This window comes from Apostichopus japonicus, chromosome 12, assembly GCF_037975245.1.
Source record: "Apostichopus japonicus isolate 1M-3 chromosome 12, ASM3797524v1, whole genome shotgun sequence".
In the NCBI taxonomy this organism is placed as follows: Eukaryota; Metazoa; Echinodermata; class Holothuroidea; order Aspidochirotida; family Stichopodidae; genus Apostichopus; species Apostichopus japonicus.
In genome coordinates this window covers 11,937,075-12,081,253 of record NC_092572.1, presented here as the reverse complement: position 1 = coordinate 12,081,253, position 144,179 = coordinate 11,937,075, and the positions used below count along the sequence as shown (strand labels likewise).

Below are 144,179 nucleotides of genomic sequence, written 5' to 3'. Positions count from 1 at the left end.
TGGTTTCCTCAGTGTATTTATTTACAAGTCATCATACATATTTACAAATTATCCCCGAAATCAGCGTCTAATTCGTTCCTTATGGACGCAATATACACGTAATAATGCTCACACGAGCCTGCTTGGGCTTGAAGGAACAATATACCCCTAACACGTAGGTTCGAGACATCATCTACACGTAAAAAAGTCCCCAATGTGTACCTTAGCAACCCGTGAACAGTTTGCCCCTGTATGCTTCTGTACAGTGTTGTGTACCTTAGCAACCCGTGAACAGTTTGCCCCTGTATGCTTCTGTACAGTGTTGTGTACCTTAGCAACCCCTGAACTGCTTGCCCCTTGTATGTTTCAATACACTATCGTGTACCTTATCAACCCCTGAACTGCTTGCCCCCTGTATACTTCTGTACACTGCTGTGAACCTTAGCAACCCGTGAACAGTTTGCCCCTGTATGCTTCTGTACAGTGTTGTGTACCTTAGCAACCCCTGAACTGCTTGCCCCTTGTATGTTTCAGTACACTGCTGTGAACCTTAGCAACCCGTGAACAGTTTGCCCCTGTATGCTTCTGTACAGTGTTGTGTACCTTAGCAACCCCTGAACTGCTTGCCCCTTGTATGTTTCAGTACACTGCTGTGAACCTTAGCAACCCGTGAACAGTTTGCCCCTGTATGCTTCTGTACAGTGTTGTGTACCTTAGCAACCCGTGAACTGCTTGCCCCTGTATGTTTCAGTACACCGTCGTGTACCTTATCAACCCCTGAACTGCTTCAGTACACTGCTGTGAACCTTAGCAACCCGTGAACAGTTTGCCCCTGTATGCTTCTGTACAGTGTTGTGTACCTTAGCAACCCGTGAACTGCTTGCCCCTGTATGTTTCAGTACACCGTCGTGTACCTTATCAACCCCTGAACTGCTTGCCCCCTGTATACTTCAGTACACTGCTGTGAACCTTAGCAACCCGTGAACAGTTTGCCCCTGTATGCTTCTGTACAGTGTAGTGTACCTTAGCAACCCCTGAACTGCTTGCCCCTTGTATGTTTCAGTACACTGCTGTGAACCTTAGCAACCCGTGAACAGTTTGCCCCTGTATGCTTCTGTACAGTGTTGTGTACCTTAGCAACCCCTGAACTGCTTGCCCCTTGTATGTTTCAGTACACTGTCGTGTACCTTATCAACCCCTGAACTGCTTGCCCCCTGTATACTTCAGTACACTGCTGTGAACCTTAGCAACCCGTGAACAGTTTGCCCCTGTATGCTTCTGTACAGTGTTGTGTACCTTAGCAACAAGGGAACTGCTTGCCCCTGTATGTTTCAGTACACCGTCGTGTACCTTATCAACCCCTGAACTGCTTGCCCCCTGTATATTTCAGTACACTGCTGTGAACCTTAGCAACCCGTGAACTACCCTCCCCTGTATACTTCAGTACACTGTTGTGAACCTTAGCAACCTGTGGACATCTTGCCCCCTGCTTGCTTCACCAACTGTTATGAACCTTAGCAACCCGTGAACTGCTTGCCCGTTGTATGCTTGTGTCACTTAGCAACCTGTGGACTGCTTCCCCCTGCATGCTTCTGTACACTGTTGTTTACCTTAACAACCGTGGAAACGGTTTCCCAAGTGTATTTATTTACAAATAATCATACATATTTACATTTTATCCCCGAAATCAGTGTCTAATTCGTCCCTTATGGACACAATCTACACGTAATAATGCACACACTAGCCTGCTTAGGCTTGAAGGAACAATATACCCCTAAAACGTAGGTTCGAGACATCATCTACACGTAAAAATACTCCACAATGGCGATTGTATAGCTTCGACACGAGGAAAAGATGACGTAATCACTGCAATTGCCTCTAGCAGATTGGTTATAGCTATTTATTGACCGTGGAAATGGTTTCCTCAGTGTATTTATTTACAAGTCATCATACATATTTACAAATTATCCCCGAAATCAGCGTCTAATTCGTTCCTTATGGACGCAATATACACGTAATAATGCTCACACGAGCCTGCTTGGGCTTGAAGGAACAATATACCCCTAACACGTAGGTTCGAGACATCATCTACACGTAAAAAAGTCCCCAATGTGTACCTTAGCAACCCGTGAACAGTTTGCCCATGTATGCTTCTGTACAGTGTTGTGTACCTTAGCAACCCGTGAACAGTTTGCCCCTGTATGCTTCTGTACAGTGTTGTGTACCTTAGCAACCCCTGAACTGCTTGCCCCTTGTATGTTTCAATACACTATCGTGTACCTTATCAACCCCTGAACTGCTTGCCCCCTGTATACTTCTGTACACTGCTGTGAACCTTAGCAACCCGTGAACAGTTTGCCCCTGTATGCTTCTGTACAGTGTAGTGTACCTTAGCAACCCCTGAACTGCTTGCCCCTTGTATGTTTCAGTACACTGCTGTGAACCTTAGCAACCCGTGAACAGTTTGCCCCTGTATGCTTCTGTACAGTGTTGTGTACCTTAGCAACCCGTGAACTGCTTTCCCCTGTATGTTTCAGTACACCGTCGTGTACCTTATCAACCCCTGAACTGCTTGCCCCCTGTATACTTCAGTACACTGCTGTGAACCTTAGCAACCCGTGAACAGTTTGCCCCTGTATGCTTCTGTACAGTGTTGTGTACCTTAGCAACCCGTGAACTGCTTGCCCCTGTATGTTTCAGTACACCGTCGTGTACCTTATCAACCCCTGAACTGCTTGCCCCCTGTATACTTCAGTACACTGCTGTGAACCTTAGCAACCCGTGAACAGTTTGCCCCTGTATGCTTCTGTACAGTGTAGTGTACCTTAGCAACAAGGGAACTGCTTGCCCCTTGTATGTTTCAGTACACTGCTGTGAACCTTAGCAACCCGTGAACAGTTTGCCCCTGTATGCTTCTGTACAGTGTTGTGTACCTTAGCAACCCCTGAACTGCTTGCCCCTTGTATGTTTCAGTACACTGTCGTGTACCTTATCAACCCCTGAACTGCTTGCCCCCTGTATACTTCAGTACACTGCTGTGAACCTTAGCAACCCGTGAACAGCTTGCCCCTGTATGCTTCTGTACAGTGTTGTGTACCTTAGCAACCCCTGAACTGCTTGCCCCTGTATGTTTCAGTACACCGTCGTGTACCTTATCAACCCGTGAACTGCTTGCCCCCTGTATACTTCAGTACACTGCTGTGAACCTTATCAACCCGTGAACAGTTTGCCCCTGTATGCTTCTGTACAGTGTTGTGTACCTTAGCAACCCCTGAACTGCTTGCCCCTTGTATGTTTCAGTACACTGTCGTGTACCTTATCAACCCCTGAACTGCTTGCCCCCTGTATACTTCAGTACACTGCTGTGAACCTTAGCAACCCGTGAACAGTTTGCCCCTGTATGCTTCTGTACAGTGTTGTGTACCTTAGCAACAAGGGAACTGCTTGCCCCTGTATGTTTCAGTACACCGTCGTGTACCTTATCAACCCCTGAACTGCTTGCCCCCTGTATACTTCAGTACACTGCTGTGAACCTTAGCAACCCGTGAACTACTCTCCCCTGTATACTTCAGTACACTGTTGTGAACCTTAGCAACCTGTGAACATCTTGCCCCCTGCTTGCTTCACCAACTGTTATGAACCTTAGCAACCCGTGAACTGCTTGCCCGTTGTATGCTTGTGTCACTTAGCAACCTGTGGACTGCTTCCCCCTGCATGCTTCTGTACACTGTTGTTTACCTTAACAACCGTGGAAACGGTTTCCCAAGTGTATTTATTTACAAATAATCAGACATATTTACATATTATCCCCGAAATCAGTGTCTAATTCGTCCCTTATGGACACAATCTACACGTAATAATGCACACACTAGCCTGCTTAGGCTTGAAGGAACAATATACCCCTAAAACGTAGGTTCGAGACATCATCTACACGTAAAAATACTCCACAATGGCGATTGTATAGCTTCGACACGAGGAAAAGATGACGTAATCACTGCAATTGCCTCTAGCAGATTGGTTATAGCTATTTATTGACCGTGGAAACGGTTTCCCAAGTGTATTTATTTACAAATAATCATACATATTTACATTTTATCCCCGAAATCAGTGTCTAATTCGTCCCTTATGGACACAATCTACACGTAATAATGCACACACTAGCCTGCTTAGGCTTGAAGGAACAATATACCCCTAAAACGTAGGTTCGAGACATCATCTACACGTAAAAATACTCCACAATGGCGATTGTATAGCTTCGACACGAGGAAAAGATGACGTAATCACTGCAATTGCCTCTAGCAGATTGGTTATAGCTATTTATTGACCGTGGAAATGGCTTCCTCAGTGTATTTATTTACAAGTCATCATACATATTTACAAATTATCCCCGAAATCAGCGTCTAATTCGTTCCTTATGGACGCAATATACACGTAATAATGCTCACTCGAGCCTGCTTGGGCTTGAAGGAACAATATACCCCTAACACGTAGGTTCGAGACATCATCTACACGTAAAAACGTCCCCAATGTGTACCTTAGCAACCCGTGAACAGTTTGCCCCTGTATGCCTCTGTACAGTGTTGTGTACCTTAGCAACCCCTGAACTGCTTGCCCCTGTATGTTTCAGTACACCGTCGTGTACCTTATCAACCCGTGAACTGCTTGCCCCCTGTATACTTCAGTACACTGCTGTGAACCTTATCAACCCGTGAACAGTTTGCCCCTGTATGCTTCTGTACAGTGTTGTGTACCTTAGCAACAAGGGAACTGCTTGCCCCTGTATGTTTCAGTACACCGTCGTGTACCTTATCAACCCCTGAACTGCTTGCCCCCTGTATACTTCAGTACACTGCTGTGAACCTTAGCAACCCGTGAACAGTTTGCCCCTGTACGCTTCTGTACAGTGTTGTGTACCTTAGCAACCCCTGAACTGCTTGCCCCTTGTATGTTTCAGTACACTGCTGTGAACCTTAGCAACCCGTGAACAGTTTGCCCCTGTATGCCTCTGTACAGTGTTGTGTACCTTAGCAACCCGTGAACTGCTTGCCCCTGTATGTTTCAGTACACCGTCGTGTACATTATCAACCCCTGAACTGCTTGCCCCCTGTATACTTCAGTACACTGCTGTGAACCTTAGCAACCCGTGAACAGTTTGCCCCTGTATGCTTCTGTACAGTGTTGTGTACCTTAGCAACAAGGGAACTGCTTGCCCCTGTATGTTTCAGTACACCGTCGTGTACCTTATCAACCCCTGAACTGCTTGCCCCCTGTATACTTCAGTGCACTGCTGTGAATCTTAGCAACCCGTGAACTACTCTCCCCTGTATACTTCAGTACACTGTTGTGAACCTTAGCAACCTGTGAACATCTTGCCCCCTGCTTGCTTCACCAACTGTTATGAACCTTAGCAACCCGTGAACTGCTTGCCCGTTGTATGCTTGTGTCACTTAGCAACCTGTGGACTGCTTCCCCCTGCATGCTTCTGTACACTGTTGTTTACCTTAGCAACCGTGGAAACGGTTTCCCAAGTGTATTTATTTACAAATAATCATACATATTTACATTTTATCCCCGAAATCAGTGTCTAATTCGTCCCTTATGGACACAATCTACACGTAATAATGCACACACTAGCCTGCTTAGGCTTGAAGGAACAATATACCCCTAAAACGTAGGTTCGAGACATCATCTACACGTAAAAATACTCCACAATGGCGATTGTATAGCTTCGACACGAGGAAAAGATGACGTAATCACTGCAATTGCCTCTAGCAGATTGGTTATAGCTATTTATTGACCGTGGAAATGGCTTCCTCAGTGTATTTATTTACAAGTCATCATACATATTTACAAATTATCCCCGAAATCAGCGTCTAATTCGTTCCTTATGGACGCAATATACACGTAATAATGCTCACTCGAGCCTGCTTGGGCTTGAAGGAACAATATACCCCTAACACGTAGGTTCGAGACATCATCTACACGTAAAAACGTCCCCAATGTGTACCTTAGCAACCCGTGAACAGTTTGCCCCTGTATGCTTCTGTACAGTGTTGTGTACCTTAGCAACCCGTGAACAGTTTGCCCCTGTATGCTTCTGTACAGTGTTGTGTACCTTAGCAACCCCTGAACTGCTTGCCCCTTGTATGTTTCAGTACACTGTCGTGTACCTTATCAACCCCTGAACTGCTTGCCCCCTGTATACTTCAGTACACTGCTGTGAACCTTAGCAACCCGTGAACAGTTTGCCCCTGTATGCTTCTGTACAGTGTTGTGTACCTTAGCAACAAGGGAACTGCTTGCCCCTGTATGTTTCAGTACACCGTCGTGTACCTTATCAACCCCTGAACTGCTTGCCCCCTGTATACTTCAGTACACTGCTGTGAACCTTAGCAACCCGTGAACAGTTTGCCCCTGTATGCTTCAGTACAGTGTTGTGTACCTTAGCAACAAGGGAACTGCTTGCCCCTGTATGTTTCAGTACACCGTCGTGTACCTTATCAACCCCTGAACTGCTTGCCCCCTGTATACTTCAGTACACTGCTGTGAACCTTAGCAACCCGTGAACAGTTTGCCCCTGTACGCTTCTGTACAGTGTTGTGTACCTTAGCAACCCCTGAACTGCTTGCCCCTTGTATGTTTCAGTACACTGCTGTGAACCTTAGCAACCCGTGAACAGTTTGCCCCTGTATGCCTCTGTACAGTGTTGTGTACCTTAGCAACCCGTGAACTGCTTGCCCCTGTATGTTTCAGTACACCGTCGTGTACATTATCAACCCCTGAACTGCTTGCCCCCTGTATACTTCAGTACACTGCTGTGAACCTTAGCAACCCGTGAACAGTTTGCCCCTGTATGCTTCTGTACAGTGTTGTGTACCTTACCAACAAGGGAACTGCTTGCCCCTGTATGTTTCAGTACACCGTCGTGTACCTTATCAACCCCTGAACTGCTTGCCCCCTGTATACTTCAGTACACTGCTGTGAACCTTAGCAACCCGTGAACAGTTTGCCCCTGTACGCTTCTGTACAGTGTTGTGTACCTTAGCAACCCCTGAACTGCTTGCCCCTTGTATGTTTCAGTACACTGCTGTGAACCTTAGCAACCCGTGAACAGTTTGCCCCTGTATGCCTCTGTACAGTGTTGTGTACCTTAGCAACAAGGGAACTGCTTGCCCCTGTATGTTTCAGTACACCGTCGTGTACCTTATCAACCCCTGAACTGCTTGCCCCCTGTATACTTCAGTACACTGCTGTGAACCTTATCAACCCGTGAACAGTTTGCCCCTGTATGCTTCTGTACAGTGTTGTGTACCTTACCAACAAGGGAACTGCTTGCCCCTGTATGTTTCAGTACACCGTCGTGTACCTTATCAACCCCTGAACTGCTTGCCCCCTGTATACTTCAGTACACTGCTGTGAACCTTAGCAACCCGTGAACAGATTGCCCCTGTACGCTTCTGTACAGTGTTGTGTACCTTAGCAACCCCTGAACTGCTTGCCCCTTGTATGTTTCAGTACACTGCTGTGAACCTTAGCAACCCGTGAACAGTTTGCCCCTGTATGCCTCTGTACAGTGTTGTGTACCTTAGCAACCCGTGAACTGCTTGCCCCTGTATGTTTCGGTACACCGTCGTGTACATTATCAATCTTGCAGATCTTTTGAACGACTATTTTGTGTCGGTTTTCACAAGGGAAGATACGAGTAGTATTCCAGATTTTCAGGGGGGCAGTGATAGGCCTAAACTGGATACGGTCTTATTTTCGGATGACGTTGTCTTAAAGGAGCTGCTTCGTCTAAATGTTTCTAAAGCTTCTGGACCGGATGCAATCCATCCGTATTTGTTGAAGACTTTTGCACACTATTTCTGCGTTCCACTCTCGTTGATTTTTAGTAAATTTATGGATGAAGGTTATGTTCCTAGGGACTGGAGATGTGCTAATATTACCCCAATTTTCAAGAAGGGTGATAAGACTAAGCCCTGTAATTATAGGCCCGTTAGTCTCACTAGTGTAGTTTGTAAGGTCATGGAGTCTATTGTTAAAAAGTCTTTGGTCTGTCACTTCAGCAGTCAGTCTTTGATCAGAGAGTCTCAGCATGGCTTTTGTCAAAAAAGGTCTTGTCTCACTAATATCCTTGAGTTTATGGAAGATGTAACAAGCTCACTAAATAGGCAGATGTCTGTAGATGTTGTGTTCCTGGATTTCCAGAAGGCCTTTGATAAAGTTCCCCACCAGCGTCTTTTACTTAGGCTGAAGAGCATGGGTGTCATAGGGAATTTACTGTCTTGGATCGGGAATTGGCTTGGTAATAGGGAACAGAGGGTGGTAATTAATGGCTGTGCTTCTTCTTGGCAGAACGTTACTAGTGGGGTTCCACAAGGGTCTGTATTAGGTCCCCTGTTGTTTGTTGCCTATATAAATGACATCGACGGAGATATTTTGTGTACAGCTAAGAAGTTTGCTGATGACACCAAATTGTATTCTGAGGTCTCTTCCAAAAGCGATTCTGAGAAATTTCAAGCGGATTTAGATAAGATTTTTTCCTGGTCTCAGGGGTGGCAAATGCTTTTTAATATTGATAAATGTAAGGTAATGCACATTGGTAGTAGTAACCAAAAGTTTACATACAATCTAAATGGTGTGGAGTTACAGGAGGTCTCTGTTGAAAGAGACCTAGGTATCTACATTGACTCGTCTCTGCAACCTTCCAAACATTGTCTTGAAGCTGCTAAAAGAGGTAATAGGGTTTTAGGTATGATCAAGAGGAACTTCAGTTTTCTGAAAGAGGACATCGTAGTTAGGCTTTATAAGCAGTTGGTTAGGCCTCATCTGGAGTATGCTGTGCAGGCTTGGAACCCTTATTTTGCTAAGGATAAGGAAGTACTTGAAAAGGTCCAGAGGAGGGCTACTAGGATGATTAGTTCCTTAAAGAGGGTTCCTTATTATAGGCGGTTACAACTGTTGAATCTCACCACACTGGAGCTTAGGAGGTTACGTGGGGACTTGATCCAGGTTTTCAAGATTGTGTATGGTTTCGACAATTTATCCTTTACCGACTTTTTCATGTTTGCAAACAGTAGTTGTACTAGAGGTCATTGTCTTAAACTTCAAAAGTCGCATAGTAGGATTAATATTCGGCATAACTTTTTTTCTAATAGGGTTGTGAATGAGTGGAATAGTTTGCCTGAGAAAGTTGTACTTGCAAGTAGTGTCAATGGGTTTAAGAATGCTTTGGACAAGCACTTTAAGCATTGTAATCGGGTCTGAGTGTTTGTGTCTTCAGTTTTTTTCCCTCTCTTTCTAGGGTCCTTGATGGGGACTTAAGTGTCCCTCCTGATCCTTTTTTCTACTAAACTAAACTAACCCCTGAACTGCTTGCCCCCTGTATACTTCAGTACACTGCTGTGAACCTTAGCAACCCGTGAACAGTTTGCCCCTGTATGCTTCTGTACAGTGTTGTGTACCTTAGCAACCCCTGAACTGCTTGCCCCTGTATGTTTCAGTACACCGTCGTGTACCTTATCAACCCGTGAACTGCTTGCCCCCTGTATACTTCAGTACACTGCTGTGAACCTTATCAACCCGTGAACAGTTTGCCCCTGTATGCTTCTGTACAGTGTTGTGTACCTTAGCAACCCCTGAACTGCTTGCCCCTTGTATGTTTCAGTACACTGTCGTGTACATTATCAACCCCTGAACTGCTTGCCCCCTGTATACTTCAGTACACTGCTGTGAACCTTAGCAACCCGTGAACAGTTTGCCCCTGTATGCTTCTGTACAGTGTTGTGTACCTTAGCAACAAGGGAACTGCTTGCCCCTGTATGTTTCAGTACACCGTCGTGTACCTTATCAACCCCTGAACTGCTTGCCCCCTGTATACTTCAGTACACTGCTGTGAACCTTAGCAACCCGTGAACTACTCTCCCCTGTATACTTCAGTACACTGTTGTGAACCTTAGCAACCTGTGAACATCTTGCCCCCTGCTTGCTTCACCAACTGTTATGAACCTTAGCAACCCGTGAACTGCTTGCCCGTTGTATGCTTGTGTCACTTAGCAACCTGTGGACTGCTTCCCCCTGCATGCTTCTGTACACTGTTGTTTACCTTAACAACCGTGGAAACGGTTTCCCAAGTGTATTTATTTACAAATAATCATACATATTTACATTTTATCCCCGAAATCAGTGTCTAATTCGTCCCTTATGGACACAATCTACACGTAATAATGCACACACTAGCCTGCTTAGGCTTGAAGGTACAATATACCCCTAAAACGTAGGTTCGAGACATCATCTACACGTAAAAATACTCCACAATGGCGATTGTATAGCTTCGACACGAGGAAAAGATGACGTAATCACTGCAATTGCCTCTAGCAGATTGGTTATAGCTATTTATTGACCGTGGAAATGGTTTCCTCAGTGTATTTATTTACAAGTCATCATACATATTTACAAATTATCCCCGAAATCAGCGTCTAATTCGTTCCTTATGGACGCAATATACACGTAATAATGCTCACACGAGCCTGCTTGGGCTTGAAGGAACAATATACCCCTAACACGTAGGTTCGAGACATCATCTACACGTAAAAAAGTCCCCAATGTGTACCTTAGCAACCCGTGAACAGTTTGCCCCTGTATGCTTCTGTACAGTGTTGTGTACCTTAGCAACCCGTGAACAGTTTGCCCCTGTATGCTTCTGTACAGTGTTGTGTACCTTAGCAACCCCTGAACTGCTTGCCCCTTGTATGTTTCAATACACTATCGTGTACCTTATCATCCCCTGAACTGCTTGCCCCCTGTATACTTCAGTACACTGCTGTGAACCTTAGCAACCCGTGAACAGTTTGCCCCTGTATGCTTCTGTACAGTGTTGTGTACCTTAGCAAACCCTGAACTGCTTGCCCCTTGTATGTTTCAGTACACCGTCGTGTACCTTATCAACCCCTGAACTGCTTGCCCCCTGTATACTTCAGTACACTGCTGTGAACCTTAGCAACCCGTGAACAGTTTGCCCCTGTATGCTTCTGTACAGTGTTGTGTACCTTACCAACCCGTGAACTGCTTGCCCCTGTATGTTTCAGTACACCGTCGTGTACCTTATCAACCCCTGAACTGCTTGCCCCCTGTATACTTCAGTACACTGCTGTGAACCTTAGCAACCCGTGAACAGTTTGCCCCTGTATGCTTCTGTACAGTGTTGTGTACCTTAGCAACAAGGGAACTGCTTGCCCCTGTATGTTTCAGTACACCGTCGTGTACCTTATCAACCCCTGAACTGCTTGCCCCCTGTATACTTCAGTGCACTGCTGTGAATCTTAGCAACCCGTGAACTACTCTCCCCTGTATACTTCAGTACACTGTTGTGAACCTTAGCAACCTGTGAACATCTTGCCCCCTGCTTGCTTCACCAACTGTTATGAACCTTAGCAACCCGTGAACTGCTTGCCCGTTGTATGCTTGTGTCACTTAGCAACCTGTGGACTGCTTCCCCCTGCATGCTTCTGTACACTGTTGTTTACCTTAGCAACCGTGGAAACGGTTTCCCAAGTGTATTTATTTACAAATAATCATACATATTTACATTTTATCCCCGAAATCAGTGTCTAATTCGTCCCTTATGGACACAATCTACACGTAATAATGCACACACTAGCCTGCTTAGGCTTGAAGGAACAATATACCCCTAAAACGTAGGTTCGAGACATCATCTACACGTAAAAATACTCCACAATGGCGATTGTATAGCTTCGACACGAGGAAAAGATGACGTAATCACTGCAATTGCCTCTAGCAGATTGGTTATAGCTATTTATTGACCGTGGAAATGGTTTCCTCAGTGTATTTATTTACAAGTCATCATACATATTTACAAATTATCCCCGAAATCAGCGTCTAATTCGTTCCTTATGGACGCAATATACACGTAATAATGCTCACTCGAGCCTGCTTGGGCTTGAAGGAACAATATACCCCTAACACGTAGGTTCGAGACATCATCTACACGTAAAAAAGTCCACAATGTGTACCTTAGCAACCCGTGAACAGTTTGCCCCTGTATGCTTCTGTACAGTGTTGTGTACCTTAGCAACCCGTGAACAGTTTGCCCCTGTATGCTTCTGTACAGTGTTGTGTACCTTAGCAACCCGTGAACAGTTTGCCCCTGTATGCTTCTGTACAGTGTTGTGTACCTTAGCAACCCCTGAACTGCTTGCCCCTTGTATGTTTCAATACACTATCGTGTACCTTATCAACCCCTGAACTGCTTGCCCCCTGTATACTTCAGTACACTGCTGTGAACCTTAGCAACCCGTGAACAGTTTGCCCCTGTATGCTTCTGTACAGTGTTGTGTACCTTAGCAACAAGGGAACTGCTTGCCCCTGTATGTTTCAGTACACCGTCGTGTACCTTATCAACCCCTGAACTGCTTGCCCCCTGTATACTTCAGTACACTGCTGTGAACCTTAGCAACCCGTGAGCAGTTTGCCCCTGTATGCTTCTGTACAGTGTTGTGTACCTTAGCAACAAGGGAACTGCTTGCCCCTTGTATGTTTCAGTACACCGTCGTGTACCTTATCAACCCCTGAACTGCTTGCCCCCTGTATGCTTCAGTACACTGCTGTGAACCTTAGCAACCCGTGAACAGTTTGCCCCTGTATGCTTCTGTACAGTGTTGTGTACCTTAGCAACCCCTGAACTGCTTGCCCCTTGTATGTTTCAGTACACTGCTGTGAACCTTAGCAACCCGTGAACAGTTTGCCCCTGTATGCCTTTGAACAGTGTTGTGTACCTTAGCAACCCGTGAACTGCTTGCCCCTGTATGTTTCAGTACACCGTCGTGTACATTATCAACCCCTGAACTGCTTGCCCCCTGTATACTTCAGTACACTGCTGTGAACCTTAGCAACCCGTGAACAGTTTGCCCCTGTATGCTTCTGTACAGTGTTGTGTACCTTAGCAACAAGGGAACTGCTTGCCCCTGTATGTTTCAGTACACCGTCGTGTACCTTAGCAACCCCTGAACTGCTTGCCCCCTGTATACTTCAGTGCACTGCTGTGAATCTTAGCAACCCGTGAACTACTCTCCCCTGTATACTTCAGTACACTGTTGTGAACCTTAGCAACCTGTGAACATCTTGCCCCCTGCTTGCTTCACCAACTGTTATGAACCTTAGCAACCCGTGAACTGCTTGCCCGTTGTATGCTTGTGTCACTTAGCAACCTGTGGACTGCTTCCCCCTGCATGCTTCTGTACACTGTTGTTTACCTTAGCAACCGTGGAAACGGTTTCCCAAGTGTATTTATTTACAAATAATCATACATATTTACATTTTATCCCCGAAATCAGTGTCTAATTCGTCCCTTATGGACACAATCTACACGTAATAATGCACACACTAGCCTGCTTAGGCTTGAAGGAACAATATACCCCTAAAACGTAGGTTCGAGACATCATCTACACGTAAAAATACTCCACAATGGCGATTGTATAGCTTCGACACGAGGAAAAGATGACGTAATCACTGCAATTGCCTCTAGCAGATTGGTTATAGCTATTTATTGACCGTGGAAATGGTTTCCTCAGTGTATTTATTTACAAGTCATCATACATATTTACAAATTATCCCCGAAATCAGCGTCTAATTCGTTCCTTATGGACGCAATATACACGTAATAATGCTCACTCGAGCCTGCTTGGGCTTGAAGGAACAATATACCCCTAACACGTAGGTTCGAGACATCATCTACACGTAAAAAAGTCCCCAATATGTACCTTAGCAACCCGTGAACAGTTTGCCCCTGTATGCTTCTGTACAGTGTTGTGTACCTTAGCAACCCGTGAACAGTTTGCCCCTGTATGCTTCTGTACAGTGTTGTGTACCTTAGCAACCCCTGAACTGCTTGCCCCTTGTATGTTTCAATACACTATCGTGTACCTTATCAACCCCTGAACTGCTTGCCCCCTGTATACTTCAGTACACTGCTGTGAACCTTAGCAACCCGTGAACAGTTTGCCCCTGTATGCTTCTGTACAGTGTTGTGTACCTTAGCAACCCGTGAACAGTTTGCCCCTGTATGCTTCTGTACAGTGTTGTGTACCTTAGCAACACCTGAACTGCTTGCCCCTTGTATGTTTCAGTACACTGTCGTGTACCTTATCAACCCCTGAACTGCTTGCCCCCTGTATACTTCAGTACACTGCTGTGAACCTTAGCAACCCGTGAGCAGTTTGCCCCTGTATGCTTCTGTACAGTGTTGTGTACCTTAGCAACAAGGGAACTGCTTGCCCCTGTATGTTTCAGTACACCGTCGTGTACCTTATCAACCCCTGAACTGCTTGCCCCCTGTATGCTTCAGTACACTGCTGTGAACCTTAGCAACCCGTGAACAGTTTGCCCCTGTATGCTTCTGTACAGTGTTGTGTACCTTAGCAACCCCTGAACTGCTTGCCCCTTGTATGTTTCAGTACACTGCTGTGAACCTTAGCAACCCGTGAACAGTTTGCCCCTGTATGCCTCTGAACAGTGTTGTGTACCTTAGCAACCCGTGAACTGCTTGCCCCTGTATGTTTCAGTACACCGTCGTGTACATTATCAACCCCTGAACTGCTTGCCCCCTGTATACTTCAGTACACTGCTGTGAACCTTAGCAACCCGTGAACAGTTTGCCCCTGTATGCTTCTGTACAGTGTTGTGTACCTTAGCAACAAGGGAACTGCTTGCCCCTGTATGTTTCAGTACACCGTCGTGTACCTTATCAACCCCTGAACTGCTTGCCCCCTGTATACTTCAGTGCACTGCTGTGAATCTTAGCAACCCGTGAACTACTCTCCCCTGTATACTTCAGTACACTGTTGTGAACCTTAGCAACCTGTGAACATCTTGCCCCCTGCTTGCTTCACCAACTGTTATGAACCTTAGCAACCCGTGAACTGCTTGCCCGTTGTATGCTTGTGTCACTTAGCAACCTGTGGACTGCTTCCCCCTGCATGCTTCTGTACACTGTTGTTTACCTTAGCAACCGTGGAAACGGTTTCCCAAGTGTATTTATTTACAAATAATCATACATATTTACATTTTATCCCCGAAATCAGTGTCTAATTCGTCCCTTATGGACACAATCTACACGTAATAATGCACACACTAGCCTGCTTAGGCTTGAAGGAACAATATACCCCTAAAACGTAGGTTCGAGACATCATCTACACGTAAAAATACTCCACAATGGCGATTGTATAGCTTCGACACGAGGAAAAGATGACGTAATCACTGCAATTGCCTCTAGCAGATTGGTTATAGCTATTTATTGACCGTGGAAATGGTTTCCTCAGTGTATTTATTTACAAGTCATCATACATATTTACAAATTATCCCCGAAATCAGCGTCTAATTCGTTCCTTATGGACGCAATATACACGTAATAATGCTCACTCGAGCCTGCTTGGGCTTGAAGGAACAATATACCCCTAACACGTAGGTTCGAGACATCATCTACACGTAAAAAAGTCCCCAATATGTACCTTAGCAACCCGTGAACAGTTTGCCCCTGTATGCTTCTGTACAGTGTTGTGTACCTTAGCAACCCGTGAACAGTTTGCCCCTGTATGCTTCTGTACAGTGTTGTGTACCTTAGCAACCCCTGAACTGCTTGCCCCTTGTATGTTTCAATACACTATCGTGTACCTTATCAACCCCTGAACTGCTTGCCCCCTGTATACTTCAGTACACTGCTGTGAACCTTAGCAACCCGTGAACAGTTTGCCCCTGTATGCTTCTGTACAGTGTTGTGTACCTTAGCAACCCGTGAACAGTTTGCCCCTGTATGCTTCTGTACAGTGTTGTGTACCTTAGCAACACCTGAACTGCTTGCCCCTTGTATGTTTCAGTACACTGTCGTGTACCTTATCAACCCCTGAACTGCTTGCCCCCTGTATACTTCAGTACACTGCTGTGAACCTTAGCAACCCGTGAGCAGTTTGCCCCTGTATGCTTCTGTACAGTGTTGTGTACCTTAGCAACAAGGGAACTGCTTGCCCCTGTATGTTTCAGTACACCGTCGTGTACCTTATCAACCCCTGAACTGCTTGCCCCCTGTATGCTTCAGTACACTGCTGTGAACCTTAGCAACCCGTGAACAGTTTGCCCCTGTATGCTTCTGTACAGTGTTGTGTACCTTAGCAACCCCTGAACTGCTTGCCCCTTGTATGTTTCAGTACACTGCTGTGAACCTTAGCAACCCGTGAACAGTTTGCCCCTGTATGCCTCTGAACAGTGTTGTGTACCTTAGCAACCCGTGAACTGCTTGCCCCTGTATGTTTCAGTACACCGTCGTGTACATTATCAACCCCTGAACTGCTTGCCCCCTGTATACTTCAGTACACTGCTGTGAACCTTAGCAACCCGTGAACAGTTTGCCCCTGTATGCTTCTGTACAGTGTTGTGTACCTTAGCAACAAGGGAACTGCTTGCCCCTGTATGTTTCAGTACACCGTCGTGTACCTTATCAACCCCTGAACTGCTTGCCCCCTGTATACTTCAGTGCACTGCTGTGAATCTTAGCAACCCGTGAACTACTCTCCCCTGTATACTTCAGTACACTGTTGTGAACCTTAGCAACCTGTGAACATCTTGCCCCCTGCTTGCTTCACCAACTGTTATGAACCTTAGCAACCCGTGAACTGCTTGCCCGTTGTATGCTTGTGTCACTTAGCAACCTGTGGACTGCTTCCCCCTGCATGCTTCTGTACACTGTTGTTTACCTTAGCAACCGTGGAAACGGTTTCCCAAGTGTATTTATTTACAAATAATCATACATATTTACATTTTATCCCCGAAATCAGTGTCTAATTCGTCCCTTATGGACACAATCTACACGTAATAATGCACACACTAGCCTGCTTAGGCTTGAAGGAACAATATACCCCTAAAACGTAGGTTCGAGACATCATCTACACGTAAAAATACTCCACAATGGCGATTGTATAGCTTCGACACGAGGAAAAGATGACGTAATCACTGCAATTGCCTCTAGCAGATTGGTTATAGCTATTTATTGACCGTGGAAATGGTTTCCTCAGTGTATTTATTTACAAGTCATCATACATATTTACAAATTATCCCCGAAATCAGCGTCTAATTCGTTCCTTATGGACGCAATATACACGTAATAATGCTCACTCGAGCCTGCTTGGGCTTGAAGGAACAATATACCCCTAACACGTAGGTTCGAGACATCATCTACACGTAAAAAAGTCCCCAATGTGTACCTTAGCAACCCGTGAACAGTTTGCCCCTGTATGCTTCTGTACAGTGTTGTGTACCTTAGCAACCCGTGAACAGTTTGCCCCTGTATGCTTCTGTACAGTGTTGTGTACCTTAGCAACCCCTGAACTGCTTGCCCCTTGTATGTTTCAATACACTATCGTGTACCTTATCAACCCCTGAACTGCTTGCCCCCTGTATACTTCAGTACACTGCTGTGAACCTTAGCAACCCGTGAACAGTTTGCCCCTGTATGCTTCTGTACAGTGTTGTGTACCTTAGCAACCCGTGAACAGTTTGCCCCTGTATGCTTCTGTACAGTGTTGTGTACCTTAGCAACACCTGAACTGCTTGCCCCTTGTATGTTTCAGTACACTGTCGTGTACCTTATCAACCCATGAACTGCTTGCCCCCTGTATACTTCAGTACACTGCAGTGAACCTTAGCAACCCGTGAACAGTTTGCCCCTGTATGATTCTGTACAGTGTTGTGTACCTTAGCAACCCGTGAACTGCTTGCCCCTGTATGTTTCAGTACACCGTCGTGTACCTTATCAACCCCTGAACTGCTTGCCCCCTGTATACTTCAGTACACTGCTGTGAACCTTAGCAACCCGTGAACAGTTTGCCCCTGTATGCTTCTGTACAGTGTTGTGTACCTTAGCAACAAGGGAACTGCTTGCCCCTGTATGTTTCAGTACACCGTCGTGTACCTTATCAACCCCTGAACTGCTTGCCTACTGTATACTTCAGTACACTGCTGTGAACCTTAGCAACCCGTGAACAGTTTGCCCCTGTATGCTTCTGTACAGTGTTGTGTACCTTAGCAACCCGTGAACTGCTTGCCCCTGTATGTTTCAGTACACCGTCGTGTACCTTATCAACCCCTGAACTGCTTGCCCCCTGTATACTTCAGTACACTGCTGTGAACCTTAGCAACCCGTGAACAGTTTGCCCCTGTATGCTTCTGTACAGTGTTGTGTACCTTAGCAACCCGTCAACTGCTTGCCCCCTGTATGTTTCAGTACACCGTCGTGTACCTTATCAACCCCTGAACTGATTGCCACCTGTATACTTCAGTACACTGCTGTGAACCTTAGCAACCCGTGAACAGTTTGGCCCTGTATGCTTCTGTACAGTGTTGTGTACCTTAGCAACAAGGGAACTGCTTGCCCCTGTATGTTTCAGTACACCGTCGTGTACCTTATCAACCCCTGAACTGCTTGCCCCCTGTATACTTCAGTCCACTGCTGTGAACCTTAGCAACCAGTGAACTACTCTCCCCTGTATGCTTCAATACACTGTTGTGAACCTTAGCAACCCGTCAACAGTTTGCCCCTGTATGCTTTTGTACAGTGTTGTGTACCTTAGCAACCCGTGAACAGTTTGCCCTTTGTATGTTTCAGTACACTATCGTGTACCTTATCAACCCCTGAACTGCTTGCGCCTTGTATGTTTCAGTACACCGTCGTGTACCTTATCAACCCCTGAACTGCTTGCCCCCTGTATACTTCAGTACACTGCTGTGTACCTTAGCAACCCGTGAACAGTTTGCCCCTGTATACTTCTGTACAGTGTTGTGTACCTTAGCAACCCCTGAACTGCTTGCCCCTTGTATGTTTCAGTACACTGTCGTGTACCTTATCAACCCCTGAACTGCTTGCCCCCTGTATACTTCAGTACACTGCTGTGAACCTTAGCAACCCGTGAACAGTTTGCCCCTGTATGCTTCTGTACAGTGTTGTGTACCTTAGCAACCCGTGAACAGTTTGCCCCTGTATGCTTCTGTACAGTGTTGTGTACCTTAGCAACACCTGAACTGCTTGCCCCTTGTATGTTTCAGTACACCGTCGTGTACCTTATCAACCCCTGAACTGCTTGCCCCCTGTATACTTCAGTACACTGCTGTGTACCTTAGCAACCCGTGAACAGTTTGCCCCTGTATACTTCTGTACAGTGTTGTGTACCTTAGCAACAAGGGAACTGCTTGCCCCTTGTATGTTTCAGTACACTGTCGTGTACCTTATCAACCCCTGAACTGCTTGCCCCCTGTATACTTCAGTACACTGCTGTGAACCTTAGCAACCCGTGAACAGTTTGCCCCTGTATGCTTCTGTACAGTGTTGTGTACCTTAGCAACCCGTGAACAGTTTGCCCCTGTATGCTTCTGTACAGTGTTGTGTACCTTAGCAACACCTGAACTGCTTGCCCCTTGTATGTTTCAGTACACCGTCGTGTACCTTATCAACCCCTGAACTGCTTGCCCCCTGTATACTTCAGTACACTGCTGTGAACCTTAGCAACCCGTGAACAGTTTGCCCCTGTATGCTTCTGTACAGTGTTGTGTACCTTAGCAACCCGTGAACTGCTTGCCCCTGTATGTTTCAGTACACCGTCGTGTACCTTATCAACCCCTGAACTGCTTGCCCCCTGTATACTTCAGTACACTGCTGTGAACCTTAGCAACCCGTGAACAGTTTGCCCCTGTATGCTTCTGTACAGTGTTGTGTACCTTAGCAACCCGTGAACTGCTTGCCCCTGTATGTTTCAGTACACCGTCGTGTACCTTATCAACCCCTGAACTGCTTGCCCCCTGTATGCTTCAGTACACTGCTGTGAACCTTAGCAACCCGTGAACAGTTTGGCCCTGTATGCTTCTGTACAGTGTTTTGAACCTTAGCAACAAGGGAACTGCTTGCCCCTGTATGTTTCAGTACACCGTCGTGTACCTTATCAACCCCTGAACTGCTTGCCCCCTGTATACTTCAGTGCACTGCTGTGAATCTTAGCAACCCGTGAACTACTCTCCCCTGTATACTTCAGTACACTGTTGTGAACCTTAGCAACCTGTGAACATCTTGCCCCCTGCTTGCTTCACCAACTGTTATGAACCTTAGCAACCCGTGAACTGCTTGCCCGTTGTATGCTTGTGTCACTTAGCAACCTGTGGACTGCTTCCCCCTGCATGCTTCTGTACACTGTTGTTTACCTTAGCAACCGTGGAAACGGTTTCCCAAGTGTATTTATTTACAAATAATCATACATATTTACATTTTATCCCCGAAATCAGTGTCTAATTCGTCCCTTATGGACACAATCTACACGTAATAATGCACACACTAGCCTGCTTAGGCTTGAAGGAACAATATACCCCTAAAACGTAGGTTCGAGACATCATCTACACGTAAAAATACTCCACAATGGCGATTGTATAGCTTCGACACGAGGAAAAGATGACGTAATCACTGCAATTGCCTCTAGCAGATTGGTTATAGCTATTTATTGACCGTGGAAATGGTTTCCTCAGTGTATTTATTTACAAGTCATCATACATATTTACAAATTATCCCCGAAATCAGCGTCTAATTCGTTCCTTATGGACGCAATATACACGTAATAATGCTCACTCGAGCCTGCTTGGGCTTGAAGGAACAATATACCCCTAACACGTAGGTTCGAGACATCATCTACACGTAAAAAAGTCCCCAATATGTACCTTAGCAACCCGTGAACAGTTTGCCCCTGTATGCTTCTGTACAGTGTTGTGTACCTTAGCAACCCGTGAACAGTTTGCCCCTGTATGCTTCTGTACAGTGTTGTGTACCTTAGCAACCCCTGAACTGCTTGCCCCTTGTATGTTTCAATACACTATCGTGTACCTTATCAACCCCTGAACTGCTTGCCCCCTGTATACTTCAGTACACTGCTGTGAACCTTAGCAACCCGTGAACAGTTTGCCCCTGTACGCTTCTGTACAGTGTTGTGTACCTTAGCAACAAGGGAACTGCTTGCCCCTGTATGTTTCAGTACACCGTCGTGTACCTTATCAACCCCTGAACTGCTTGCCCCCTGTATACTTCAGTACACTGCTGTGAACCTTAGCAACCCGTGAACAGTTTGCCCCTGTATGCTTCTGTACAGTGTTGTGTACCTTAGCAACAAGGGAACTGCTTGCCCCTGTATGTTTCAGTACACCGTCGTGTACCTTATCAACCCCTGAACTGCTTGCCCCCTGTATACTTCAGTACACTGCTGTGAACCTTAGCAACCCGTGAACAGTTTGCCCCTGTATGCTTCTGTACAGTGTTGTGTACCTTAGCAACCCCTGAACTGCTTGCCCCTGTATGTTTCAGTACACCGTCGTGTACCTTATCAACCCCTGAACTGCTTGCCCCCTGTATACTTCAGTACACTGCTGTGAACCTTAGCAACCCGTGAACAGTTTGGCCCTGTATGCTTCTGTACAGTGTTGTGAACCTTAGCAACAAGGGAACTGCTTGCCCCTGTATGTTTCAGTACACCGTCGTGTACCTTATCAACCCCTGAACTGCTTGCCCCCTGTATACTTCAGTGCACTGCTGTGAATCTTAGCAACCCGTGAACTACTCTCCCCTGTATACTTCAGTACACTGTTGTGAACCTTAACAACCTGTGAACATCTTGCCCCCTGCTTGCTTCACCAACTGTTATGAACCTTAGCAACCCGTGAACTGCTTGCCCGTTGTATGCTTGTGTCACTTAGCAACCTGTGGACTGCTTCCCCCTGCATGCTTCTGTACACTGTTGTTTACCTTAGCAACCGTGGAAACGGTTTCCCAAGTGTATTTATTTACAAATAATCATACATATTTACATTTTATCCCCGAAATCAGTGTCTAATTCGTCCCTTATGGACACAATCTACACGTAATAATGCACACACTAGCCTGCTTAGGCTTGAAGGAACAATATACCCCTAAAACGTAGGTTCGAGACATCATCTACACGTAAAAATACTCCACAATGGCGATTGTATAGCTTCGACACGAGGAAAAGATGACGTAATCACTGCAATTGCCTCTAGCAGATTGGTTATAGCTATTTATTGACCGTGGAAATGGTTTCCTCAGTGTATTTATTTACAAGTCATCATACATATTTACAAATTATCCCCGAAATCAGCGTCTAATTCGTTCCTTATGGACGCAATATACACGTAATAATGCTCACTCGAGCCTGCTTGGGCTTGAAGGAACAATATACCCCTAACACGTAGGTTCGAGACATCATCTACACGTAAAAAAGTCCCCAATATGTACCTTAGCAACCCGTGAACAGTTTGCCCCTGTATGCTTCTGTACAGTGTTGTGTACCTTAGCAACCCGTGAACAGTTTGCCCCTGTATGCTTCTGTACAGTGTTGTGTACCTTAGCAACCCCTGAACTGCTTGCCCCTTGAATGTTTCAATACACTATCGTGTACCTTATCAACCCCTGAACTGCTTGCCCCCTGTATACTTCAGTACACTGCTGTGAACCTTAGCAACCCGTGAACAGTTTGCCCCTGTATGCTTCTGTACAGTGTTGTGTACCTTAGCAACAAGGGAACTGCTTGCCCCTGTATGTTTCAGTACACCGTCGTGTACCTTATCAACCCCTGAACTGCTTGCCCCCTGTATACTTCAGTACACTGCTGTGAACCTTAGCAACCCGTGAGCAGTTTGCCCCTGTATGCTTCTGTACAGTGTTGTGTACCTTAGCAACAAGGGAACTGCTTGCCCCTGTATGTTTCAGTACACCGTCGTGTACCTTATCAACCCCTGAACTGCTTGCCCCCTGTATGCTTCAGTACACTGCTGTGAACCTTAGCAACCCGTGAACAGTTTGCCCCTGTATGCTTCTGTACAGTGTTGTGTACCTTAGCAACCCCTGAACTGCTTGCCCCTTGTATGTTTCAGTACACTGCTGTGAACCTTAGCAACCCGTGAACAGTTTGCCCCTGTATGCCTCTGAACAGTGTTGTGTACCTTAGCAACCTGTGAACTGCTTGCCCCTGTATGTTTCAGTACACCGTCGTGTACATTATCAACCCCTGAACTGCTTGCCCCCTGTATACTTCAGTACACTGCTGTGAACCTTAGCAACCCGTGAACAGTTTGCCCCTGTATGCTTCTGTACAGTGTTGTGTACCTTAGCAACAAGGGAACTGCTTGCCCCTGTATGTTTCAGTACACCGTCGTGTACCTTATCAACCCCTGAACTGCTTGCCCCCTGTATACTTCAGTGCACTGCTGTGAATCTTAGCAACCCGTGAACTACTCTCCCCTGTATACTTCAGTACACTGTTGTGAACCTTAGCAACCTGTGAACATCTTGCCCCCTGCTTGCTTCACCAACTGTTATGAACCTTAGCAACCCGTGAACTGCTTGCCCGTTGTATGCTTGTGTCACTTAGCAACCTGTGGACTGCTTCCCCCTGCATTCTTCTGTACACTGTTGTTTACCTTAGCAACCGTGGAAACGGTTTCCCAAGTGTATTTATTTACAAATAATCATACATATTTACATTTTATCCCCGAAATCAGTGTCTAATTCGTCCCTTATGGACACAATCTACACGTAATAATGCACACACTAGCCTGCTTAGGCTTGAAGGAACAATATACCCCTAAAACGTAGGTTCGAGACATCATCTACACGTAAAAATACTCCACAATGGCGATTGTATAGCTTCGACACGAGGAAAAGATGACGTAATCACTGCAATTGCCTCTAGCAGATTGGTTATAGCTATTTATTGACCGTGGAAATGGTTTCCTCAGTGTATTTATTTACAAGTCATCATACATATTTACAAATTATCCCCGAAATCAGCGTCTAATTCGTTCCTTATGGACGCAATATACACGTAATAATGCTCACTCGAGCCTGCTTGGGCTTGAAGGAACAATATACCCCTAACACGTAGGTTCGAGACATCATCTACACGTAAAAAAGTCCCCAATATGTACCTTAGCAACCCGTGAACAGTTTGCCCCTGTATGCTTCTGTACAGTGTTGTGTACCTTAGCAACCCGTGAACAGTTTGCCCCTGTATGCTTCTGTACAGTGTTGTGTACCTTAGCAACCCCTGAACTGCTTGCCCCTTGTATGTTTCAATACACTATCGTGTACCTTATCAACCCCTGAACTGCTTGCCCCCTGTATACTTCAGTACACTGCTGTGAACCTTAGCAACCCGTGAACAGTTTGCCCCTGTATGCTTCTGTACAGTGTTGTGTACCTTAGCAACAAGGGAACTGCTTGCCCCTGTATGTTTCAGTACACCGTCGTGTACCTTATCAACCCCTGAACTGCTTGCCCCCTGTATACTTCAGTACACTGCTGTGAACCTTAGCAACCCGTGAGCAGTTTGCCCCTGTATGCTTCTGTACAGTGTTGCGTACCTTAGCAACAAGGGAACTGCTTGCCCCTGTATGTTTCAGTACACCGTCGTGTACCTTATCAACCCCTGAACTGCTTGCCCCCTGTATGCTTCAGTACACTGCTGTGAACCTTAGCAACCCGTGAACAGTTTGCCCCTGTATGCTTCTGTACAGTGTTGTGTACCTTAGCAACCCCTGAACTGCTTGCCCCTTGTATGTTTCAGTACACTGCTGTGAACCTTAGCAACCCGTGAACAGTTTGCCCCTGTATGCCTCTGAACAGTGTTGTGTACCTTAGCAACCTGTGAACTGCTTGCCCCTGTATGTTTCAGTACACCGTCGTGTACATTATCAACCCCTGAACTGCTTGCCCCCTGTATACTTCAGTACACTGCTGTGAACCTTAGCAACCCGTGAACAGTTTGCCCCTGTATGCTTCTGTACAGTGTTGTGTACCTTAGCAACAAGGGAACTGCTTGCCCCTGTATGTTTCAGTACACCGTCGTGTACCTTATCAACCCCTGAACTGCTTGCCCCCTGTATACTTCAGTGCACTGCTGTGAATCTTAGCAACCCGTGAACTACTCTCCCCTGTATACTTCAGTACACTCTTGTGAACCTTAGCAACCTGTGAACATCTTGCCCCCTGCTTGCTTCACCAACTGTTATGAACCTTAGCAACCCGTGAACTGCTTGCCCGTTGTATGCTTGTGTCACTTAGCAACCTGTGGACTGCTTCCCCCTGCATTCTTCTGTACACTGTTGTTTACCTTAGCAACCGTGGAAACGGTTTCCCAAGTGTATTTATTTACAAATAATCATACATATTTACATTTTATCCCCGAAATCAGTGTCTAATTCGTCCCTTATGGACACAATCTACACGTAATAATGCACACACTAGCCTGCTTAGGCTTGAAGGAACAATATACCCCTAAAACGTAGGTTCGAGACATCATCTACACGTAAAAATACTCCACAATGGCGATTGTATAGCTTCGACACGAGGAAAAGATGACGTAATCACTGCAATTGCCTCTAGCAGATTGGTTATAGCTATTTATTGACCGTGGAAATGGTTTCCTCAGTGTATTTATTTACAAGTCATCATACATATTTACAAATTATCCCCGAAATCAGCGTCTAATTCGTTCCTTATGGACGCAATATACACGTAATAATGCTCACTCGAGCCTGCTTGGGCTTGAAGGAACAATATACCCCTAACACGTAGGTTCGAGACATCATCTACACGTAAAAAAGTCCCCAATGTGTACCTTAGCAACCCGTGAACAGTTTGCCCCTGTATGCTTCTGTACAGTGTTGTGTACCTTAGCAACCCGTGAACAGTTTGCCCCTGTATGCTTCTGTACAGTGTTGTGTACCTTAGCAACCCCTGAACTGCTTGCCCCTTGTATGTTTCAATACACCGTCGTGTACCTTATCAACCCATGAACTGCTTGCCACCTGTATACTTCAGTACACTGCTGTGAACCTTAGCAACCCGTGAACAGTTTGGCCCTGTATGCTTCTGTACAGTGTTGTGTACCTTAGCAACAAGGGAACTGCTTGCCCCTGTATGTTTCAGTACACCGTCGTGTACCTTATCAACCCCTGAACTGCTTGCCCCCTGTGTACTTCAGTCCACTGCTGTGAACCTTAGCAACCAGTGAACTACTCTCCCCTGTATGCTTCAATACACTGTTGTGAACCTTAGCAACCCGTCAACAGTTTGCCCCTGTATGCTTCTGTACAGTGTTGTGTACCTTAGCAACCCGAGAACAGTTTGCCCTTTGTATGTTTCAGTACACTGTCGTGTACCTTATCAACCCCTGAACTGCTTGCCCCTTGTATGTTTCAGTACACCGTCGTGTACCTTATCAACCCCTGAACTGCTTGCCCCCTGTATACTTCAGTACACTGCTGTGAACCTTAGCAACCCGTGAACAGTTTGCCCCTGTATACTTCTGTACAGTGTTGTGTACCTTAGCAACCCCTGAACTGCTTGCCCCTTGTATGTTTCAGTACACTGTCGTGTACCTTATCAACCCCTGAACTGCTTGCCCCCTGTATACTTCAGTACACTGCTGTGAACCTTAGCAACCCGTGAACAGTTTGCCCCTGTATGCTTCTGTACAGTGTTGCGTACCTTAGCAACAAGGGAACTGCTTGCCCCTGTATGTTTCAGTACACCGTCGTGTACCTTATCAACCCCTGAACTGCTTGCCCCCTGTATACTTCAGTACACTGCTGTGAACCTTAGCAACCCGTGAACTACTCTCCCCTGTATACTTCAGTACACTCTTGTGAACCTTAGCAACCTGTGAACATCTTGCCCCCTGCTTGCTTCACCAACTGTTATGAACCTTTGCAACCCGTGAACTGCTTGCCCGTTGTATGCTTGTGTCACTTAGCAACCTGTGGACTGCTTCCCCCTGCATGCTTCTGTACACTGTTGTTTACCTTAGCAACCGTGGAAACGGTTTCCCAAGTGTATTTATTTACAAATAATCATACATATCAGGCGCGTATCCAGGATTTTCAAACCCGGGGGGCGCGAAGTACTATCTAAGCGGAGCGCCACCATCAGTTGGCGCGCAGCGTACAAGAAAATTTCTTGTTTTGAAACCCCCCAGATCATCGGAAACGGCACTTCTCGTGCTTGAAATGACCAACCAGATGTACACTTTTTGCCTGAGAACCAAGTATTTCCTAATGGTTTTTTTTTTTCCATCCATAACCTTTTTGAAGATTGTCAACCCGGCAAACATTATGTTCGACCTGATTGCATCTCATGTGGGTCTTTGCTTTTGTAGGTGATTCTACGTCGCGGCCCAAAATACCCGTCAGCCCCACTTTTCAAGGTTTTAAGCCCCATATTTGTTCAGAACTTGAAAATTCACATTTCTCGTGAATAAACTCACTTCAAAACATACCCATAATCTTGTACAAAATTTCATCTATGGACAACCAATATAGAAAAAACTTCCTTCAACCCCTAACAGACCGGTCAAAATTGCACGAGTAGAGGGAAGTGTGATGTAGAATGTTGGTCAGAAATTTTCGAAAATTCAGACACAGTTAATTTATTGGTGTAGAAATATTAAAACCTGTTATAACGGCTATTATAAAACTTGGTTGAAGGATATGAAAAAATAGCAGATATTTCCGAAACCGAACACTACACACATAGGCGTAGGAGGCGCAGCGGCAGTGGCGGAGCTAGGGGTATTGGTCAGGAGTGGCGAGAATGGTCTGAAGGGGCGCTTTCGACACTATCTAAGCGGAGCGCCACCACTGGTTGGCGCGTAGCGTACAGAAAATTTTTGAGTAAAGATACTCCCTAGATCGCAGGAAATGACCCTTTCCGGGCCTGACTAATTTGCAGATAAACGAAGAATAAGGTGTCATCGCCAAATTACACCAACAAAATGTGACAAATGTCAATAAGTAGATGAGAGCGCAATAAAAAAGTCAATAATCTAGAATAATTAAAAAGTGGTAAAGAGCTGAAAAAGGCGCCAGCAGTCCATTTGAGTCCGTCAGGGGGGGCATCCGCCCCCCTGACCATACGGACGCTCCGCCACTGCGCGGCGGGGGTGCAGGCCCTAATTCGCCATTACTAATGTAAAAGAGAGTTTTGACAAAATTGGACCTCCATGCTTTTTATACATCTACATGAGACATGTCGTTGTTTACATTAGCATCCCGCGGTATACTGCGCAATTTGAACGGACCGTACGGTACATGATGGCATGCGATGTAATAACCGATGCTTGCTTATATGATATTGACATGAACACGTTGAACGCGCGCTTCGCGCGCGAAAATTTTTGGTTATTTTTTCAGGCAAGTCGGACAGTTTTGAGGCTTTTCATCCTGGAACGCCATTTTCTTGCTCACTGATATGATGTGATATCTGCTGTTTGCGTTACAAATTCGAACAGGCGAAGCTTGTAGGCAAATTATCTAAGCGTAGCGCCACCATAGGTTGGCGCGAAGCGTACAAGAAAATTTTGGCCGAAAATGCCTCCCAGATCGCTGGAAATGGCACTACCCAGGACCATTTGTTAGCGCGAAGCGTACAAGCAAATTTTGGCCGAAAATGTCTCCCAGATCGCTGGAAATGACACTTCCCAGGCCTTGTAAGTTGCCTCTAAGCACTTTCTATTTTGAAATTACTTAGCGATATCATTTAAAAAATGCTGAATGGGGGGGGTGGGCGGTCGCCCCCATCCCAAAATGCGTCATGTTCCCCGACGACACGGTCGAGTTCGAGACCAGCCACAGTTGGTTTCATAGCACAATTCTACACACGCGTTATGATAGACCATATATAGTATATATATAGATCATTAGTGAGAGAGGAAAATGGAAACGTCAAAAAATGGAGTTGTCGGTGTAAGGGGTAAGGTGAGTCACACTTTTACGAAATCATTGATCCGTCACTGGCTACCCTTCAGCGCTGTAATGATGTCACTGTTCCTCTTTCTCTTCCCGGTGTCTTCGCGTTTTGCTTTTACTCCCTCTTTTTCTCCTTTTTCTCTCTTTCTTCCTTCCTCTCCTTCTCCTCTTTCTTCCCCTCTTTTTTCCTTTTTTCTTCTCTTTTTTTCTCTTCTCTTTTTCTTACCCGGGGGGCGCGCGCCCCCAACGCCCCCCCCTGGATACGCACCTGCATATTTACATTTTATCCCCGAAATCAGTGTCTAATTCGTCCCTTATGGACCCAATCTACACGTAATAATGCACACACTAGCCTGCATAGGCTTGAAGGAACAATATACCCCTAAAACGTAGGTTCGAGACATCATCTACACGTAAAAATACTCCACAATGGCGATTGTATAGCTTCGACACGAGGAAAAGATGACGTAATCACTGCAATTGCCTCTAGCAGATTGGTTATAGCTATTTATTGACCGTGGAAATGGTTTCCTCAGTGTATTTATTTACAAGTCATCATACATATTTACAAATTATCCCCGAAATCAGTGTCTAATTCGTCCCTTATGGACACAATCTACACGTAATAATGCACACACTAGCCTGCATAGGCTTGAAGGAACAATATACCCCTAAAACGTAGGTTCGAGACATCATCTACACGTAAAAATACTCCACAATGGCGATTGTATAGCTTCGACACGAGGAAAAGATGACGTAATCACTGCAATTGCCTCTAGCAGATTGGTTATAGCTATTTATTGACCGTGGAAATGGTTTCCTCAGTGTATTTATTTACAAGTCATCATACATATTTACAAATTATCCCCGAAATCAGCGTCTAATTCGTCCCTTATGGACGCAATATACACGTAATAATGCTCACTCGAGCCTGCTTGGGCTTGAAGGAACAATATACCCCTAACACGTAGGTTCGAGACATCATCTATACGTCAAAAACTCCACAATGGCGATTGTATAGCTTCGACACGAGGAAAAGATGACGTAATCACTGCAATTGCCTATAGCAGATCGGTTATAGCTATTTATTGACCGTGGAAATGGTTTCCTTAGTGTATTTATTTACAAGTCATTATACATATTTACAAATTATCCCCGAAATCAGCGTCTAATCCGTCCCTTATGGACGCAATCTTCACGAAATAATGCTCACTCGAGCCTTACTCCCATTTTAAGCTGGCACACAACTCTTCGATGAAAAATAACTCCTCTTTCCATACGGAGTCATATGAAATATTGTTGAAACTGTTTGTTATCGTTCATGAAATCATCGAACATTCGACTTCGTTAGTTCAGCAATCTTGTTTGGTGACCAATCCTACGAATGTTCACTTGCCAAACCTTTCAGCTAAATTATGTTGTTAAAGCGGTATAGAAGTAATGTTAATACCATTAATTTGGAGATTGATAATTCAATTTTTAACATTAATTAAAGAAGTAATAATTCCAATTAATCCTAGCAACGGTCGACAAGGGACATGTAACGGTGGATGAGGCATCGACTATAAGTAAATTAAGGCAGACGTACCTAGTCTATTTGCTTTAGTCGGTGGGCGATCAAGTCGCCCTTTCTATTTAAGTTTGGGCTCGCCGCAGGGCACCTCAACATTTCTAAGGACCATATGAAACTGTTCACATCGTCATCCTTGGAAAAGATAACGGCTGCATGCAATATGCTTTTGTGAAGATTCGACTATTAGGCCTATTTTCGAGTTGTACTAGTGAAGGTGCAGATACCAAAAGGGCTTTAGTTGTCATGCATCATGAACGGTTATTCACTATAGGTCTCGGCCTAGGACCATAGCTGAAGTACCAGACTCTCGCTGAATTACGACAAAACTGCAACTTTGATCATATTTTATTCCGAGGCTAAACTAGCCACAGCTGTCCTTCTGACATTCCTATCTGAATACTCTTTTTTTTCATTCATCCACATACACTCCTTTTCCCTGTAACTCTCGATGAAGTCAAATATATTTATTGTACTTCGGGTGGCCATGGTGTCGTTCGGCTCAAATACAATTCTACCGCCTGCCAAACTGCATGAGGAAGGCTTCTGATTGGTCGAATCAGAAAAGTTGCTTCTGAGAAGTTGCGCTGATTAGGACATTGCTCTATTGCAAATCAACCCAAATCGACGGCGCAACTTTTATTGCGCAACACGTTGATACCCGTGTCTAACTACGCGATTCAACCTTCAATTGTATTGCGAGTTGAATCGCGTGTTGAATGGCGCAGATGTGACCCGGGCTTAAGAGGTATACATACTTCTGGGCACTGACTCTACCAGCATAACTGGCGACAGAGAAGTTGACCTTCGACTGTCACATTCAAGTTGCAAATTGTCGTGACAAAAGTTGTAGGTACACTTGCACCCCCAGAGATGTAAAATAATCGTTGCAACTAAATATGATAGACAGGTCCACGGGGAGGTTCAGTCACAGAATCTCTTTTTACGCAGCATCATGACCAATGCTTGAATATTTGTTGGGCAGTCTGTCAGCTGTCACAAAAAGGTCGCCATTTTGGACAAAAATAGTATTGTCTTTATTATGCCAATTTTATTGCCGTATAATGACTTCAAGAAAAATCGCAGTCATTATGTGGCAATATTTACAGTCATAAAATGACCAAGAAAGCAAAAACTGATTATGCGGTAATATTATTGTCAAGTTAGGACTAACGTAAATCTTACTCATTACTCAGCAGTCTTTACTGCAGCATAACGTCTTCGTTAAAGGGTGTGAAGACTCGCGCAAAAAGAAACGTCTAATGCCGGTAATCTGACCTAGTTTCGAATGAGGTGTAACAGAAGTGTTAGACACTACCATCGATCCCAGGAAATACGCACACAGCTTGCTACCTTCGGTAATTAGACACTAATGTACCTTGTAATGTAACCACTAATGTATATTTAACCTTGCTACATTTGCTTATAAGGCATGGAATGGACTGTTACCAAATGCTTTTAATGACTACTTAATATGTAACAGTGATATTCATCATTACAATACCAGATCTTCAGGCAATGCACATTATAACAGGTATAATTCTACAATGGGGATGTTATCACTAAGGGCACGTACAATCAAAACATGGAATTCTCTATTAGACAATATTACAAATAAACCTTCTGCAAAATCATTCAGAAGAAACTTTATTCAAAACATTATTGCATTTTAATAATTGAACATGTTCATTTTTTTATATATATTTAGTTTACTTTTTCCTTTTCTTTACAGGGAGTCCTCTACTTTGTTAAGCCATCTGAAGGTTTTTTAGAGGACTTCCTATCACATTGTATATATTCACGTGATAAAACAAATAAATCAATCAATCAATCAATGTACAGTCAGTACATACAGCTGCGGTCAATACCCACAGTACAGTTTACAAACGATATATAGAGCGATGGACATCCCAGGTCCAGCCTAAGATAACAAGGTATCACGATTCATTACTGTCTGCATTTTTTGGCGACAAGCAGAAAACTTCACTTGCAAGCAACGGAAAATTAACTTTTTCAGAGCGCGGCACGCGGTTTGGGCGAGTCTTCAATGCCTTGAACGTACTCGTTATTCGGCAAGCCTTAGCTGCGTTTTTTTTTTTTTTTGTCTCATTATGTGACACAACATTTACTAATGTAGAAGAAGTGAAAGCTGCATACAGAGTTCTGAAATAATGTCCGTTTTGGCGCTCCATTATGGCGGTCCATAATTCCATTGGGATAACGCATATCGTTGCGCCCACTTCAGTTTTAACACTAGTAAATGTCAGTCACAAGTGTAACTTCCCGGAGAGTTTAATTCCTTGATCCAATTCAAATTTGTCTTTTTATACTTAAATAGCTAAGTGAAAGGAAATTGTATGAGGGTTCAGACAGTTAAGGCCTTGTTGAACTTTGAGCGGTTACCGTCAGTGGCGTAGGAAAGTACTTTTTAGTGGGGGGCTGAAGACTGATGGCCGGCCTGTGGGAGGGGTCTAAGGGGAGGGGGTGTCCCCCGGTTCCTACGCCCTTGGTGACCGATATTTTATTTTCTTGCCTGTTTCTTCTTTAATTTTGTATATGAACATGTGGAGGGGAGGGGGGTCCTAGTGGATGAGGCAGCGATATTGTTAAGGTTTGGGAGGTACATTTGATTCAATATTGACCCCAGTTACTCAACCAAATCAATGACTCGTCTATCCCTCCCAGCCCGCACTTAATGGGGGCATGTTTCCCCGTCCCTACTGGAATCCATCATCGTTGCTTCTAGGTATATAGTACAATCCAAGGGCGCCGTTTTGTTTTGAAAATTGGTGGGGACGTGCCTAACTAAGCGGAGCGCGACCATGGGTTCGCGCGGAGCGTAACATAATTTTTTTTTGACAGATGTACCCCCCAGATTGCCGGAAATTGCATTTCCCAGACACAATTATGATCAAAAATGGGTCATTCATTTTAATATTTCACGGTTATAAATGTTTCATGAAAAATAGTAAGAATAAGCGTTACTGATGATAAATTTAAATACAAACATTATAATGAGCCGATATAAAACAAGAAATTAGTCCATCTTCACCTTCCTTCACCGCCCTTAGGGCAGTTGGGCGTGGGGTCCCATTAATATGTGCTGGGAGCTACACGCAAGTTGACGCAACAACAACAACAGCAATGGAATACACAAGCAAGACTGAACAGGGAGTCCTGCATGCCCTCCTGGTTCGACCGCTGGGTTCTGCATTAGCTCCCAGACAAACAGATAACAACAAATAAACAAAGCAGATAACATAGAATATCGTGCTGGAGAAAGGCGAACAGGGTCAACTAGAGGCATGATGAGCAGCATCAGTCATTGGAGTGCAAAATCAGCCAGTGGAAGGGGAGGAAGTGGCAAGTGTGAACTTAGGAAAACCGGTACGAAAGTGAATAAATATCGTGTGCACGCTACTCTTATCTAAAAGTTTAGAGACCAGGTAGGGGTGACTATCCCACCATCAGGACTTCCATTTAACGTCCCGTCTGAGGGACCACGCGGTTACACGCAGCATTTTGGAAACTTTTTTTTCAATTTTCTTTAACTGTTAATCCCAGCGTTCTCAAACCACCCCTATCCATTTATATAGTCAAACTTTTTGTATCTGAGACGTGCAATAACTGTTTGCTAGCTCATGGACTACATACGGGGAACCCATTCAACCCAAGACTACGGTAATCGGTAGCGACGTACCTTGTGTAACCTACCTTCCTACTTGAAATATCCGAATACTTTTCTCCGTGCATCTGGTTTATTAGAAATGAATTTCTCCGCGATAATTTGGGAGTTCCATCTTTTGCATTCGCTCATTCATTAGTTTTGTTGCTTATTTTGATAACGCCTCATGGGTACTTTAGATCTTTACGACTAACGCGGTATAGCAGGATATCATGGATAGTCGGACTTCCAAAATTCACTCAAAAGATGGTGGGGACATGGTATACCATGTCCCCACCTCTGAAATTTTTGGTGGGGACCCGTCCCCATGTCCCTGCGGGAAACGGCGCCCTGGACTACAATCGAGTCTACTGACGTACATGGATGGTGGGTTCCTTCAAGAGTTCCCATTCACCGCGTGTCTCCGAAATTTGATTGACAGTACTTGCCTATAATGCCGTAAATCATATAAGTGCACACGAAAAGACATATCAGTAATTAGGAGTATATTTCTTCATTATGCGTTGTATGTGACAGGTATGAATTATGCCCCTACAAAAAAACTTGTCATTTTCCAAGTTGCAGTATTATCGCTATTTATACTACTGCGACATCGTTCCAGGATGTCAGAAGTTAGCAGATTCCAATCTGTCAGTTTGGTTACTGCGGGGGCTGGGCACGCTTCTGGTTGAGAATAGAGCAACGCCATTTTGCAAAATATATAAATATTTGTCTGTCTACTATCTCCCCTCCAGGTATGTACGTTATGTATTAATTTTACCTTATATGATTACAAACGATAAATGACTCCTAAGCGGTCATTCTTTGATTACTTAAAGCAGGCTTGTTGCCATATTCACAATGATTATAAAGTTAGTTTTCTTCATAGTTACGGCCAGGCCGTTGGCTTACGTTGACCGTACGTCCACATCGGGCTGAAGTTGGCGAACAATAACAGCGACCGATAGCAGCGAACGTTAAGCATTACCAGCGACCATTACTAGCGAACAATAAGAGCGAACACTAAGGGAAAATGATACTACGGAGAAGTTTAATGCCCATTCCAATGTTACATTAGGAAAAAAATGTTTTAAAAGCAAAACTAATTGACACACTTAATTAACAGAGTCATGGGTGTGTTATCAGACAATATAAAGTTTCAAAATGTGCAAGTAATAGCTGGCAACCCTCTCTATCACCCCATCAAAATCACCTTGAGAGAAGATGTCAGAGAGGGTGTTAATAACACCCAAACTCGACGCAAAGTCTCATGTACCGTTTATATACGGTTTTTCAACAAGATTTTTGGCTAACAAATCAAATCTGTAACTCAGTATCATTGGGGTCCCCAAAGCAGCTGACGTCACCCTCCATCACCCCATACCAATAAACCTCAGGGGACGGTATCATTGAGGGTGTTATTAACACCCAAACTCGACGCAAAGTCTCATGTACCGTTTATATACGGTTTTTCAACAAGATTTTTGGCTAACAAATCAAATCTGTAACTCAGTATCATTGGGGTCCCCAAAGCAGCTGACGTCACCCTCCATCACCCCATACCAATAAACCTCGGGGGACGGTATCATTCAGGGTGTTATTAACACCCAAACTCGACGCAAATTCTCATCTACCGTTTATATACGGGTTTTCAACAAGATTTTTGGCTAACAAATCAAATCTGTAACTCAGTATCATTGGGGTCCCCAAAGCAGCTGACGTCACCCTCTATCACCCCATACCAACAAACCTCGGGGGACGGTATCATTTAGAGTGTTATTAACACCCAAACTCGACGCAAATTCTCATCTACCGTTTATATACGGGTTTTCAACACGATTTTTGGCTAACAAATCAAATCTGTAACTCAGTATCATTGGGGTGCCCGTTGTAGCTGACATCACCCTCTATCACCCCATACCAACAAACCTCGGGGACGGTATCATTTAGGGTGTTATTAACACCCAAACTCGACGCAAAGTCTCATCTACAGTTTATATACGGGTTTTCAACACGATTTTTGGCTAACAAATCAAATCTGTAACTCAGTATCATTGGGGAGCAAAAACGTAGCTGACGTCACCAGCTATCACCCCATACCAAAAATCCTCGGGGGACGGTATCATTTAGAGTGTTATTAACATCCAAACTCGACGCAAAGTATCATCTACAGTTTATATACGGTTTTTCAACACGATTTTTGGCTAACAAATCAAATCTGTAACTCAGTATCATTGGGGTCCCCAAAGTAGCTGACGTCACCCTCTATCACGCCATGCCAACAAACCTCGGGGGACGGTATCATTTATGGTGTTATTAACACCCAAACTCCATGCAAATTCTCAGCTAACGTTTATATACGGGTTTTCAACACGATTTTTGGCTAACAAATCAAATCTGTAACTCAGTATCATTGGGGTCCCCAAAGCAGCTGACGTCACCCTCTATTACTCCATACCAACAAGCCTCGGGGGACGGTATCATTTAGGGTGTTATTAACACCCAAACTCGACGCAAAGTCTCATCTACAGTTTAAATACGGTTTTTCAACACGATTTTTGGCTAACAAATCAAATCTGTAACTCAGTATCATTGGGATCCCCAAAGTAGCTGACGTCACCCTCTATCACCCCATACCAACAAACCTCGGGGGACGGTATCATTTAGGGTGTTATTAACACCCAAACTCGACGCAAATTCTCATCTACCGTTTATATACGGGTTTTCAACACGATTTTTGGCTAACAAATCAAATCTGTAACTCAGTATCATTGGGGTCCCCGTTGTAGCTGACATCACCCTCTATCACCCCATACCAACAAACCTCGGGGACGGTATCATTTAGGGTGTTATTAACACCCAAACTCGACGCAAAGTCTCATCTACAGTTTATATACGGGTTTTCAACACGATTTGTGGCTAACAAATCAAATCTGTAACTCAGTATCATTGGGGAGCAAAAACGTAGCTGACGTCACCAGCTATCACCCCATACCAACAAACCTCGGGGGACGGTATCATTGAGGGTGTTAATAACACCCAAAGTCGACGCAAAGTCTCATCTACCGTTTATATACGGTTTTTCAACAAGATTTTTGGCTAACAAATCAAATCTGTAACTCAGTATCATTGGGGAGAAAAAAAACGTAGCTGACGTCACACTCTATCACGCCATGCCAACAAACCTCGGGGGACGGTATCATTTATGGTGTTATTAACACCCAAACTCCATGCAAATTCTCAGCTAACGTTTATATACGGGTTTTCAACACGATTTTTGGCTAACAAATCAAATCTGTAACTCAGTATCATTGGGGTCCCCAAAGCAGCTGACGTCACCCTCTATTACTCCATACCAACAAGCCTCGGGGGACGGTATCATTTAGGGTGTTATTAACACCCAAACTCGACGCAAAGTCTCATCTACAGTTTAAATACGGTTTTTCAACACGATTTTTGGCTAACAAATCAAATCTGTAACTCAGTATCATTGGGGTCCCCAAAGTAGCTGACGTCACCCTCTATCACCCCATACCAACAAACCTCGGGGGACGGTATCATTTAGGGTGTTATTAACACCCAAACTCGACGCAAATTCTCATCTACCGTTTATATACGGGTTTTCAACACGATTTTTGGCTAACAAATCAAATCTGTAACTCAGTATCATTGGGGAGCAAAAAAGTAGCTGACGTCACCCTCTATCACCCCATGCCAACAAACCTCGGGGGACGGTATCATTTAGGGTGTTATTAACACCCAAACTCGACGCAAAGTCTCATCTACCGTTTATATACGGTTTTTGAACACGATTTTTGGCTAACAAATCATATCTGTAACTCAGTATCATTGGGGTCCCCAAAGTAGCTGACATCACCCTCTATCACCCAATGCCCACAAAACTCGGGGGACGGTATCATTTATGGTGTTATTAACACCCAAACTCAACGCAAAGTCTCATCTACCGTTTATATACGGGTTTTCAACACGATTTGTGGCTAACAAATCAAATCTGTAACTCAGTATCATTGGGGTGCCCGTTGTAGCTGACATCACCTTCTATCACGCCAAGCCAACAAACCTCGGGGGCCGGTATCATTTAGGGTGTTATTAACACCCAAACTCGACGCAAGCTATCCGATTTATATTTCTCAGTGTATAGAGAATGTGTCACACATTGAAGAAAGAAGAGAAATTAATTGAGAAAGCCGTAAAGTAAAATGAAGCTATGAGGAAAGCTATCATTTTTTCTACGGAATACGGAATATTATATACAAAGATACATTAGTAAACATAAAATGACCCTACTCATATCGTATCGTTGAAATGAAATAACAAGAAAATTCCCCGATCTCATGTATATCCGGACCAATTCGGAATAGATTGTAGTGTCAGTGTACAGTCAAATTACATCGTATTACAAGAGTTAGTCAAAATATAGTTAATATGTCTCCAAACTTCATTCAGTATGTGTGTAGAAGTTTATCGATATGCAACCGCAATGGTGAAAAGAAGGCTTAGCGATGTTGTATTCCTTTTAAATAGCAAAGGAATTAATCGCCGTGAACTAAAGATGGATTTATTTGACAGACAACAAAATCATGTCGACAGTATTAGTAAATTGTGAAAGTTCAGGCCCGATTTTTCCTAAAATGGGATCCATACAACTTATTTGAGATAACATGTGATGGATAGTCTAATGACAATGATCCAATTGTAAATTTGCTTTAGACAAACATATCATATAAATTGGTTAGCGATAAATGTTATCATGGCAGTTTTCTCAAATTGTCTTCAATCAACCTAATTGCATATAAGCATGTGAATTGTTTTAAGACGTTGGACCACCGAGTTGCAAACACGATGATAAAATTCATGGTGTTTGCAGGCGCGGATCCAGAGGGGGAGGTCCAGGGGGTCCTGACCCCCCCCCCCCTGCTCTTGGCCAAAAAAAAAAGAGGAAAAAAGAGAGAAAAAAGGGAGAGAAAAAAATAATTAAATTAAACGCCAATCTTAAACATGTAGGACGTCAGAAAAGCGGTTATCCTTACAAGTCAGCCAGGTGTGTCTTTTCCGTCAAATGAACTATAGTGTGCACGCGTGCTACACGTGCCAAAAATGCCTAAAAATATCAATTTTCAGACCGAAAAGTTTCAAAATTGAGGTGGTGTTCGAATTTTTTGGGGCGGTGAGGTGGCAGAGCGGTAGGCTGCATAGGATGCGCCAACGAATTCTTCATGAGACTGAGTAGTTTCAAAAGCTGCATAGCGCCATCAATAGATCGTCGCTTGTTATACAGTACATGCATTTTTTAGTGTGCATATTTAACAGTCATGACTGATTCGACTTGAAAATGACAGATATATTATGTTGACATGAGATCCATATTTTCAGGCTAGGTACATGCAGCTTAGAATACTCGGGAAGTGCCGTTTCCGGCCATCTGGGGGTTTGTAAAGCCAAAAATTTTCTGGTACGCTCCGTGCCAACGATGGTGGCGCTCCGCTTAGATAGTCTTACGATCAGGGGCGGCTGGACCAGTCAGACCCCCCCCCCCCCCGTCACAAATCCTGCATCCGCCCCTGTGCTTGGTTATTTCTCTCAAATACGTTTGCGTTAAAGCATCAATTACATTACAGGATATAACGTATCTGACCTCCTTGTTCAAAATGTGCCGAAAAAAACTTATTTTATAAATGACTGGTTAAAGTGAATTAAAAAGAATAAACGGCTCATGATTCGAAATACATAAATTGACCTAATATATTGACTCGATATCTGGCATTTAACATTGACAGCACATATGTTTGTTGTATATACTATGGGGAATGTATATATCAAGTATGGCTTTCAATCAAGGTTTACTTACTGTATAAGTAGTTGAGATATTTTCATATTTTCAACAATGTTAAGATGATGATTTGATTGTGTACCAGTTTTTGCAATCAAACGCATAACGGCCAAAACTATACATGAAAAGCAGCTGGGTTGATATCTTTTCTAAGTTATACGTACATTTCATGAAGTTTTAAGTTGCATTGACTTCTTTAGTTATCTTACACATACACACAACAAACAAACAACAAACAAACGAAGGCAAACTCCACATGAATCTTCATAGATCTTCCGGCATTCAGCAGTAAGCTGGTAAGAACCTAATTCTTTAATAGACATGCAACAAACGACAAGTAATGAAATTAATATCTAAGTTATCACTGTGCCTAGCGTAGAAGAGAAAAGACCATGACTTCTTAAACAAATTACAGGGTATACTAATTTTGGATTACCTTCTTGAACTATAAAAAATTGAAAGTTTATTGAAAAATTTAGTCATATTTCTTTAAAAAAAAACTTTTATTGCTGATGAAAAGCACAGTGTTTTACACAAAATCGCAAATTTGGGCCCCGGATGACCGTTGGCCCCAAATTCTTACCCCTATATAGACTACTGTTCAAGTAACACTACGACCAACATTCTTCATAATCCAATGCAAACTGCACGAGAAGAACCTTTGGTAGTTACATACAACTAACTCCAAAAGATAAGTAGATGATCTTTGACAGCCATATTTTGAACAAACCATAATTATGTCTCCATATTAAGTGAACACTATGACCCAGCATGGTGATCACCCATATAGGAGAAGCATTTTGACTGAGTGTGTTCACACAATGACCCCAGATGACCTCTGTATAACCTTTGGCATAAACTTACTAAACACCCATATGACCCACTACTCAAGGACACTATATGATCAAGTTTGGTCATCTTTCATTGATGTGTACACATGCACTAACTTCACTGGAATGAAAATTGAAAATAGCTCTTTCGACTTTTAACTATTGGTGTATCATTTAGAGTGACCTGAATCCAGGTCAAAAGAACGTACCTACACAAGTCTGTGTAATCAACAACCGATGAAACCTCAAGTTTTTTGTTTCAGTCACTATCGGTTTAATCCGTACTATACCGTTAACCAACTCCTTTAAAGGGCATAATCAACAGGCATGCAGTTACCTAAATCTTGTTTTCTATCGTCGGCTAAATTCTTCAATCTCCTTTTATGTTCCAACAAAAGTACCTTCGTGATGTTTCAGAAGACATATATATATTGGATATGAAGGGATCAACTTTTTTTTTTATCAATTACAAACTTCATATAATGAACAAAGGGTGTATGCGTGTTCCCTTTAAAATGCACTCAACCAATGATAATGTTTCTCTACCACAGATCTAACAACTGCTGAATACAGATAATATACACTTACCATCAAAAATACAAAAGCAGGAGCACTATTCAATTAGTAAATTTGTATCCATGCATGCTAAGGATACTTATTCCAGGTTGTGATGATCACTCTTGTTCCATGTTCTGAAGTTGCCCTTCATGAATTTTGAATATGCATTAACCAGGTAATAACGCCAGGGTTCTCGCCAGTCCGATTTAACCGGGCGGGACTCCAGGTTTGAATTTGATTTTGCCTCTCGCCGATCGGTTCGAAAGTTGTGCGCCCTAGCTGTTTGAAAGTTGGGTGCCTGGTTTTATATCTTATGTTATAAATAATCAACGTTAGCAAGTACTACTGAAACATTTTGACATTTTTAATGTGACTAAAACCATCAACTAAGTATTCACACTTTTCAGTTCACTATTCCTATTCCCAACTGCACCCACGGCAAATAACACATTCCAGGTATCACGTAAGCGCTGCATTAGAGTGATACCGCGACACAAACGATCCCTGCTTTTACACAGTAAAGGGTTGCGAACGAAGTATGTGTTTTCTGAATACTGCGAGATGCCAAATTGTTTGTATTTAAACATTATACATAACCTAAACCAGGGCAGGGAAAAATGGTCACAACTGAATCACACACACATAAAAAATGAAAAAAAAAATAGTCATGCAGTTTATGTAGCAATTTATGTAATGTTGACTCTAGTCAATGGTAAGCTGACTATTTTTCTTTATACTGTAGAGTATAACTAACAGCAATGTCCAGGTTATTGCCAAACATGTGAACATTTAAGAAATCATAGTTTTGTAAAGTAGCGTGAATTTCAAGTGGCTTGACTGCTGGAAAAATCACCAAGACCAGTTTATTTTGTCTTTATTATTCGGGAGTTTTGGCAGTATTGAAAATATTTGAACATTTGAAAAAACCGTATATAAACTGTAGATGAGACTTTGCGTCGAGTTTGGGTGTTAATAACACCCTAAATGATACCGTCCCCAGAGGTTTGTTGGTATGGGGTGATAGAGGGTGACGTCAGCTACTTTGGGGACCCCAATGATACTGAGTTACAGATTTGATTTGTTAGCCAAAAATCGTGTTGAAAAACCGTATATAAACTGTAGATGATACTTTGCGTCGAGTTTGGGTGTTAATAACACTCTAAATGATACCGTCCCCCGAGGATTTTTGGTATGGGGTGATAGCTGGTGACGTCAGCTACGGTTTTGCTCCCCCATGATACTGAGTTACAGATTTGACTTGTTAGCCAAAAATCGTGTTGAAAAACCGTATATAAACTGTAGATGAGACTTTGCGTCGAGTTTGGGTGTTAATAACACCCTCAATGATACCGTCCCCCGAGGTTTGTTGGTATGGGGTGATAGAGGGTGACGTCAGCTACTTTGGGGACCCCAATGATACTGAGTTACAGATTTGATTTGTTAGCCAAAAATCGTGTTGAAAAACCGTATATAAACTGTAGATGATACTTTGCGTCGAGTTTGGGTGTTAATAACACCCTCAATGATACCGTCCCCCGAGGTTTGTTGGTATGGGGTGATAGAGGGTGACGTCAGCTACCACGGGGACCCCAATGATACTGAGTTACAGATTTGATTTGTTAGCCAAAAATCGTGTTGAAAAACCGTATATAAACTGAAATGCGACTTTACGTCGAGTTTGGGTGTTAATAACACCATAAATGATACCGTCCCCCAAGGTTTGTTGGTATGGGGTGATAGAGGGTGACGTCAGCTACCATGGGGACCCCAATGATACTGAGTTACAGATTTGATTTGTTAGCCAAAAATCGTGTTGAAAAACCGTATATAAACTGGAAATGTAAATGCGACTTTGCGTCGAGTTTGGGTGTTAATAACACCATAAATGATACCGTCCCCCGAGGTTTGTTGGTATGGGGTGATAGATGGTGACGTCAGCTACCATGGGGACCCCAATGATACTGAGTTACAGATTTGATTTGTTAGCCAAAAATCGTGTTGAAAAACCGTATATAAACTGTAAATGCGACTTTGCGTCGAGTTTGGGTGTTAATAACACCATAAATGATACCGTCCCCCGAGGTTTGTTGGTATGGGGTGATAGAGGGTGACGTCAGCTACCACGGGGACCCCAATGATACTGAGTTACAGATTTGATTTGTTAGCCAAAAATCGTGTTGAAAAACCGTATATAAACTGAAATGCGACTTTACGTCGAGTTTGGGTGTTAATAACACCATAAATGATACCGTCCCCCAAGGTTTGTTGGTATGGGGTGATAGAGGGTGACGTCAGCTACCATGGGGACCCCAATGATACTGAGTTACAGATTTGATTTGTTAGCCAAAAATCGTGTTGAAAAACCGTATATAAACTGGAAATGTAAATGCGACTTTGCGTCGAGTTTGGGTGTTAATAACACCATAAATGATACCGTCCCCCGAGGTTTGTTGGCATGGGGTGATAGATGGTGACGTCAGCTACCATGGGGACCCCAATGATACTGAGTTACAGATTTGATTTGTTAGCCAAAAATCGTGTTGAAAAACCGTATATAAACTGTAAATGCGACTTTGCGTCGAGTTTGGGTGTTAATAGCACCATAAATGATACCGTCCCCCGAGGTTTGTTGGCATGGGGTGATAGAAGGTGACGTCAGCTACCACGGGGACCCCAATGATACTGAGTTACAGATTTGATTTGTTAGCCAAAAATCGTGTTGAAAAACCGTATATAAACTGTAAATGCGACTTTGCGTCGAGTTTGGGTGTAATAACACCATAAATGATACCGTCCCCCAAGGTTTGTTGGTATGGGGTGATAGAGGGTGACGTCAGCTACTTTGGGGACCCCAATGATACTGAGTTACAGATTTGATTTGTTAGCCAAAAATCGTGTTGAAAAACCGTATATAAACTGTAAATGCGACTTTGCGTCGAGTTTGGGTGTTAATAACACCATAAATGATACCGTCCCCCGAGGTTTGTTGGCATGGGTGATAGCTGGTGACGTCAGCTACCATGGGGACCCCAATGATACTGAGTTACAGATTTGATTTGTTAGCCAAAAATCGTGTTGAAAAACCGTATTTAAACTGAAAATGCGACTTTGCGTCGAGTTTGGGTGTTAATAACACCATAAATAATAACGTCCCCCGAGGTTTGTTGGTATACGGTGATAGAGGGTGACATCAGCTACTTTGGGGACCCCAATGATACTGAGTTACAGATTTGATTTGTTAGCCAAAAATCGTGTTGAAAAACCGTATATAAACTGTAAATGCGACTTTGTGTCGAGTTTGGGTGTTAATAGCACCATAAATGATACCGTCCCCCGAGGTTTGTTGGTATGGGGTGATAGAGGGTGACGTCAGCTACCACGGGGACCCCAATGATACTGAGTTACAGATTTGATTTGTTAGCCAAAAATCGTGTTGAAAAACCGTATATAAACTGAAATGCGACTTTACGTCGAGTTTGGGTGTTAATAACACCATAAATGATACCGTCCCCCGAGGTTTGTTGGTATGGGGTGATAGAGGGTGACGTCAGCTACCATGGGGACCCCAATGATACTGAGTTACAGATTTGATTTGTTAGCCAAAAATCGTGTTGAAAAACCGTATATAAACTGGAAATGTAAATGCGACTTTGCGTCGAGTTTGGGTGTTAATAACACCATAAATGATACCGTCCCCCGAGGTTTGTTGGCATGGGGTGATAGATGGTGACGTCAGCTACCATGGGGACCCCAATGATACTGAGTTACAGATTTGATTTGTTAGCCAAAAATCGTGTTGAAAAACCGTATTTAAACTGAAAATGCGACTTTGCGTCGAGTTTGGGTGTTAATAACACCCTAAATGATACCGTCCCCCAAGGTTTGTTGGTATAGGGTGATAGAGGGTGACGTCAGCTACTTTGGGGACCCCAATGATACTGAGTTACAGATTTGATTTGTTAGCCAAAAATCGTGTTGAAAAACCGTATATAAACTGTAAATGCGACTTTACGTCGAGTTTGGGTGTTAATAGCACCATAAATGATACCGTCCCCCGAGGTTTGTTGGTATGGGGTGATAGAAGGTGACGTCAGCTACCATGGGGACCCCAATGATACTGAGTTACAGATTTGATTTGTTAGCCAAAAATCGTGTTGAAAAACCGTATATAAACTGTAAATGCGACTTTGCGTCGAGTTTGGGTGTTAATAACACCATAAATGATACCGTCCCCCGAGGTTTATTGGTATGGGGTGATAGAGGGTGACGTCAGCTACCATGGGGACCCCAATGATACTGAGTTACAGATTTGATTTGTTAGCCAAAAATCGTGTTGAAAAACCGTATATAAACTGTAAATGCGACTTTGCGTCGAGTTTGGGTGTTAATAGCACCATAAATGATACCGTCCCCCGAGGTTTGTTGGCATGGGGTGATAGAAGGTGACGTCAGCTACCACGGGGACCCCAATGATACTGAGTTACAGATTTGATTTGTTAGCCAAAAATCGTGTTGAAAAACCGTATATAAACTGTAAATGCGACTTTGCGTCGAGTTTGGGTGTAATAACACCATAAATGATACCGTCCCCCAAGGTTTGTTGGTATGGGGTGATAGAGGGTGACGTCAGCTACTTTGGGGACCCCAATGATACTGAGTTACAGATTTGATTTGTTAGCCAAAAATCGTGTTGAAAAACCGTATATAAACTGTAAATGCGACTTTGCGTCGAGTTTGGGTGTTAATAACACCATAAATGATACCGTCCCCCGAGGTTTGTTGGCATGGGTGATAGCTGGTGACGTCAGCTACCATGGGGACCCCAATGATACTGAGTTACAGATTTGATTTGTTAGCCAAAAATCGTGTTGAAAAACCGTATTTAAACTGAAAATGCGACTTTGCGTCGAGTTTGGGTGTTAATAACACCATAAATAATAACGTCCCCCGAGGTTTGTTGGTATACGGTGATAGAGGGTGACATCAGCTACTTTGGGGACCCCAATGATACTGAGTTACAGATTTGATTTGTTAGCCAAAAATCGTGTTGAAAAACCGTATATAAACTGTAAATGCGACTTTGCGTCGAGTTTGGGTGTTAATAGCACCATAAATGATACCGTCCCCCGAGGTTTGTTGGTATGGGGTGATAGAGGGTGACGTCAGCTACCACGGGGACCCCAATGATACTGAGTTACAGATTTGATTTGTTAGCCAAAAATCGTGTTGAAAAACCGTATATAAACTGAAATGCGACTTTACGTCGAGTTTGGGTGTTAATAACACCATAAATGATACCGTCCCCCGAGGTTTGTTGGTATGGGGTGATAGAGGGTGACGTCAGCTACCATGGGGACCCCAATGATACTGAGTTACAGATTTGATTTGTTAGCCAAAAATCGTGTTGAAAAACCGTATATAAACTGGAAATGTAAATGCGACTTTGCGTCGAGTTTGGGTGTTAATAACACCATAAATGATACCGTCCCCCGAGGTTTGTTGGCATGGGGTGATAGATGGTGACGTCAGCTACCATGGGGACCCCAATGATACTGAGTTACAGATTTGATTTGTTAGCCAAAAATCGTGTTGAAAAACCGTATTTAAACTGAAAATGCGACTTTGCGTCGAGTTTGGGTGTTAATAACACCCTAAATGATACCGTCCCCCAAGGTTTGTTGGTATAGGGTGATAGAGGGTGACGTCAGCTACTTTGGGGACCCCAATGATACTGAGTTACAGATTTGATTTGTTAGCCAAAAATCGTGTTGAAAAACCGTATATAAACTGTAAATGCGACTTTACGTCGAGTTTGGGTGTTAATAGCACCATAAATGATACCGTCCCCCGAGGTTTGTTGGTATGGGGTGATAGAAGGTGACGTCAGCTACCATGGGGACCCCAATGATACTGAGTTACAGATTTGATTTGTTAGCCAAAAATCGTGTTGAAAAACCGTATATAAACTGTAAATGCGACTTTGCGTCGAGTTTGGGTGTTAATAACACCATAAATGATACCGTCCCCCGAGGTTTATTGGTATGGGGTGATAGAGGGTGACGTCAGCTACCATGGGGACCCCAATGATACTGAGTTACAGATTTGATTTGTTAGCCAAAAATCGTGTTGAAAAACCGTATATAAACTGTAAATGCGACTTTGCGTCGAGTTTGGGTGTTAATAACACCATAAATGATACCGTCCCCCGAGGTTTGTTGGCATGGGGTGATAGCTGGTGACGTCAGCTACCATGGGGACCCCAATGATACTGAGTTACAGATTTGATTTGTTAGCCAAAAATCGTGTTGAAAAACCGTATATAAACTGTAAATGCGACTTTGCGTCGAGTTTGGGTGTTAATAACACCATAAATGATACCGTCCCCCGAGGTTTGTTGGTATGGGGTGATAGAGGGTGACGTCAGCTACTTTGGGGACCCCAATGATACTGAGTTACAGATTTGATTTGTTAGCCAAAAATCGTGTTGAAAAACCGTATATAAACTGTAAATGCGACTTTGCGTCGAGTTTGGGTGTTAATAGCACCATAAATGATACCGTCCCCCGAGGTTTGTTGGTATGGGGTGATAGAAGGTGACGTCAGCTACCATGGGGACCCCAATGATACTGAGTTACAGATTTGATTTGTTAGCCAAAAATCGTGTTGAAAAACCGTATATAAACTGTAAATGCGACTTTGCGTCGAGTTTGGGTGTTAATAACACCATAAATGATACCGTCCCCCGAGGTTTATTGGTATGGGGTGATAGAGGGTGACGTCAGCTACCATGGGGACCCCAATGATACTGAGTTACAGATTTGATTTGTTAGCCAAAAATCGTGTTGAAAAACCGTATATAAACTGTAAATGCGACTTTGCGTCGAGTTTGGGTGTTAATAACACCATAAATGATACCGTCCCCCGAGGTTTGTTGGCATGGGGTGATAGCTGGTGACGTCAGCTACCATGGGGACCCCAATGATACTGAGTTACAGATTTGATTTGTTAGCCAAAAATCGTGTTGAAAAACCGTATATAAACTGTAAATGCGACTTTGCGTCGAGTTTGGGTGTTAATAACACCATAAATGATACCGTCCCCCGAGGTTTGTTGGTATGGGGTGATAGAGGGTGACGTCAGCTACTTTGGGGACCCCAATGATACTGAGTTACAGATTTGATTTGTTAGCCAAAAATCGTGTTGAAAAACCGTATATAAACTGTAAATGCGACTTTGCGTCGAGTTTGGGTGTTAATAACACCATAAATGATACCGTCCCCCGAGGTTTGTTGGCATGGGGTGATAGCTGGTGACGTCAGCTACCATGGGGACCCCAATGATACTGAGTTACAGATTTGATTTGTTAGCCAAAAATCGTGTTGAAAAACCGTATTTAAACTGTAAATGCGACTTTACGTCGAGTTTGGGTGTTAATAACACCCTAAATGATACCGTCCCCCGAGGTTTGTTGGTATAGGGTGATAGCTGGTGACGTCAGCTTCGTTTTTGCTCCCCAATGATACTGAGTTACAGATTTTATTTGTTTGCCAGATGTGGTTTTGAATAACAGTATATATATGCTATGTTTTACTTTCAGTTGCCGAGTTAATTGTTAATAACCCCCTGCCCGACATCGTCCCTCACGGTTGTTGACATACTTTGGTAGAGTGTAATGTCAGCTTTAACGTTCACCCCACCCTTCTTCATGTTTCCCATTAAGCTTTGTTTCCAAATATATTATCTCTTACCCTAAACTTACGCTTTTCGCTGATATTCGGGGCAGGTCTGATATTTTAAGAGCTAAAATTTTACTTTACCACGATAATGAGTTAGGCCATATCCTGACTTTGGGGATATTTTATACCCCGTTCCATAATTACGAGTTTTTCGGGTTTGAATCTCTTATAATAAATTATTTAATGCATGGAACGTCCAAAAGCCTGTCTTTCCCTCCTAATTGCAATCGATTGAAAGCATTCGATCATTCAATTTGCTTATGGCCCATTACGAAGGCCACTACACAACTCCGTAGTATCATTTGCACTTTCTAGCATTTTTTGGTCGCCCTTATTGGTCGCTCTTATTGTTCGCTACTATTGGTCGCTCTTATTGTTCGCCAACTTCAGCCAGATTACGTCCACGTGAAAATATAATTATGTTGCAGAGGCTGTATAGTAAAGGCTTCATAATTGACGCACCCCCGTAATTGACGCACCTTCAATTATTACTAGCAACGATACAGCAGGCCACCAAAACTTTTTGCAGTCAAGCAGAATTGCATATTTCATGAGTTTGAATCCATTTCAGCTATTTGCTGACCAAATTGTGGTATTTTTAAATCTTTTAACACCCTCCCCCCAGTTCGGCACGTTTTTTGGGCATTTGGAAATCTTACATCCTAAAATTTAACCAACAGGCAACATTACCTCAACATGATAACACTACTCTCTGGGACCTGACCTGTCTGAGCTTTGAGGCTCAGAGCATAGCAAACCGCATCTAAAGTCAATGGATGTATACACTAAGGCCTACACTACAGTTAGTTTATCGACAAATGTGTCAATTTAGGGGTGTGAAAGAACTTGACACGGCAGACATTTCGTGGCCAAACTCTGCTCAATTGTACGGTGCATAAGCACAGAACCTAAAATATTTTGACATCATAACATTTCTGAGGAACTACACATGTGAAAACCACATACAGTTGATTGATTTGGATTTTTCCTTGATATACATCTTTGATCAAATCCTTAAGTGCGTCAATTATGAGCCCACCATGCTACTGTTTATACAGAGTTGATTAGCGTCGGTTTGACAGCTGCAGGCATGGTCTGTATTATAATGTGTTTAAGTAGCAATTGTGCTACTGTACGTTTTACAGCACAATGTATTACATGTGACTTTACGTAACTGCATAGGGTAGCATTGCGACCAAACTTCTAGAGTTGAGTTTGACAAATTGTATTCACCTCTGAGAGTGCTCATGTAGGTTGTCGCTGTGCTGTTAAACTTAAAGGAGTTAAATGTCAGTATAAAACTTAAAGGAGTGTAAAATCATTATGTAACAAAGTAAGTAAGAACGTTCATCTACTTATTTGTCTAGCTGTTAAGCAACAGACTGAGGTCAGTATCTACTTAAATGAATAACACAAAGGCATAGAGTCTCTGCTGTAGGTCAATTGAAGTGCTACAACTTAAAGCAGTATGGTGACTTCCGTCTTTATTACAGACTTTTAGAGTATGTTGTTTCAGGGTTAATGTTAATACTTCAGTTCTTTGTTGAAAGCCATGTAATATGGAGAATACAGCAACGCCAGTTTGCAAAATACATAAATATTTGTCTGTCTACTGTCTCCCCTCCAGGGGACGGTAACATTTTGGAGGCACCACCCGGATGGTGTGCTAGGTAGGTTCATCAATCCCATTTAGAGGGTGCATCATCGAAAAGAACTAACAGGCAGCAACGAAGCCCAAAGTACTGTAGATGGAACGATATAAGGCAGCTGGTGAAGAGTTGACCCAGTCAAGTACCATGGCTACTCCAGAGATTGAGGAAGTGGTCCAAGAAGTCCAGTTGGCCATACAGCAGTGCACTGAGGTGTAAGTCTTAATTGTGGGTTAACTGCTTAACCTTCCTGAAGTCAGAAAAGCCAAGCTTGACGGTAAGGGCCTTCCATCCTTATTAGTCAACAGATACCTATATAGTGAGGCCTTTGATGAGCAAACAGAGGATAACAGGCTTCTGCTAAATACCTTGAGGGTCAAATTAAATAGCTTCAGGTTGCAGACAGAAGTGCCCGTGGAAGGGAGCCCTGCAAGTTCTACAGAGGTTAGCCACCTACCCCAGGTTGAAGGCACAAACCACCTTATACCGAGCACAGTAGGAAACATACCTTGGAAAAGGGAGTTTAAGATATCTGGCCAGATAGGAGAGCTAGGGCAGATCAACTTTGCCAGTTTGGCCCGGCAGATAGAGAGTGGATCCAGGAAGGGTTTTAGCACAGACGAAATCATTGATGGAGTTTTAAGGGCGGTCGTCCCAGATTCCCGTCTTCGTAACTACCTTGAAGGTAGCGCAGACATCACCCTCCCCGAACTACGAAGAATCCTTCGGGCCCACTTCCAGGAGAAGGAAGCAACTACTGTGTTCCATGAACTATCAACTGCAGTTCAAGGACCAAAAGAAACAGCCCACTCATTTGTTCTTTGAGCCATGGATTTGAGGCAAAAGGTAGTGTTCGCATCCCAGGAGGCAGGGACAGGCGTGGTGTACGGTCCCAAGCAGGTTCAACAAATGTCCCTTCACACACTTTTAACAGGCCTCCAGAGCGAGTATGTTCGGCAACAGTTGCAACCCCTCCTAAGGAACCCAACTACCACTGATGAAGAGCTGTTAGAGAGTCTGTCTCTATGTGTGGGCCAGGAGACGAAACGATATCATAAGATGCGGAAGCTGAAAATCAATCAAGTGACTTTACCTTCTGAGGAAGAGGCCACCACACCTAGAAGGACAGACAAGAACAAACCCACTGAGAGGGACACAAACCCAGTCTCATTGGAGGATATTCAAGCAGGGGTAAGGGAAATAATAAGGGCAGAAATTAGAGCCCTTCAGCAGGTTTCACCTCGTAAGAAGTCACAAAGGCCAACCAGAGAATGGGGTTGTAAAAGGTGTGTTGATCGTGGTAAAGGAAGGGAGTGCACTCATTGTTTTAAGTGTGGTAGTGATGACCACTTCCAGAGAGGCTGCAAACAAGGCCAAAATCTGGGAAACAGGCGAAGGCCAACCGAGCGGGACATCGAGTGACCAGTACCAGATCAGCGTCCCAGCCATCAGATAAGAGACCTAACATGCCAGTTAGTGCCACTTGGAGGTTAGAGAGTATCAAGAAAAGAAAGAAAATGGCACAACTGGTAGGAAAAAAATGTTTAGTTCATTGTACACTGAATGGTATGCAGACTACGGCCTTATGGGACACAGGAGCCCAGGTTTCTTTGATCTCTGAGGAATGGGTAAAGCAGTGTATGCCCACTGTCCCATTGAAACTAATTGAGGAGCTGCTGGATAGTGAGGGGCTATGCCTGAACACCGCCACAGGCACTTCAATCGGGTACCAAGGATGGATCGAGGTAGCCTTCTGCATACCCCATGAAGCTGTAGAGGGAGACAATGGGATAAGCGTACGGGAGAATCCCTAGACAACCCAATCATCAGTTACAATGTCATAGAGGAGATGGCACAGGATAGGCCTGAAAGAACTGCTCAGAAATATTTTTCCACCTTGTTGCTACAAATGAATGAGGTACAGCTTAACAAATTGATTGGAGTTCTGCAGAGTCCAGACTCTGAGGAAGTCAGTGTGGTCAAAACGATTAGAAGTGTGACCAAGATAAGGGCAGGAGAGATAATACTTATGCAGTGCGTGACCCATGCTCATGCCAAGGAGGAATCTGCAGCCTTGTTTGAACCAGATGGAGACCACCATCTCCCAGAGGGCATTGTTTGCCACCCAACGCTGGTGACTGTGAATCGTGGGAACTGTTGTCGTTTAGAGATACCAGTTACCAACAACAGTTCAAGAGATGTGGTCTTGCCAGGTCGACTGTGTGTGGGATACATATGCAGCATCAACTGCTCTCCCAGGAGAATTCTTACAGGGTCTGTCATCAGGGGTCAACACAAGAGCTGGTGTAAGAGGAGTAAAAGCTGGCATCTTAGAAAATGGGGCAACTAGCGAAAGGGGAGATTGGCTACCAAGTGTAGATCTGTCCGACCTGACGAGTGAACAGAGGCGGTTGGCCAAGCAAATGCTAACTGAGGAATGCCATGCCTTTGCCAGAAATGATGATGACCTTGGCACAATACCTACTTTGAAGATGAAAATACAGTTAGCTGATGATGTACCAGTCCAGAAATCATACATTTCAGTCCCTCCACCACTCTATAAAGAGGTAAAGGAGTATGTGAAGGACATCATCAGTAGGGGATGGGTGAAGAAATCACAGTCATCGTATTCTTCCCCTATGGTGTGCGTTCGAAAGAAAGATGGAACTCTTAGATTGTGCATTGATTTTAGGCAACTTCATTTGAAAACGATTGCAGACAGACAACTTATACCAACTTATACCAAGGGTTCCTTGGGTGGCAACCGATGGTTTTCTACACTGGACCAGGGTCAGGCATACCACCAAGGGTTCGTGGATGAACAAAGCCAACATCTTACTGCCTTCATTACCCCTTGGGGTTTGTACGAATGGGTTAGAATTCCATTTGGGTTGAAGAACGCACCAGCAGCGTTCCAGAGATGTATGGAGGCATGCCTTGGAGATCTCAACAACGAGATATGTGCTACCTATTTAGATGACATCTATTAAGGTTGAGACAAGTCCTTCAGAGAGTGCAGGAACATGGAATGAAATTAAAGGCTGCCAAATGCAAACTGTTCAAGCAGCAAGTCCGATACTTAGGGCGTGTAATTACCTCAAAAGGGCACATGGCTGATCCAAGTGACACTGCAGCACTATGGGCTCTAAAGGAAACCTCACCAAAGACTGTTGGTGATGTGAGAAAACTAATGGGCTTTACAGTAAGTGTCCGTCCTTATTTCACTTGTCAAGTTTCTTGTTTCAAGAATGATGTTTATTTCAGAAATTTTTCAATTTTCCAGTTCTTCATGAATGTGCTTGCTAAGTTTGTTTAAACTAGTACATGCTCTCAAAAATTGTTTGGATGATGAAATGTTCTCAAAATTGTGTTCAATTCATTCCTTACTATTGGCTTGACCATTATAGTGAACAATGTACATCAAAGGAAGTTTTGGCATTTTATGAAGTACTCCATTGGTTTGATAGCAATGTCTAGTAAGGTTCATTAATGAGTCATATATTGCAAGTATTAAAAATAAACAGGCACTTAGTAACAAAAAGAGACCGTTTATTCATGTTTGTAAACATTCATCGGAAAGGTATCTGCATACGCAAACTGGAAGATGATCTTTTGTAAAACTACTAAAAAAAAACACTAAAATTTATTTCACACCATAGGTATATACATATTGCTTTTATATTTGTCTTTACAGCATTGCATTGGCCACACTGATTCACAAGAAGACTCCATGAACTGTGACTGTAACATCCTGCTGGAGGTCTGAGACATTGAAGATTCTGTAATGCTTCCATTTGGGTATGCAGTTTACTATAGTAACACAGAAATATTTAAGCTCTGGTATTCATTTCGTTTATTTCTGCCATTAAACCACAATGATATACATTTGTTTATACATACTTTATATCAATGAGGCAGCAGTCAGGGTTGTTTAGGTAGTCAGGGGGAGGGAGGGGAGGAAGGGAGGGAGTGTATAAAAATAAGTCTAGTTGCAATGTCTACAGTATCTGCTTTCCAATATATGAAATCTTCTTATCTTTTACAATACTGTCTCTGGTGAAAGAAGAAGATGAAGAATATGTCAGGAAAATTGTGAGTCTTGGATGTCTGTAATGAAGCTGGATCAGGTTAGAACAAGTGGTTGAAAGATCATTAACTTCACCAAATACGAGAAGATCCTTCAAGCCTGTCCTCTACAGAAGGATCTGGAAGTGTTATCTGGAGGTGATTTAGCAGAAATTGGAGAAAAAGTAAGATTCAAGGGAAACATCAGTGTGAGCCAGTATCATTAACATCAGTCTTGTCTTCTCAACAGTTGATTGTTGTCAAGATCAGTGCTAAATGTAGGAGACACGGTGCCTTAGCCTGCTGGAACCAGTCGGTGTTTGGTGTGGTCTATTTTTGTGCTAAATGTATGAAACATGGTGCAATTAGCCTGTTGGGAGCATTCAGTATTTGGTGTGGTCTGTTTTTGTGTTAATGTACGAGACACGGTGCCTTAGCCTATTGAAAAAAGTCGGTAATTGGTGTGGTGTGTTTTGTGCTAATTGTATGAGACACGGTGCCTTAGCCTGTTGGAACCAGTCGGTATTCGGTGTGGTCTGTTTTTGTGCTAAATGTAGGAGACACGGTGCCTTAGCCTGTTGGAACCAGTCGGTATATGTTGTGTGTTCAGTTTTTGTGCTAAATGTACGAGACACGGTGCCTTAGCCTGTTGGAACCAGTCGGTATATGTTGTGTGTTCAGTTTTTGTGCTAAATGTACGAGACACAGTGCCTTAGACTGTTGGAACCAGTCGGTATTTGGTGTGTTCTTGTTTCTGTGCTAAATGTACAAGACACGGTGCCTTAGCCTGTTGGAACCAGTCGGCCGGTATTTGATGTGGTTTTTATTGTGCTAAATTACTATTCTTACAGAAAGGCTGAACAAGTTCCATGATATAGTTTAACCAGAGTTACACATTCCACTCATTCCAAGCAACCATGACAACATCAAAATGAAGCTAATTGGTGTCTTAGTTTAGTGGCATGAGATGCTAATTAATGTAGTCTGTTTTTGTGCTAAATTATTGAGACATGGTACCTTAGTTTATTTGTATTAGTTTTTAATTAGTGTTGTCTGTTTAGTGCCAAATGTAGGAGACATTGTGTCTTAGCCTGTTTGAACCATTCGGTATTTGGTGTTGCCTGTTTTTGTGCTAAATGTATAAGACCTCAGCCTTAGCCTATTGGAACCAGTCAGTAATAGGTGTGGTGTGTTTGTATTAAATTGATAAGTTCTGCCTTAGTTTATTGATATGAGTTGCTAATTAGTGTGGTCTGTTTTGTGCTAAATTAATGAAACCTGTTGCCTTAGTTTGTTGGAATGAATTTGTAATAAGTATTTTAGTTGTCTTAAGTTAATAAGACATTGTACCTAGTTTGATGGAACGAGTTGGTATTTAGTGAGGTCTTTTTTGAGAGTTGTTCAAACCAGTGTCCAATAACTTTGATCTGACCATATAATTCCATTTCTTTCACAAATTGCCCCTCTAGAAGAGTACACATCTTTTGTCTCACGGCTGACAGTTTGGTTGTTAACAGGGTTTAACTTTTTTACTTTTGCTGTTACTTTGAAGAAAATTAACCAATTTGTTATGTATTCCTCTCCTTTCATCAGAGATCTGTTGCTCAACAAGCTTGGATCCAAAACGATACCGTGAGAGGAAACGTTCTGTTTGGTAAAGATCTCAACTCCACCAAATACGAGAAGATCCTTCAAGCCTGTACTCAACAGAGATATCTGGAAGTGTTATCTGGAGGTGATTTAACAGAAATTGGAGAAAACATAAGTTTCAAGGGAAACATCATTGTGAGCCAGAATCATTAACATCAGTCTTGTCCTCTCAACAGTTGATTGTTGTCAAGATCAGTGCTAAATGTACAGTAGGAGACACAGTGCCTTAGCCTGTTGGAACCAGTCGGTATTTGGTGTTGCCTGTTTTTGTGCTAAACCTACAAGACACTGTGCCTTAGCCTGTTGGAACCAGTCGGTATTTGGTGTGGTCTGTTTCGTGATAAATTAAAGACACATTGTGCCTTAGTTTGGTGGAATGAGTAGCTAATTAGTGTGGTCTGTTTGTGCTTAATTGAAGAGGAGTGCTGTGATAATTTGTTGGTAATTAGTGTGGTGTGTATGTATTAAATTTATAAGTTCTGCCTTAGTTTTTTGATGTGAGTTGCTAACTAGTGTGGTCTGTTTTGTGCTAAATTAATGAGACCTGGTGCCTTAGTTTGTTGGAATCATTTTGTAATTAGTAATTTGGTTGTCTTAAATTTATGATTGTTGCCTTAGATTGTTGGAAAGAGTTGCCAATTAGTGTGGTCTGGGTTGTGGTAAATTAAAAAGACAGTTGATTGTTGTCAAGATCAGAAAACTCAAAGATGAGCTGATTTGATGGAAAAACACCAGCTAAGCTGGAAAGCTGCAATATACAGTCAAGGTTAGTCATAAGAAAGAAAGGTTCCTAAAAGTGTAATATATATTTACTTATGTTTCCACCAGTAAAGTTTCAATCACAGCCTAAACTTTGTTGGAATAAGTTGCTAATTAGTGTTTTTCTTTTGTGCTAAATGTACGAGACTTACTCTGAAGATAACTGGTTAATTTCTTTTGCACTACTCTCCTTTCATTAGGGATCTGAGGATTATGTTGGTGAACAGTTATCTTTTTGACATAGCGCCACCCCATCATCCTTCACTCTATTACTTACCCGCCATTTACAAAACGTACGCGTCATTGGATACCAACACAACGCTACCGAGTACACTTTCAATCCATAGTGTGTCTCTTCAAAAGGAGTTCCTATACTTTCCGTCCGCCGTCTTAGGCTGGAGACTAATTCTTTCTGGTAAGTGAAGTCTATGATCAATTTCATTGTATCGAAGCCATTTAAAACCTGTAGGGAGGGGCTGTTTTGCTCATATGACAACCCCTTACCCACCTATAACCGCCCCCCTAGTCGAAAACCTAAACCTCTCTGATTTTGACATAGACATTAATGACTGGATCCCTGTACAAAAATAGCAGAAGAAGACAACGTCCAAACTCTGTTGAAATAAACCCATCTCCTAACTCCAAACCAACCACCGAAAAGTCCGCTCAAACAATCATTGTATCAGGTATCTTACCAGAACTATCAAAAAACCCAATAACACTTGCTAAACTAATCAATGAAGAAAAACCAAATGCCATGATCTCAAATATAAACTGTCTTCGTAGTAACGACATCCTAATCACCCCCATGACCCTAAATCTGCAAATATCCTCCTGAAACCATGGACTCAAAAGACTAAACTAGGCAACCCCAAACCAAGAATCCCCAAAAAGTAAGACAAAGAAACTTCTCTGTAATAGCCTGTGGGATAAACCCTAAAATTCAAATCAAAGATATTGAACAAGAACTCAAAGACCAAGAATACACCCCAATACAACTAAAAGACTCATTAGTCACGCCACAAACAATCCAACTTGGAAAGTAAAAATAACGTTTGAAGAACAAGAGCCTCAACAATCCCTAATCAAACAAGGATTCTACTTAGGATACTCTAAACACAAAACAGAAGAATACCACGAACCCCACAAATCACTCAATGTTTCAAATGTCAACTTTTTGGACACACCCACCATACTTGCAAAAATCAAACCAGATGTCTAGATGTGGCGAAAACCACAGAGTTAAAGACTGTCCCAAACCAAAAGAAAGCACAATATATGCCAATTGCTCAGGGACTCATGTCGCCCTTTACAAAGGATGCCCAAAATTTAAAGAAGCTAAAACTGAAGCTAATAACAAACAATAAGAACAAAGAACCTACGCGAATGTAACCAATTTTACACCTAAACTTGAAATAACAAATAAAATCGTCACTGAAAAAAAACTTCATGTCGCAACCTTTGTAATTGAATTAGTACAATACACCTTCCAAAAAGCCAACATTAATATTAAATCTGACGACCTTGCCAGTTACGTCACCGTGTTAGCACTAAAACACCTAAACTTAAATATCCCAGAAACTGTAATTATGGAACGTCTCCACCAACCTTCAATATTTAGCCCTCCTTAATCACCTACAATACAAGCACCCTCCCGCCTTCGGTCAAGTTCCTCCACCTAAACATCAACAGTATCCTTCCAAAATTAAGCCTCCTACTTAGTATATTCACCAACCACTCCCGGATATCATTTCGTTAAACGAAACTAAACTAAAAACGAATTCCCACCTTAGCATCCCTGGTTACCAAACTTTCAGCCACGATATCTCTCGCTCTATGAAGGAGTAATTATTGCTGAAAAAAACAACCTCAAAGCCACCCTCCTCCCAAACCCAACCCAAACAAACAATCAATCAATTGAAATTGTACTCGAAAGAGACAATAAACCTCTCCACATTATTAGCTATTATAGTCCCCAAATGAGCCCATATCCACAATGAAAAAAGTTCTAATAAAAATACAATACTACTAGGAGATCTAAATTCCCACCACATCATTTTTGGTAGCACCAAAATATCTGAAAAAGGCATATCCCTCTTAGAAATATGTGATAAACACAACTTAACAATAATTAACCAAAATACCAAAACTAGGATAAACCCAATAAATAATAATACTGAACTACTTGACAACGCCATAACCTCAAACCACATTGCAACTAAAACTCATTCGATTCAAATCCAAGAAGATGACCTAATCAGTGACCAATTTCCACTCCTTTTTGAGCTAGACATAAACCTCAGTCGCATCCAAAATAATGAATTAACGTATAATTACAATAAAAGAGACTGGACATCATTTAAAAGGGAACTCGTAAAAAATTACACTATCCCTAATTACCACAACAGCAAGCTAAATAACATCGGCATATATTGTGACAGCATTGCCCAACATACCTTCAATACCTTCAAAAAACACTGCCCTTTAAAAACAAGACAGAAATCGAAAACTAAATAGGAATATTCTTACACTAATTAACTCAGACGTCACCTACATAGAACCTATATGATATCCCCAGATCCAACTCTAAAAACCCAAATTAACCAACTTAAAAAACAAATAAATAGACAAATATCGGCGGTCCACCAGAACCGAGTTCAAAACAAATGCGATTCAATCATTAATGACAAAAACCCAATCACTTTGCCCGTATCAATCAGGCTAATTCCGCGCACACAAATCTACAATAAACCAAACTTTCCGCCTTTTCGAAGAAATTTGCATCGGCTTCATAAAAAAACATGATACCACTGCCCTCTACCTTGATGCCGAAAAGGCTTTCGACAAAACTTGGCACAACGACATAAGAATTTAACTACTTAACTTTAATCTCCCCTCCAATTACACCAGACTTCTTTCCTCTTTCCTTAGTGAGTGCAATGCAAAATATGCTACAAAAACCAACAATCAAAACCTATTCCACTTTGTGCAGGAACTCCACAGGGCACTGTTCTCAGCCCATCCCCTGCACCCTATTTGTTAATGATTTGAACATCCCCCTCTATCTAAATGCAACTAAAGTCAGTACACTGAAGACATAGCCATTTGGAGCACCAGTAATAATATCTATATGACAGAACTAAATGTTAAAAAAGCAATTACACATCTCGAAAATTGGTGCTCGATGTGGAGAACAAAAATAAATCCCTCAAAATCTAACTTAGCCAATTTCTCCCATAATAAAATCAAAATACCATAACCATATTTCCAAAATTAATCTTTCAACACCTCAATCACTGCTACTCCTAATGCAACCTTCCTCGGTACCACTTTCGATAGCAAATTATCGTATAATCTACATTGTAACAGAACTGCAGGACACTGCTGGTCCCAACTTAAATCCATTTAAATCCTCTCACAAAAATATAACTTCCCTCCGAAAACCATGATCCAAATCTATAAATCCAAAGTAAAACCGATTCTCAGTTACTGGAGCATCTCCCTGCTTACCATCTCTAATCCCAATAAACAAATTTTAAACAGAATCCACACCACAGCTTATCGACTCGCACTCAAAATCTCTACCTATATTGCTACTTTGTACGTTCTCCGTGCAGGAAACACAAAATCTACTTTCACCCGACTTGAAGAATTCAACACCAAGTTATACAAAAACACCTCGAGAACGACCCTTTGATTGAAGACCTCCCCTTGAAATACAAAGTCGCAACAACTCACTGCCCAAAAACTAAACCCTTTCTGTATTCACAATTGTTACTACTTAAAGTCTCATTCCATTAAAAAAATCCTTTCCTAAATGGGTCTAGGCCCGACTCCAAGTATACTTATATATACAGAACAAAACAAACAACTCCAACAATGACCGATTGATTAAAACATAAAGTAGCAACCACTGCCTTACCAAACAATAGAAACCGCAACCACTCCCTACCCAAACAATAGAAACCACTCAATCCTCAGTACTTAAAAATTCCTCCCTAATTGGCTCTTCGACTCCGACCTCGGGTATGATTATGGCTATCCTGTCCAATGTAAATATATAAGACTTCATTTACCAGCAATTCCCTGACTGAACATAGACAACTTTTCCAGGAGTAAAAAAAAAAAAATGTCTATTCTATAAAAACTTATTACCCTCGTAGGACCTCTCGCCAGGTCGACCAGGGGTTAAACTCCTTTTGATTCGATATCAACAACAACAAAACTTTTACTCGAATTAAAAATTGTTTTTACTAATTTCATTTATTTCATTTCATTTATTTATTTTTGTTCTATCTTAACATAAGTATGACATATGACATAGAAGGAGATAAGAAACAAAACTTGTGAAAGGAAGTGTACTAAAAAACCCTATAGGGCTTGTCGGGTAGTGACACTCCCTAAAAAACTTAATGTGGAAGACATCATGATTAGATTTTGGTTTCATTTAATCAATAGGTGGAGGTAAAGGAATTGGACACTCTTGCGCAAGATATCAACGGCTTGAAGTACTCTGCTCAGACGGCCTCCATTCTAGGTATGTACTGATAATAATATAATAATCATAATAATAATAATAATCAATTTACTGTGTTTGGAAAGAACCTTTTTGCTGCTTTGGATGAAGATTAAGGATTATTGTTTTTCAAAAGGCAAAATGCAAGATGGACTATATATGAAAGGATGAATACCAAAAAATTAAGAAAAGAAATTGGGTGGGGGGAGGGGGAATCAGGCAGAGACCATCATGCTACTACCCTGTTCATTTTGTGTAGGACCCTGGTTAATTTAAAAGGAAGAAATCCCTTTAATACCCTTGACTTTCTGAAAGGTTTCTTCTTTGGGATAACGGTGGAGAGACATATCGATGTTCTCTTTTGGGTCTGATCGTCAGGAAAATGCAGATTAACCTGCCGTGTCCATTTGGAACCTGGGAATTGAACCCTGCTCCTGGAACAAATGTTTTCCATCAGAGCATAGACAATGATTCAGATAAATATGGCCTTTATATTAATAATCTGTTGTTTTCTTTCCCAAATTTTTCTCTTTGGTTAAACAATGAGTGAAAAGATTCATTCGGTTGGAAGCAGCACCGCCCTTTTTTTTTCTTGGGGGGGGGGAGACCTATCAGCCCTAAGGGTCTGAAAATATTACAATAGGATTATTGTGGTGGACTGGACAGACAACAGTTATTTTGCTTGTAGCTGAATGTATGATGTCCAGGGATCACAAGGAAGTATCAAAAGCTCGATCAAAAATGCCGTTTTTTTGTACTATCGAAATTTGTCAGAATAAAGAAATTGAAAGCCAAAATGTAAAGAGTTTATCTGGCCTAGTAGACTGCGATTGAACCAGTCTCTGTCTTCTCCAAATAATAGAAAGTGGGTATCCATTTCTGTTTGTGACAGCAACAACAAAAAATGACTGCAAATTAACAAGTTTTTGTAAACTTTCTCTATTCAGGGATTCAAATCTCAAATTCCACTCCAATATACTCCCCTACTTATGAACTGTCAGGTAGCTCAAGCTGACAAACTTACTACAAAGATGAGAATAGGCCTTATGTGGTTCCTAATTGAATGACATTTCTCACAATTGAATTGACTTCCCCCACCCTCCAACTACTCTCACCCATAGAAAATACCTTCCACCCAAGAATACTTTAAAAAAAAAAAGGCCATGGCTTACCAAGAACCTCTTTGCGTTAATTTTCAGATGCCAATGAACCTTCCATCAGCAAAGGAATGACGCAACTCAGTCTGAAGGACAATCGACCGCTGGTGGAAAGGCTGGACCGGTGCAGCGCCAACCAGCCGGACCTGGCTGCCAAGCCCAACTTCACGGCATTCCCACCGGACCGCTCTTCTTTGACATAGTGCTGAACCGTATAGAGTTACCCTCCTTGGACGAGAAACTGGAACAGAATAAATTGGCCGTGCAGGGGGGTTTGGGTGGGTTTCTGCATGGATGGTGGAGTGGGGGTGAATAGTAACTCTCGATTTGCCAAGATGTCGGAAAAAGGATCGAAAGATAGCGTCTCTCTGGGATCAAATGCGATCCCCAGTGGTAATGTCAGCAGGCGAAAAGGAGTGATATCCTTTATCATCCATGTTTATTTTTCTCTCTTCTTTAGTCTTCGTTGTTACAGAATGTATGTGTTGGCATTATACAGTTACATGATTATATCTGCATATATTGCATTTCGTGGTTCCGGGTACATTCAGGTGAGGCACCTACAGATTAATATATCACATTTCATAAACATCCATCATAAGACCACAGGAATGACACACGTCAGGTCAAATGGTGCAGGTCCAGGTTATTTGGAACTTCAAATCGGTGTAACTCCTTCACACTTAATCTGCGTCCGTGAGGTCTTTTGTATACATAAGCCGGTAGTATTTGGGAGGGCTCTCACTCTTCTCCTGCATGTGCTGTCATCATCTTTTATTTAAGTTTTATTTTATTTTATTTGTTTTTTTTTGGTAGAGAAAACTACACCTTGTTGCAATGCAAACACAAAGATGGGGGAAGGCCAAAAAGAATAACACTCACTTTTTTAATGTGGCTTGGCCAAAAAAAATTGAAGAATATTCAAAATGGGAATTGGAATTTTATATATTTTGGATTTGTGTGTTTATCTCGTTTAGAGAAAAAGAAGAAAAAAACTGCATCTTTATTTGATGGGGCTTTAAAGTTTTAAAAATGGTTTTTGGTTGTTGATTTCTTGGTCTACAAACATTGTGGTGCTTGACTGACTGACACTTTATGGGGAGATGTTAAGGTGACTGAATTTGATATTGGCAGGAGTTATGGATGGTAGTTGGAAGGGCCAGGGGTGGGGGGGGGGGGGGGTGGTGAGGCGAAGGATCGAGAAGGAGAAATGAAAGTGTTGAAAGTGAAGAGGGAGAATCTTTGAATTGAATTTTCAGTTTGCAGTAGCACAGGTTTACTGATAAGGCTATATTTAAAGAAACTTTCAATAATGCACTCTTCGTGTATATAATTTGGGGTGTGGTAGTCGGAGCGGGGGGGGGGGGGGGGTGTGTGTGTGATTGAGACAGCAATGAAAGGGAGCAACCTTTCCACATATATGTTGTTTGTGCTATGGTAGTATCGTTTCCTTTTTCAAACTGGAGGGCAAAAATGTAAAAATTAAGAGTTATCTAAAACTAATTCATAATCAGATTTAGTTCATTAATGAAAGTTAAAGAAAATGATATTGATGGTAGCAGGGATGCCATGGTAATATTGTAAACTGAATCATCAGTCAGCCATGGAAGACCACCTCCTTTTTATTGGGAACTTGTTGTCAAGCAAACCTATGGATTCAAGCCCTGTCTGGCTAAAGTAAGATGGGGTTATTATTTTTATCTAGGAGAAATCCATTCTTTCCCCCTCAGGTGAAAATGGTCTTCCAAATGTTTAAAAAAAAAAAATGTCCAAAAAGAATGTACCGGTGTGAATTGGATAGCCACCTGGTGTGAAGTAAAAGGCCATAGGGCTTATCCCATATGTACATGTGACTGCTTAGCATCATTAAATAACTGCCCTCCAGGCTGACATTATAAATAATAGAAACATTATAGAAACTGTCTGTTGTCACCCAACCATCTCAATAGTAGATGCAGGTATCACTAAGAATGTTTATGAAAGATGTATTGCATGTTTTGATTAGTATTTGATAATGGATAACCTGTTACTGGACAGGTAGTTGAAGGGTATTAACTGTGGTGGGAGGGATGAAGAAACATCCTGTCCATGAACTGATTTGTCATTAAAAAAAAGAAGTTATTTCCAAGTATCACTCTCTTTTTTTCTTCCTTTTACTGGAGTATTGTAAAAGGTAAAGCAGAGGTTGAGTTTGAGCCAGGGACCTTGAGATGCAAAAGCAAAAGTCTTTACCACTAGACCATTAGGTGGGCGTCTGGTGTCATAAGCTTTACAAATATTTAAAGATCCTGCTGTTTGGACTTAGTCGTTTTTTTTAAAAGATTTTCTCCACTACCCCCTCACCCCCCGAATGGCTAGTCAGGGGGGAGGGGTGGCGGCGAACTCCACTTGTCTGTGCCTTTACCTTGTCAGGGGGAGGGGGCGGCAACCTCACCTTGTCCACACCTTCCCCCTGTCTCCCCTTCGGTACTCACCTTATCGACCTGTCAGGAGGAGGGGGACCGCCCGCCTTCGGGATTCACCTTATCCACTTGTCAGAACTCCTTTTGCAAATACTCACCTGGGACTTGAACCGATGCAATCCAAACCAATCGCTTACTGAACGATGGAGATACCAATTACACCATTTTGGTTCCCTCTGGAGAAACTTCGTTTCTTATATTTATACTTCCACTCCCTCCAGAGAGTAGAAAAGTAAAAGGCTCTGCCTGGACATGAACAGCAGACATGGAGCTTGTCTGGGGTTCGAACTGGAGACATGAAGTTGTCTGTCTCTCCAGTCCAGAGCACTACCAACTGCGCCACTAGAACTGTTGAGAATTAATGCTCGTTTCTAATATTTAAACTTCAAAGTCTAGAATGGAATCAGTAAAAGAGCAAAAATATAAAATGCTCTGTCTGGTGTTCGAACTGGAGACATGGAGTTTGTCTGTCTCTCCAGTCCAGAGCACTACCAACTGCGCCACTAGAACTGTTGATAATTAATGCTCGTTTCTAATATTTAAACTTCAAAGTCTAGAATGGAATCAGTAAAAGAGCAAAAATATAAAATGCTCTGTCTGGGGTTCGAACTGGAGACATGGAGTTTGTCTGTCTCTCCAGTCCAGAGCACTACCAACTGCGCCACTGGAACTGTTGAGAATTAATGCTCGTTTCTAATATTTAAACTTCAAAGTCGAGAATGGAATCAGTAAAAGAGCAAAAAATGAAAATGCTCTGACTGGGGATCGAACCGAAGACAAGGAGTTTGTCTGTGTCTCTGCAGTCCAGAGCACTACCAACTGCGCCACTAGAACTGTTGAGAATTAATACTCGTTCTAATATTTAAACTTCAGAACTCAGAATGGAAGAAGGAAAAGAATAGAGTATCAAAATGCTCTGTCTGGGATCGAACCAGAGACATGGAGTTTGTCTGTGTCTCTCCAGTCCAGAGCACTACCAACTGCGCCACTAGAACTTTTGAGAATTAATATTCGTTTCTTATATTTAATCTTCACAACATTAGGAGGCAAATAAATAGAAAATCGAATGCATGCTCTGGTGTTTAAACTCAAGACATTTCATTTTTTTTCAGTTTATTGACAATTTCATTGTACAAAACAATAATAAATATGCAAAATTATACAACATAACAACTGCGCCACAGTAACTGTTAATTGAGAAATGATAGGCTTTTCTAATATTTTAACTGCAAAATGAGGAAAAGAAATACCAAATCAATACATCCTCTGGGAGTTGAATTCTAGACAGAGAGTTTGTCTCACTTTCTAAGTACAAAGCACTAACCACTGTAACTGTTTAGAAATAATTATTAGTTATTTGATTTGATTTATTTGTTTTTTTCACGTGCAAATATACAATGTGAAAGGAAGTCTCCTATAAAGCATATAATAGCTTAACAATGTAGAAGACTTTGGTCAGAAAAGCATTATTTGGACAATTGCTTCCCATCTGGCAAAAACATATACCTTACAAACAGTAAACCGGCGTCGTAAAAGCTTTTTGTCATAAACAATGGTATTATCAATTCTAATAAAATTATTGGGGATTTGCTCACCAAGTCTTCCGAAGGTTTCCTAAAGGTAGCTAAGCTTACTCCAAACCATACAAATTTGTCCAATGAAGGTATTTTTAAATACAGGAAATATACTGGTCATGAAAATTGCAATTAAAAAGCAACTCTTTACCGGACGGGGACAGATAGGAATGAAAAAAAGGGCTTCCAATACCCCGTGTTGGCATTATTACAACGACGCTTGACCCAAGAGGTTTTGAGAGCACCAACAAAGCTGTGAACAGCTTTTAATCGCCCCGTTTCAATGGGGTTATTCATAGTAAGTCTCCTTACTTTATCAGTTTTCCCGTTCGAAATAAAATCAAAAATAGTACTTTGGATCTTATCAATAAAATCATTTGGAGGGCTAGGCAGAACCTGAAAAGGGAAAACGAGTTGGCTGATTGCTTCACGATTGTGTTTCTACCAATAGGTGTGAGATCACGCCCATTCTAAACTCTAAGCTGGTGCTTCAGCCTAGAAAAGCTCTTCCACCCTCTTGACCCCCCCCCCCCCTACCAAGTCTACCCAACCCCCAAGTCCACACCTTCATGATGTTTACCGTTCTCTTGTACCTCCATTTGGTTTACGTCACTGATCGACATGTATATCGCGTCGGCCACCCCCCCCCCTCCCCCTTCCATGGTACGCCATTTGACGCAATAATAACACACCCTCAATGCAACCTATAGCTAATGGACACTTTCGTGGTATGATTATATTCCCCCAAATGAGCCCATATCCAGCGCCATAATAAAAAAATGTTCTAATAAAAATACAAAACTCCTAGTAAATGCCCACCACATTATTTTTGGTAGCACTAAATATCTGAAAAAGGCAAATCTCTCTTAGAAAAATGTGATAAATACAACTTAGCGATACTTAACCAAAATACCAAAACTAGGATAAACCCAATAAACAATATTACAGAACTACTTGACTACCCATATAACCTCAAATCACCTCGCAACTAAAACACATTCGATACAAATCCTAGAAGATGACTAAATCAGTGACCATTTTCCACTCGTTTTTGAGCTAGACATAAACCTCAACAGCATACAAAATAACGAATTGACGTATAATTACAATAAAACAGACACAACAACCAAAACAACGAGCTAAATTACATCGACAATTACTGTGACAGCGTTGCCCATCATATCTTCAATACTTTGATTTGATTTTGATTTATTTATTTGTTTTTCACGTGTAAATTTAAAGTGTGAAGGAAGTGTTCCAAAAGCGTACAACAGCTTAACAAAGTAGAAGACTCCCTGTATAAAGGAAAGAAGAAAAGTATTTACATAACAATACAAAATAGAATAATTCGACAATCAATGAATACTATATATGGTGATAATATTTACGATAATTTGTTATCGTGCAAATGAATAGATGACTTATTAATAACTGGATATAACGTCTTTGGTCAGATGCTTTTTGAATATTTTACTGGATACTTTGGTTTTGAAACTCTCTGTTATGGAATTCAATGACTTTATTGCACGATTTCTAAGACGAAGCCTTCCAATTGATGTTTTATAAGAAAAGTAATGTGCATTATCAGCATTCCGTGTGTTGTGGTGATGTATCACACTGTTACTAGTTAAAAAAATCATGGAATGTGTTAGGCAATAAACCATTCCATGCCTTATATGCAAACGTGGCAAGATTTACACGAAAAATGTCGGTAACTTTTAATAAATTGAGATTCTTGAAAAGGTGATTTGTGTGTTCACGAGGTGCAACACGTGAAATGTGGCGCATGGCTTTCTTTTGGAGAATAATAAGAGGATGGAGATTGGTTTCTGGCGTGCCAGACCAGATAATTGAACAATATGAGATGTGTGGAACGACCAAAGTTTGGTAGAGAGTCTTTAATATGCGCTCTGGTAGGAGAAATCCCAACGCTTTTCGCTGCTTTCCTGCATACTGTAGAAATGTGCTCACGCCACGAAAGCTTATTATCAATATATACACCTAAAAACTTAGTAGTATAAACTTGTTTTAGAATTATACCACCCATGGTGATATCTTTATCCCAGCTAAAATTTCTGGAAGTATTAAACGCAATATAATTAGTTTTGCCAATATTAAGTGATAGTTTATTGGCAGAAAACCAGTTATTAAATTTACTTAGTTCATTAGAAATTTGAATATGGAATGAAGTTGCATTTACATCTGAATCGAAGAAAATACTTGTATCATCAGCAAATAATGTTATGTTTGCAAATTAAGAAATTTGGCAGATGTCATTGACATATAAAATGAAAAGCAATGGGCCTAAAATTGAACCCTGTGGGACACCGCATTGAATTTCTGCAATACGAGAAGTAGAGTTTTTGTAAGAGGTATATTGATAACGATTTGTAATATAACTGTCTATCCAATTCAGTGTTGTTCCTCTAATACCGTAGTGGTGCAATTTACTCATTAAGATAACATGATCAGTAGTGTCGAAAGCCTTTGAAAGGTCTAGAAATACACCAATGCAAGTTTTATTGTTATCTAAGCTGCTGAATAATTTGTCAATAGCATCTGCCAATGCAAGTTCAGTAGAGTGATCTGCTCTGAAACCATACTGCTGATCACATAGAATATCATGCTTGTTAAGAAACTTAAAAATACGATTAAACATAAGCCTTTCAATTATTTTAGAAAAGCACGACAACAATGATATAGGCCGGTAATTTTCGTAATTATCTTTGTCACCCTTTTTATACACCGGTATAACTTTTGAAACTTTTAATTTATCTGGAAACGTGCCAGTTTGAAAAGACAAATTGCATATATGGGCCAGTGGTTTTGTAATAAAAGGGATAATATGCTTAATATATCGGATATCGTCCCATATTTTGTCCTGGATCTCTGCGATAAAGCGTCTAATATTGTTGGTGCTATAATTGCGAACATTCACAAAGTGGTTCTGTTTATATCTCCTGGTTGGTACTTTGAGAAAAATCGGTAGGTGATCGCTAAGATCAGTAATAAATATGCCTGAATAGATGTTGAAGTTAACGTTGGTAATAATATTATCAATCAAAGTTGATGAAGTTGATGAACTGCTAATACGAGTGGGTTTAGAGATTGTTGGAATGAACCCGTTGGAATAAAGGATGTTTAAAAATCGGCGGGACTTGGGTTTATCCAATAGATTAATATTATAATCTCCCATTACATACGATTTACACTGTTGTTCCGATATCAGGTGCGTATCCAGGGGGGGGGCGTTGGGGGCGCGCGCCCCCCGGGTAAGAAAAAGAGGAGAGAAAAAAAAGAGAAGAAAAAAGGAAAAAAGAGGGGAAAAAAGAGGAGGAGGAGAGGAAGGAAGGGCAAAGAAAAAGAAGAAAAAGAGAAAAAGGAGAAAAGGAGGGAGTAAAAGAAAAACGCGAAGACACCGGGGAGAGAAAGAGGAACAGTGCATTACATGATTTCGTAAAAGTGTGACTCACCCTACCCCTTACACCGACAACTCCATTTTTTGACGTTTCCATTTTCCTCTCTCACTAATGATCTATATATGTACTATATATGCTCTATCATAACGCGTGTGTAGAATTGTGCTATGAAACCAACTGTGGCTGGTCTCGAACTCGACCGTGTCGTCGGGGAACATGACGCATTTTGGGATGGGGGCGACCGCCCGCCCCCCCCCCCATTCAGCATTTTTTTAAATGATATCGCTAAGTAATTTCAAAATAGAAAGTGCTTAGAGGCAACTTACAAGGCCTGGGAAGTGTCATTTCCAGCGATCTGGGAGTCATTTTCGGCCAAAATTTGTTTGTACGCTTCGCGCTACCAAATGGTCCTGGGTAGTGCCATTTCCAGCGATCTGGGAGGCATTTTCGGCCAAAATTTTCTTGTACGCTTCGCTTGTACGAACCAACCTATGGTGGCGCTACGCTTAGATAATTTGCCTACAGGCTTCGCCCCTCCCTTGGCAAATTCCTCGCTACGCGCCTGTTCGAATTTGTAACGCAAACAGCAGATATCACATCATATTAGTGAGCATGAAAATGGCGTTCCAGGATGAAAAGCCTCAAAACTGTCCGACTTGCCTGAAAAAATAACCAAAAATTTTCGCGCGTTCAACGCGTTCATGTCAATATCATATAAGCAAGCATCGGTTATTACATCGCATGCCATCATGTACCGTACGGTCCGTTCAAATTGCGGATTATTTCGCGGGATGCTAATGTAAACAACGACATGTCTCATGTAGATGTATAAAAAGCATGGAGGTCCAATTATGTCAAAACTCTCTTTTACATTAGTAATGGCGAATTAGGGGCTGCACCCCTGCCGCGCAGTGGCGGAGCGTCCATACGGTCGGGGGGTGGATGCCCCCCCCCCCCCTGACGGACTCAAATGGACTGCTGGCGCCTTTTTCAGCTCTTTACCACTTTTTACTTATTCGCGATTATTAACTTTTTTTATTGCGCTCTCATCTACTTATTGACATTTGTCACATTTTGTTGGTGTAATTTGGCGATGACACCTTATTCTTCGTTTATCTGCAAATTAGCCAGGCCCGGAAAGGGTCATTTCCGGCGATCAAGGGAGTATCTTTATTCAAAAATTTTCTGTACGCTACGCGCCAACCAGTGGTGGCGCTCCGCTTAGATAGTGTCGAAAGCGCTCCTACAGACCATTCTCGCCACTCCTGACCAATACCCCTAGCTCCGCCACTGCCGCCGCGCCTCCTACGCCTATGTGTGTAGTGTTCGCTTTCGGAAATATCGAGTATTTTTTCATTTCCTTCAACCAAGTTTTATAATAGCCGTTATAAGAAGTTTTAATGTTTCTACACCAATAAATTAACTGTGTCGGAATTTTAGACAATTTCTGACCAACATTCTGCATCACACTTCCCTCTACTCGTGCAATTTTGACTGGTCTGTTAGGGGTTCATGGAAGTTTTTCTATATTGGTTGTCCATAGATGAAATTTTGTACAACATTATGGGTATGTTTTCAAGTGAGTTTATTCACGAGAAATGTGAATTTTCAAATTCTGAACAAATATGGGGCTTAAAACCTTGAAAAGTGGGGCTGACGGGTATTGTGGGCCGCGACGTAGAATCACCTACAAAAGCAAAGACCCACAGGAGATGCCATCAGGTCGAACATGATGTGTGCCGGGTTGACAAACTTCAACAAGGTTATGGATGGAAAAAAAAACTATTAGGAAATACCTGGTTCTCAGGCAAAAAGTGTACATCTGGTTGGTCATTTCAAGCCCGAGAAGTGCCGTTTCCGGTGATCTGGGGGGGTTTCAAAACAAGAAATTTTCTTGTACGCTGCGCGCCAACCGATGGTGGCGCTCCGCTTAGATAGTAATTCGCGCCCCCCGGGTTTGAAAATCCTGGATACGCGCCTGGATATAGTGCTAAGAATATTTTGAAGATAAAAATCAAACATTTCATGAGAACCACTTGGTGGTCTATATATAATACCTACAGTACACTTTTCGTTCATGTGGGGTAATATGACGTCAGCAAATAGAGATTCAATATAATCATTAAAAATAGAAAGATCGGGTCTATTTTTAAAGTTAAGATCGTTATTAATAAATAGGCACACGCCGCCACCCCTTTGGTTTTCACGATGTTTTTCAATGAGAGTGTAATTATCTATGGATATCAGGGGTGAAATAATATTGGTAAACCATGTTTCCGTAAAACCGATTATTGAAAATTTTTCTTTTAGTAAAGAAATAAAAGTATTGATTTCGTCGAAATTTTGGTTTAAACTTCGGCTATTATGGTGAAAAATGGAAAAACTGGAATGTGATTCTACATCATTAAAAGAGTTCAAGGGCGTAGGAACCGGGGGGCTGGGGGCGCCAGCCCCCCCCCCCCCCAGTGAAAAATATGGGGTCGGAAGTATCATTCCCTCCCCTTAGACCCCTCCCCAGGCCGGCCATCAGTCTTCAGCCCCTCCCCACTCAAAGTACCTTCCTACGCCACTGAAAGAGTTAATGTCATAATACCTGCAGGTGATATTGTCTGCAGGATTAATGTCATCAGCCGGGCCAGTCGCTGATAGCGTCGCCATCAGTAATAAATATATTGTCAATTCAATCATTATTGCGGCTCGGTGATCCTAGGGTTGGAATTCCTCGCTTTGCTGAGATTTGGATGGAACGTCTTTTTCTTCAGTCGAACAGTTCTGAACTCCCCCTCACCAAGGGACAATGTTCGCTTAATCTGTTGGGGAATTTCAGTGGCTTTGTTGTTGCGATCGAGATTATTCGTGGTTTTGTTGTTACCTCGTGCAGCTTTATCTTTGGCCGGTTTAGTTTCTCCAGTTGCCTTACTTTCTGCAGCCCGTGGGGATTTGTGACGTTCGTTGTTTACCATTGTTACCCTCGTTACGTGTCGTAGAAGGGACATTGCATTGACGCGTTACCAACTTGACAAAACGACAATTATCTGCAAATTGACGAGTTGACGAGATGGTAACGTGACAAAATTCAGATAATTGACGTTTTGACGAGATAACGGATCTCGTCAATGCAGCAATTTTCTGCAAATTGACGAGTTGCACACTTACTACCATCTCGACAAGTTGACAAAATTCAGATTACTGTGTGATAGTTCCTTCAGATTCATTTAACTCGATGATGTTAACTTGTATCGGAAGACATCAGTGGTGTGTTGTCAGCATCATCTTTCTTCGGAAATTTGCTTGTTTTTTGCTCATTTTAGTGAACACATCCTGTCACGGTTACTCTATTATACTGAGGAAAATTCTTGCGGTTTGTGTGGCCAGGAGGATTCGTCCGTCAATTGATGAGCATGTCCTCCCCATTACCCAAACTGCCTACACTTCAGGACTTTGCACAGCTGAACTTGTCTTGTCTTTTAAAGTGCTAGCAGAAAAAGCTATAACATCCATAGGTTACACTATAAATCTATTGATGCTAGATATGAGCAAGGCGTTCGACACAATTCAAAGAGGATCCTTGCTAACTGACCTAGAACAGGTTCTTGACAACGATGAACTTCACCTGATATCACTACTAATCGATAACGTCTCCTACACCGTCAAATTTGAGGGCAAACTAAGACTTCCTTTTAACACTAACATTGGTTCACCACAAGGAGATAGTGCAAGTGCACTATTTTTTATAACTTATCTAGCCAACTCTTTGAAATCAGATGCAGTTATCCTGCCATCGCAGTTAGTTGATCATGATTACAGCACTACCACCACTAATTCTTTTTTCACAGTAGACCAACAATACGCTGATGATATCTCTTGGGCATCAACTGGTCAGCATATACTGCAAGACATCGAAAAACGAGTCTCTGACAAACTGGCAGTAAGAAATCTGAAAATCAATTGCACAAAAACTGAGAAATTTACAATCACAAGAAAAGGAAATGACAGTTGGAAGAAATGTAAATATGTTGGAAGCTTGCTGGGATCCGAAGAAGACATTAACAGAAGAATTGGTATAACCAACGGTGCTTTCAACACACTGTCAAGCATTTTTAAAAGCAAAAACATAAGCCGGAACATTAAGCTTAGGATTTTTGAGACTTTATTAAAGAGCAGTTTTTTGTACAATTGCGAACTGTTGGGCACAACGAAGGATCTTGATCGCAAAATTGACACTTTTCAAAGGAGACTACTTCGAAATATTCTCAACATTAGATGGACCAATAATAATTGGTTATCAAATGATGAGCTCTAGCCTCTACAACGAAACTAACCAAACACCAAAACACCAACAACACCAACAACACAAACACCAAAAACACCAAAAAACACCAAAACACCAACAACACATAAACCAAACACCAAACTAACCACCACAGCCTAGTGGTTAACGCCGGCGTTTCCCAGTCATGAGATCTCCGGTTCGATTCCCCGCCAACAGCAATGTGTGTCGTCTGGCAAGGGTGTTGTTCAATAACAACTTCCCGACATGGACGTTAAATGAATGTGTGCCGAGAGATTGGCTTCGGTCAGCTTGCGAGTCTACAAGCCTCCATGGCTTCTTTCGCGAGTTCCTGCTTGCGGGAAGATCACATATACATACATACCTTGGTCATCGATAGTCGCACATAGAAGATTGAGATTTTTCGGTCATATAGCAAGACTTCAAGAGGACGCTCCAGCAAAGGTTGCTTTAAGAGAAGCACTGAGACATACTGCTAAATCAGTTGGAAGGCCCGTGACTACATTGCTTGGAAAAATAAAGTCGCAATTCAAGGACATTAATATTAACAATTTCGAAGAAGCAATAAACCTTGCGCAAGATCGTGATACGTGGCGGAGGTTAATCACTGAGCATGTCGGATAGACGAGACTCAACTTACTACTACTACTAGTAATAATTCTTCCATGGGACGAACTATGAGAGCGCCATCTCTTCAACCAGCTGATTGGCCGCTTACGCAATATTTACCGAAACAGGTCAATTGATTGCACAATGATAAGCTATTCCCAGCGTTTCAAGGTACAGAAGACATTGCAGACTTAGTACCAGTCATCAGAAATCACTTAAGATTACATTATTGAAACAAAGCTTCCAATCGAACCTAGATGTACGCCCAAACAAAAGGAACTTCTGAGATCTTTAGTTAGGCCTTACGTTGTTGAAACTATATTGTTTGCTTTGTCTGCATTATACTGCCTACACTACAGTACCGTCCAGGGTCAAAATCAGTGTAGCCTAAACGGTATAGGCCTAGAATCAGTATCAATCACTATCTATACTAGGCTAAAACTGTAAAACTAAAGCCTAGTGTTACCATTATCACCATATATAGTAAATCATAACTAACAAACAAAGCAAATAGCCCTCATTTGGAGTAATATACTGTAGCAAACGTCTTTGATTTGAGCTATATTGTTATTGCCATAACTCGCCTAGTGCATACCTCAAGACAATACTGGACAGCATAACAACATGGAAAAGAGTGGACAGTCATCCCAGAATCATGTGTCAACAAAGGTGACATTTGAAGCTGCTGCAAAAGGTGAGCCATTCAATTTCAGTAGCCACTATAGGCCCTACTGTATGTCCTAACATTGCCCCTATAAACAGCAGGTACCTACTACAGTAGCTAAATTGAATAACTTTTAAGTTAGCCTAATGGCTGGCTCTTGGTTGGCTCTTCATTATTGCCTAGGATACATAAACCTAGGCAAAGTAAGGCTAAGGTACCTATTATTTAGTGACCTGTTGTGCATTGAAACAGTTTACTTTTGAGATACAATTATTATTTTGAGTTATATTTAGACATTTAACTATAAATACTGTGTGACGCGAAGGCAATATGACAATGGTAATAAAGCCTACCACACAATGTATTTCTGACAAGTTACCAAATATCGTACAAAATATCTCTCCTTCATTAAACGATCAATCAACAGCCACTATTTGATCAATTAATTCCTGAGAAAAGTTGAAAGTCGTAACCTAAGTTATAAATTCATAGTCCCGTAATGGCAATAAAAATGAGGATATTCTGCAATTCTGTAGAGGGTGATGTCATATATCGGTCCTTACAGTGTATTCGATATCGCTCTGCCTCGTAATGCCAGGGGCGTTGCCAGGTTTTTCAAAGTTGTAGGCACGACTATCTGAGCGTAGCGCCACCATCGGTTGGCACGGAGCGAACAAGACAATTGTTGGGTTTACAAATCCCCCAGATGGCCGGGAACGGCCCTTCCCGAGTGTTCATTCTGGTTCCCTGGCCTCTTGCTAACTTGAGACACCTCATTCAATATCACTTTTAAACCCAAAAAAGAAACAAGTTAAAATAGTACATGATTCAATACTACATAATGTATTTAAAATTAACAAGGTACATGTACAGAGTAGTCGACTTCTGATACTTATACAAAGATAGGCCAGAAATATCTTTGATACAACTATTGCCAGTAATTGTCTTTGATACAACTGTAGCTAGTAAATGTTTATCAAAAAGGCTGTTTTGGAACTTGGAACGCCGATCGTGACAACAACAGGCAACAAAGTGCTGCAGCTCTATAAAGTCTGTTAATCAACGATAGGCTTATTTGACTGTGGAATGTTTCTCAACTGAAATATTATCTGCGTAAATGGGTTCTTAACTAGATGTTAAAAAACTGACAAGATCAGATCCTAGTGTTTTTCGGCGGGTAGAGTGTTGAATGAAACGGCACGCGATAGAAATGACAGCCTAGATGACAGAAGAATAGGTCACCCAATTTAGCCATATTCTAGCTACGTTCATTTCAATAGTTTTTCCTGTCTATACTCTTAAACTCGTCCAGCAAGCTTATGGATTTGAATTATGGGTGTTTTTAAAAAAAAGATAACTTGGCCAAAAAAGTGTAGGCCCGGGCCTACACTGCTACGTACTGGCTACGCCCCTGAATGCGTGTGGTCTATCCGTTTACAGATCTCCAAAGAATTTTTTTTTTCAAAAGTCCTTGTCTTCTACACTTACAATCAAAAAGATCTTGTCTTCTACACTTACGAGAAGAATCCCAGGTATACATCAATTATATATATTCCATTTCCAGAGAGACTTGTATACAATTTACTTTAGCTCAGTCGATGTGTTTGAAAATACCTCAAAGATGCTCCCTGATTGGTTGATGATTAGTCGTGTGTATAGTTGCTAAACGAAAGGTGGGAAACAGGTCGTTGCTGAATCATGCTAGTTATGAGCGGTAAAAATCATATATGTTAGTTTGATAATGTCACTATTTGTGAATAAGGGAATGTACAGGTACTTTGCCAGAAGAGTCTGTCATATTTCTGGAAGAAGTTCCTTCATTTGAACTTTTATAATCACTTCAGACATTTTGAAGCTTACAACAATATACAGAGTGTACTCCTACTGTACTGTAGGTGTTAATCTTCTTTTGTATTTATTTTTTCAAGAATAAATCATTACCCATCAAAAGCAAGATATTCCACACTTTGCAGGTACTAGCAAAACACTCAAAATGTGAAAGTTATATTTTTGTATTAGAAACAATCACTGAGTGTTTAAAGAAGGAAAAAAGTACAAAATATGTTCAGAAAGATCAAATGGCAACCCCTGATGCAACACAGTATATGTGTGGTGTGTGTTTGTATGCAGGACGCGTTCTTTCAAACATTTGCCAGGTAATACAGCATGCTTAATATCCACAAGAAATTCACAAGAAATTCACTGTGACTCAAAACAGGGTTACTTTATATATATTTTCCATTTTAAGAAAGCATTGTAACTTCTCCCTTTGCTACAAGCATCCATGTCTGATGCATATTGTTTGATTTGGATTCCCTTCAGCCTCACTTTGTTCAGCCACAAGCCACCCCCCCAGTGGCGGAGCTAGGGGTAATGGTCAAGGGTGGCGAGCATGGTATGTAGGGGCGCTTTCGACACTATCTAAGCGGAGCGCCACCACAGGTTGGCGCGAAGCGTACAGACATTTTTTGAGTACAGATACTCCCTAGATTGCCGGAAATGACCCTTTCCTGGCCTTGCTAATTTGCAGATAAACAAAGAATAAATAGGTGTCATCGCCAACAAAATGTGACAAATGTCAATAGGTACAGTAGATGAGAAAAAAGTCAATAATCGCGAATATGTAAAAAGTGGTAAAAAGCTGAAAAGGGCGCCAGCAGTCCATTTGAGTCCGTCAAGGGGAGCATCCTCCCCCTGACTGTACTGTATGGACGCTCCGCCACTGCATCCCCCCCCCCCCCTCCCCAACTTCATTCCCTGTCTCTTCATTCATCTAAAAGAGCTCACTAGTGGCAAAATGGAATGTGGTCATACTAAATTCTAATCAAGGTACATGACCTCATCTTATAATGCAGTACATATAGGAATTAGTGTTATAGCACCCCCACATGAGTCAGAGTGGATCACAGACCTAACTATAAGTGTACATTCTTACCCTGATAATGCACATAATACAATATACATATACATGCACAGAACATTACTAGTATGTGCAGCACCCTTCAGGAGAGCATCTTCATGGTAGTCTTCGAATAATGAAATTGCTCAATTTCAAATCTGCAGATGTAAAAGCACCCTGCCAAGTGGAATGATACAGTTCAATGTTCAATGTTGAGTAATATAAAATTTGTAAAAAACTTAAAGGGCCTGATGTTTCGATTCTGGCCGGATCTTCTTCAGAGGCTAACTGAAACAAATACATACTAAGACTTAAATAAGAGACACGGATGGACTGACAGTAATTTACCTTTGTTGCTTATTTAGCAGTTTGCTAACAGATCTTTCTTTTAGTATCAAAGTTTCTGCATTAAGGAAGAAAGAAATGAAAAGAAAAGAATATATCTTTGTATTTCATTCCTTGTTGTAACAGTAAACACACAGGGTTCAGAGTCAAATTTCCGATAACCACAATCCCAGAGTATTCTTTAGAATACTGAAGTACTATATACTGCCTTGACAAACACTTGGTTTATGAAACTTACACAATTATTTTCAATTTTTGTCTCCCCTTTCACTGTGCAGTGTATTGAGATTCTGTAGCATTGTTGCTCTACTGAAGTTATTTGTTCTTATATTCATTTCCTTTGACAGGGAGTGGTACTCACACATTCAAATGTTATTAAAACCAACCTTGGGAACATAAACCCAATCAATAGATCATAGAACTACCGCACCAAGCATGTACTTATTATGTACAGGATTATTCATACTTGTTAACTGTACTATTATTGCAGTATTTATCTTTATATCACACTATGTGTTATTACTGAGTGTCTGTATCTTAATTCTTATGTTGAGCTATAATAGTTCAAGTAATATGTCAGTTAGTTATATTTTCTTAATAATAATTGTTTGTCTAGAACTAAAAAATTACATTCTTGACGTATTCCTTTCCATATCCAACATTCTCTTTCCACTCTTGAACCTGTAAAAGTAAGTTGGCCTGACGTTTCGATCCTAGCAGGATCTTCTTAAGAGCCTAAATGACAAGTACAAAAACACGCACAGGATACAGACAGGTTAATGAGCAGGGTGAACACAAAGAGATAGATGTAAGGGGATTAGTGGACAAGGGATGGAGAGAAGAAAGAAAGAAACCAACAGGGGGAAAGGAGAGGTATTGTGCGTGTTTTTGTACCTTCTGTTACTGTTACTTGTCATGCAGCCTCTGAAAAAGATCCTGCTTGGATCGAAACGTCAGGCCAACTTACCTTCAATCATTCTCTTACACAGGCTCTCTAGTGGATAAGCAGTTTGCTAACAGTTTTATTTTATTTTGATTCACTCTTAAACCTCTCCATTCTCAGCAAAAGAAATCAGCCAAAAACTTGGAACGTCAAATCAACTTAGGAATTCAGACATTTTGATGATAATTGAGTACAGTGATTATTCTCACTATAAAACTGTGTAAACTAACTTTGTTCTGTGTGTTCTCTGTTTGCAAATTAAATTTACAAATTAAATACATGATTGGTGTACAGAAAAAGACAGGATGTATCGGATTATCCCCAAAGCTGTTTCTATTATGTGTCAAATGTCAAATAATGTGAAATGCAATATATATATATAGTTATATAGTTATGTATATTATTGTAATTACCTCCTAAATAAACATGTTAGAGTAGCAGCATGTCTAAAACAGCCTACAGGTACCAGCTGTAAAGTATCACATCCTTGAACCTTACTGTACATACATACTGTACACACAATGGATATATGTGACCTAGAAGTCATGAGTGGTCTGTTGAAATACTCTTTGAAGCATCCAATTCCTGTATGTCTGACAAAGTGTCAACACAGGAAACAGGACGCTTGACAAGCTGGACATCTATAGAACTATAATAAACCTAGAGTTCAGTGCATGATATACAGTACATATATACTGTTAGAGATCATTTAGCCCTCCGTAACCAGCTAAAACTATGCTTCTTCTACCATGTGTCAATAAAGCATAGTTTGATTGAAAGCATATTGGAATTGCTGTAATTATTAGTTAAGAGTGTTCACTTGTTGAAATGAAGACCAAGAGCTATAAGGGTGGTCCATTAATACTTAGGAGGCGCAGGTAAAGTACTGCTTGAACCTATTTGTTTTAAAAATCAAAACATTTGCCTGACAACATTTTTTCCTTGGCGAGGGGAAAGTCAAATATTTTGGGACGAGAGCTTGCCCCCCCCTCTCCCCACCCTGCCTCAGTCTCTGTGGCTTTACAGTCAACCTGAAATTTTTATTCATGGAGTTTACAAGTACATTGTTCGTAGTGTAATGAAATGTACCTGTGTTATTATTCACTCGAAGGAACAGCAAATGTTTGTGATTGCATAACCAGATAATTATCTAGCTTTTCAGTCATTCCAGGTCATCTGAATTAGCCCAGTGAAATAATTCAGAGAGATAATATTGTACAGTACAAGAATGACTTCAGGTTAACAAGTTAGGTTTGAAATATCACATATATATCAATACAAAAGGAAAATTAAAATGCAGGCAACTTAGGTCCTACTGTACAGTAGCTCTGATTTGGTCTTTATGATAATTGTCTGCTAAAAGTCGCAGAATAATTTATCCGGTTTCACACTGCAAAATGCCAGCAAAATCAACAAATTTGCTATACAAGTGCACAGATGCATATATTGCAGTTTTTTGTGTGTTTGGACATGGGAACCATAATATAGATCAGGGTTGTCCAACCTACGGCCCGCGGGCCACAGTCCAGCCCGCCGCAGGTTTGCGTCCGGCCCGCCGCAGGGTTGCGTCCGGCCCACCAGAGATGCTCTATGGTGCGAAATTTTAGTGAGCAAATTTATTGATAACGATTTGAAGCTATATAATCAATCATTCGAACCTTCTGGGTCCAAAAAACTGCATACAGGTCAGTTTGTGTGACACTCTCTCAGCGGACGGGGGGGGGGGGGGGGCGGCTGCACTTTATTCATCTGTTTTATCAGGAAGGAAAATAAATCAGTGCGCTCCGCGCGCAGTGCTCACTGTGTTGCCAAATCGAAAAATCGAGCGTAGGATTCATGCGGCCCCCTCCTTCATCATAATCATTCCATGTGGCCCTCCTCTGCAAAAGGTTGGACAACCCTGATATAGATGATACAACATTCAGAGCCTTCAAGAACAGCTAAGCATAGAGCGCGCAGTCTTTGAAGAGTAGATTATTCCCTGAATGTACCTGACAGTACAGTACTGTAAGCCGCATTACTAGGAGGCTCTATAAAAGACCTCAGTACTCTAATAATAATAATTATAATATATAAATGAGACTTATATAGCGCCAAATCAGTAGACAAAAGTCACTGCTCAAGGCGCTTTACAAAGAAAGTAGATTAATTTACAAAAGAACAAGTGAAAAGATGGGTCTTAAGTAGACTTTTGAATGTAGAAATGTTTGAGTGCTCATGTTTGAATGTGATCTGGTAACTTGTTCCAGAGATAAGAGCCAGAGTATTCAAAGCTTCTGTAACCATAGGTTCCTAAACATGGTTTAGGAACAGTTCAATACACTTTGTTGGAGGAACGAAGTGTGCGAGTTGGAAGAGAAGTTGCGACAGGTACACAGGCTGTTCCAGATGATGAGCACAAAAGGTGAGAAGAAGTAGTTTATACTGAAATTCTGTAGCTGATAGGGAGCCAATCTACTGGATAAAGCTTGCTCTTCAGTCCAGCCATGCATGCTGTAACTATTCATGTACACTCTGTCAACAGCATTGACATACAGTATCTATAGACATGAGCCATGCTGTATGCATATAAGCTCAACTCTGTACCTTGTAAATTATCCTCACCAAACCCCCACTATACTATATCTTGCCATCTTAATAATCCTTATACCCCTGGACGAAAATCTATAAACTTGAATAAACCTTTATGTCTCTTACCAAAATTGGTAATACAATCATTGATAATATTTCAAGAAAACTTGTGGCAGCAGTTGCTTCTAAAGGTTGTAACACACAATTAATTTACAAATAATACAGTTTACTATGTACCGGACACATAGCATTGCAGAGATCAATACTACACAATTTAAACACTATGCTGTACAGTACATAGTTAAACGTGCTCTGCATTGTTATGCTTTGCATTGCTGTAGTCTGCTTATTCTTAACTAGAACATTATAGGAAAGATAAGATATCTAAAAACCTTGCAATCATCATCATCATCATCATCATCATCATCATCATCATCATCATCATCATCATCATCATCATCATCATCATCATCATCATCATCATCATCATCATCATCATCATCATCATCATCATCATCATCATCATCATCATCATCATCATCATCATCATCATCATTTTTTAAATCTAAAATCCACCAAAATCAGGGTCAGGAATATATAAGGTAATTTGTCATAAGTTTGCAAATTATGAAAGGATAAAAACAGTGAACTGAGATTCATGGGACACAAAACGCTGAACTTATGTTTTGACTTTAGAAGTGATACAACTTCAGCAAACTTGATGCCACCTGGCACCCCATCTTGTTATGTCTAATGGATATTCCAGAGTGATGCAAAATTTAGCTTTTAGGAGAGTTATTTGTTCTTGTACAGTAGGAGACTCTTGGTTTGTCCTGATTACTTTTTGACTGTTAGTTAAAAAGGTTTACTGTCGTCAATTGACTGTTTGATATTGACTGTTAAAGGTATTCTTCAGAAGGAAAAGCACCAGGTGGTATTGAATTCCAGACCTTTATACGGGTACTCTTTGGAGCTGTAATTGGAGGTTTTAAGTTCCTAGTTTTGCAGTACTGATTAATATGTCCATAGAGTTTACAAGCAGTCCAAGTTTACATACAGTAAATGTACATTAATGTCCATTATATCTGTACAGTGTGTTCAAGTTTGTTTTGCTTATAGTGTTCAATTTTAATCTGGATGTTTTTACCACACATTGCTTGTTTGTTGCATTTGGATATGTTCTTATTAGATAGATCTGTCTACTTGGCTAATTCGACACATTTAGCCTACCTTTAGTGATCATGTTGTGATTGTTCATGGACAACGACTGCTGTTTTCACGCAGGCCTGCCATTCTTGTACTGTAGGTAGCAAATTGGAAATGAAGTTTATTTGTTATAAATTGGAGATTGTCTTCTACAGGTATATTGTCTGAGCTATATTTCATCGTCATCTTTACCTCAGAATTTTGTTGGAATGATCAAAGTTATTAGGTTAGTCTTAAAGATGTTTTCAGGATATTGGTTCAGTGTTTGTTTGGAATAGCCTCCGTTTTTCGTACATGGAATATGTTTGTTCGGTTTTCTCGCTTGCAACAACTCCCTTCCTGTAGATAAATGTTTCCTGTAGTCATCCAAGAATTTGTTTCCTTCTTCTCTGGCTGTCATATTGCTTCCCATAACCACATGTATTTCTCAATCAAAAGATGAAGTGTTTTCTAATCATAAAAAAAAAAATCAGTTAAATTTTGTGGACTTTTTATTATGAGTTCCTTTTTTTATAATTTCAAACTTGAACAACGTCGATAGCTGGAAAAATTAAATTGTTACTGTTCGGTCGTTAGATTGGTCTGCTGTTTAACAACGTTCACCGATTCAAGCTTTTCCTCTTTCGTTAGAATTTCCCCCTCTACCGTGCCTCATATTACTTGTATTCTTCGTGGGATCAAGATCTGTTTCATTTACACCCCCACAGGTTTTGATTGGATACTCTCATTGCTTTCTTACTCCATAAATGTCTGAATTCTTGTTAAAATCCCAGTGTAATTTTAGGCAGAGATGTTTCTTTACAGAGATTGCCACAATCAGAAATATAGGTCTCAACTAGAGATGTACACAGTACACATGTATGTATGAGTTGCCACTTGGTGTACAGTACTACTGTATCGGAGCTGTTTGTTCTCGGAAGTTCAGCATGTATTAAACGCCACACACACAAGAATTTGTTTCAAAACCAGAAACGTTTAGAATTATTAATAGTCTCTCCTATGGACCGTTAAATTCTCTTTTTAACTAGGTCTGAAGTTTTTTTTTTTTCTTTTTCTTATTTTTTGTATCAGGGATGCCACTTTTGTGACTCAATTGTCCTAAGCAAATAACTCTTGCTATTTATTTACTTGAGCGTGAAAGCTCCTTCTACTACTTCCACCTTTAGTGTACTGTATACATGTAACGCTACAAACCACCGGTCCCTGGATAAACTGTATAAGGAACAAACTTGTGTGGGTAAACACAATGTTTTATTCCATACATGCAGTCACTATTACTCTGTAATCTACTGTATAGGTGCCTCCAGAATATACATACTCTACTTATGTTTGGAGGTTTTTCTGATCATTTTTAAATATTGGAGAGAAATGGCGACTCCAAAAACACCGAGGAGTGATGAGGACGAAGCTGTCAGCAAAAGGGTTCGCTTTGGTAAGTACCGTCTATTACACAGATACAATGTGAATTTATTGTGACTGATTTTGGTACAGGGTAGATATATACTGTATGCTTGAACAGGAAAACACTGTCCAAGTGATATAACACATACATATTAACATGCAGTACTACTGTATAGATATAAACTAGATTTTCAGAGAGGGGGTTCAAGATTCTTTACCCGGACCACAACATCTGCCAATACAAGCAGTGCATGTCAGATTTATCAAAGTGAAATTTGAACTTTGACGGTCAAGGAAATAAGAATTGTTCTCACAACGTTTGGTCTTCTGCAAGTCATTTTAATTGGATCCTATAGAGAAGGAATTTGAAGATTTTAACATAGCTCTTACAGTGAGAGATTATATATAATGACTAATTTTCAGAGTGGTACATTTCCCCACCCTCTTCCCCCCCCCACCCATCATTCCCCCACCCACTTAACTCTTCAAACCATGTATACTCTCAACAAATTTCTATGTAAGATTTTGAATATAATTATGCCAATTAATAGAAAAACCTGCCTATAAGCTTGACTTTGCTATTTGCAGATTTGACATGAAATCAACAGATCATTTTCTGTTTCCTTTCTGATTTTCAAGTGCTTCAACCTCCCCCCCCCTCCCCCTTCTATTTAAAGTTAATGTATATCCCTAAAATCTCACTGCATATAGTGTGTACTTTTACTCTAATTAATATTGCATTGTAATGTTCTTTGGCGTTTCAACTTCAGCCTTGATTAGCAGCAAAACCGTGAATGGTTAACAAATTCAGGATAGTTACGTACATGCATAAATTATCCAGTTCTGTAGGTCAGTCAGATTTACCATTGAAGTTATAATCTCATCAGTACTGGCCCCAAATGTTTAGCCTGCTAAAAGGTTCTATATAAGTTTCTTAAAAGTACTTTCCTAGTGCTTCTGCACCTCAAGGTTACCTCCAGACATTGAGGATTGTTAAATTAAACTTGATAATTAAATGTTCCATTGTGAGGAGAAATACTATAGTATAGTAGTACAATAGTAGTAAACTGGTGGTTGCCAATATATCATAGGTGACCATAATTTAAATTTTTAGCATAATTGGGGTCAATGCATATATTTCACATATCGCAGGTCCCAGTAACGGACAAATCATATCGCAAGTCCCAGTAACGGACAAATCATTTTCAGTCTTTGAAGAACTATCATCTCATATTATGTAGTCTGGTAAAGTCACACCATGAAAACATGGATAGCTTGTACTGTAGGTACATGCAATATATACTGTAAATTCAAAGGTAGGTGATTAATAATGAAAAGAAGACATTCCCTGTAAATATCTCAGATATGAGATTTCAATATACAGGTAAGAACTATTTACATTGGGATACAACCCATTATAAATTTCTTGAGGTTTTATTGAGGGGCATAATCCAATTTATGTGCAAATATCAGTCATACGCTTTTATACAACATCTAATTGTATTCTGGTCATTTTGATTGGTCAATTGCTCATTGATTGCATGCAAAATCTGCTCTATTCCACTCTATGAAATAGAACCATGGGTTATACTTTTTTGATAGCACTTTTTTTCAATGGTAAGAGAGCAAAGAAACCTGTCTGTTCAAAACAATCTGTTGCATGAGTGCATTTTACATCCAATTATATCCAAATTTGAAGGTGTTAAGGTGTTAATTTGTTCCATTCAACTCGTCTGCGCCTCGTTGAATGGAACATTCCATCTTTCAACGAATGAAATATTTGCACTGTTGCACGAATGGAAACCATTCATTATTTGTATAATATTGCATGGTATCAGTTACTGTATGAAAAGATGAAATTTAACTAGTTACCACAAAATGTAGCTTTTAGTATTTGTGGTTTTTTTTACTAGTACCGTAAATCTTTCAAACATAATTCATAAAAATTATTTGAAAAAGAAATCCAGACAGCAGATTAGATATTGTACGAAGAAATGTTGCAGTTTCATTTTCAGGGCCTGTTATGATTATAAAATAAATGAAGCCAAATTTTTTAGCACTTGATCAGAAACTCATTTATATTTGCATGAATATCATCAATGAACAAGACAAAAATGGGTACAGAATTTTATCAAAATACGTAATCCTAACTGCCTGTGGATATGTGGTGACTACACGATAACTAAAGGCAGAGAATTTTGACAGAGAACTTTATGTAGCTCACTGTTTGTAAAGTCAACCAAACCTTTGTATCCTAGAAATACTGCTAGTTCTGCATCAGTGCTCACAGACTTATTAAACCTTACCATGTTTTGATTTTATTTGATGAGTTACTGTACTTTTGGGGTTTGTTTTCTAACAAAAATATTTGTTATCGTACAATTATGCTCCTGTAGAAAGGGGAGGTGGGGGGGGGGGGAGACGACTGGAAGACAAGCAGTGGATCTAAAGAGACTTTCTGTCCATTGTTACAACTCTTTCTGGTGTACCAGGCACATGGATATATGTGATTCTGGATTGTGCAAAAACACTGAACAGTATACAGAATTAATTGAAGAAAAGGGCAAAAGAACAAAACAGTCATGAAAATTATGTAATGTCTATAGTGTACAATTAAATTTAGCTGCTTGTAGTAGAACATTAAGTCTTTCAAAATAACATTTTATCACCTCTTAAAGCAAGCTTCAGTTATGAAACACATGGTAGTTGGCTATTTGTACAGTGGTGCCATTATTGCTACTGTATGCACTTAAGGAGGGAAATACATGATATGTACTGTACCAATCTATTGTAGTGCTGTACTAGCAATGTTAGCACTGTTAAACAGATCATTGATATATTGGACCATTAAGTAGTATTAACACAGTACAGTGATTGATGGCCTAGCATGTAGGCTATCTATTAACAAAATTAAGAGCATTTTACATGTAACATGAAGTACCTAATGCCTTCCTACAGTGCATATACAGTATGAGGGTGTGATGGCAAGGGTATTGTTAGCATCATGGCTCAGAATTAACATGTGATTTTTTGCCTTTAAATGACATATTTGAACTTGCTACATGACTTAGAAATACCACAAGTAAGGTCTATCATATTTTACAGCTCAAGGTAACATTCAGATATATAAATCAGAGACCGTGGTGACACAAGTTTGAGATTTGTTTGGGTAGGGGTAATATAGGAGTCATGCACACCTATGTTTGAAATTATTGCCTGTAGTGATATCACATCGCCATGAAAATCATCACTGTGGAATGATTAATTGGCAGTACAGGAGGGGAGAGGGGGGGGGATGTTCCTTTACAACCCTCCCGAGTTTCAAGGGTCCTGTGAGTATGTATAGATACAAGCATAAATCCAGTCATTGTCATTCTTCAGTGTTGGTTTTACAGCTTGAAATACATGTATTTCCTTTTCAGTGTTTACTCAGTAAAGTTGGTTGAACACGTACTATACGATATTTCTGTGTAAATACGATGGCTGTGTAGATATCCAGTCATATACTGTACTATGACTAAAACTCAGAGGTGTCTGAGGAATATATTCAAAGTATCCATGCACACCATCAGCTCCTTTGGGATATTAATCATTAGGTTTGATTGATCATAAAAAGATAACAGCAGACACAGTTTAACATGTGAACAGAATTGATCGCATTATGTCATAATACCAAGAACTGATACATAAATATTAATAAAAGCATGCTGCAGGTTGTACCCGTGTTCAGGTTTAAGCTCCTTGGGTATGAATATGTGCACCGGTCCAAACACATTATGATATCACCCATCGTAGTCATTAGTCAAGTTACACGGTCTGTTTGGTACAGCTCCCTCGTGTGGTGTACACAAGTTTCTCCCACCAAATGCATGAATATTCAATTGGCTTCAACTAGTCAACTAGTTACAAATTATGTAAATAATCTGTGCAATATCGTTGCAGACACACAACTGTAAATCACATCATCCGTACCAATTCTGTAATTTAACTTTTAGGTATATACTGTATATGATGATATCCTTGACCAAAAATGAAATAAGATATACATAGGCTTGTTTAACTTGTAACTGATAAAAACTGATGAAAAAAGAACACTTTGGTCATGTTTTCATGTGCGGCTAGTGTATGTTAAGAGCCCCGCTGCAACTGTCCCAAATGAAGTCACAGTGTGCAGAAAGCTTTAACGCACGCATTTGGCATCATAATAGATCATTAATGTATCTTATATGAAATTTAAGCGTTTCCTTTCTCTAGAACTCTCTCCCTCTCTCTCTCAAACAAAAGCTAGCATCTAAACTTCTACGAATTTTTTACATTTGTGTACTTGATTTTTTTTAAATGTTTTTCAAGATTCAGAGGTAGTCTGTACATGTATATATCTCACACACCTAATTCTCCTGTATTGTTACATATATGACATAACATGATCTTTCTGTCCCTTAAATGGCATTGTATTACAATATCTACAAAACAGCTCACTTTAATACAGAATAAACACAGTACTACTATATATATATAAATACTGTAATTTAGTCTTTAAGTTTAATACTATCGCAGCTCTTCCGTGTTGTATTATATACCCTCAATCCTAGTACAGTAGTTTACTATATATATTGACATTCCTACCTACTGTACTGTACACTGCCCTGGGAGTATGATAAAGGAAAGGACTTTGTTCAGGTTTATAATCTCCTTTCCCTTAAATTGCAAGTCAAGGATTCAATTAATTTATCAAGCAGCTGAGATTGGAATACATCCACCATGGAGTAAGTGCTCTCCTCCCCACCCCCCCCCCCCCCCGTTCTCGAGATGCATAGAAGCTGAGCCGTATCACAGTTTACAACAATCCCTCAGAACTTCCTCGTTTCTCACCTTGCAGCCGTTCTATTATCTCATCGATCAAAGAAAGAGATGCGACATCGAAGTCGGCTCACAAAACTTGTGATTTGATTTTCTTTTTTGAGTATTCAGTAGTGACCTGACTCTGCTGCTAGATGTATGTTAGTATGCAGCTTGCATTCTGGATAAATCGGCCATGTTCATTTACAGAATAAATTACCTCCAGAATTTGAAAAGATACTCGAATGTTCATTTAAGTAGAAAGATAAACCGAGCATAGGTAGTCCGAGCAAGGACACCTGCTTCTACTTTGGAGTCCACAAGAAAAGATCCTAGCGTAGGTGACGCTGAAGTAATTAAGATCTGTTGTCATTTTGCATTGTCAAGGAATGGAGGCTTTATTCGTTATCAAATCTTGAAGCAACGACTACGGAAGGTTCCCCTTGCGTGTGTGTCATTGGTAACGAGCTACGTAGTACTGTGCAAATTTCAAGCAGGTTTCAGGTATGTGTGTGTGTACGTACAGTAGGTAATCTGATTTGTGGGTTATGATTTTGCGAAACATTTGTTGACGACAGCCGAAAGGTGGGCAGAGGATTTGTAGCTCAAAATGTCAGTTTTCTCTGTACAATAGTTCTGTAGGAATCAAACTAATTTTCTGTAGTCTGTTCAAATGCAGTTAGAAGGAATTGCACACATAGTGTACATACAGTAACTATTGTATACAAATGTACATGGTGATAGTACACGTTGGTAAGTACTGCAAGGTTTATTCTAGAGTAAATGAATGGATCAGAATAAAGCCAAACATGGCTGCATGCAAGGATTCAAATACTTATAGAATATGAGGTCCAATAGTTAGTGCGACATCCTACAGAATGTTGCAAGCTTTCCTTTTGTTCGTGCAAAAAGATTTAAAGAAATCTCAAATGCATCTTTAGGGGATTTGACTTATAAATTGATTCCTTTCACAAAGGCAAAAGGAATTCTGTGCAAGCAATAGTGATGGGCATTTATGCCTACAGTATATGTGTGCATGTGCGTGTGTTTGTATGCGTATAAAAACACCCTTTGCTGAGAAGCTTATTTAAACATAATTTACTATTTGAGTAGCTTACATTCACTTAAACTTGGTATGTGTGGATTTGGTTTCAGGAGTAAATTAGTTTTCACCTGCTTTTGTTATTAAGATGGTTATTAATAGATCTAACAAAACCTATGGTAAACAAGATAACTCAATAAGGGAGCCATAATAAACCCAATAAGGGAGGCGGAGTGTATAGCCTAGTGGTTAACGCCGGCGTCTCCCAGTCATGAGATCCCCGGTTCGATTCCCCGCCGACAGCAATGTGTGTCGTCTGGCAAGGGTGTTGTTCAATAACAACTTCCCGACATGGACGTTAAATGGATGTGTGCCGAGAGATTGGCTTCGGTCAGCTTGCGAGTCTACAAGCCTCCATGGCTTCTTTCGCGAGTTCCTGCTTGCGGGAAGATCACATATACATACATACATACATACATACATACATACTGTACAACTGTGCATAGCTTTCATGAATGTGATCAATGCAATGTGTCAATCTTCCCTTTATTAACGACTGCTTGCCCGAGCATTGTTTATTGAGAGATGTCAATGTCACATCACATCAATAGCACTGGCCAATTGAAAAAGTTACAGCATGATTTTGTAATAATATTAGCTTCTGAAAACAAAATTAAATTAATCTGAATGTTGGATGGTATTATATAATAGGTGCCCCTGTAATGATAAATATATACACATGCTGATTCTCGGTTTAGATCAGAGGTTTAGATCAGAGGTCATTTGAGTTTGACCAGCAATTAATGTTTGAAATAAATGGTGTAAAATACACCATGAAATGTAGTTATTTTAATGATTTACTTACCTCAGGGATGAGTCTCATATATTTCTTACCTATATCCATTTAATGTTCTGCATGTCTCTGCCTAATCTATCTACGTAACTGTATAGGTAGGTATACAGTAGTCTACTTCAGAGTAATTAACATTCACAGACTCACAACCAACAGGGTTTCCCTTGGCATTCATTTTGTGAGACCGTGGTCGCCCCTCTGTGTTTTTCCAACAGCCTCACAAAATATTACGGACATCTCCGCCTCACTGTGTCAGAGAAGGAATCAATCCAACTTTGTAACCCATGCGACCATCTGTCACTAAACCTAAAAAACGTGTGTGTAAACACTAAATTAAAAGCAACAAATACAATTTCTTATATGCCTATTTAAAATAAAATTTGTATCTAATACATTGTTAGGATGATCACGATTGACATTTAGATGTTTCGCAATATTTTCCGGCTGACCATGCCCCCCAGACTCCCCCTGCCCCTCCTCCCCCCCATCGGTATGCTAACGCCCTCAAGTGTCACAAACCACTGACCGCCTCTCACACGAGGGATCCCAGGGGATACCGTGATCAATTGAAATTGGTTATAGGTTTACCTTTGCATGTAATTACATTGTGCCTACATAGATGAATCTTTTAATTAGTCTATTGCATCAAATATAATGATCATGCCCTGCCCTGCATATTCCTAAAGAATTTACTTCATGAAATTATTCAGCTAATTACTGTATGTATAGTTCCCACAGTAGTATGTATTTAATATCATATAGGACTTACAGTACTGTACATTTTGGAATACTGTAGATGTACAGTTGTCAAGTAAACTTATACTGCACGTACACTGTTGAGTACACTGTAAAGTACAAGGATAGCATCTAGCTGTATAGTACTAGATGATCAAGCTGATGTTGATTAAATGCTGAAAAATAATGTATGGCGTGACCTAGAGCTCCCATTAAATATCATGTTAAAAGCTACGGGTATAGACATGATATATGTAGTCAAGTACAGTATAAATGTGAAGTAAATAACATCAGTATACATATATACAGTAGCTATGAACATATTAAACTCTGATCCTTCCACAGAACTCTAAATAGAACGCTCTGTGCGATGTATTCATAACTGTATGCAGCTTGTATCAGATACAAGGGATTTAAGTGGATTCAATGGCAGGTGTCCAGGATATGTTTTACATACAATACTGTGAATAATTTATAATAATCTGCCTTGCTTAGTTTTAACTGTATAGCATGACTGAGTGGATTGCCATGTATACTAGTTGCATACAAATGAGCTAGTTTGTACAGTTCTTTTTCCATTTTGTGTCTGCTTGTAATTGTTAAACTCCACTGTGATTCTGTCAGCCGTGTATTAATTTGTACTGCACTTTATAATATCCCTGGTACATACTGTTGTGTATGTAAGTAAGTGTATGCCGTACATAATATTTCATTCTACCCTGTAGTAAAAGGTTGTTATGGAAGCACAAGTTGAGTGGCTAATTAATTTCAAAGGGACTAATTAAAGACAAAAGACAATTAGCTAAAAGGGTATTTGCAATCATCAGCCCTTGACATGTACTTATGTTAAAGATCTGTTAATTGAGAATGGTCTACAGGGTCTTGGTGACACAAATTGGACATATGCCTTCCAGGGAGATATCTGGGGTGTGGGAGCTGGAGGGTGTGGTCTACAAGATGTGGCCTATAGGGTGTAGACTATAGGGGGTGTGGCCTACAGGATGGTACAGATTTGGCATCTTGGTATTGTGGAGAGAGCAGTACATGCAAGAGACTGTTGTCTATAGGGTACCACACAAACTGAGCATACATTGTGGAGAGGTATGTACAGTATGTTGGATGTGGGATGGGGTGGGGGTGGGGAGACTGAAGTCTACAGAGTGGTACAAATTGAGCAATTATTGTGGATAGTGGGTGTGGCAGACAGGGTGGTAAACACGCATACTGAACATTGTGGAGAGGTATGGAAGGGGGCTGGAGTACACAGGGTGATACTATACTGTATGTAGGAAGGGATGTGAATGGGGAGGATCATGAGGATAGGAGAGGAGGGGTCTATATTAAATGGTGGTACAAACTGATATATCTTGGAGAGGTGGTTTTGGGAGATCAGAATGCAATTCGAATGGCCAAATCAATCTTACAAATGCGATCAATTTATTATCCATTACACTCCTCTATTAAATGCCTACAATCAACATACATATATGCTTTCAATTACAATTAACCTACAGTATAACCAAATTGTTCCCTCACTGATATATTTCCCATTCAATGAGCCCGACAATCCTCTTATTTAAGAATAGATATTTCTTAAGACCTACCAGCTGCGAACCTGTTGTATTCCATGAACAGGATAGATGCAGAGAATTGGCCAAATCAATGGCCCCGGAAAATTTAAGGATTTTAACCAAGATCAAGAATGCGTTTCCAAAATTATGAAAGGGGGAAAAATTAACGAAATGTGAACAACAGTTATCCTGAATACCTTAAGTATAGTAATAGAAAATTTCTATCAGCCATCAGCCTTACATTGTTTATTTGAAAGTGCATTACCAAGCCCACAGACAGAGACCTTGACCTTGGACAGTGTATTGCAGGCCAAAACAAGCTAAATCAATTGCTTTTGTACTATAGGCTTCCAACGTCATTCAGAAGTACAGCTTTGTGAGGGTATAACTTACTAAGTGTAAATTATCATTTATTACTGAAGGTATTGTCCTCTTAATTCCATCAGTGAGCATGTACAGCGTAACACTATTTATTACAATATATTTCTTTCTATTCAGAGAGTGGAGTTATCTAATGGTGTAAATCTGATTTTCAAAGGATTTGTTTTTGAACCAAAAGTTGCATAATTGTACTATATACTATATATATGTAGCAGTCATACCAGTATCTAATATTAGAGAATAAAAACACCACAGTAAATTAAAAAAATTTAAATTTATAAATGTTCTTTAATATTGACATCATCTATCTATCGACAGCTCTGACCCACTTTTCCTCGAAGAACTGCGAGACCTTTCCGAAGCACAAGCCCAGTCCCATGGACAAAACCTATGAAGACTTGGCACAGAAAGTCTACGCAGAGAGTTCCCGGAACGACGAGTCCCGGTCCGCCAACTATGAGTTTCCAGATGACGTTCCCATCGAGAGCAGTGAAGAGAAAAGAACTGCCGTAGAAAAACAGCTGAAATATCAGAGGTTAGAGTTGAAGTAAATTATCTGCATTTTGCACGAGGTGATAGAGTGTATTATAACTGCCCTCATAGGTAGATAATACTGGTCAATTAACTAAAACACTTTCCTACAAGTATTTTGATTATTCTTGCTTTCAATGTCAAAATCTTTCTAGATCTGTTTTGTTGCTAGATATTTAGTCCATTTGCTTAAAAATGCTGGCAGTGCCCATGAAATTGAAGCCATCAATAAATTTTATGTTGTAATAACAGAATAGATCAGAAACAAAATGGAGACAAGGATTAAAGCCTGTGTCCATTATGAGATTAAATTTACGTTTTCTTTCTTTTTGTATCAGGGCTAGAGTGGTGGTTAGAGATAGTCCATCGAAATATAACTCATTGTTATGGTCAACAATTGGTGATTCCTCTAAAAAGTGGTTATTCCTACAATGTCAGAGGTAACCAAAGACAAGTTGTGAGAGGAGGGGAAGGGGGGAGGGGCTGATTGATGCAAAAGGAGGGGTGAAAAACATCCCCCATCTTCCAGTAAGGAAAGATTGTTGGCTTCAAACAATGAAGAATGGTTACCACCAATGGGCTAGGCTTGGTTTTTGTAGATGGCTACTGTGGTGTAAAGAAAGTAAGTACAGTAGTATCACTTAGAAACATCCAAAACAGGTGATTTTATTTAGGCTTTTAGACTTTCTGTAGGCTGCATATCACAAAGGATGAGTTGGTTTAATTCCGCAAGTACAAACCTTGGTGATTTCTGTAATAATTTAGTTACTGAAATTTACTGTACGATTCAGACATTAACAAATGTATCTTTAAAAACAAACTTTGCAAGGGTTTCTCGATTTCTTTTCCTCTTCGGTGGAGCTTTAAATGTTAATATATGTCGTAGAAACTAATTATATTTTATTGATTATTGCTGATAGTATGTTTCTTTCAAGGAAGCATTATCCAACATGTATTAATGTTCTCTGAATTTTTGATTTATTTTTTTATTTTTGATCCAACCAGACATTTACAGTTCATAGAGAGAAAAGTTTTTCATTGTATGAATCCAGCTTAGAGTATATATTATGCCAAAGAGAAAAAATAAAGACATCCAGTATTTATAATACAGACTCTAGTACTTAATATACAGTACTTGAACTTTGCTGATACAGTGTAACAGGAAGTTTCATTTCTCCTTTCCTGTATTCACAATGCAAGGGTTAAAGGTCAGCAGGATTGTTCCCAAATATGCTACAGATTCAAGATATGGTCATTGATATGCTGCATATATTTTCAAAAGGCAATTTACAGTCAGCCAGTCTCAATTAGCATTTTTCCCCTGTACTGAGAGGCCTTGATATTCTTGAATTATAGCATTTCATCTCATTGTATTTCTGAAATATTGTACAAGCTGTAAGAAAGTACATTTTGCAAAAAATTGATCAATATTGTGCACCTTTTAAAGCCAAACAGCAATTAATGGTCAATTTGTACCAGTATTAATACTCTGTTTTTGTGTATCTCTCCCTTCCATGCCCCCAACCCCATGCCCCCAACCCCCACCCTCCCTAAATCCTCCTTATATCCATTTTCCACTGCAAGTGGGTTGATGTGAAGAGAGATAATAACTTCTTAGCTAGATACAGTATGATATTATGCTAGTCTGCTTTTAATTAGCTCATCATACACTTAACAATGTCTTCGGAAACTTTTATGTTCAATAAATACCATCTAGTGTAAACACACACCTTCTAACCACCAGGTCCATTACTAAGCTTGGAAACTTTGGAACTTACATAGGGTACAGTAATGCTTAAGATCGCCTTTTTCTTTCCTTGGCATATATATATACCAGCTCTGTATTCAAACATTGAAAGCTTTTCGACGAAAAATTAGAAAAACAGACAAGAAAAAAGACAAAAAGCAATGTCATTGTAATAATGAGCAATTAAGCTATAATTATTCCGTTTTCACTCTCAACTCATACAGTACATATATGTAGATTTGTTTCTTAGACTAATTTGCATAATTCATGTTTTTCTCGTGTGTTTTTTTCTCTCTCATTCTTTCCCTGCCGTTCGTGCTCTACGCACTCTGCCACCCTTATCTTCATTTTTTTCATGGATCTTTGCTGTGTTCAAATTAACATCCATCTACCGTTATAATCTCACCAATCAACCGCTGCTGTGCTTCTCTCCAAAAACTTACTCTACACTGTGTCCTTCCGTAGTTCTCGCTTTCTCACCAACGCAGGACTCGGGTTTTTCCAGAACGGGAGTTCGCCATCTGTGTCGTGAGTGCTTTTCACCCTTTCATACAGTATAATCCAGTGTGCTTCTCATCTTACAGTTTATATGTACAGTACTGATGCCGGTAATTTACGTCACTTTGTCGCCCGTCTGCTCGCAACTTACCAGATTCCCGCTGCTCAGATACCGTGCCTAGAGTGACCTGGCGGTAGAACAATAGTGGGTAGGTTGTGAGGAGACAGGTAAACCAGGTGGCGAAGAAGGTACCCCAAATCGGGTAAGTTTTGGGATATACTGTACATGTATACACAATATCATCGAATGCTGTGAAATAATGCAAATTATCTCTTATTTAAAACGGCTTTTAAAACTAGTGCTATTTGAAGGTTGAATTTCCACTCTTTAAGTTTGCCATCCTGCACAAGTGCATCATTATCAAATTGGAACCGCATTTTTGAGATGTGGTTTCACTCCAGACGTTCACCTAGGAACAATAAATCAGTTCGATTTTTCTTTGTGTAAAAGTAAGTTGGCCTGACGTTTCGATCCTAGCAGGATCTTTTCCAAAGGCTAAATGACAAGTAACAGTAACAGAAGGGACAAAAACATGCACATAATACAGACAGGTTAATGAGCATGGTGAACACAAAGAGATAGATGTAAGAGGATTAGTAGACAAGGGATGGAGAGAAGAAAGAAAGAAACCAGCAGGGGAAGAGGAGAGGTACTGTAGGAGATAAACAGTGGAGGGACAAAAAGAGGATTAAGGGAAGGGGGTAAGGAATAAACTGGAGAAGGACAAAGACAAAGGTGTGGAGATTTCTTTCTTAGATTTTTTTATAACACTTGTTAAATCATAGGGATTTCTCTCCCATAAAGTTACCAATTGAATTGGTTGTTTAATACAAAACTTGCATGTCCATAGCTTTATATTCTTCATGAGTAAATTAAATATCCTGATTCAGTCAATATTAGAAAAGTGGGACAGATTTTACACATTGACTGGAACCTTGTCGCATACTACATCACTCATCTCCAAGGACAGCATGCAAGTTTGGATCGCAAGTTGAATATCATAATAAGTTGTGACCCGGCCAGGGTCTATAAATTTGGTAAATGTTTCTGCCTGATGTATCATTTTATTCAAAGAAAGATAAAACAAGTTTTAGTTATAATTGTATTTTAATTTTGTAAAAACATATTAGGAAACAAACATAAAATATCCAGATGGAAAAGCAGAACAGTTTAGACATTAAAAGCTTTTCTCAAAAAGATAAGTTAACAATTTCTAAAGACCAACCGAGGAGCACATTTTGAGATCAGAAGGAAGAGAATTTCCACAGGTGGGGACCAGCAACACCAAAAGCCTGCTCACCAAATGTGGTCCAAATACTGTACGAGGGACTACCAGAACATTACTAGAATTGGAGCGAAGTTTGTGGTTTACTCCCTAGCTTATTGGATTATAGCATCCTGTTACATCATCGACCTGTTCATCTGTCACAGAATTAGATTTGTCGATGAAATTTTTTCAACTTGTAGGGTCATTTTTAGCTCCAAATGTCATCTGAGAAATATCCAGCTATACTGTAGTACTCCTACTTTGTAGTATTTTTCCAAAAGATTTCAAATGCTTAATGGAACAACCCTCAGCACTTGGTGTCTGAGAATAATTTGTATTTGTTTGCAGCAAAACACCAGGAAAGTACTTTTGAAAAACTTCTGGCAATTTTGAGCATGCTAAAATCTGGGGTAAATATCGATGACGTATACTCTTTACCTCATTAGATGTTACCTGTCTCCTCACAACCTTAGCACTCTCTGTGCCTAGAATGAACTGTTAACCTTTGAATACTGTGCGCCCTCTATGTAGAAGGAGAGTGGTAAGGTTGTGGGCAGACAGGTAAGCTCGACACTCGTAAATATCCAAACCAGTAAGTTTTGGAATGTTCATTTCTTCTTAATGTTAGCAACAAAGTGTCAATATTTTCAACAATATGAACACAGTAATTAGCTCATCTGTGTTTATATTTGTAAATTGTCAAAGTCTGTGTCAGTGAACATTGTTTTATATATTCATCACATTAATGTGTTTAATTGTAGTTCCTGCCTATCATGTCAAGCTACAGGAATTAGAATGAATAGTAATCGGCCATCATTTCACTTAGATTTTCTATCTCACTGCTTATAGATCTACTGTACCAGGGGGGAGAAATTAAGCCAGGTATCCATAGCAATAGTAGAACATATCAAATTTGTAGTCATTCTTTTCTCTGAATTTGAGGAAGCAATAGAATAAAAAAAACCTAATTTGATATATCATGCATGCTTGCTTGGAATGTACTTGTCAGAAGAATCTTGAAAATTGCTCTATTTGGGATTAAAATGACCATTATTCCTGATTCATTTTCCATATTACCTTCTTCTCATCCTCCTCCGTAGACAACGGACATTATCAGAACGAGCAGAACCGGTGGATGGCGGCTCGTCTGCATCACCGCGATCCAACGATGACAGTGACATGGGAGGAATGTACGGACTGGAGTTCCAAAGGGTATCCATCAGTGGTGAAGACACTAGCGGGGTAATTCTCTCCTTCATCCTCCTCCCTCCTTCCCTCCTTTCCCTCGAGTTTGGTCGTGCGATGGTACAACAGAGAGTACAGCGTCTTGAATGTTGTCTTTGTCAGCGATACACATATTTGAAATATGATCAAATATATATATAGATATAATATATATATATATATACAATATAGATAGATATATATATATATAAAACACCCTTGTCATGTGGTCCATTCTTAACCCAGAACAGCTATTTCACAATGAAAGAGTAGAAAGTCCATGAATATTACATGTATGTGTACAGTAGATTACAAATGGTAGATTGCAATGGTAGAATGGTATATTACGAAAGAGGTCAAAGGTTGGCAGCGGGTAAGTACCTTAAACCCCTTCAGTTTGGATGAAACTATTTCCATTTTTATGAGCAAAACATTCAACAAGTTGCGTCCTTAACAAAGTGTGTAGCTTTGTCCTTGTAGTACTCAAGTGAATCCGTACCAAGCTAAACAAGTCTGGCATTAAGATCATATTAGTTATAAAGCACAGGCGACTAAATGTAAGCTATTGACATTTTCATTTTTTCTTTTGTCTTTTTTTCTTCATTTTATTCCTTTTTTGTTTCATTCTTCTTTTTCTTCCTTTCTGTTACCCTTGCTAGGTCCCACTAGAGGACCTCCATGTTGCATCAGAGTCCTTGGTTCAAGCCCTCTTGATTCGGGAGAAATACTGTAAGCTGGCCATGCACTCGTTTCCTCCCACGACGGCCAAGTACTTGCGTCAAGTTGACAGAGAACCTGCCGAGCATGACATGAGACAGTTCAGCACCACCATGGATGCTTTGAGTAAGTCTAATTAGCTGACATTGCATTATAAAAAATATGAAAAATATTAGCACTGGTTATAGTGGAGTGTTCAGTACATATTAGATAAAAACTACATGCCTAGGATCCAACTGGGCTCTCTACACCCCTGGTTATACTGGAGTGTTCAGTATATTAGAGAGAAAATACATATACCTAGGGTTTCAACTGGGCTCTCTACACTACTGGTTATACTGCAGTGTTCAGTATATTAGATAGAAACCACATATATCTAGGATTCAACTGGGCTCTCTACACTCCTGGATTTAAGTATACATGTAGGCATTAAACTCGATTATGAACATGCTGTAAGTTACCGTATAGGTATACAATATTAATATTTGTTTTGTAAGCAGTCCTTTGCCATGATTTCGTTAAAATGAGGGCATATAAAAGCAAACTTGGATACAAATAGCATCAGTGGGTGGTGTTGATTACCTTAAGCCCTGAGTCAATTTGTCTTGAAATTCAGGACTTGTTAGTTACAAGCATCGTCAGTCCTTTTGCCAATTTTGTTGAATTTCAGTTCATGAGAGGTCTTGCAGATTGCCAGATGCCTAATTAGTCTCATACTTTCGTACCTGGTATATGGATTCATCTTAGTGACTACAAGAATCCTATGTTGTTGTTGTTTTTTTTTCAAAACTTGTACTTTGGCTTTCTAGGTTTTTAGGTTAAAGAACAATTCCCTGGAACAACTTCAAAGTCAGCTTTTCTAGTCATGATGTGATGTTATAGACATACTATAAAAATCCTTTCTACAAAGGTGCAGCGTAACGGCAAGCAATCCAAAGATTTAAGGTATTTAGGCCATCAGCTGAAGGTCGAAATTCGCTTGTTTCGTTCCAGCAACTGCGGGTCTAAAATTTCTCTACAGCATTGAATACATAAATTAACTAAGATTAATGATCCAAAAGTTCTCCATGTACTTTCCTGCAGTTTTTTTGCAATTCCGCTCGAAAGATCGAACTATATTTTTTATTGCGTATGTTAAGAAACCTGCCGTTTTACGTTCAAAAGTTGTGCGCCAGTGAGATATCTGTACCATGTGATATGAATTGTCCAATGAGCCATGAGTTCTGTGTGCAATCTTTGTAGAAAACAACAAACATGGCGGCTCCCACGGGCGCTAGTCAGTCTCCGACACACGGAAATCTACAGTGCTCAGTGCACATTGAATCTGTAAAATTTGAAGCATTCAAGGCACTGACGAATAAACGATGGAATAAAGTTACTTCCTGCGCTAAAGATTGGCTTAATCTCAGCGGCGGAGACAGTGATATCGCCGTACTACTGATTACTCCATGGCCTACTACGATCAAGCGTGTGTTCAACAGCATAGTATGATGGGGTTCCACGATAAGTGTTACAGGCGGTTCATTGATAGCAAGCACATTGCTGCAAGAAAACGGACAGTTCCAGAGGAGACCCCATATGATTTTAAACGAAGAATTGACGGAAAAGATCGAGGAAACCAAGCAGAAGCTCTGGTGTATTGCCTGTTCAATTTATTATATGTGGGAAAAGAAACAATACATTACTAGGCGTTGCAAACGGGACAAGCTGCAGCAGGCAGAGACTTTCGATGGAGGTAAGCCTAAGCATACTACACGACTCTACTTGTACTTCTGTGGCATAGTTGAAGTGTTAAGAGAAGTTGCATAATGCAAGATCAGTAGCTCTTAAGGGATAGAATCCAAGTCAAAGGGCACAGTGTTGGACCTGAACATAATATAATTACTTAGTGGCATGGTCATCTGATTTGTTTTGTTATAAGGTGGTAGGAACGGAAATTTGTTTCAAATTCTCCATCTGGGGCACTAGCCTAAGTGTTAAATACAGGCTTCATAGTTTTCTTACTGTGGCCCTTTATTTGAATGATAGAGATATTATATTAGTTAGAAAAATAAGTGTAACAAAGGTGCAATAAGGTTAGGTTTGCAAGGTCTTATGGTCAGCCTGTCTAGCTTTACCAAAATGAACAAGTATCTGTCTCCTTTATTATTAGTAACAGATATAATCTACCATTGTATAATTTAAACCATAACATTAAGAGATAATGTACTGTACTGTCAAAAAAAGCCTGTTTTAATTCTTTTTTGCATGACACTGGTTTGCAAAATTTGAATGTGTCTTTGTTTGTCCATAGAAGATGAGCAGATCACATGTTATATAAATAAAATTGTCTTAGTTCTTATTTGTTCAAACTTACATTTTGATCAACAGAAAATGCAAAACAATTTGCTTTTTTTATTTCATTTTATAAAGGTATTGCTTCGACAAGCAGCAGAGCGGAAAAAAGATGAGCCCAGATTTTTTTAATATTAGAGGAAAAGACCGTGTTGCCATTGAAGTGAGGTACCACTCTCTATGTTGAAGAAACTAGATACAATTCTTGACAAGGAAGACATACAGATCTTGAAAGGTAAAGTACTCTCTTCAATGTGTGGTTCATTGAGTGTTCAGGGGTGGATCTAGGACTTTTGGAATATGGGGGTCCTCCCCCAAGGAAAATTAAAAAATTCTCTAAACGCTTTGAGATGCAATATCAGGTTAATCTTTCCATTGAAATTATTAAAGAAATTTGCAACATATTTCTAGCTGAATTGTAATTATATTGGTACCCCATCATAAAATGTGAGACTCAAAAATATCCAATTTCATGGTACAAGGTGTTCTGTTCATCTCCTCCTCAGAGCAGAGTTTACCACCAACAAAAGATGCTCTGATCCAGCATGTTAAGCGCTGCACCAACCAGGCTGCTATTCACAGTAGGGCATTGCAGCCAAGGATTGATGCACTCTCACCAGAGGGACATGGATGTAAACTTGAAAATGATGACCTTATAATCACTTGGATGACGAAGCCACCTGACCCAGATGTTTTGCTTCAGTGTGTCAGCAGTAGCTGTAGAGTCGGCAAATGTCTTAAAGGAAGATGTTCCTGAATGAATGCACAACTACCGTGTACAGACCTATGTAAATATAGAAATTGCAGCAACTTCCAAGAAGATGTTGAGATTGTTGATGCAGGGGAAGATGATTTGGAGGATGAACTGTGATGGTGTTAAATCTCGATATCTTAGTCTGAAATTTTAATCAAGTTTGAAGTTTGTGAAGAGGGTTAACTTTTTCAAAGTCATGTTGTCATTATTTTGTTCCCCAGAGTTTAAAGGAACCAGTAAACATGATCTTATTCATATATTCATTTTAGCTATTAGTAGTTTTACGTAGATTACCCTACCTACCAGACACCTTTGATAAATATCCACATTTTCTTCAAATCACACTTTTTTTTTAGAGGGGATGGGAGGGGGGAGGAGGGTGTTATGGGCATGCTTTACCTCTTGCATATTCACAACTACATTTACTGATGACGATGACGCAAATACCGCGTCCTGAAACCAGTCAAAGGTTTATATACTGTTGTTGGGGAACCATCGCCCCTGACCCTGTTCCAATATCACGGTTCTTTATTGTTTGCCGTAACATTTCGTTACCTGTTTTATTCATATTGTTAATATGTTCTGTGCATCTGTTCAAGTTTTGACTGAAGGATATTCAAGTCTTTAGTGACTTTTATTTCATCTAATTATCTTCACCTCTACTACGGAATAGACTTTCCCTTTTCCATACCATATCTGACTTCCATGCAGTGAATTGAAGTGGATACTGTTAAGACTAGTACAACTGTCCTTGGATGAACTTTTAATCACTTATTAATTCCGCGCCGCGCCTTTTGATGAAGAACCTGTATCTTGAATCATCGCAAAGGCCCAGCTCTACTACACCATTGAGTGTATCGACCCAGTCTTAATAGATACATTATTTCTTTATATCTGGGGCTTAAGTTAACTGTCTTCGTTATTCACTTATTTGTACCATTCACCTTTATTATTCATATTATTTGTAGAATATAGAACTATTATTATTCAAAATACCATTCGAAACCTTGTCGATCTTTTCTTTTATGCGTTAACTCCCTTGGAAACTCTTTTTGCAGGAATACGAATTATAAACATGTCGTTTCAGTAACAAGGAGAAAGTACCTAGTTTTGCAGGAGACTGTAGAAAGAGTACTAAGGTAACGGATATATACCGACTATAACTTTATTTCACATCTACGATATGCCATGACGTCTTAGTGTGCCAACTTATATATTGATTTATACAAAAGAAATAGCTCACTGGTCTTGGGGCATTGGTACATCTCATTGTAACTAGGGATTTAGCTACATGTAAAGTAGAGGGGGAGGGGGTCGCATTTGTAGAACAGTTTGGATGGGGAGTGTAACAATTATGGAGAGGAACTTTTCATTATATACGCATATTTACGCATACATGCACAGACGAAATGCATTCATAACATAGGGGGAAAATCTAAAAATATTTGATTTATTACAAAGCATTATATCTGAGTTTATTAAAAGTGGTACATTTTTATAATTAAAACCCTTAAGTTATAATGTGCAAAAATTGTATTTCATATTTCAAAGTTGAAAATGTGATTTTTTACCATTTTGGCGAAAATGGAGGGGGGGGGGGCACAACTTGTAATGCCTGAAAACAACCCTCACTGACCCTTAGACCAGAATCCTCTTCCACCATTCTTGTAACCCTGACCCAACTATTATACAAAAAAAAAATATAGCCTATCAGTCGTAATTTAACATATAAGAAAAGAGTGGTATGTATGCACCACTGTACCAAATCTAACGTTAGCACATGTGTTCCTAATACATAGCATCGTAGCACGTAATGTCTACATAACATACCCAATTTCAAAGGTTTCTTACAAAAATACTGCAGGAAATTTTTTGGAGAACTTTTGATATAATGTTTGTGATGCATTAAACTACCCAAAAATGCATTTAAAGTCTAGACCCGGTGTTGCTGGAACGAAACTGATTTTACAGCCACATTTTGAGCTTCAGCTGATGGCCTAATTTAATTGTACAATTGTGTTCAGACGGACAGACTGTAAGTGTCAGCAAAATGGTTTGTTGATCTGGAGACTACTCTGAAACGTTATTGTCTGACAGTTGTTCTGATTTGCCCTGGTGAATATCCTGTTTGCAAATCTGCTGCCATTTGCAAATGAGATATACTCTTAAATAACAAATTTTAGTTTGTTGGTTGCTAGGATGCCTGGTGATTATCACTTTTGTGGTTTTTGTTTGGGACAGTTTTTCAGAGAATTTCTCTGGGGACTTGTTCTCAGAAATTAACTGTTAGTAACTTCAAGGGATACGTGGTAAAAGTTAGTTTTCTGTATCTTGTTATATTGTGCTTTATACTCTCTTCTTTTCTTTTCTTTCCTTTTTTGCCCTTTATATTTATTTTATTTACTGCATGCAAAGAAATTAGGAATTTTTTTTTTTTTAGTGAAGGACAGACTTTTTTTACATCAGTAGCAAAACCATTGTCTGTACAGACTGATGATACTGACTTAAATACATATACTCAGACCTGTCAACCTGTTTGACCCCAAAATAGGGAGAATAACATTTTTCAGGGCCAAAAAATAGGGAGAACAAGGGGAAAATAGGGAAGTTGGTAATTTTCAACTGAAATGATATACAGGTAAATACTTCAAACTAAGTATAGTCTACTTATGCAATACAGTGAGAGAATCATCCAATCAGTGTTTCTTGTTGTAGTTTACAGCAGCTCGCTTCGCTTTCTACAGGGTTTCTTTAGTAGGCTTCCATTTGAAACAGGGAACAGTGGACTCTGGGTTCTGTGACTTCATGGCTAGTATGCTAGATAGAGTCACATCAAACTTGAGACTTGACCAACTGTCTGTCCTGTTCTTGCGAACTACACTGAATAGCCTTTCCTGTTCAGCGTTACTGTGGGCAATTACTAAGCATAGGACTAAGTGATGGCTTTTTTCAGCAATGTCGCAAGTGATGGAAAATTAAAAAACCGGGAGAATAGAATATGAAACTGGGAGGCCGGGAGATTCGAGTACAAACTGGGACTCTCCCGGTAAAACCGGGAGAGTTGACTAGTCTGTGTACTTGTAAGAGTGTCCTTCTAAATAGGAATTTCAACTTAGCAGACATTAAAGTTACGCAAGCTTCCCCATTTTGGGAAGCTGTTGACTTCAGACCTACTGTACTTTTTCAAGACTCTTAAAAAATGGTTAAAATTCTAGATGCACAAGGTCTTGTCAAGTTTTCTTAATACATCAGTATTGCCTCATCCATGTTCAGATGTTTGAAAATATTTTTGGATCCGGCCCAGGGTTTTGCTAGAACGTTTACTAAGATGGGGTTTGGGGGGGGGGAGCCTGACCTATCTCCACTGTATTAGTGCACTATTATTACTCAATTCTACTCTCATGAAATGCTAGCATTTCTAGCAGGTTTACCTTGACCTGTGCTTTCAGCAGCAGATTTATGCCATCTACTATCTACAGATCTCTCTACTCATACAAGGTAGAACAGCTAATCATGGGCATAATTTTTGAAATGGGGGTATGTTTGGGGAAATGGGGATTTTCCTTTCTTTTTGTTCCTTTTTTAACTGTTTTCTTTTTCCTAATTGATTCCCCTCTGTGGAAGTTTTATTATACTTGTCATATGTCCCAGGAATGGATACATTTCTGTGAAGTATTAGCTATATAGTTGATATATAAACTTTTCTTTTAGATAAAAATTCTTTAGATCAATTTTACCATAGCTAAAGGAATATTAGCTATATAGTTAAATGATAGATAAAGTTCTGCAGTGTTGTAAAACTCTTTTTCATAGCTAATGAATATTCAACAGGAATACAATTTGACTGAAAACAAAGAAAAGATAAAGTGAGGGGGTCTCACCAAACTTAGGAGAAAGTCAAGGAATAAAATCTATAAATAATTTGTGAAACATAGATTATGCAAATTTATCTGTAAGGTCTTGGTGTTAAGATATGTCCTCAGTTAAATGCACTGTAATATGAATGCAAGTGATTGTATCTTTTACAGTGAACAGTACTCACAGACATTGACAGTAATCAGCACCATGCTACAGGCGTAGGAGGAGGGGGGAGGGGGGGCTGGGTAAAATAAAAAATAAAAAAATAATAATTTGCAATGTGTTTTTAAATGGTTAAACTGATATTATTATTTTCGTTATTATTGTAACGACTTCTCCAATAATTATAACCAATATGGAAGGGTAATAACAAGGAAAATGATTTTATGTTATTGGCATGTGATGTAATAACCGAAGAATGCCTATATGATATGCACATTAAGATGTTGAACGCATGCGGAGCGCGCCAAAAATTTGGTTACATTTTTCTGGCAAGTCGTTACAGCCCCCCCCCCCCCCCCCCCAAAATCAAATTAGGCTCCTACGCCTATGCTACGCGTTATTGTAGTGTTCAAAAAAAAATTCTGAATTTTGCTGATAATGCTTAAACAGTAATTACATGAAACATCTGTGTACATGACAAACTTGATATACATTCTTGACATTTATGTAATAATTCATCCATGTTGTGTCACATTTTGGCTACAGTATGTTTTACCAGATAATTTCTGTGCTCTGTAATCTCTACTGAGCAGATTGGGCAACGGGGTATACAGTAATCCATTCATACCAAATTAGTTTATCTAGGACTTGGTTTGTACCATAGAGGTGGTCTTCGGTGTGTTTAATCAGATAAAAGAAGAAAACCGCATCGTTTGTTCAGTTCTATCCGGTAACGTGTTTCAGACGAGGATTGTTTCAGGTAGTAATCTGTATTGACATTGAAGATAAAATGTAATTCATTAGTTTATTATAGCATGGCATTAGCAAACAATAGACCACCAGTATCTGTAATAATCTGTGACCATTTTACTATTGGTTTAATTATTGCTCAATTATTGGAAATTGACGCAAAATGAAGGTAGAAAATGAACCCTTGCCCTTTGCAGAATTGCAAGACTGTATTCTAAGGCTTTATGGTGACATCTCCCTGAAATGCTGTATAATGTACATACTACAGTGTAGTATGTATTATACAGCATGCTAAAGCAGTACACCATGCTGTCCAGAAAAAGTCTCTATAAAAATGGAAAAATCTCAGGGAAAAAAAGGGAAAAAGGCTACAAACTCTTTTTTAGGTGTTCAAAGTCCTTGAATTTTGAACTGGAGTCAGCAAAAATGAGGGAAAATCTTCATTTTTTTTTTTTTAAGAAGTTCATGACATAAATCAAACTGGTGAAAAATTATGGATATAGCCATAACTTTTTTATATACAGCATGTCATGTTTGGGGTCCATGGCTCCTTGAATATCCCCGTTAACAGAACTTAACGAAAGTTGTTAGCATACATTGGACATTTGAGTTGGGCCAGCTAAGGTTGTGAGGAGACAGGTAAGCTCGTCACTCGTAAATATCCAAACCAGTAAGTTTTGGAATTTGTATGCCTAACTTTAGTTAGCCTAACACTTAGGTCATGTGTAGGAAAGTGTGTACGTTTCATAGTAATGCCATGGTCTTGAAAGAATCTGGAATTTCATATGTTTTAATACATGGGAGCCATGGATACGGTATATAGTAGATGCTGCTACAGTGTGGTGCAGCCTGCTGCAATTCAGTGTAGCCTGCTGCAATTCAGCATAGCCTGCTGCAATTCAGTATAGCCTGCTGCAATTCAGTGTAGCCTGCTGCAATTCAGTATAGCCTGCTGCAATTCAGCATAGCCTGCTGCAATTCAGTATAACCTGCTGCAATTCAGTATAGCCTGCTGCAATTCATTATAGCCACCTGCAATTCAGTATATAGCCTGCTGCAATTCAGTATAGCCTGCTGCAATTCAGTATAGCCTGCTCCGTAGTATCTCATATGTTCTTGATATTGTTGTATTAATTGTAGCATATATACAGTATAGACAAGAGAAATACATTCAAAAGAAAATTTTAAGGAAATCGTTTAAAACATTTATTGCAAAAGTTGCTGTTAATCAGAAATTTATTACCAAAGAAATCAGAAAATTATATATAGAAAACTGGAAGAGGTTTAACAATTTTAAAATGAGTCTTGACTTGTCAAGCGAAATGATCTACAATTTATGATGGGTTTATATTGTCGGGTAGCATAGAAAAATAAAAAAGTATTAACAAAAAAATCGTCAATAGATATAAGTCCAAGGTGCTGTTTGAAAATAGCTTGTTGGACCTTTTTATTTTCAGGCAGAGAAAATCGTTACGAGGATGTGTCAGGTACTGACATGGTTTGAGTTTTTCATCGGCTTCTGAAAATACAGCATGTCTTTAAAAAGCTTGCTCCATTCACCATTGCAAATGTCCTGTCATTGAACCAATGCCACCCAGGCGCGTAGCCAAGGGGGGGCGAAGGGGGCAGCCGCCCCCCCTCAGCATATTTTTTTATTTTTTTTAATGTTTTTATGATATCGCTAGTGTTTTCAAAAGAGAAAATGCTAAGATGCAACTTACAAGGCCTGGGAAGTGCCATTTCCAGCGATCTGGGAGGCATCTCCAGCCAAAATTTTCTTGTACGCTTCGCGCCAATCATGGTGGCGGTACGCTTAGATAGTTTGCAATGCCGAATCTACAGTTTCGCCCCTTCCTTGGCAAATTCCTGGCTACACGCCTGATGCCACCTCACATTTACACCAAAATCCTCTATTTCATTTGCTTTTTTTTTAAAAACAGTCATGTAAAGTTTGGTCTTAGAAATTGTAACAAAAGTTTTGTTGGTTTTAATGATGATCTTGTATCAAAGCTGCTGTGTTTTAAAATATTGTTGATTGTAACACAACCAAGCATAGTATAGCGAGATCTGATCTGAATGATATGCAGCTCTGGATTAACAGACTCTAGATCCCGATCAGATCTCGACATCAGGATCTGATCCTGAGATCATGGCTGTAGATCTGATCCTCCTATTTTGATGGTGGCAGAGACCAGGATCTGATCCGGACGTCGAGATCAATTTTGCAATATAAACACTCCCACATCAACAGTGACTGAATAGAAATACAAGAAGGAGTGAAAGGTTTCTGATCGTGTAGTCCCGCTATGACATCACAGATTTTCAAAATGAAAGCCCAACAGACACAACTATTTATGAGGATAACTGCCTGATGGAGCAAGATTTTGCTGTTTATGAAAGTCACTCTTGTAACATAAAGATCTCTGCCAGGCATTGACACTAAAGATGATAGTTTGATTTGTGTCTCCTGTAATACAATCCAAGCAAAATCTTCTTGTTTTGACAACATCCCCGGTTTTGTTTATCATATGGTAGGTATACCAGCAAGTACTATTGTGGGTGTATTTAGTAGATTCCCTTCCGACCACTCGTCCAGACATGTTAAAATTCCAATATTTCAATACCTCATCCTGTGCAATCCATGCCATGCATTATTCATGACACTAAAAGACACATCATCATCACTTAGAACATCCAAGCATGTATTGCTTAATTCATGTAACTAAATTACATGCAGACATTTGTAAGTACTGAATAAACAGCTGTTGGGGTTTCAGTTGAGGACACATTGTCATTGTCTAGCCAAGTATCTTTATCTGTGTTATCAAAGAACCAATACGGTTTCATAAGGTTGGAATGTTTACATTTACTAGTATCATGAAGCACATGTGATTAAAACAGAACTGTTCTTGAAGTGGCCTTTGTCTGTGGACCTGAATTCAAGTACTTTGAGAGCTAATGGGCTTGTTCTATTGATGTCATTTGTGTTATTTACTGCATAAGTCCTGTGTGCACTAGGGCTTGGTAGGAAGTATATGATACAATTGACATTGAGAGTTTGTTATAATAAATTTTTTATTCATTAAGATTGGTTAAAGTTTATATTAAAGAGAACCCTTTATGAGGTGATGTGTTTGGAAATCCCAGTGACAGATTGGTGTAACAGTTTACTTGCTTAGATTCGAGACCCAGGAGGTGCTGAAGACACGTCCAAGGTTAGGCAACCAATACCCTCTCTTTGGGAAAGATTCTGGTGTCATCTGAGGTGCCAAATCCATCATGTTGTTTCCGAGCTTGGCCATTTGGTTGATTGAGCCGGAAGAAAATTACGCCCCGGTCTAGGCAGGCCAGTGGAAGTAGCAGTTTGCATGTGGAAACAGCATTTTTTTATTAAATGTTTGAGAAGTGTGTTAATAGTTTTGATCCCCTGTTCACCCAGTAGTACAATACCGTAATCTTTACCCACAATGCAGTTAACTTCTTATTTACTGTTTAGCATGTCACAGTGAATGGTCTCTTTACTTTGATTCGATCGGAACAAAAGGATCGATAAATTGTTTCGAAACGTGGAAAATGAAACAACAACAATAACAGAAAACGATCTTATGTCCCTCTTGTCGTATTGCTTGTGTGGTCTGCACAGTCCCGAGTCAATCTATCTGTTCCTTTCTACCTTTCTACCTTTCTTTCAAAGGCTTCGTATATTGATGTTCCTTGCAGGTTATGTTTCCATGGTAACATGAATTCTCTCTCCTAGTCTCTTCTGTCTGTTTCTCTTCCATTCTTGCTCTTGATTTTAGTATTATTCAATTATATTGAAGATGCACACTGCATGTTTTATTGTTTTTTTTTTTGGTTCATGTTCCTTCCGTCTTTAGCTTTCTTAAACTCCTCATCAATCCGCTTGAACGAGGAAAACAAAGAGATTAATCAGTTATGCTAGATGTTGTTTTTCTGTTTACAGAGTCCAAGTATCACTATTACGGTTATTTTGTGGATAGTAAGTTGGTTTCTGCACATGTCATGCACCCTTCCAGCTTGTGTGTCGATTGCTGTTTGAGCTGTTGTTATTTTCCTGCTGTGCATGGGTATTTTGAAAGTACCCCATCACTGCTGTGCATGGGTATTTTGAAAGTACCCAACCACTATGTCAATAGTAGAAATGTTTTCTCCACATTTGTGTTGCTTGATATATTACACTTCAATTTGTCATTTGTTTAAAAAAATAATAATAATAAGAATGTTTTGTGTGTGATGTGACTCATTCCCTAGCACTTCTTCCAATTCATGTTTCCACCGCTATGATCAGTACAATTGATATAACTCTGTAGCTGTAACTTAAAAATCTTTGAAAATCATGTAATTGTTATTGTATATAGTAACCTATATGAAATTTGGCCATCATGATTTTTCCAAAGTGGAAGAAAATTATATGGAAAGGTGTCATATATTAATAATAGGAAACTGACGTTACCAAACATATTTTGCAGTTTCATGTGGACATATTTTTGTTGGCAACATTTAGTGGCCTGATAAGTATCATACAGTATAACATGCATTTGAATTTGAAGAAAAATCCTCAGTAAAAATGAATTAAATGTCACACAGAGATGACCTTAAAACTGTACCGGCTGCACTTATTGGAGCATCATGCCAAAACCATCTGTAAATTGTTTACCCTTGGTTGATCACGGTAATATAAATAACAGAACGAACAACAAAACAGCAGAATAATGAAAATCAAACGGCGTTCTCTTTTCATTTCAGAATTCCTTTTCCATTCTTTGTAACGCTGTAAATGAAAATTTGTTCCCAGTGTACTCAGAAAATAATATCGCCATAACCACAGTTTTGTTGTTGTTTTTCATTTGAATCATTGGAAAATATTGTTATGCCCAGATGGCTCACTGTTTAGTTTCCAGGAATTTATATCTTTCGGGGGGGGGGGGGGGGGGAGGTGGGGTGAATTGTAGGTGACTTACAATTTAAGACTTACTCATTTAATATAATTGGATGGCACCAATCTATATTTGTTGAATATTAAAGAAAAAATCTCAAATGTAAAAACAGTATAATACCGCAAAGAGTGAAGTTCATAGTTTGACAAAAATTCCTGTCTGAATCAAGCCAAACTGTTTAATATTAAAGAGACTTAAAATTGTCATGGAAATTAATTGCTGATATCAGCTGGCATTTTTAAGAAACAAATTGAATGGATTATGTCAATTCAAATGTAGAAAAGCGATTTTTTTTTCTCAATCAGAATTGGCAAATATCTACATATCTGGATGAACTAATACATGTAATTTTTTTTTTTTAATAACCCCTCTTATCTACTGTAATTTAAATTTTTGTTCAATCTATCTTAATATCTCTTGCACCAGTTGGTCTTTTTTGTCACATTGCTCATGAATATGTATTAGAATTATACTTAATGAATACGTTATCAGCTGTACGTATACAGAATTTTCCTTAAGGTGTTGATAAGAATACTATTTTATTTTAATTATAGATAAACATTGATAATTGACCTTACATGAAGGTCTTGCACATCTATATACATCATCTACTAATATTTTGTCTGTAATTTGAAGCATTTTGTGCAAAGTAATGTACCAAACTATGGCACAATGATTACATGGAATTTATGGGCTTCCATAGTCACCATTCATTCTTGTGCACATTCACTTGCTTCATAAGAGAAGTATAAATATTCATGAGCATGACCCTTGTACACATATTGACACAGGAAGCTTCTTCTTCGTCCTCAGGTTATTTTATGAATGGGGAAGTACAGTGCACAGCAGATAATATATTATTTTTTTCTTAACTTTCCATAATCTCACAAAATCATTGATCTTATTTTAGGCCAAAAACTTCTCTGCTGATGATGGAATGAAATTACAATACCTACCAGTATGTACAGTACACTAGAAATGCAAGATGTGAAAGTTTGCCCTGATATGGTGTCAGAAGTGGGATTTGGTTTCAGTAGATTCTTTTGAATTTCCTGCATCTATAAACGGTTCAGATTGAATTACCTGTTAGCGAGAGTTGTCTGTAGAAGCTGCATCATAGAAAGCAAACAATGCAAGTCATACTACCAAAAAAATGCTTGAAAAAAAAAAAAAAAAAATATTGTCTCGGCAAAATTGTTCACTTCCGTAGTTTTTGGAGCAATTGATGCAGTTTCCTACCTCTAACATCAAATCCGTGCTTTCGTTTTTTTGCTGTGATGATAAACAAAAGCACTAAAATGCCATTGCCTCATTTTATGTTCTGTCATCCATGAAAAACAGTTTTCACTTCTGTTGATATATATGCTAATTTCTGTTAGGGTATATGCTGCTTTATATAGTGTGTGGAAGATCATACAAACAGTTTTAATTAGTTTGGAATATACAATATGGGAGGAGGCATTGATGTATTCTTTGTTTGAGATACTCACCTTTAAAACATATCATAATTGGTTACTTCCTTTCAGGCCAAATTGATGATGACCATGGCATCATGTTAGCTTGAAACACTCAAGAGGTAGCAATGAGGAAGAGATTTATAAGTATATATAATTTGCTATAGCTTCATGGAACAACTAAAGTAGCCTTGTTTTGGGAGTAAACGACTTCTAACTTTGTATAATATCAGGGCAAATTTTGAACAGTACTCCAATCATCCAAGACGAACTAACATCTGTTCGGATCACCAAAATCAGCTTTTGATGGTTGTCATACGGGCATTGTTTACCCCAAATTCAGAGTAAAGTGTATCTAGGTAAAATAATATACTCCTCCATCACTTTTGAGATTCTGACATAAAACATAAAAATAATGGTAATCCTATGATCCACCCGAAGGAGAGTTTCACTCTGTGTTCTATTCACCAAACCTACACATCTCTTCTACTGGGTAGATCTATTGGTCTTTCTTTGTTATTTCCCTACATTTGTTTTGGCAGAAAATAAAAATTTGCTGTTCATACCACCTAGTAATACAACTTGGTTGCCCTAAGGAAAACAAAAGAAAAACCTTAAGGGTTTGCCCTAAATGTTATCATAGCAAAGTCGAATAAATTATGAGTTTCATTTTTTTTTTAAATTAAGGATGCCCTCTATGCAAATCTAAACTTGTTTGAAGTGATGAGGTATATCTTATTGATAAATTCATATATATTTATTTATACTCTCACATTAATTTACTAAATTTGCAATTTCCTAACCTGAACTCATTTTCCTTAACAAGAAACCCTTAAAAGAGAAAAACACTGCAATCTAATGGTTTGTTTGTTAATGATGTATACTATACTTTATCATGCATAATGAAGAGGTCTTCAGTACGGTATGTACAATTATACCCTAAGCATGCCACAGTACTAAGCAATCATTATAAAACAATGTTACTTTAATACCAGAGAGGTTAAATCTAGAATTTAAGGTGAGATATCAAATGATATCAAATTATTCTTCCATAAGATAAGTCTTTCTTTGACAATTTTTTGTTTGGGGGGGGGGGGGGGGATAGAATGGGCAAAATGTAGCAATTTGTCAGGTTTACCTCATCTGGATTATACTTTCAATCATCAAATTAGAATATTCTAGACAAAACCTTGATAACGAAATAGCAACAGTTTTAAGAAAAACCAGTCAGATTCCCAAACCTATCAGCGACATTCAGTCAATGTAGTCTTAAGGTGTGACTAGATATTAACAATTAATGTTTCAGATGTGATGTGAAATCTTCTCAGAACTCGGATGTTTCTTAGAATTATTTGTGTTTCCATATCAGGCCCGACATCAAGGATTTGTCTAGAATGGACTGTTATTTTCTCTTCTGCTCTCTATTATTTCATGTGTCAAACGTGGAAACGAAAAAGTCACTTGTGACTCAATATTTTTCGTTGCCTCTTTCTAGACCATCCCATCAATGCCCCTAGCAACCAAGAGAATCCCTTTGAGTGCGAGTGGCAAGAGCCTGTTGACTGTATCTTCAAGATGGAGGGCGGGCTCATCAAAGTCTACGACAGCGAAGAGAACGTTGAAAAAGGACAGCCAGTGGAGCTCTCTTACCCCGATAGAGAAACATTCCTAGCGGATCAGAATATGCTTCTGGCTTTGATCGCAAACGGACCAATGTAAGTGAAAATTACAAAAATTGAATGTCGAATATAGGAAAATAATGGAAGAGGACGTTCAGAAGGAAGTGTGAACAGGACATCATCGCATTGATGACAAAACACTCATAGTAAACTGAAAATCTGAAAATTGCCATTTTGCACTACATTTCTACAAACCGTCAATAAGGGGGAAAAAAATATATAAAATTAGGGTGCATATGGTTATTTTCATTTTTTTGACATTTTATGATGATGGTGCACAAAATTGGTTATTTTTGGGGATGTTTTCAATGGTTAGTTTGATTTATAGGTTGAAAATTCACAACTGGACCTTGTTTTGGGTGGTTACATGTAATCGCAGGGAGTAAGTAAGACATGCAAAAGCATGAAGGAAGGTAGAACAACAGGAATAACAGAGGCCTACTTCTTTGGCTTGAAAGCAGAGGCAAAAATTTGATTGCCTTTTACCAGATTGTGTTAAATTTAGCCAAGATTTCTGCTGACCTAAGTCTCATGCCAGTTGTGAGAATTTTGAAAATTGTTGATATCACAAATTCTGAAAATAGTAAAAACGCCAGGTGGTGGACGGCTGCGCCAGGCAGTTCTGAGTGCTGCCCAGCACAAACAGTATTTTAAACATGTCTGCCTGGCACTATTGTTGATGATTAATTTTAAAAGAATTACCATAATTATCAAAATATGGGTGAATACTTGGCACAGAAGTTAGCTCCAGAATAGGAAAAAGATTTGCCAACTAAGCATACTAAATTTGCAACAATTTCCTAAAGGGGACACTCCCAACCCTTAGTCTCCACCCCTTAGACCCCTCCCTCAGGACATGGATGACACTATCGCACACAAATCCGCACAGCACTCAAATATCCCTCACATCCCTAATTTTGTGTAGAACAAAATTGCTAAACATGAGACTGTTAATTTGGGTAAAACTTTTCCATTTTGCAAAGCATTAATATGCTATGTTACAGCAGATAAATAACTATCGGAATTTGCTTTTTATTTTGCATTTTGCAGTAAATCCTTTGCCTATCGCCGTCTCTCCTACCTCTCGTCGAGATTTCATCTTCATAACCTGCTGAACGAGATGAAGGAACTGGCCGCACAGAAGGCTGTCAGACACAGAGATTTCTATAACATCAGAAAGGTACGTTGCTCTTTATTTGTGCTTGCCGGAACCTGGTGTCTTCTTAGTTTTAGCGTTTAGGTCTCTGCCAATGCACAATAGTGTTATAAAAGAAACTCACTCATAATATCCAGAAAGCAGCGAGCTGAAAATGCTAGTTTGAAGTTAATCTTTAGAAAGTGGCATGCCATGTGCTGAAATGAAGTCAACTACTATGTCACACATGAGAGTATCCCATGATGCAATGCAATGATATGTCGCACAAACACAGTTGTATTGACAGTAGTAATACAGTACTGTCATGTTATACAGTATGTTGCTCCAGTGTAGAATGGTATAAGGTAACTTAGAGATACTTAGAGCGTAAATCTTTGCTTGGAAGACAGCGTTAACGACAACCTCTGTCATGTTGGTCTGTGGTTTAGTTCTATCTTGAATCTTTGTCATATCATCATTGGTTTGAATATATTCTGCCAGAATTAGATAGATTTATACTTGTAAAACAGTCTCGAGTCAAAACCGTCTAGGCAAGGAAAATTGCCTTAACTTCACCGATGGGATCAAATTTAAGGTATAATTCTGGTTAATAGATGACTTAATACCTGAAATTAATTCTTGAAATTCAAAAACTGAAGTTTCCTTCTGCTGTGTCCTCTTTAAACACTTTATAGTGGTGTTGGATACATTAAATTTCTGCTCAAAAAAGTGGTTACAATTTGACTTTGAAACACAGCAAGACTAAATTGATCTGTATCCAATGCCATGCTTATTTTGAGTAAATTTCTCATTGCCAATTACTAGTTTCAGCCAGAAAGCATTCTTATTTGAATTTTGTCATTTTTAGCTGTGTCAAAGATGTGCATAATGAATCTTGTGAATGTTAAAGATACATTTTATTTTTGGGTATCACCAGATTGTGATCAAATGAATGCAATATTGCCGTTTTATGACCATTTTGACATAAACAGGGTTATCTTGACTTAAAACAGTTTCACAATTGATTTCTTGACATCCACAGGTCGACACCCACGTCCACGCAGCGTCTTGCATGAACCAGAAACATCTGCTACGGTTCATCAAGAAGAAGATGAAAAATGACAAGGAGGTTCAAGCATACTACGATAAATCTAAGAAGAAAGTTATGACTCTTCATGAGGTAGGTTGACCTTTGACACATCATAGGTTGACTAAACCTCTAATAACACAAGGGTCTGTTACACCAGGGATTGTCACCTGGTTTACACACATGTAAATGTTGTGGAGACAAGTGAGTATGTATGTATGGAGAGTGAAGTCAGGGGGATGGTATGGAGGTGAGCATATCAAACATTGCTGTTTTTGTTTTGTATGTGCCTTGTAGGGTTTGCATTCAGGGTGCAGGTGGACTGTGTGGGTGGTAGAGAGGTGTGCACATCAAACATGCTGTATATGCTTTGTATGTGCCTTGCAGGGTTTGCATCCATGGGGCAGGTGGACTGTGTGGGTGGTAGAGAGGTGTGCACATCAAACATGCTATATATATGCTTTGTATGTGCCTTGTAGGGTTTGCATGGTGTAGTGGATATGGTAGTGGATGTATTTTATTATTGGTATAGAATGCTTTAATGAAGTAGCAGTAGTTTGCTGGGAAAATTTGAAAGTTCAGATTTGTTTGATTTAAGAATTTGTATGCTGTAAATACAGATATCATGAATCACTAGTGCTAAGCTATTTGTCCTGTTATTGGACAGCAATATCTTTTAAATCCCTTACCAAAGATGAAGGGACGCCTGGTGTTCATAACAGTTTGTAAGATGCGTATATGACTTTATTGGCTTGTAAAAGATGACATCCCTAAAAGTGTACAAATCTGAGTTTAACCTCATTGTAGGTTTGAAGAATCCTATTGTTTTGGTGAAGGTCAAAGGTTAAGTTTTGTTCTGATCATTTAAAACGATTCTTCTTTTATTACCAGGTATTTGAGAGTATGAACCTAACAGCCTATGATATGAATGTGGACACACTGGATGTACATGCTGTAAGTATTATTAAAAGAGACACAAACCCAACCGTCATCTTTAGATTACATGGTAGAGATCTTTGTGAAGAACAACTCCCCGATATAGCTAAGAAGAATCTTGAGAGATATCCTTTGTATAAAAGTCTTGTTCTGGGAGCTGTTAAGTTGTCAATCTGTGATGTCATAGTGCCTCTAGGATCTGAAACGTTGTACTTTCTCTTTATTTTTCTTTTCATATTTTCAATGTAAAATGTTAACATTGTTGACATTGAAACCAACGTCACCACGATCATGTTATGTTGTTGGTTCACTATTTTGCATTTGGCATTGACAAAACTCATCTCCATTACGGAAAGTGAACATTGTAATAAGTAGAAGAAAAAAACATAACCTATTGAAGCACATATGGTTTGATGATGTCATATTTTTGACTTGATCAAGTCCTCAGCCCAAATGGAACAAAATTTTGCTTAGCTACTTTGGGAAGTCGCTCATAACAGTTACTCTATCACACAGACCATTGATGAAGGTTGGGTGTGTGTCTCCTGCCTGAGGTGAAGTAGGAAGGGTATAGGGTGGAGGTGTGGGAGGGGGAGTTGCTCATGACAGTTAACTCTATCACACAGACCAGTGAAGAAGGTTGGGTGTGTGTATCCTGCCTGGGGTGAGGTAGGGTGTAGGGGGGGGAGTTGCTCATGACAGTTAACTCTATCACACAGACCAGTGAAGAAGGCTGGGTGTGTGTCTCCTGCCTGGGGTGAGGTAGGGTGTAGGGGGGGGGGGAGTTGCTCATGACAGTTAACTCTATCTCACAGACCAGTTAAGAAGGTTGGCTGTGTGTCTCCTGCTTGGGGTAAGGTAGGGTGGAGGGGGGGGGGGGAGGGGTAGAGTTGCTCATGACAGTTAACTCTATCACACAGACCATTGATGAAGGTTGGGTGAGACACATCCTGCCTGGGGTGAAAGTAGGAAGGGTGAAGGGGGGGGGAGTAGTTGCTCATGACAGTTATCTCTATCACACAGACCAGTGACGAAGGTTGGGTGTGTGTCTCCAGTCTAGGGTGAGGTAGGAAGGATTGGAGAGGGGAGGGGGGTTGCTCATGTCAGTTATCTCTATTACAGAGACCAATGATGACAGTCAGATTTCAGTCTACTGCCTGGGGTGAAGTAGGAAGAAGGTTATAGGGTGGAGGGGGAGTTTCTGAATAAACCATTTAACGTGAAATTTTTTGACAAAGACATTTTCCACATGGCAAATATGCGATGAAATATGGGTTAAAATTTATTCCATTTGGTCAAAGATGTTCATTGCAATCTGATTTCAACCCTGCTGCTAACTTACTGCGTAGTAACTCGTTTCTCCGGCCCACCCTCTTCCTCTCACACTCGGTTTAAAATCTGCCACATTTCTGCGCTTATTATTACGATTATTATTATTTCTTTTAATCGTTCATGCCGTCCACGACAGTTTTGTGCTGCATGGAGATTAGATCGTCCTCTACTTATGGTATGCTTCGCAAAGTTATCAAAATTGATGTTTGATTGCCAAAGAAGTTTGTGAATTGATGAGAAAAAAATAAGCATGGCTTCCTTGAAGTTGCACATTTGTGTTGTAAATGGTGAAAATGGTTAAATATTAAAGAGGGATACTTTAGTAATAGGTATCGGATTTAAATGTCATCTTGAAAAATAAACTATTAGGCCCCCAAAAAACTAGTAGCTAGTTTAATGTTCCATTTTGGTTTACAATCACATGGGGGTGGGGAAGGGTGAGGGGGATTGTTACAAGAATTGATGCATGGAATTCCCGTTTACTTTAAAACCACTAAATGGATGCTGCCTATTGACCAACGTATTCGTTGGCAGCAAGATATCATTTTGTCAGTGAAAAGTATTTTACAAATAATCTAGCATTCTTGTGTAACTTTTTAAGCAGAGGACCAATGAAACAACTGTATGAGATTTAACCACTTAAATAATTAGTGATTGCAGAAACATAACTCAAGTCAACTCCCTCCCAACTCAACCAATACCCATATCCTATATATATATGTCCTGCTTTCTTACAGTTCTAGAGGTAACCACTTCAGGTCATAGGCCAGTCATATTATGTCTTTATTGCACATGTTCATATTTTTCTTTTATACTGTATCATTATTCTGATAATACTGTATTATTCTGTATTATTCTGATTTATGTAGTCATGCGTTTTAGTTGCAGTGTTATGCTTCTCAGTGTTCAGTAGTGAATATGCTTGTACATACTTTGTGTGCACTTTCTGTTTATCGGTACATATCGGTATAAGCTAGGTTTACTCAATTAAATTTCAAAGACACTCCAATCATTAGTCTCCAGTTGTTGCTAAGAGATGTGTTCTCAAAATTACTGTCAATCTTGTTACTGGACAAAACTCCTACAGGTGTGTAGCTCAGTGTTACAACCAAAGTTTTCTATCTGGAGAGGGGAGGTGCAGGGGGGGGAGGGGGATGATGGAACCAAGGAGTGAACAGTGTGGTTGTCCTGGCAAATTCACTTAGTGTATTTTGTTTATTGCAACCTCCACTAAGCACAAATCTCTCTCAGGCCATTCAGGGTTGGAAATTCTTGTGAATTATCTGAATGAGGTTTGCAGGAAATTCACAGTCCTGGCAGAACCCCCCCCCCCAGTGATTAGATAAAAAATAACAAATAATAATAGAGGCAATTATATCAAAATATACAATAGCTCAGAGGTATTACTAAACTCAATAATCATAAGAAACAGTTAGCAGAAAAATTCCACTTTTCTTTTCATTGTTAAGAACCCTTATTATACCAGAGTACTCAATTGTATACGCCATAGGCAATACCAGGAAACCAGAGGCAATCATAAAATATTGTTTGCTGTAATATCAGCAAGGATTTCCAACCCTACTGCAGTACTGTAGAATCACTGTACTGTATAACTGCTGTAGCATGAATTCACACACCATACACATGGGATCTGGATTCTGCCATTGATGGAACTCACAATGTGATTCACCTGTCTATGTAGCCAATCCATTCCTTGGAAGTGTTCAGTTTCCTGTGCAAAGTTATATATACACTAGTACATACACTATATATGTCTTTGCTCATCAACATAATACCTTGGTCTATGTTTTTCTACATTTTACATACAAAATTAACATTTTGGAACATTCTGTTTTCCTTAATAAATGTCCTCGGTTCTAATAAAGTAGTTATCAACATTAATATTAACGATGTCGCTTGGTGAAGCTCCCTTATGTAGCCTAGTGTCTTTATGTTTTCCATCCCCCCTTTAGCTCATCTCCTCCCCCCCCTTTTAGCTCATCTCCTCCCCTCCCTATTCCCTGCCTCTCCTGTAGGATTTATGTTTGGCATACAAAGGCATGTGTTATTTAATTTAGGACCTGCATCTCTATTGTCTTAGACAAACATTTATTTGGTTTGCTCTTTGAAAGAAAAGTTGGTATTAGTCATTTTATTCACCCGATTTAGCTGCCTACAGGTGTGACCATGAATTTTCTCCTGTTTCCAACAGTATATTCTTACTCCCCCTTCCCCACACATTTTCTACTTCCTTACCCATGTGATGTGGAGAGACCCAAACAATATGCTACATTGCTTTTGTTTCTCATATATTCTGGTCTTCTTTTCTATTTTCTGCAAGAGCAGAGAAAGTTTTGACTAGAACCAATTTTAAACCGGTTATATTGGGATGACAAGTTCTCTGCACTACCATTTAGGCTACCCAGCCTTTGAATTAGGAGCCTTGAAACTTTGAGGTCCCTGGCTCAAATCCCATTCTATTTGAAGTTTTTTTTTTTTTTTTTTTAATCTTTCAAAAAGTATGGACATAATCTGCCAGTGAGCTCTCCTTTGTTGCTTTGCTAATCCTTGGTAAATGTACAAACTAACGACACCCAACTTCTCAACTATTCTTGTTTCCTCACAGGACCGTAACACGTTCCACAGGTTTGACAAATTCAACGCCAAGTACAACCCCATCGGAGAAAGCAAGCTGCGAGAAATATTCATCAAGACGGATAATTACATGGAAGGCCGTTACTTCGCGGAGCTGATTAAGGTTGGTGATGGGAAAGCAAAAAAAAATCAGAACCTTTTTAAAGTGGAGCACAGAGTTAGATTTAAACAGTTGTTGTTGACTTTTTACCCTTCTTTCCTTTTAGCGCTTAAAATTATCATTCTTGCTGCCATGAGAGCATGTACAAGTGGAATAATTGAGTCTGTACAGTTTCCATTACAACTTGAAGGTATTACTTTTACTGTTGTAAAGTCATGTGAGAAGGCCTAGCGCTGAATACAGAAATAAGCTAGTACAAGTCTGTAAGCATTCTACCTTAAACTTTTTGACTTATGATGATAGTCGTCCTAGCTGATATAATGTTGAAAGGCAAATATTTAGTCAGCTGTTGAAATTACCCTTGATTAGTTTACCATCATAGCAGAAGATACATAGCATAGTTCCATAATACTTCTCTGTAAAGATAGATGGTTATGTTGTCAGTGTTGTAACCATTCTTGCTTTCAAGCATTGCTCGTAAAGACACTTTATTACCAGTTTCATTGCATTAGTGTAAATAAGGTGGTTTAATGTATATTCTGGTGGCAGCCAATTTAATTTGACTCTTATATGAGAGAGTAAAATATTTCGCAATGTTAGTTGTGTCCCTTTACTTAAGCTATGGGGTGGGTTGAAAGTACCCTAGCCCTAGTTTGACTGGCTAAATACTTTATTCATCTTGGGAAAGAATCTTGGAAGTGATGTCATTATGGTAAAATGTTTTGCAAAAGCTCTACTTTAATACAACTATAATCTTGTTGATATGTCATTGAAACCTGATACCTTTGGAATGTATGCTTAGCTGTGAGGGTTCTCTGCATTGGAATTCCATCGAAATGCAAATGTTTCGTAGAAAAATCATGTTCCTCTGTGAATAATTTAAATATTATAAAGTAAACCTTTTGAGCTGAATTACCAATGACATTATTCACTCTGCTGTTGCCAGACGTATTCACAAAATAGCACCATATATGAAAAATTTCATATCTAAGGCATATAAAATGCTACCGGGATGAAGAAAAATTCCAGCATTTTTATTCAGTAAGCAGTTTCAGCAACAGAATATCCCTTTAAGATGTTAAAATGATTTATTATTCAAAACAAGCATAAATACTTCATGTAAACCTACCACCCACATTTTCATAGTACTTGTTCCTAGTATCAATAGCTACCTTCGCATGTATGAATTGGTATGAATTCATAATTATCACTAACTGTTTTGGCATGAGAACGAATGGTTTGGTAGAGTTATTATTGATAAATATTTGGCAAGTGTATGAACTAAATTAGTGGGAGAAAAATGATGTAGAAATGGAATTCAAGCTGGTATTTTAAACTTCTCCTTAACTTTTGTCTCGTCGTAGGAAGTGGCCTTTGACCTGGAGGAGTGCAAGTACCAGAATGCCGAGTACAGACTATCGATCTACGGGCGCAGCCGAGAGGAGTGGGACAACCTGGCCAAGTGGGGCGTACACCACAAAGTGTACTCCGACAACATCAGGTGGCTCATCCAGGTACCACGTCTGTACGACGTCTACCGTGCCAACAAACTGGTCTCTAACTTTGGAGAAGTCCTGGACAACTTATTCTTGCCACTGTTTGAGGCCACCAGGGACCCCAAGTCCCACCCAGAACTCCACCAGTTCTTGAAGTACGTGTCTGGCTTTGACTCGGTGGACGACGAATCCAAGCCTGAGGGACAGGCCTTCACGAAGAATACCCCAGAGCCGACAGAGTGGACGAGTTCAGAGAACCCGCCGTATTCATACTACCTGTTCTACATGTATGCAAACCTTGTCACCCTGAACAGTTTCAGAAGGTATGTCAGGTCAAAGGTTATTACTTAATACAACCACCCCCCTTTGACTTTCCTATAAACAAAAATCAAATTAACTGCAATTATTTTGAAATGTAAGGTTGTTGTTTTAACTTTTCCTTGTTGTTCAAGTATTCTTTTCCATTGCAGTCATCATTCACACAGCGATTATACCAGTAGGTTTGAAATGATGTCAAACATCAAACCCAAAAAAAGACGCGCCAGCTTTGCTCGTCTGATAATATAATTATGAGTATAATATAATTATCATTATAATTCTTGTTGGTATCACAGCTTTTAAACATGCCAGCTTTGGTTGTCTGATAATATAATTATAAATATAATATAATTATTATTATAATTCTTAATGGTATCACAGCTTGTAAACATGGTAAGCAACAGCAAAATTGTTCAAAGTGTGCTGTGTGTAGTTGACATATTGTTTCAAGAGAGATCGATAAAGGTCCAATTTGCACCGAAGGTCCCACCAGTACGATGATACCACACTGGATCGAAAAGCTGATCTGTTTCATTAGTCCACAAAAAATACAGCAGGAATAATGAAATTGGACATTAATTTTATTTAACCCAGAATTCTTTAGAGTTTTTCCAAATGGTAGCTTAGCATCTGTTCATGGTCAGTATTGGTCATTGGTTGGCCATTTGTGTGTGGCTGTTAGCTTTTCCATATTGTTACCACAGTCTTTATCAGAAAACAGGAGGAGAGGTTGCTGTGGTCCAGGCAGGGGAGGGGAGGGGGGTGTTAGTTGACAGATTCTACCTCCCATCTCTGGGTCAAAATGATGTTGGAGAGTGAAAATGAGGTTATACCTACCATTTTGCTCAAACTGCAAAAATATTAAGTGTATTAAACTGATATGGCCTAATCACTGATGAGAAATGTTTTTCCACTGAACTTTTTAAATCCATCCTGCTGCTGGAGTAAGATAGAAAAAGGGAATATGTCTGGATCAGGACCTAAAGTAACCCTAACTTTACCAATATGTTCTCCTTCAAAGTGTCACTTATTAAATATGTCAATTATCAATGAAGAGAAAAGAATTTTTCCTTAGAAGGATGTTAACCTGTTTTTTGTGTTGGTTGTTAGTAGGGTTTTGATATTGTTTGATAAACACATAGAAGCAATACCAATAATGTTAAAAACACATAGCAGCAATACCAATAAAGCTAAAAACACATAGAAGCAATTTTAGAATATTTACTCTTTAAGAACTCGTTTTATTTACAGAACAGCCCCTTTATGTAAACTGGTAAAGACAGCTTCTTAGATTCTTTGTTGTAGCTTCTTGATAATTTTGATAACTTTTGTAATGCTTTTTATGTTTTCACTATTAACTTAGTCTCATAAACTTTTATATGTCTTAACCTGTATTTTGATGTTCTGTATATTGTTATATTTTTATCCTATATATAAATTTCTCTGTAAATTTATACTGGAATAAAGAAATGAAAATGAAATACCAATAATGCTAAACACACATAGAAGCAATTTCAATAGAATAGTGTGGCCAGCCACAGTTTATTAAAAACTAGAAAAGAAAAATCCCCAAATGTTACACTGTTATGTACAGTTGCATGTGATAAGCACCAACATGCAAAAGCGTCTGCATTTACAGAAAGTTCAGCATTGAATAAAATCGTTAAATTACTCGTTAATTATGGTTGATTTGGTAAACTCATTGTGGATCTTGTCCATTATGAATTTCTTGTATTTTTTTGAGAAATACTTGGCAATTTCGGCAAACTCCAGTCAAACCTTGGAAGGCTGGTTGAATGGATATGTTTTCTCGTCTGTAAGGATCACATACAATCTTTTGTGCGTTTCTTTTTTTGCCGACAGAGAGCGCGGTATGAATACGTTTGTGTTGCGCCCTCACTGTGGAGAGGCTGGCCCTATCCACCACCTAGTGGCAGCATTCATTTTGTCCGAGAACATTTCCCACGGCCTTTTACTCAGAAAGGTGAGTAAAGAAAACTAGACCTGAGACGGGGGGCATCATTTCAGCATTTTCAAAGAACTTTAAATACAAAAACATCGTTAATGAAAACTTTCATCAAAATTAGCTATGACTAATGTGCATTTTAAGCTACAAGGCATTCTTATCTTCTCTCAAAGACTTGAGGTTACTGAGTGAGACCTGAGATGGGCAGCATTTCAGCATTTTCAAAGAACTTTAAATACAAAACCATCGTTAATGAAAACTTTCATCAAAATTAGCTATGACTAATATGCATTTTAAGCTACAAGGCATTCTTATCTTCTCTCAAAAACTTGAGGTTACTGAGTGTTGTACTGAGCAGAACTGCCTGCCACAGATATTATAAACCTGATTGGAAAGATAACATACCAATGTCGCAGACTCTTGTTTCATTACAAAAGCATGTTGCACATTACATAATTGCTTCATTGTACTTTTGTCTTTGTTCCAGTCACCTGTCCTGCAGTACCTCTACTACCTATCTCAGATCGGTATCGCCATGTCCCCCCTCAGCAACAACTCCCTCTTCTTGAACTACCATCGTAACCCCCTCCCAGAGTTCCACGCTAGAGGTCTCTGCGTGTCACTGTCCACGGACGACCCTCTTCAATTTCATTTCACCAAGGTAAGGACTTTTGAGACTAGAATCAATTCTCTCACAGGAAGAAATATAAAACATTGAATAAATTTCAACTTTGAGAAAGAAAAAAAAAGCTGTTGACAATCTTTCTTGACCGGGGCATCTATGCAAAGGTCAAAGGACTTTACATTTGGTGTTCAGTGTTCCAATGAACTTGTCTGAGACTTGTATCTGTTTTATTTATTTTCTCCATGTTTTACTGTCAGTCTGCCACTGAAGCATATCCTGCTAGGATCTAATGTCAGACCCTCTTGAATTTTACGCATGAAACAAAAACAATTTGGATCGAAATGTCTGATCCATTTCTGACTTTCAACATTTTTCATTATGTCTTAAACGAACTGTGTTGTAATCTGCAGTAGGGATATCAGAGGGCTTTGTTTTAAACGTAAAGAGTCAAGGGGGAAAACAATTGTTTGTGTAATTTATGCTGAGAAAACTGTGTTTTAAGTTTTCCCTTTAAATGGTTTTCAACTACCAATTGCAGGAAGGTTAGCTCAAACATATGACTACACCTTGACATTGTGATTGGTGCATCATTCTGATATTTGAAGCTACTTCTTAGGTTGATGTTTGATCAAGGCTTGTATGCTATACAATACTAAAACATGCATAACAATACAGTTCATTCTCAAAATTAAGAAAAAGTGACATTATTGCAAAAGATGTTGAAATGTTTGACTTTTTCCAATGTGAGTCAGTGAAATTTGTTAATGGTCATCCAGTCGTCCGAAGGTGAGACATGGTTGTCCAAGGCATAACCAGGGGGAAAATATTCCTTACAAATTTGTCCAGTGAGTGATATTGATATTTTTTTTCACAAAAGATTTCCTGCTCGAATTGCTTTGCCAGGAAGCATAAAACCATTTATTGTTATAAGTATTACGTTATCCATTTATCCTGATAATAAAACTATTTTGATGACCAGCATGGCACTCCTTGGTCTTTTAACTCAATGCTAATCTGGTTTTCTTTTGTTTCGTCTTCAGGAGCCTTTGATGGAAGAATACAGCATTGCTGCACAAGTCTGGAAGCTGACCACATGTGATATGTGTGAATTAGCTAGAAATAGCGTTGTCATGAGTGGCTTTGAAGAAGAGGTACAAGAAATATGAAAACCAATTGAGTTTTAATCAAATACACTTGATCAAGAAATGTGTGGTTAGATTCCTGCAGTAGGGAGTTAGTGATTGTTAGAGCCTATGCACATTGTCATGAGTGGCTTTGAAGAAGAGGTTACAAGAAATATGAAAATAAATTGAGTTTTAATAAAATACACTCGATCAAGATATGTGTGGTTAGATTCCTGCAGTAGGGAGTTAGTGATTGTTAGAGCCTAGGCACAAGGAGCAATAAACTCTGTTGTCACAGTTGGTATAACTCTGTTGTCATAGTTGGTATAACTCTGTTGTCACAGTTGGTGTATGTGATAGAGACACTTAGGAAGAACGTCTTCCTCAAACAGCTGAGAAGACCTCATCCCGTTAAGGACATCTCACAACATTAATGTTCCTTCACAGACACACACAAGACATGAAGACTTCAGCAATTCTATCTATGACATCATCAAGTCTCCCATATGCTTGAATTTTATAATAGTTTTGTTTATGAATTATAATGTTTATTTTCTACAATGGAGATGAAAATAGGGAATGCTGAAGCTAAATTATTCAAATGACCTCGTGGAAGTTGATGATCAGATCCAAACGGTACTTCTTCTTTTTTTGTAACTTTTGATATTTTTGAATGATTCCAACAGGTGAAGGAACACTGGCTGGGACTGAATTGGAGGAAGGAAGGACCAGCAGGCAATGACATCATCAGAACCAACGTCCCTGACATCCGAGCGGCCTTCAGATACGAAACTCTATGCGAGGAGCTGGAAACCATCGCCAACGCCGCCAAAGATCTAGAAGCATTTAATAAGTGAACCCTCATCGGGAAACCAGACTATCATCGCTTGTGAGACAGCGCCCTCACTTGTGAGCATTCACGCATCTCGTCACATTGCCAAAACCGTCTGCACATTTAACCCGCTGCACTTTGTTAAAATGATGCTTGAAGTAAGTCTAGTCTCAATTTACCAGTAAGATGTCATTGTGTTTACTGTTTTGGGTCTCAATGACACAATAGAAGTGTAATCTATTTGTTTCTCACTTGGTTAAAAGTGTCTGCTCAGATAACCCTCAGTTAACCGGCGATACCACAAGTTCACACAGCGTAAAGTTGCTGTTAGTAATTCATGGATTTTTTTTTTGGCTTTTTTATTATTCTGAGCCAGTAAGATAATTTTGATGAATGAGAGCTACTTTTTGAGTTTTGTCATCTGTCATTTTTAAACCTTTTCTGCGGTACCCATCAACTTGTATGGACGAGGAATTCATTAACCTAAGATAATCACCATTTCAATCAATGAAACATGTGGCATCGACAAAGTTTCAAGTCAATATTTTGTTTTTCCTGACTTAGTAAGAAGTGGTTGCAACTTTCAAAATAAACAAGTTTTGACACAGGAAGGTTTGATCATTTTTTATTCCATATATATATGAATGGAAACTTATTCAACCAGAGAAATTAAAGGGTTCCTCATGGTGGAATAAGGAGTGTATAAAAACATGGAACAAGTCGACTTGATAGGCTGTTTATAAAAAAAAAAAAGAATTTCATGCTCTGTTTTGTTAATCAAACATTCTTTTTGGATGACGTAAGGAATTGGATAGTGCAATACATAGGACTTCATGGTCGGTCATTTATGGAGGTCTGGTAGTCTTTTTGTTTTTGCTTTTATGTGAATAATATGGTGAAAAGGCTCCATTAATTAAAATAAAAGAACTCATATATATTAAGTACCTTCTCAGGTGGAACCTGTTCAGTTGATTGTGTAGATGGTGGCATTTATGGTTCCCCAAATCTCAAACTCTTGAGCCCAAACTAAATATATGTTACAACAGATGTTTAATATCTTGCAAAATTTTATTATCTTGTTTGATTTATCAGCATAATTTCCATATAACATTCTGGGCAGAAGTTGCTATTGTTATACAGTAAATAAGGTGTAGTGCTAGCTGATTTTGTTGCCAGTATTTTGCTTAGAGCAATAATTAATGGCATTTTGTGTACCAGATCTAACCTTGAACTTGTTGAGAGGTTTTTAATTGTCACAGTTTGGACACAATGTCGCATGAAATGCCCAACTTACATCTCACCCGCCACCCCCAGCTGATTTACTAACTGCCAAAGTAAAGTGCTCTTGAGTTTTCCACGGCCATGAAATAAATTCCGAGTGTCTTGAATCTATTTGAAAGGTCATCAGTATTGTCCCCAAATATTCTAGAGAGTCTGAAAATGGTCATGCATGCTCAACATGCAACACAAATTCTTACTGCCAAACCAATCATAAGGATCAGATCCTTGACAAAAGTCCTGTTGAAGACTGCTGGAAAGTTTTAACGTGCAAATATATGACAAGGGGAATTTATAATGACTGGAAAATTATCAATAAATGGAAAAGAGTAAAGAAAAGGGATTCATGGATATATTCTAATAGATCCTAACCTATCTGTGCATGTCTATTTTCTTTTTACACATAGATAGAAGCTGGGCTTTATAAATGCATTTTATCTAGATCTATCTATCTAAATTTATGGCTAAAACAGGATTGGAACAGGATTTGTAATTCAGAGGTCACTGGTTTGAATCCCGTTCTAGCGATATTAAGTAATTAATTATATTTAAAATATCTCTGCCATTTCTAATTTAAAATGTGCTTAAATTTGGGGCAAACTCTGATGATCTATAAGTCATTTTCAAATGTTATAGAATAGCCTCAGTGTTAATATATTTACTGGTCTCTATACCGATTCTTAATGTCCCTATCGCTGGAATCCATCGGTTCTGTTTAAATTACTTCCGATTTATAATGACTACCTCGGGGATCAATTTCATTTTTTTATTTTTTTATTTTATTTGGTGGTAAAAGTAGTAAGTGTTTTTACCAAGAATGCTAAATGGTTTACAATTGCTTTTGTTTTAATTATCTCAGAGTCAGGTCAGCTATTTTAATTGGTGCTTTTTTGAAAGAAGGAATTTATTTCCGATAATTTTGGAGTATTACTTTTTTTGTTTTGCTTGGGTTTTGATCATTTATGATTTGTATCATTTTTTGTAACATTGCTTTTGCCTTCCTTCCCTTTAGTATTATATAATAATAGATCGAAAATGTACATTCCCAAAAAACAAGTCCTATCTTGTTGAGAAATAACATTTATCTAATTTTACTTCAATTTAAACAAAATAGTGATAAAAACTACTAGTAGTAGAAGAAAAGTCTTTTTAAGTTTCTCGCTTAATTTTACTAAACATTCATCTAAAAACTGAAATTAAAAATTATAAAGGAAATGAATGATAGCAGTGTCAGTAAGTCATATATAATTCTCTTCAATTTTTTTTTTTTCCCTCAAGATAAATTGATTTGTGAAAATATGACAAAAACAGTTTTCAGTTACTCTCTTTTTATGATCTACTTATTGATTGACTGATTGATAAATTAAGCACTATATTTTGCAAGTTTTGAACATTGGTTTCCACTTGTTTTATATCCCAATTATCTGTTCCCAGTTTGCCTGTCAGCAGTTTGTCAGGTAAAGAGACTCGCACCGAATTTTTCAATCTACCTGATAGCTCAAAACTTTTGTGATCATTTTGTCCAAATGGCATAGTGGTCGCTGTGATTGTTTGTAGCTATGAATATTCATTAATTTATATTAATATGCAATGATAATATGCACAAAATTCCCATATGCTTTGTAGGCATTGCTGAACAATACCATATCTGTTTCATAAGTTTTATTTACCAAAAATGACAATTCTTCACTCTCATGTGTTTCACTGTGGACATGTTTTGTACTCTTTTGAAAAAACTTTAGATTCTCATGTGCTATATACCATGCAAGTCAAGTATGGTGCAAACCCCTTTTTGTGTTAAAGTGGAGACTGTTATACTGCATACAGAGCTGTACATGGTGTGAGCAAGGAGTCTATAAACAGATCTCAAATAAAGTTAGTATCTTTGAATTGTTAACACTTGTATATGTAGAATTGCATTATCAGACTTGATGCACCTGTTCCTGATGGATATTATGTTGACAAATACTGTTTTAGTCTACCTCCCCCATGCCCCCCCCCCACCCTTTGTTTCCATGTTATTGCTTTGATGGGTAGCTTGCAGATAGAAATATTTTGACCTTAACATTTCCGAAATTGCCACAGAATTTGTTGTCTTATCTATTATTTCCCTGATGATATGCACTTTCAAAAATACCATTTTTTTTTCTTTTATTCTTGTTCTTGTTTAGTTTACGTTAGTTTAATTTTAGACAAAGAACCCTCTGATTTATAATATTTGTCAGAACTGACCGGAGAATCCCTCCGCTCACCTGGAAAATTCATTAACAGATATCTATATGTCCAAACGGTAAATGGTTGGATTATTTTACCAAGGTTATCGATGCAGATGTTAAATGAAGCTAATTAAGACCTTGAAATCTAGTAAAATGAGCTTTCATTATAGGTGTTTAGTTGGTTTTTACAACTCTTCATGGCCATGTTTTGTCAGCTGGTCATATAAGTTTATTCGATTCAGTGTAGAATCTTCAATTAAAACAATCCTGCATCATGATAACTAAAAGGAGAAGTACAAGGTCATTGTTTTGTAAGTGTTAACCATTCATTGTTAGAACCAAATGAGATGTGTTGTTGTTGTTCTAACAAGGAATTAGTAAGCTTGATGGGCTGTGGGGATATTATAGAAAATAAAGGAAGGTACTTGGTGGTTTTAAGGAGTGGTGCAAAAGGAATTGAAAGTGTGAATTTGGGAAGGAAGATTTAGTATAGTTTAGAAGAAGGCGTTAAAGTACAGAAAAGGGGTGAGGGTAAGGGTAAGGGAAAGAGCTGATTTGGGGTATCACAGGGATTGATAGATGTAACAGGTACATACTTGTGTATAAGCTCTAATGGGGACATTGGGCATCTGTAGAGTTATGTGTAGGGAAAGATGCTCTATGCATTAGTATTAGAGGATAGAGGGGTGGATAGTGGGGTAAGGGGTACATTGGGTATGCTAGGGTGCAATGTAGTGTGGGTAACCTCTGATGATAATAAGTGGAGATTGAGAGTTACATACTCAAGTACAGAATATTAGATGACAGATGGAGGTGAGTGGGGTAGGGGGTGTAGTATGGAGTAACACTAGGATGGAGTAATGTAATAGGTGAATTGTGGGGTGAGGGGTATATTGTACATTTTTACAATGTATGGTAGGGTACACTAAGATGAAGTGTTTGTGGAGAGTGGGAGTTATGTATCCTAGCATGGGATGAGAGATGGGTAGATGGGGAGAGCAAGATGGGGCTAACACAGGGGTAGACTGATGGTCACTTGAAATGTAAAGAGTTTCAACGTAAGCATGTATGGGGGGAAATATGATGCAATAATTAAATAGTGATAATTGTGAAGTTATGTATTAAATTTCCCTCCGGATAAGAGAGTTGCATATTTTGAAATGAATGGAAACAGTTTGTTAAAATAGCAGAGAGGGGTAAAAGAATTGTCAATAGATGTCAGGTAGAAAATGGGGGGGGGAGCGGGGGGGGGGTTTATTGCACCTTATGGATTTATAAAAATTTAACAAATCAAGCATTTGAGGAAGAATATAATTAGATAAGTTAATAATAGGGAAGGAAACTTAATATTGATAAACAGACCTCCTGTTCAGATGTTGGCCACTTTAATATAGACTCTGCCTATTTTACATATCTTAATAAGGTACACATGTTTCATATTTGTCTCGTACTTAGCCTATGGCAGTTATCCATCCATAGAAGGTTGAATAATAGTGATTCAAACAGTCTCGTCCATGGACACACTCTGACGAAGCGCTCGCATTGCTCACTAGCACAACAAAAATATTTTATCAGCTGGTTACTTACAATTTATTGTTTTCATCTCAATTATTGATTGAACTGCACCTCGTCGTACAAGGTGTAATTCTCTCATGCATCAATTAGCATCCTAGAGTTACAGACTTGGTACTCAAGTACTTTCCGTAAAGTGCATCGTTAGTACAAAGTATTAAATGCATTATTTACTGCTTACTTTCCATGTTTCCTTCTTGCTTATGTTGTAAATTTTGCGAGAATAGAAAAGGGTTTGTTTTTGGTTGAGAGGACTCTAAAAAGTGAGCTATGAAACCTTAACAACTACAACAGAACTGTTATTTTTTCAAATATTAGTCGACAGTATCCCTCGCCAATGTTCAACTTCATTTACATTGATACAGGTCATATTTATGATTTATTTTGTTATTTATTTTGTCCATAGATGTATCTGTCATATATATTATTCATGTTATTAGTGATTTCATATCATTTCTTCTTCACTTTTCCTCTCTGCACATATTCAGTCAATTCTGTTATGTTATGCTATATGGTAGTTTGTCACTGTAAGTTTAAATTGGCAAGCTTGTATATCGATTGAGAGAGAGAGATGATATTTGAAGCATGAAATCAAATCTCTTCAATCCGTAGATTTGACTGTGTGCTATGGATTGTCTCAATAGACTCTTTACTATTGTAGAACTGTGGATGTTAGAAGCAACTAATAGATAGGTCAGTAAAAAATAGGGGGGTTGCAAACCCCTTAGACAAAAGTGGTAGGAACATTGTTGCACCCCTCTTCACCCATGCAACACCCATGTGATGTTTGCACTTAAGGTAGAAAAAAGAAACTTTATAGGTCAAATATGGTTAAACTTGGTAGTATTGTACCAGCTGTGGGGGTTGAGTGTTAGAAATGGTTTGCCTTTGTATGAAATTTTGTGTAAAAATTGTTTGATATAGGATGAAAGAAAAGAAATGCTTACACGTTTTTCTTTTTGCTTTCTTTTGTGGTGGGGGAGGGGGGGGGTTAAATACAGAGGTTGAGAATTTGGAATTATTACCAAACGATGGGCTAAACCTAATTATTTGAGCGATGAAAGATTAAAGCTGGATTGTTCGGACGAATTAAATAAGAACTTTTAAGAGATTGAAAGACTAACATGGTGGAGAAATTGAATATTTTAATGAGTAAGACAAAGAACATGGTAACGACTAAGACTAATTAAACAGGACGGAGAAGACGATAGTATGAGAGTATGTAATATGATATAAAAAACTTCTCTATTAAAAATGAAGGATTGAGGTTCTTTTCAATATTTGTAAAGGGTGTTGTATTTTGTCAAACACATATAGTTAAAAACAGAATCTATTGAAAAAAATAAATGTTTCTCTCTACAAAAAATGAAAGTACAACTGTTTCCTTCTTTTTCTTTCTTGTTTATTTTGTTTTCTTTGGTTTTTTGTATTTTTTGTTTGGAAACCATTTTAAGAAATAGAAGCAATGTCCAGTTCCCAATTTGCATAACCTGAAACACCAACATCCATGGAAGACCCAACTCAAAAACACTGCCAGGCAGCAATTTTGGCTAGGTCAAGAGAATCTGGTATCTGGGGAGGATTTGGGAGGACATTCTAACCGCAACATCACACCATTCACATGTATGGGTGTGTAGCTATATCTGGCCAATTTGAGCAATTACTCTCTTTGACCGCAGACTTAACTCATACTTTAACAACGGTTAGTTTAGTTAAGTAGAAAAAAAGGATCAGGAGGGACATATAGGAGAGAAAAAAACTGAAGACAAACACTCAGACCCGATTACAATGCTTAAAGTGCTTGTCCAAAGCATTCTTGTAGTTGCTTGTACTTGTTCTCACTTACATGGATTTGCAACCGTATATTCATATTCAAGGCATTAGGGAAAGTTAGTATAGATGCTAGTATTAGTACCCATACTCACACTAAGAACCTTGCACTCATATCATACTTACTCATACTACCAGTCTGCTTGTAGTATATAGGTTATTTGTTAGGGAAAGTTAGTATAGATGCCAGTATAGTACTCATACTCGTGCTAAGAACCTTGCACTCATATCATACTTTTACTCATACTACCAGTCTGCTTGTAGTATTCAGGTTAATTGTTAGGGAAAGTTAGTATAGATGCCAGTATAGTACTCATACTTTTGCTAAGAACCTTGCACTCATATCATACTTTTACTCATACTACCAGTCTGCTTGTAGTATTCAGGTTAATTGTTAGGGAAAGTTAGTATAGATGCTAGTATAAGTAACCATACTCAAGCTCAGAACCTTGCACTCATTTCATACTACCAGTCTGCATGTAGTACACAGGTTAATTGCTCTTGTGTGTTCTGACTGTTTCAGGCCTAGAAATTCAAGTATTTAAGATTTGAAATTCATGCCAATATTTTGACCGGACGTTTATTACCTGATTTATCATGACTTTTTTCTACTGGTTGAAAGATGCAAAGTGCCTTTGTTTTGGCAATATCTAACATTCCCTCAAATGATCTGTTGCATGCCAACATTACAAATAAACAGACGAGGGCTTTATATCAGGGCAAAAAAGATTAATTAAATGTGTTATTAAGTTTGAAATCTGATGCCACAAGTTAAACAACATAATTTATTTTCTATGGCGCCCTCATTTTAATCTAAAAGGTCGTTGTACTTTTGACTCAGCAGAGTTTTCTCTTTGTTTCCCCTGTGTAACATAGCCTAGTTCGAGGGGAACAATGAGATCAGTATGTCACTGTTGCTTGGAATCATCAAAGACCGAGTTAGGGCGCGCCATCATGGACACAATGCACTTTAAAATAAGTAAAACGTAACAGGATGGATGTAATGTGATTGCTCTCTTTATAAATTGTAATCCGAATGGACCGGAATAAGTATGATTATTTACCTAATAAAAGGCATTGTATGTACTGACAAATACCATCTGTCATGAACTGGGCTAATCCGATTTGTGTGATTATAGGGGGCGCTATAGCCAACAACGTTCATTTTCAAAACTATTGTGAAACATTTTGTAATCCGTGTAATTCCCTGTGGATGGACATGGCATAAAACATTGTAGGTTTTGCCAAAATTTGCGCAACGTTCGCATCTGTCAGAGTCAATTGTGGTCTCATCAAAAAGCTCCGACTAAGTGTTGCGTCCACTTACCCTTGAGGGGGTGGGTGGGTGGGAGGGGGCATAGCGGTGTGGGACCAGAGGGAGAGAGATGAGAAGTTTTATATAAATAGCCCATTGTCTTATATTATCATTTGTGTCAGCATATGTAATATGTAACGACTTCCATTTCATATTTCACTGTGTTCCAAAATTTGATAAGAAATGCTACAGCAATACTAGTAAATTCAATATGAAATTCGTGATTGTCTTTGTATTCGATGGACCGCAGAAATTCACGTCTTTCTGAGGTTAGATTGTGTAAATTTGAAATGCCATAATGCCATACTTTTTGATAACTATTCACCAAAGTTCCTAGCCTGGCGATCGAAGTGATTGATAAATGTTAAAAGTCAGCAATTGTTGACTAAATCAATCCCCTCCCCCATACCCATCCCACCTACCATCACACAACACACATAAAACCCCCCAAAAAACTTTCTTTTCCACATCATTCCGTTGCATGGTTACGATACTATGAAAAACAAAATAAAGTTGGAATTAGAAAGGGGAAGAAGTCATTTTCCTCATTCCGTCCATGCAGAGAAGTGATGTACTGGATACTACATACAAGCACCCGGTGACTGTATAATGAGTTCTGAAATAATGTTACTTTTGGCGTTCCATATATGTATGTCAATTCTGTGGTGCAAAACCTTTTCCCGCCAACTGAGGAATCAATCTTACCACTGAGTCAGAAGACCGTGTCTCAAATTTGTATTTATTCAAACAATGCCATCCTCATCAATATATAACTACATGATCTCAGGTAACAGCAACTTCACAGTTTTCTACAAGCCTGTGGTACCTTAAAGAATTCAATATTCAGAAATTATATGCAAATATACAAATTTATGAATGACTTGATACTTTCCACATCTCCTTGTTTTATTGATATATCCGCTCTTCTCCGTCCCCCCCCCCCCCTTTTTATGCTCTTTCTTTCTTCATTTTTTGTTTTTCTTGTTTCTTTCTGTATTATAGTTCTTTCTATAACAGATTTATGCATTTCCAAGTTGAATATATGCGAATATCACTTCTTGAGGTGTATGTCTTCTTCTTTTCCCTAAGTTGTGAATGATTTATTATATTCCTTTAGCCTAAAGTTACTCACTAAGTTGTACCTTTATTTATAACGCGATACTAGGCCTACAACGTACTAAATATATTTTTCGAATAAAAGTGAAGAATTTCACGCAAATAGTACAACGAATAGCCAAAGTAAATAAATTATTAAATCAATCATATTTACATCAAATCATATAATCTAACCTATGGTCAGGTTTTTTTTTATTTTTTATTGAATAAACTTTTCCATACTGCAAACTATTCACATATAACCCAAACATAGAACGAAATTAACAAAATAAATAGTTGTAATAAATAAATTAATGTTTAATGTCTTAACCAGGAGCATTTCTCGTTTCATTTTCCCTCTGTGGAAGTGACTTGAAAAGTATCATAGTAATCTCTACTATTTACTGAGCATTTCTGGCTCTTGTTTTTCTTCTTCTTCTTCTTATTCCTTTTCTTCTTTTTCTTCTTCTTCTTGTTTAATTTTCTTTTCCAAGGCAAAACTTTAGAAATAGTGGTCTAATAATATAGAAATAGCTTCATGCACATGTACCACTTCTCGTAAATTTTAGTGTTTAATGATTGTGTTAACGATTTGTTTTTCGTTGTTTTGATTCAGTTGGGATTAATTGGTTTAATTTGGTTCAGTTCCTTTGGCTGGTTTCAAGTTCAGGAATTCTTGGTTCGTTCGCTGTTTGTAAGTTAATTTGTTACTAATCTGAGTATGTGGAGCAAACGTTATTGATTGTACACTATAGTTTTCATATCCCTTTCTTATTTGATCTAAATATGTTACTTTTTCGTAAATCGATATTTTATTGATATACTCAATCGATATTTCTAATGATAGCCTATAGTAAATCGATATTCCAATATCGAAACGTGTGAAAAGATTCTGGATTGCGTTCTTTTTTCGTTTATATATAGCACAACATATCTGAGTTATACTTGCTACCGGTAATTCAAGTTCAATTCATGGAGAAAAATCCACGCAAACTTCACGTAGTTGAAAACTGAGCAACAAAATGAAATTCTTTCATATTTCTTGTAATACCCCATATGTTAGGAAAAATTAATGGAAAATAATTAGCCTAACCTCAAACATCTGCTGTGAAATAAGCCTCTTTCCTATATAAGACTAATTATAAGTTAGATTGGAATACCTAAGCAACGTGAAAAAAAACGGTACTTTATAAATATTCATAAGTGTAACACTCAAGAGATTGCCAGTAAAATCAATACTCATTAGAGATACAATTTCTACTTGGTCTAGTTAAAGTAAAAGGTCAGGTCACAGAGATTATCTTCTTCATTTTCTCGCATAGTTTTTTTTGGGGGGGGGAGGGTCTCCACCTCTTTCTCTCATTCTCTCTACCTCTCTTTTTCTTGGGTCTCTCCATTTCTCCCGTTTATCTTCTTTATCTTTTACTTCCCCCCCCCCCTTCCTACGTCACTTCCAACACGTATACAGGCATATATCGACTGCCTAACGACGCCTGTTTCTTGAAAGGGAAGTCGAACCTTTTAAGATGGAAACGTGATACGCTACGGAGATCCAACCTGCATGCAACACTGCTTGGCCGTCTGCGTTATACATCGCGTGAATGCATTATGCTTCATATGTGTATTGACATAGAAAGAAAAAAATAGAAAGTACAAGAGTTGTCCTTGGAAATCTAAGAGTTCTTTTCCTTCATCAATCATGAACAAAGAAATATCTACAAAAACGTTCTTTCTTTCGTAAATAAATTTGGAAGGAAATTAAACTTCAAGTTGCGGTTTCTTCTCTGTATTTATTACATTCATCTGACCGTTAATTGTAAGTACACGTTGTACTAACGTGACACGTTGGTTTTCATTAATTGATACGGAATTTCAAGCTTCTCCGCTTTAATACTTCATTTTCCGTCGGGTTGCAACTTTGTGTCGTTCTAAACAAACCATGCACATGTCCAGGTGCGTTGAGGGCTAGGTCGAGTCAGGGGTTATGACGTTACCGTACTACCTTTTTCTTTTAAATCCTCTCTTTTTCTTAATTAGTCCTATATTGTTAAAATTAGAACACATGATTATTATTCATCACCATTTGTTTCTCTGTCCGCCCTCCAGTTAACCTGTACCTCGTGGCTGTTGCCCCACTCAATCCGCCCCCCAGGATTGAGTACCCCCCCCCCCCCACTCAATTCCGCTCCTCTCCTCAGACCATTTTCATATTCACACACACAGAGCATGGTTCCAATTCACGGTTCTTCGTAATGGATTTTGCAGTTAACCGATTTTTATCCAAATTTGGCGTCCCATACAATATTAAGATGTTTCATTTCTGTTCACTTGCCAAACTTATTGCTTTGATTCTTTCGATCCTAGTGCGATTTTGCTGAACAAACAACACCAAATTATTGTATTCTTCTCTGCTGTTTGTTTTCTGTTTCTGTTTGTATTGTTCTTCTTTCTTAGTCCATTTCCTTTTCTTCGAAGTTACTTCTTTCATTCTCTCTCTCTCCACCCACCCCTCTCTCCACCTCTATTTCTCATTTTCTCTTAACTCTTGTTCGTGTATGTAATCAGCCGAGAATGTAGACGAACGGTATCATCTAAAAGAATCTACAAGTATCACGTGATAACAACTATTCCATCATCCTTCATGTGAGGGGCATGTGAGTTCTTACCACATACATCAAAATATGAAGGCGTAACTTCCTCCCGCTCTCCGCCCCTGCCAGGGGGGGGGGGTGTAACAGCTGGCTATAATTTGAGGACAGTTCCGATAAGCCTGTGTTCTATTCCGAGATGGAGAGCATAAAGTCTCTTTACGACTAATGTTGATCTAAAAAAGACGTTTAATTTCAGCAGGAACTACTGGAAAGTATACTAACCGAGAAAAATGAAATGTACAAGAGTTCATTGAACGTGAGTGAAACATTGTCAAGAGTACAGTTATCGACCTTAATGTGAAAGTACAAGGTTCCTTAATTATAGGAACGTCAATATGTATAGCAGTAACATATATAATATACATATATTATACCACGGTGTAACCTTAAGTTATCACACTAAGCATTTATACAGACCTATGTGATTATGCTTCTTCTTCCTTTGCGGGGACGGGGCGGGGGGGGGGAGGTTCGAGGGAGAATAGCTTTTTTTGTGTGTGTGTTTTTGTTTTGTTTTTGTCTGGCAATCATTCATAGCCTTCAACTTTAGTTCATTGTAAATAGAAAAAAAAACAGTGCTTGTACTTTTTTTTTTTATACAGTAATATTCGCGGAAATATTGATACGTGCTTAAACATTCATTGTATGTATACATAACACCATGAACCATCGGCCTTCCATAAGTATTACTGGCCCGTTGCTAGGAACGATGAACCAGAAGGGCACCAACAACTGAAGTATGAAGGCAGCAACGACTGAAGGAGTGGCACGATATCCATATCCTTAAACTTGTGAAGTTTTCTACAAATGGTTCATGGTGGCACAGTTGGGCCGGGGCATGCTCTCCTCCACACCCCTTGCCCCACCCCCACCCCTCCCTGCGCTCGGTCTGGCTACGGGCTTGTATTTACAGCTCTCTCCGCAGACTTATGTACGAACTCATAAATGCATCAAATTAACGCTGTGATGTCGATTTCCTTTCATTTAAGATTAATTAACTCCCACCGTGACTGATAATATCCGAACTAATCGTTATGTTTGTCAGTCTCTCCGTCTGTGTTATTGCATGCATTCGTAATCATTTGGTCACTGACCAGCGGACGTCTCAATTGGTCAGAGGGGGGTGGGGGAGGGATGGGGTTGGGAAAAAATGAAAGTACGACTCAACGTTTTCATTTAATCACATTTACAGATATATACAAGTACATGATTACGTTTAGTGTTGCTATCCATGCGTGAAATCAGCTGAAATATACAGATATAAACATTGTCTACGGATGGCATAGTACAAAGTCATGCGAACAAGTTATACAGCAAACTGATTTCATAGACAGCTGTGTCTTACATTATTCTCTACCAAAGTACGTGTACTTTTATATGTGACACCGCCGCCCAGAGAAATATCTTCCTCAAGGTTGATTTTTCTTGATGTTATATAAGTACAAACAAATATAAAAAGGACTTTAACTCGAGAGAAGTCGAAGGAAGATCTTTTTACTGTAATCAAGGATAATCGCTATGTTTTTTATATATATTTTTCTTCCTTTTGATGATATGCGGCCGTCGTTTTGGCCTTGTCTCGCTTACACGCTTGTCGTGCAAAGGCGATAATATTTGCATTCTTTTCAAGTATATAGGCTACTGATGTGTGTTTTTGATTTCCATCAAAACGCGGCAAGAATTTCTTACAAAAAAAAGACAAAACAACTGCACTGACACAAGGTTTTAGATCATACATAATACCAAACCAGCTGAAAATCAAAAGGCTAAAAATGTCACACAAAATTGAGCAGAAATATTACTCCGTCGATTTTTCCCTGGTTTGGTGAACAGGAAAGTGAAGTATACGTTATACATATAATTTTGAATATTTCCAAGTCAAGGTGTTCCCTATTGCTTTATCATATGTTTTATGCAACCGCGATATACAGTGTTATCGAGCCGTCTGTCTTTGTACCGGCTTAACATATATAGTAGTTATA

General features: G+C 39.7%; 1 protein-coding gene and 1 long non-coding RNA gene across 10 annotated transcripts; both read left to right on the top strand.

Annotated features, from left to right (window-relative positions):
• The first annotated feature begins 75,292 nt into the window (after positions 1-75,292).
• LOC139976763 (AMP deaminase 2-like) lies at positions 75,293-136,677 on the top strand. 8 transcript variants are annotated; one of them, XM_071985503.1, is made up of 16 exons: positions 75,293-75,884; positions 94,959-95,175; positions 97,384-97,446; positions 99,845-99,986; positions 100,628-100,811; positions 112,508-112,543; positions 116,451-116,670; positions 117,685-117,814; positions 118,812-118,949; positions 119,748-119,810; positions 123,751-123,882; positions 125,244-125,698; positions 127,557-127,677; positions 128,147-128,320; positions 129,325-129,435; positions 130,095-136,677. In XM_071985503.1, the coding sequence occupies exons 1-16, from the start codon at positions 75,815-75,817 to the stop codon at positions 130,263-130,265; spliced, it is 2,427 nt and encodes an 808-aa protein (XP_071841604.1). In that variant the 5' UTR covers positions 75,293-75,814; the 3' UTR covers positions 130,266-136,677. The 8 variants fall into 8 exon arrangements, with proteins under 8 accessions (XP_071841604.1, XP_071841607.1, XP_071841605.1 ...); XM_071985506.1 differs by lacking the exon at positions 75,293-75,884 and adding an exon at positions 80,757-80,919; XM_071985504.1 differs by lacking the exon at positions 75,293-75,884 and adding an exon at positions 83,664-85,250.
• On the top strand, positions 101,627-104,770 carry LOC139976765 (uncharacterized). Of its 2 annotated transcripts, none has more exons than XR_011796248.1 (3): positions 101,627-102,420; positions 103,098-103,254; positions 103,531-104,770. It is a non-coding gene; the product is annotated as an uncharacterized lncRNA (long non-coding RNA). The 2 variants fall into 2 exon arrangements; XR_011796247.1 differs by having other exon boundaries at positions 103,526-104,770.
• Positions 136,678-144,179: the final 7,502 nt, after the last annotated feature.

Excerpts from the sequence above, each read along its gene's own strand:
- LOC139976763 (XM_071985503.1), top strand. The coding sequence starts at position 75,815 with ATGGAAAAGAGTGGACAGTCATCCCAGAATCATGTGTCAACAAAGGTG. Across the intron at positions 97,447-99,844 it reads GGGAGTTCGCCATCTGTGTC|ACAACGGACATTATCAGAAC; the intron begins GTGAGTGCTTTT and ends CCTCCTCCGTAG. Across the intron at positions 112,544-116,450 it reads TTACGGTTATTTTGTGGATA|ACCATCCCATCAATGCCCCT; the intron begins GTAAGTTGGTTT and ends GCCTCTTTCTAG.